General features: G+C 37.9%; 3 protein-coding genes across 3 annotated transcripts; 2 read left to right on the plus strand and 1 right to left on the minus strand.

Annotated features, from left to right (window-relative positions):
* Nucleotides 1-54,465: 54,465 nt before the first annotated feature.
* LOC145981905 (putative gustatory receptor 28b) lies at nt 54,466-72,530 on the plus strand. Its single transcript, XM_083115400.1, has 5 exons — nt 54,466-54,489; nt 57,592-57,660; nt 59,306-59,395; nt 70,200-70,289; nt 72,408-72,530. Exons 1-5 carry the CDS (start codon nt 54,466-54,468, stop codon nt 72,528-72,530), a joined length of 396 nt encoding a protein of 131 aa, XP_082971526.1.
* Nucleotides 72,531-74,687: 2,157 nt separating this feature from the next.
* On the plus strand, nt 74,688-93,785 carry LOC145981906 (gustatory receptor for bitter taste 66a-like). The gene is made up of 4 exons (XM_083115401.1): nt 74,688-75,227; nt 75,834-75,902; nt 91,558-91,647; nt 93,702-93,785. Exons 1-4 carry the CDS (start codon nt 74,688-74,690, stop codon nt 93,783-93,785), a joined length of 783 nt encoding a protein of 260 aa, XP_082971527.1.
* An 8,015-nt stretch (nt 93,786-101,800) lies between these two features.
* Nucleotides 101,801-114,760, minus strand: LOC145981907 (putative gustatory receptor 28b). Its single transcript, XM_083115402.1, has 4 exons — nt 114,374-114,760; nt 107,075-107,143; nt 103,906-103,995; nt 101,801-101,914 (listed from the first exon to the last, which is right to left on the minus strand). Exons 1-4 carry the CDS (start codon nt 114,758-114,760, stop codon nt 101,801-101,803), a joined length of 660 nt encoding a protein of 219 aa, XP_082971528.1.
* Nucleotides 114,761-144,179: the final 29,419 nt, after the last annotated feature.

Here is a 144,179-nt window from a genome sequence, read left to right on the forward strand (position 1 = left end):
AGTATTGTGAGAGTGGCTGAGGAGAACAGATGTGATGTTACAGTGCTTCTCATACTTACAGGCCTGTTTGGTTTAATTCTTATTATTCATATTAAATATATTTCTGGTATATTGAACAAAAGGGCTTATATTTTGTATAAAAAATCTGATATTTGTTGCATCCAGCTTGTTTGTTGTAATCCACTCTTATTTAGAGTCAGGCTTATATCTGTCCCAGCCTGTTATACAAAAAATCAATACATAACACAGCGCTAGGTCATTGCCATTCTAGACATGCATGTCCGTGCAGGCATTTGCGGAAGGTCAGTTTAGATCAATATTTATTTATTTTTTCCACTTGTGGGCTATTGGCTTTACAACCTGTCATAATAAGCATAGAGTTTTGGTTTAAAACCCAAAAAAATTTATATAATAAACCGAGGATAAAAATTAACATTATTAACATATTAAATATACACAAGAAATAAACAAAGCACACAGCTGAACAAAATATATATATATATTAAGTACAAAATTTTGAATTGAACCCCAGAAAATCTTATATAATAAACCAACAACAAAAATGCCAAATCAAAAATATTGCAATCAGTGTAATAAGAATATATCCAGCCCCAATTGGGCCAGACACCAAAAGAATTGTAACCCAGGCAAATTCAGAACTCCCACTAAAATATGTTCTAAATGCAATAAAATATTTAGCAAGGCATATTTCAATAGACATGTGGGTTCTTGTTCTGTACAGTCATCAACATTGCCCCCACAACCTTCTACATCTGGTCTGAAAAGGAAGCATGAAACACCTGTTAATGCTGGACCGGCAAAGCAGCCACGCTATGAACCCATCCATAGCAGTTTTAACGGCCAATTAAGGGATCACCGGTTTGTATCAGAGCCAAGATGTGACATTAAGAATTTTTTGAAGAGTATAAATCCAGATGTGCAGGCAATTCTAAATGCACAAAATGGGTCTTATAAGCTGTCCCTCAAATTGTTTACACAATATAAGAAGCCAAATGGCACAAAATTTACACAGCCCCACATAACAGAAACTGTACCGGTATATTCAAATGCAAATTCAGACAAAATAATAAGCAGTTTGATAGATCAATTCAATATTAAACACTCTGAATTTGCAGCAAAAGAGTCTGGATGGAGCCTATGCGGTTCTCCACACAAGTTATATGTTAATATTTCTGAATTCAACCCATTACAAGGTTCCACTTATGTGCCATTACCTGCCAATATCAAAAACAAAACAGCCGTGGTTAATATCAAAAATAATGACCAGAAATGCTTTTTGTGGTGTATTTTAGCTGCTTTGTATCCAGTTTCAAGGAATCCTCAGAGAATAAGTTATTATAAACAGCATGAAAATGATTTTGATGAAGCAATGGAGGGTTTAGAATATCCAATGTCTCTTCAGAATATTGATAAATTTGAAAAAAAGGTCCGGGATATCAATGGCAAACAATTATCTATTAATGTATTTACTTGTTCCACTGGCCGTGACAATTGCTTGATAGATCCTCTCAGAATCAGTACACTTGATGATGAATCTGCTATTCCGATTGATCTGCTCTTAATTGAATGGGATGGCACATATCATTACACTCTGATACACAGTCTTGAAGCTTTAGTGAGAACACAACTAGACAAATTTAATAGAATATTTAAGTTGTGCAGAAGATGTTTAACTGTTTTTGATGGTAGAAAAATGGTGAATGGGGTTCGGGAAGAAAATGCAGAAATTGCTAAAAACAAGTTAATTGAGCATCTGAAATACTGTGGCAACCATAAACCTGTTCATATGGTGATGCCAATGCCAAGTGAAAATGCAAAATTCCAAAAGTTTAAAGCCTTGTTGGAACACCCAGCATATATAGTGTGTGATTTTGAATCAAATCTCAAACCTCTTGCTTTCTGTAGCCCAGACCCTTAGGAATCTTCAATTACACCATACCAGTTACATGAACCTTCCAGCTTTTATTATGTGGTTGTACAGGGTGGTGTGGTTAGTAAAGAATATTTATACATGGGAGCAGATGCCATCAAAGAATTTGCACAAAGAATAGAAAATGAGTGCCATGACATAGCATCTAATATTTTATTAAAATCAAAACCCATGTTGCCTTTAACAGAGAAACAGATTGAAGATTTCAACAATGCAGAAAAATGCCCGGTATGTGATTTTGAATTTTCAGATGCAAATATCAAGGTGAAACACCATTCTCATACAGATGGTAAATTCTTAATGGCCCTGTGTAATAGCTGTAATATTAAGATCAAGAGACCAAAATTTGTCCCCATATTTTGCCATGGAGCATCCAATTATGATTTTCATCATTTGATCAGGTACGGGGGGTTTAACAAGCAGAATTTAAATATTTTAGCAGAAAATGATGAGAAATATATTGCCATTAACAAAATAATTAAAGTTAATGGTGTTTCTATTCACTTAAGATTTCTTGATTCCTACAGAATTTTATCGGCTAGCCTGGCTACACTGGCCACTCAATTATCTGATGATCAATTCAAAATCACATGTGCTTTGTTTCCAAATCAGGACCTGAAATTAATTAGGCGAAAGGGTGTATATCCATATGATTATGTTAAAGATTTTTCTAAATTTGATGAGTGTTCTCTGCCACAACAACAAGAGTTTTACAGCAAAATCAGAGGATCTGGAATCACTGATGATGATTATCACCATGCCCAGTTGATGTGGAACAATTTAAAATGCCAGACATTTGGTGATTATCACAAGGCATATTTAAAACTTGATGTGACCCTCTTAGCTGATATACTGCAGGCATTCAGAAAATCTTCCATGAAAAATTATAAGCTGGATCCAATATATTTTTACAGTGCTCCGGCCCTAGCATGGTCTGCAATGTTTTTAAACACTAAAATGCAATTGGATCTGATCCAGGATCAAGATATGTATCTGTTTATGGAACAATGTATAAGAGGAGGCATGGTGCAATGTTCTCAGAGATATGCCAGAGCAAATAACAAATATATTCCCGATTATGATCCAGCACTGCCATCAAATTATATACTGTATGTGGATGCAAACAGCCTCTATGGTTATGCCATGATGAAAAAACTGCCATACGCAGGGCTTGAGTGGGTTGAAAATTTCAATATTGATGATCTTAAGGATTTTGATGACAGTGACTATGGCCTCTTCTTAGAGGTTGATCTGACAATTCCAGATGATTTAAACAAGACATTTTCTGATCTGCCCCCAATTCCTGAGGTTCAGTGTTCACCTGGCTCTAAACAAAAGAAATTGATGATGACTCTAGAGCCAAAACAGGGCTATGTCATATATTACAAAAACCTCCAGTTCCTGATGAATCATGGTGTTCAAGTGACCAAAATTGGAAAAGTTTTGAGCTTCAGGCACTCAAGATGGTTGAAACCATATATTGATACAAACACAGAGCTTCGAACATCTGCAATGAGCCAATTTGATAAGGCCTAGTTTAAATTGATGGTCAATTCAGTGTATGGCAAAACAATTGAAAATGTCAGAAAACATATTGATGTTAAAATAATTACTGACCCCAGCCGGAGCAAAAAATTGATTGCAAAGCCAAACTTCAATTACAGAAGAATTTATGATGAAAATATGGCACTTTTCAACATGAAAAAAACAAATATTAAGTTTGATAAAACTATTTATGTAGGGGCTGTGATATTGGAATTGGCCAAATTACACATGTTAAAATTGTATTATGATGTGTTGAAGCCTTTTTATAAGGATCGTGTAAAACTGATGTACATGGACACAGATAGTTTTGTTCTTGATATTCAAACAGAAGATGTTTATAAAGATATTGCACAGCCTGAATTGTTTCAATACTTTGATACCACTGAACATTCAAAAATTAAACCCCACAACAAAAAGGTGCCTGGCAAGTTAAAAGATGAGACACTTGGTGATGTTATTGTGGCATTTGCTGGGTTAAGTGCCAAGATGTACAGTTTTGAAACATGTAGTGGTGTTGTTGCCAAAAAGGCCAAGGGCATTGGCAGAGTAACTGTTGACAAAGAGCTTGAATTTGAGGATTACAAAAATTGCCTCAAATCCCAGAGTTTAATCAGAACATCAGAAAATATAATTCAGTGTGTGGATCACTTATTGACTAGCAATATTGTAAGAAAAGTGGCTCTGGACCCACATGATGATAAGCGATGTATTTTATCATGTGGCATACATACTCTACCATGGGGGCATTGTGATTTGAAAAATGGCAATCAATGCCCAATTACAGAGCATGATTTGAAATAAATAAACATGCCTATGAACTTATTTGGGTTCAAAAAACAAGCTATTATGGACCTGCCAACACCACAACCCTCTTCTGATATAATATCTAAACTAAGTGCTTTGTTAATTATTCATCTGAACAGCATACTTACAGATGTTGATGATAAAACAGGTAAAATATTGTACATATTTAACAATAATTTAAATCATTACCAATTACCTGTAGGTGGTCAATTGCAATTTATTACAACCCCTGAGGGTGATGTCAAGATTTCAATAGGGAGAAATATTTATAGAATTAAGCACTCAAACATGATTTCTGGCACTGTATATACTGTTTCTGCTGGTGACTGCTTATATATTGAGGTCCCTGGGTCATATGACAAACTTATACCTTTTTTATAGAATTAAGAATCAGATATTCAATAATAAATAACCACTAAAACAAAAATGCCTAATGATATATTTGGCCATACAAGACATGAAGATCACAGTGATGAGATTCTTATGCTTGATGTCAGAGTCAAGAAATTAAGAAGTGATTTACAAGCTTTACAAACCACACTCAATGCCAGTCTTCAATTAGAAATTACAAATTTACAATCACAATGCATGGACCCTCTTCTTAAAATTGACTCAGAACTCAAAGTGCTGCTTCAGAAATATACTGACCTGGCCACATTGGATAATTTTCAAAGTTTAGAAGAAGCTGTAGCAGCTCTTCAAGCCAAATTTAAGACCGAGGCCACCAACTCTGAGCAATTGAAACAGCAATTGGAAGAGCAGATAAATAATGTCCAGACACAGCTCCAAACAATTGTCAAAAGCATAAAATCACAAGAAGATTTTGATCTAGTGATTTCCACTCTAAAAGAACAGATTCAATCACTCCAAATACCTAATCTGGACCCTCTGAACAATGCCATAGCCGAGGTTAAAGAAAAAATTGAGACACTTGAAAATTTTATGAACAACTTGCCATCTTCTGATGCTTTGAGTGCAATAACTCGGAGTGTTGCAAACATCAAGCTGCAACTTGAAACATATGAAGATTTTGGAAAAATTCAAAGTACCATAACCCATCTTGAGGGTACAATAGCAGCAGTGCAAAGTGATTTAACAAATATACAAGAATCTCTAGAATCCCGCCTGCCCGGTATTGTAGACACACTTGTCAGTGTCCAGGAACAGATCACAAAGCTTGAAAACCTCAACACTGAATCTGAGCTATCTCATTTTCATCACTTGATCGATGATATCCAAACAAAACTTGAAATTTTACAACAATCAACACCCTCTCAGGCTGATATAGCCCTGCTCCAAAATGCTATGCAAAATGTGGCTGATGCTTCTGAATTAAACAATGTGAAATTGGCACTTGAATCTTTGCAAAATACTGTAACAAATCTGCCTACATCACAGGAACTTAAAAATATTAAGAGAGCTGTGAATCGCATATTGAAATCAGAAGATATCAAGAATATCCAAACAGAGATCAAACAACTCACTCAGACAGTGGCCACTCTACCAACTAATCAACATATTAATGAACTGCATGCCCTGTTTGAGGATATCAGAAGACAGGTCCATGATCTTACTGCTCAAAATTCAAAATTGGCAGTTATTGAAAATTTGCAACAAATTGTAGCTAATATCAAGCAACAGCTAGGGACCATGGAATCCAATCAAGCAAATGCTCTGTCTGTTTTTGCCACCCAGCTACAAGAGATTGTGCAACAATACAAGAAACTTGTTGTGGACATAAAAATCAAGCCAGGCCATGATGATGTTGTTAGGACCATCAATGAGCATCTTGAATCTGTAACAAGCAGATTGCTTACAGCAGAAAAGGAAATAACAGGCATAATCGAGAATCCAAAACATACAGTAATTCTTGAATTGTACAGCATCCCCAACAAAGAATATGATTCGCCATTTACACCAGGTGGCAAAATATATATGCTGTCCCCTGCACAATTTTATTACCAGTTTTTTGTTGGGGGCACACTTAGACCAATCAAGATCAAATATTGGCTACAACCACAGGCACACCACTACCCCACCTTATCAATAACAAATGCTGATAACAAAACAAAAATCACCAATGTAGAATTAGAGGATTTTATAGATCCCAATACATTAGAAACAGCCTATATTGAAGATGATGGCTCTCTGGAATTTAAAATACAAATAGGGGACAAATTATATTTAGAAAATCCTGTAGTATCACCTGCTGAACACCCCATAGTTGCAATATTCTTGTTTTCATATTATGTCTAGACAAATTATTGTTGATGAATTACACAGACAAGCCAGACATAAATGCATAGATGATTTATGGCAGAGCGACTTGATTGAAATGGCAAGTGGACAGTTGAAAAACTTAGACAAAATCAACAAGGGCTACAAGTATCTACTCACTGTAATAGACACATTTTCAAAATTTGCCTGGGCTGTGCCACTCAAATCCAAGACTGGAAAATATGTTACAGAAGCCATCAGGACAATCATCAATCAGAGTGGAAGATCACCGCGCTATTTGCAAACAGATAATGGCAAAGAATTTTATAATTCTGTGTTCCAACAATTTATTGAAAGCCAGTTAATAAAACATTATTCGAGTTACAGTGATCTCAAAGCCTCAATTGTAGAGAGATTCAACAAAACCCTAAAAAATCTTATGTATAAACAATTTACACTTAAAGGGAATTATAAATGGATTAATATTCTTCCAGAACTTCTACATAAATATAACAACTCTGTCCATTCCACAATCAACATGAAACCCTCTGAAGTAACTTCATCTGATGAGCAAAAATTGATCAGGACTGTTTATTATCCTAGATACCAGCCAACAACAAGAAAGGCCAAATACAGGGTGGGTGATCAAGTAAGAATCAGCAAATATAAGCACTTATTCAAAAGAGGCTTTACAAGAAACTGGAGCACTGAATTATTTACAGTGGTTCAAATTAAACCTGGGACCCTTAACACATATATAATAAAAGATCACCGAGGAGAAATTCTCAAAGGCAGATTCTATGAAGAAGAACTCAGCAAAACTAAACAGCCTGACACATATCTCATAGAAAAAATCATCCGCAGAAAAAACAACAAGTTATTTGTCAAATGGCTAGGACTTCCAGAACACAGCTGTATCGATGCAGACAAAGTGATACTATGAGCACCTGGGATGTTATAAAAAGGCTGCCAGAACCTGAACAGCAGGTTAAGAGAAATGGCAAGTTGCTGCCTGAAAATATTAGATGTCTTATTGTTGGGCCATCTGCTTGTGGTAAAACTACACTAATGATTCATAATTTTTTATTGGCACCCAACTGGTTAGACTGGAAAAACAGGCACTTGTATGTTTTCTCTAAGAGCTTGGAACAATTAAAATATCAACAGCTGATGAAACTATATGATGGATTGGATATTGCCACTTTTGAACCAGATGTTAAGCCACTTCATGAATGTCTCGATAGTTCAGTTGTTGTGTTTGATGACATTATACTGGATAATCAAAACAATGTTAGAAATTTCTTTACACAGGGCCGGCACAAAAACATTGATTGTTTCTACCTGGCACAGACTTTTTCTAAAATACCCAAGCAGCTGATCCGAGACAACAGCAATTTTATATGTGTGTTTCATCAAGATCATACCAACCTCAAACACATACATGATGAATATGTAGGTGGGGACTTGAGCTACAATGATTTTTCCAAGTTTTGCAGCAGGTGCTGGAACCAGGACAGTTATGGGTTTGTCACAATTGATATGACAAGAACACCCAATAGTGGCAAATACAGAAATAAAATCAACAATTTTCTAGACATTGAAACATATATAAATAAACATGAAAAGGCCAATTATTGATGATCTTAAATTAAGAGATTATCTTGTAAAAAGATTTAAGGGATGGAAATCACAGAACCGAGGAATTTATGAACAACACAAACAAACAGAACAGCCTATCATTGATGCTATTAGTGAATTAGGTAAAAATATCAAAACTGATCAAAATCAAAATTTGATCACAGAGCTTGTGCCTGTAGCTGCTAGGAACATATTAGATTATCCATTCACCCCACTTTCCAGTATTCATACACCTAGTCCTATTGCTCCTAGAAGAATTGAAGCCACTCAGGATCCTATTGAATTGGGTCTTCTTGCTCAAAAATATTTAACCACACCTAAAGACAATAAAGATGAGGTTTTTGGCTTATATGCTGACACAGAGCTTGATGGCAGCATCATACATAGAATTGGCAATTTCAGAGTAACATTTATGGGAGATGATATAATTGTATATTCAGAATCTCGACTTGGAGAAAAAGGTGCTTTTGTTAAGTACACCGGCACACCTGGATTATGGGAATTGATGACTAGGAAAAGGCCTGGCAGCTATACAGATCAAGATTATGAGGATTACAAAGAAATATTAATAAAATCAGATGCTCTATACCAGAACAATGATCCCACACAAAAAAGAGTCAAGTCTAGCAGTGGAGCAAAATACAATAATTTAATCAAGCCCATATGGTCACAAATTAAGACAGGTAGTGGAATCAAACAATACAACACCCTGCCCAAAGAATTTGTGTGGGTTGATGATGTCAGGAAACTTGTAGATAGGTTATTGGTGATAGCTGGGGAGGAAAATGCTGGCAACCACAATTTTTACAATGAAAAGGTTGGAATTATGGACATGATAAGCACAAAATTGTCTAATTTTATAGTGAATGACACTAAGGGGATTGGATATCTTATAAAAATTATTAATACTCTACCACCTAAATTTTTGAATATTTCTGAGGGCCGGGGGTTGGTTAATGACATTATAAACAAGCTGCCATTTGAACTACATATTTCAGGCTATCAATATTGTGGTCCAGGCACAAAATTGGACCATAGATTAAACAGAGGTGATCCTGCTGTTAATCCCCTAGATGCTGCTTGTAGAGACCATGACATAGCATACAACACACATTCTGATCTTGACAAGAGACATGTTGCAGACAAGAAATTAGAAGAGGCTGCATTTGGTAGATATGTAAGCAAAGATGCTTCTTTAAGTGAAAAAATAGCAGCATTGGGGACCACCATAGCTATGAACACCAAACAAAAACTGGGGTGGGGGCTGTGAATATGTATATAGTATATAATAAACCTACAATGAAGGCCAAGGGTGTTATGTATCAAATACCTTATGCAGGTCTTAAATCTCTTAAAACTATTGATAGCCTTTTAACCAAAAAGCAGCGGAAGAAAAAAAATTCTTGTCTTGCAAAGGGCCATGGTATGAAATTGTTGCTTAGTACCCCCCAATTAAAAAAAATTACAACAATCAAGAAAAAAATCACATGTGGGGAGTTTCATATTTACTATCCCGGCCATCTTAGCTGCTCTCGGGGCTGTGGGGAGCTTGGCTGGGGGATCAGCTGCCATAGCAAAAACAGTAATAGATGCCAAGAAAAATAGGGCAGAATTAGAAGAATTGAAGCGCCATAACCTGGCCATGGAGAAACAAGGCAAAGGTGTTAAGAGAGCCATGAATAAGTTTAAAAAAAAGAAGAGCCGCTTACAAACCAAGATATTGAAGCTTTAATCAAGCCACTGGGCATCAAAAATTTTAGAGGTGTGTACATGTCTGATTCTTTGCCAGAGCAACCACTCAACAAAGAGTGTGGCATTGTTAATTTGGATAAGTACAAACATCAGGGCACTCACTGGATCTGTTATCTTAAATATTTAAAAAATAAGGCATTTGTGTTTGATTCATTTGGAGGTGTTCCACCTGAAAATTTAATAAAATATCTAAAATCACCTAATCTTTATTACAATAATGCCCGTGTTCAAAACTTCAAAGAAGTTAATTGTGGACATTTGTGTTTATCTGTTCTTAGATATATGTCTCAAATAAATAAACCATCAATTGAAAATTTTCAAAAAGCCTTGTGGTATTTAAAACATCATGGGGGTATTCCATCTCACCAGCCAAAATTCAATATTGAAACTCTAATTACATGATGATATAGTGTATCCCAAAACAATAGCTCTCAGAGCATTTTATGGCATGTACTTGATCCCTAATATTACACACCACAACAACAAAATTGCAGTAGGGGATCAAAAAATTGTCATCACTCCAGGGCAGTATAATCTGTCCACTCTAAATGCTCAATTACCCAGAGGTATAGTATTAACTCAAAATTCTGTCACTCACAGAGTAGAGATTGTATCTGCTACAGAAACAGTGGATCTGGGTACTATAGGAGAGCTGTTAGGCTTTGAGAACAACACAAAACTTGAAGCGGCCATCAAACACACTGCTATTAATATACCCAAATTCTTAGTCATAGAGACTCTAAATATTCACTGTAATGTGGCTGAGGGTATGATCACCAAATCAAATGGCATAGGCACTCACAAACAAACTGGCATCATTGCAACATTCAAACCTAATTCTGAATTTATGGAGCCAATCATCTACACTCCATCACCAACATTATATTTTCCTGTGTGCCATAATAGAATAGATTATATTGAATTGATGGTCACTAATGAAAAATAAGAATTAGTTGATTTTGCTGGAGCCACAACAACTGCTATCATAGAGATTAATATTTAAATAAAAATACATACAAAAAAAATGGAAAATATTGAGAGTTATGAGCTACAATCATTCCCCCAAACAGGAGGACATTTGCAAATTTAAATCAACCCAACACAGAGATTGAGGTTGATCTTGATGTAGGGGATGGCTTTATACACCCCCACAGAGCAGATCTATACATCAAATTTGATGTTGTAAAGCTCGATGGAACAGATTATCCGGCAAATTCAAATATAAGATTGGTAGACAATTTTGTGCCGCATCTGTTCTCTGAAATTGAGATCAGAAAGCATGGTGTTGTTATAAACAGAATAGATTATCCCGGCATTACCTCCACAGCTTTGGCCACACTAAAATTATCCAAAACCGAGGCTTCTTACTACAAAATAGGTGGATTTGAGGCTGGTGATAAAATTATATCTAAGAGCCACACAGTGCTGTTCCCTATGCGCCTGTTGCCAGGATTCTTCTCAGATTACAAAGATATTATGTGGAAGGGTGGTTTAAGAATCACATTTAGAAGAGCTGCCAATGATAATAATGCTTTGATGAGGTACAGCACATTAAACTCTACAGGGGAAGCTCTGCCTAATACCCTACCTGATGAGGGCAAGTGTATTATTCAGACTATGGAGCTAAGAATCCCAGTTGTTGAATATGAAGCCAGTTATGCTCTTAAATACAAAGCAGATATAATAAAAAATCCACAGATTCCTTTACAATTTTATACATATCAATGTGTACAGAAGCCCGCATCTGGTACCTATTATGAGTTTGATGCTACAAATTCATTCTCCAGTATACAATATGACATGCCGGATTTTGTGGTGGTTCTGTTTCAGACTGGAAGACACAATAATCAGGAAAAAAATTCAAGTAGATTTGATAACTGCAACATCAAGAACATATATCTTAAAAATGGCAGAAATGAGGTATTCCCTAGAGAAAATTATAATTTAGACATGTCCAAGGATGATTTCCTTAAATTATATGAAGCATTTACAGCATACAAAAGGGTCACTACTGGCAATACTGACATGTATTACACACCAGATGAATTCAAAGCACAGAGACCCATGTTTGTCATCAACACTTCGAAAAGGAAACAAGTTGTGGTTAATGACAGGACAAACATTAAAATTATCTGTGAATTTCACGATACATGAAATGAATAGAAATGAGAGAGTCACAGAGCAATTCTAGAAGAATTACATTGTTTTAATATTAGATAAAGAAATTGAACCTGGTATCCAATTAAACTTAAACCAGAAGTAAATATGTATATGTATGTGTGTGTGTGTGTGTGTGTGTGGGTGTGGGTGGGTGTGGGTGTATCTTAGCTTAGTTTTAGGTGTGGGCAAAAAAAATATCAAGAGGGGCATATTTTTAACAAATTTATGGACAACAATCTCACAGAAGTGCCTTTTATAAGTGTAGGCAAATCAATCTGAGGGGCTCATCATTTGTACACTAGGATTGAAAATTCTTAGAATTAAGAGCATATTACACTTGAAGAATTGGGGAATAAGGGGCATCTTGGCATAATTTTAAGTGTGGGCAAATCGGGCTGTTTAATTATATGAGCTCATCATTTGTACACTTGTAAGTGGTGCTGGTTCTATCACCAATTACACTACTAATTTCACGTGACATCAATTGTTCCTTTGAATTGTAATAAGCTTGATGAAAACTTAATGTACGCCAAGACAATACTAATTAGCAAGCATAACATAAACTACTTAAAGACTGTAAACGACGATAATGTTTGATGTTTGATTTGCCATCAACGTTTCGTAAATATTGCATAGGAAAAATCTCAGGCAATTTCGTCGCAACTGGATTATAATCAAGCTAATAGCCAGTCATTCAATTTAGTTCCATCAGCTTTGAAGCACTGTTCTTTGCTAACAAGTGTGCTAGGCTCAACTAGACTCACGAAGTGAAATTTTACCACTGTGTTGAAATTCTTTAACTAGCATGTCTCTCAACACTGTTCGATCTCACACGAGTGTATTATCAAGCTTTGCAATCCTTAAATTTGTTTGTAAAGTGTTTGGCCTCATGCCGCTACGTGATGAGAAGCTAATTTCTGGTCATGAAGCTGAGTTTTCACCTATAATTGTTGGATACAGCCTTATTGTGCATGTAGCTCTATACTTTCCCTATTTTTTTGTTCTTTGCTATACTTTCGCTAACGTTAGAAAGTCTGAGGACGTGTTTCAATTGTTCTTGTCCATATTACCTTTAACTACTACTTTCTTTGGAACTCTGTTCTTTATTATTAAATCATCTCAGAATATTCTTGATATTCTAACCAAACTCTCACTTAGTACAACATATTTATTAGGTGACTTAGCAAGCTTTCCTAGCAAACTGAAAACAGCAATACGTTTGCAATTAGCAATCAGTGTGCTTATTCATTTGATACCCTCTGTACCATATATATTAGAATTCCCTTTCATCATTGTAGTCCTTCATTTCTTTGGCAACTTGTTAATGAACACACAGCATATTGTAATTGAAATCTGGTTCGTTAATATTTTGCACATTGTCAAGTGGAATTTTTGCTTGTTAAACTCTGCTGTTTCAGCTCTGCCACAACGATCAGTGTATTCCGATGGAAACCACCACCAACAACAATCTCCTTGCAACGAACTTCATTGCCTCAGACATCTTCATTTTGAATTGTTCCAACTGACAAAGCAACTCAACGGAGTTTTCTCCTTTCCTATTTTATCGCACGTGATGTATATTATGTTTTCAGTCCTACTTGTATTTCACAGATTTCTATTCGTAATTCCCTCCCTATCATTCTCATACACGATTGACACTAATGCATTTGTATACACATTTACCAGCATAGCGAGAATATATGTACTCGTACTAATGTCAAGCAGAACTTGTGCAGGGGTAAGTGTTAGCATTATATTTGTTTGTCTGTGAAATGTGTTTAGAATGAACAAGAAGAAAGAGCACACAGTTGATCTATTTATATTATCGTGCATATTCTGTACGTTAAACTGTGAGGACATACTGTTGCAACTGCTACATTATCAGCTCGAGTTATTACCAGTGCTTCAGTTTCAAACTTTAGATGATGAGCAAGTTGATCTTTGACGGTTACTTTTGGCGTCCTTGGGAGAGATTATCGACCCAATTTAGTACTGTTCTACGCTGTAACAGGAAACATTTTTTAATCAATATAATTTGCAGCAAGTATTTTACCAACCAAAACACACCATAATGCGATGCATTTCCGAGCACTGTTACTCTTTTCGAGACTGAGCTGCACAGGCACAGGAAAATTGCCCGTCTGCAAAGCTGTCATATACTGACAATTTCAAAACTATATTTACGAGGCGGCCCATAACTGCTTGTGACCGATCAACAACATTTTCTATGTTAGAATTTTCATTCTCATCTCGACTACTGAAACTAGAAATTAGTACTTGGTTATAATATTGATGCTGTTACATATACTCTTTGAGAAAACTGCAACTATAAACTCTACCACAATTAACAACTTAACTAAAACTTTAAAATTGATCCGGCATTGAGCGTGAAAAACATTGGTGTGGAAACACGATAAATCTTACTGTTATTGCAATATTTTCGGCACAACTATGTAAAATAAGTGTTCTGTTTCTAAATGTCATTTTGCATCAATTCTTACTTTCAATTGTATTAAACTTAATAAAATCTTTAACGTGTATGCATGGGAGGGTGCTACGAAAAGTCTTCACGTACTTACTACAAATGAAAATGTTAGAAAAGTGAGTCAAGATTGTAAATGACTTTAATGTGGTTAAAGTAAACATTGCATGGAAAAATCTATAGTAATCTACAGATTGCGTTCGATCAAAAACGTGCTAGTTACTTCTAAACTCACTAGTAGAAATATTATTACTGAGTACAATGTTAGTTAACATTAGATCTCACATAACCCTTCAATCAAGCTTGAAAATCCTCAAGTTCATTTCTAAAGTACTTGGCCTAATGCCGTTACGTCATATGAACGTGATTTCTGATCATATATCTGAGTTTTCACCTATAATTGTTATGTATACTTTTGTGTCTTACTATATGGCTTTGAAACTATTAAAAACTCTGAGGTCGTGTTTAAAATGTTCTTGCTCTTAATCCCTTTTACGACTACTATTTTTTTGGAACTTTGTTCTTTGCTATCAAAGATACATTTTTTTACATTTATTAAAATATATTCTTGATATTCTAGCAACACTTTCACACAGTACAGTTTATTTTTTAAGTGGGTTAACAAGCTTGCGTAGCAAACTGAAAAGAGCAATATATCTCCAGCTAGTAACAGTTCTGATTGATCATTTCATTGTTCAATTCAAGAAACAATAATTTCTGTTTTTCAAAAGAAATATGATCGCATTTAGGAATGGTATATAATTTTTTGAGGTCTGGGGATATTATCGATGCATAAACGTCGGTGGTTCTATTTTTCTCTTTCTAATTTGATTATTCTACGTCACGTTTGACATCTTGGAATAATCGCGGCAGTAAAGATGAATGACGGAACAATGCCTTAATCTTTATGGGCCCGATGATAGCATATGGTATCATGGTGCTGATTAAGAAATGAATGTGCTTTTTTGGCCTTCATACTCTTATGCTTGGGTGAAAACTCTGACACAGGTCTGGAGCATGGCTGGGAAATTCACATTGATGACCCCCCCCCCCTCACACCTCCATGCCACATTTCCGAACAGAGTTTCTCATTTTGGCTCATTATTCAACTTGTATGGCACCCAGGAACATAAAACATGTTTCACTCTCTTTGGAAACGTCCTTTCTTTGAAAAGAATACTAAGTTTACGCATTCTCCCCACAATAGTGGGAGAAGAGGGGCAAACTCCTGATTTTTATTGTTTTTTATTTAAATTCGGGGGTCGCGTCCCCCAAACCCCATTACTCGGTTCGGCGTTCTAAATTGTACACGGTTGCATGCTCTCGTGTTTTAGCTGCAAAACAAAACTTATCCGAAGTAGATTGCTCTTATAGTCCCCGAGTTATAACAATTTTCAGAGCAATATGCAAATTACCTATTTTTCGTAAAGAACAGAGTTTCACATTCTGGCTTATTATTCAACTTGTATGGTACCCAGGAACATAAAACATGTCCATTCTTTGAAAAGAATACTAAGGTTTACGCCTTCTCCCCAAAATAGCAGGAGAAGAAGGAAAAAACTCCGGATTTTTAATTATTTTGCCATTGAAATTTGGGGGTCGCGCCCCCAACCCCCCCACAGTTCGGCTTTCTGAATTGTACAGGCTTACATGCTCTGATGTTTTAGCTACAAAACAAAACTTATCCGAAGTAGATTGCTCCCATAGTGCACGAGTTATAACAATTTCCCTCCAAAGAGTGTTCGAATTTAAAATTCCCGCCGAGAAGCCTGGGCCAGTACGGGGTTACTTTCGTAAACCTGCTCGGCCGTCTAAAGGTTAACCAGAGTTCAAGTGTGGGATCTCCATCCTTCCTCTGAAACTGGCTTTCCTCTTCTCCACAAAGTAAATCGGGCTTTAACATTCCCGGCCATTTGCTCCTGAAAATCTCCAGTCTTTGCTTTTACTAATTTATAGTCTTTGCCTTATCGTCGGCGATGGTCATTTTGATCCAGCCTTCCTCAACCTCGCTCTCACACTGTATCTTCATATGTGTTATCTCTAGTTGTAACAAGCTTCAGGTTCGACTCCTGATGCTCTATTCTTACCTCCTAAGATAGTCTTATAAATCAATCTAAAAAATATCAGTTCTGTCTAATAGTAGTGACCATGGATGTTGGGAAAGCTTAGTTCTTACTACAGACGTAGGGTTAATAACATAGACTCTTTGTTACGAACCCATATGCATAACTCAAAAGAATAAGGGGAACAGTTTGTCAACAATGTCTTGTTCACACCATTGAGATATGATAGTTACTGATTGGCTGATCATGTACGCTGACAATGATGTCTGTCCTAAATAAGCAACATTTGTTAGGTGCCGCATCTGTAATCTTATGGAACTTTGGGAGGGAAATATGAACCGACACCTGTCAATTGGGAACAAATCTTGAGAAATAAATGCAACATTTTGCATCAAAGTGACACGACAAGCTACACATTCCGCCTGCATGTCACTCGGATTAGGCCTCAGTCAATTAGTCGTACATGCGCAGTAAGTGTTTTTTAATATAAATTTCGTACGAAAGCGACACGCAAGATGCGTCACTTGAGGATTTCACCTTCCAAATGGAGAGTAGTTAAGGGATAGCTTTAGCACGCTTGTGCAGCCTGCCATGTCGCTGCGGTGGAAAACGTTGCCGCTGATTGGTTCTTTTCCAACTGACTTGTCGCCTATCGCTTCGTTGTGTAATCTCCCTTACAGACTGAACAGGACTGCGTTGCATGTCCCTTATCACTTCTGTCTGGAAGCTAACTTAGTAGCCCAGATGAAAGTCTGGAGACAATGAAAATGAAGTGGTCGCCTGCGTGCTGTGTTCACTACGCTTGATTTCTGGCCGATTACTTCGACAGAATTTGTCAGTTCGTGGGTTACATTCTGCTACATACATACAATGAGGCAAACAAGACATGCAGACTGTCATCTAAATTAACGTAGGCTGCACATGTCGATAAGCTCTTAACATTACACATTCAGGCATTCATCCACTGTTACATCGCTTCAGGTAAACCTGTTACACTAACTAACAAAACGTTTGCTCCTGCTTTGTGTTATTTTCTAATTGTTTTTGTCTCAAAATAGAAAACATACTTTACTCCTCTCGAACTATACATTTTTGGGCATGAACCTTGATATTTTGAATTTTGCTCATTCCCAGAGAAAGTAGCCAAATGCTTCTCTTCGTCCACATTATAAGAGAACAACATGAGGATAGAAATTAACATGCTAATACACTATAGTTAGACACAATTTATAAGGAAACGTTGTAATAGTGGACAGTTATGTAGGACTTATGAATATATTGTCATTCCAAAAATTATGCTGCAGGCGTACGTGGTGGAGGGGTAAGCACAGCACGCTACAATCCTAGGTGTCCAGGTTTAGAATCCCATCATTTGTTTTCTTTGTGAGAGTCCCTTCATCAATTTCATCATATCATCAGTCATCCTCATCTTCGCGGTTAGCCAAAAGTAACAGATAAGCGAGGTGAAATAATTCCAATCAATCGATCAACCAAAGAATATGTTAGAAGGTAATCTCCTAATCATCCTAAGCCTAATTTCCTCGCAACAGCGAATTTAATCCACTGTGGCCACAGTGTCAGCGCACCTGCTGTACCAATTACAAATACATTCTGTGCTAGTCAGTCACTACAAGGTTATTCATCCCAAAATCCTAATAAAAGAGGGCTAAATTTAAAAATATCAAAGTCCTGGTCACAAAATCAAAGTTTGAGGAGAATAATAGCCAATTTCTATACTTTTAAGACCCATGTAATGATAACTATTCAGAAATAGCAATTGTTACACAGAGGTATTATAGATATGTTATATGTGTTACCTAATTTACACAAACTATTTTGTTAGTTTGATAAATATGTATTTTTTACATTTATTTCGAAAGTCGAGACGAAAGGAGTATAATCTCTTCAAGAACGAGAAGGAATTGTATCAGCCACCGAGTTCTAGTCCTGGCCTGGGCATACAAAATTGGAATTTAAATACTGAGACAGGTCTCGTCTTAGTACAATCTTTACATGAAGGTTCCTTTTTATTTTCCTGTTCACCAATGTCATTTCTCATCTTCGAGATTAACAAATAGGAAGAAGAGTGGCGGAAAATAACCGAAAAAAAAATACGAAAATACCAATCTAAGGAAGAAATAGAATGTTCAAACAATAGATTCCATGTGCGAATTTGTCTAATTTCAAAGTGGCAACAGTAATTGGATCACCAGGTGAATAATTTATAAGAGTGGTACTGGCTCACTGACAGTGTTGATAGAAATAAATTAAACTTAGTTATGCTACAGGAAATATATATATTTAACTCTGTTAGTACAAGAACTGGTAATTACTTCGCGTAGAGCTTAGGAGGCGATCGTATGGTTCTCTGGTGCCAAATGAGGTTTATCTGGAATGGTAAACTGTATCAAGATCACCAAATAGGTCATCACTGTGGCAGCGACCTGCGAGGAAGAAATAACAAATTTCATTAGTAAAACTCATCGCACAACTCGTCAGCAACGACTTGGTTAAGGCTCACACTATGCTGCATCACACCGCAGAAACAAAATTATATTTCGTGTGAAAATTACTTCGTGTTGAATTCCTACTCTACAGACTCACCTGAGTTTATTACGCACTTCAGGTTCGGCGGTCCTGGCGCTCTAATATTGTCATGTGGTGCATCGCAGCTCTACCATTAACAGGATAGTCAATCGATGTCTGAAAACTTGATTTATGCCTTGTCCGGGGCTTCACTATTACCTAAGCTACTCACAAGTTCATTTTCCGTGCAAATTTTTCTCCCACTATTTTATTCTTACGTGCGAACGTTACACTGTATGGGGCCTATTTGGTGCTTTAAACTTCCCGTTTGTTATGTGATGCATCAAGGGGACTTAATTTTCACATCCAGACGAGGAATGAAAAGCAAGTTTTCAGAAAAGTGTGAAATTGTCCAGTCAATTCGCGATTAAAATTAACTGATATGCCATCTGGTGGGATTTTCAGGAACTACTCTAAGTAGGATACATTGTGTTGAAGTCGTTTAAAGCATGGGGAATATGCGAGGTCTACTGTTCAGTTTTTTTTGCTCTAAATCGTTTTATGGGTCAGAACAAATTAAAAGTTTTCATGTGTTTCCACCCCGTGGAATCAACAAAATGAAATTTGTTAATAAATCAGGTATAACGTAATTGACAGAAGATTGGTATGGGGGATATAACACTGTAATTCGGCAAGGAAATTACGAAGAATGCACGAGTGTGCTTACTTTATTTTTCGAGAGATAAATAATTATTACCTTGAAAGTAAAAAAAAAAGTAAAAGTAAAGTTTTAAATTGTACTTTATAAATTAAGCTTTCTTTTTCGAGAAGTCATGAAGCGTCTTACCCAATGCGTCCATGTATTACGTATGTGTGAAATTTGGAACAGGTGCAAGTCGATTAATAGAGAAGATGAAAATAGTTTGAGAATGAATTAATGTCAAGTGTAACCAGAAAGAAAAGTGGACATGCTAATGTTACTGTTTCATTCAGTTCGATGTCCTTTTTCAGTGAGTATAGCCTGGTCATGAAGAATATGTGAATATTATATTATGTCATGCAAATATTATTATTAAACCAGCCTTTTTCTTTCGAGAAAGAACTGCAACGATATGTTCGCAATTTTCTCCTGTCCCAGCTTTTCAAGTACAGGTAAAATTCAATTCCATTATTATCAAATAATTTCCGAGAACCCCAGTTACAACATGACGTGCAGATGATACAGCACTGCTTTAGACAACCAGTGCGTATGCATAGTTTCGTCTGTATTTTCCGTGTTATTTTTGCCTATCCAATTAAATGCTTCGTTCTCAGTATGTAAACAAATATTTATCCTACTTAGAGCGGCCATATTGGAAGCGACACTAGCGCTCAGGTGGTAATTTTAATCGCGAATACTGTCGTTATCCTGATGCTTCGGAGAGAGTGGCATAACCATGAACTTGCGAGAACGTTGCTCCATAAGTAAGACTCATCTCTTATTGCTTTTCTGCTTACTTGAATCACGAACATTTAGTATCAGAACGGATAGTCCATGCTCATTCCGAGTTATTGCCTAGCTTTGGAGAAAAACAAATCTAACTCAGAGGTATTATAATAAACTTAGTGGAACAGAGCTCTCGGAAACCACAATAGTCTGTTTGGTATTTTCTCGCTACAAGGTAACCAAAAGCAAAAATCAACGTCCTTTCCGTTCTAATGCTAGATGTCGGTGGTTTATAACAAAATTATGCACCAAAGTTATATCCGTCAGAATATTCAACGGACAGTGTTAAGACATGTGTTGTAAATGACTTTCGTAAGTCTTTGATTTTCTTTAATTTTCAGAAAATAAAGACATTTCCACGCGAATTGCTTCCTTTCATTTGCTGAATTTACGTGGCAGATGACGTCAAAAGACAGGTCGTATCTTATGGAAAATTACATCCATTTTTTAATATGTTAGCGGTTCAAAAATAAAATATTTCTGCAAACAGGACTCCTTCATGATAAAAATATTATCAAACGTATAACGAAGGCCCGAGAATAAATTCACGTCTGTAAATGTAACCTTTTCTTAGTTTATTTGGTTCTGGTATAAAAGCATTTGCTTCAAGCCAATTTAGATAAATGATTTGTTGACTAACCAGTTTTTACCTCGCCTCACACACAATGATTCTTAAAATTGTGTTTCCTTGTACATATAAAAACAATACGTCAGTTCCGATACCTACAGTCAAATGTCAAATTCAATCAATAAGATAGCATCCAACGTGCTTTCGATTAAAGTTAAATGACGTTTGAAATTTTTCAAAGAGTGGCAAGCCATTATACGGTACAGAAATACTCCTTCATGGTACAATGCTTAAAAAGTGAAAACACACATTTTTAGTACTTACAGAATGTAGCAACGTAGAATCAAGCGGAATACCACAAGTGGTTAGTCGAACTCTTTTCAGCCTTAACTCAGAAACGAAGATTTGTAACTTAAAGAAATTTAAGAAAAAATATTAGATACATACTGACCCTTGTATTTCAAAGTGAGTTTTTTGCATAATTATCTTACATTCTTACTTTAGCACTTAGGTAGCAGCAGCATCTGCATGTAGCCTCATTAATCTAAACCAAATAATCAGAATATGTTTTTGTTAAAAACATCATGTAAGTTGGCATATGTCCTTAAATTAATTACATTTGCGAACTGTCATGAATACCTTATAGTGACTAACATTTACACAAGAAAAACAAAAAAGAAAAATGAAATTTTAGTTCATGATTCAGTTTTATTACCTCTTCTCTGATGTGAACATCCATGTCACTTCTGATAAGCCTGTGCACTATTAATGCTGTTGAGTTTGCCTAGAAAGTTAAGAGTCACTAAATTAATTTGCAATATAATGATTTCGGTTTTCTATTTCATAGAAAAATTTAACAAAATGTTATAATTTAAGATATTTGGTAAGTGTAATCTTCTTTTAGATATAGAAGAGACGTCGTTCTGTCCTGGCTTTGAGAATTTGGTGACATGTAAACCACATAATTTACAAGGTAACGATACATATTCACTAGAAATGTTGGAACGTTGAGAAAATAGCAAATTGGGACGACTATCTATGTAAAGAATGGGCAATAAGTGTGGTGTTCGTCTCCAATGCAAACACATGTGCAATTCGTACACAACGCCAAACATAAAGATATCTATAATTGAAGGGAGACGGTTGAGGATAGAATAAACAAATGAACAAGGATTTTCACCTGTTTAGATATACTGAAAGGTATATCCTGACTAGCTGAACTGACATAATAGGCGTGAATAATAGCATGTCCGGAATATTTTGCGTCTCGCAGAAAAGGAGAACTAATATAAATGAGAGGAAGAACATGCGGCACAAAACATCCAACAAGTGGGCCAAGAGAGGAAGCTTCCCGATCACGTCACAGATTTCATAATGTACATTTCGCAGTGTGCAAATTCTTTCGCAGTGGAGTGGTTTGAAAGCAACAACCGTCGAAATTATCTTTCCAGAAGGAACATGGCTGCTTCAGCATTCGCTAGAAGATTAGGAATTCGACATTTCTCTATTGAGTTCTTGTAGAAGTTGGTCCAGTAAGCAACACAAATGGAGGAAGGCCACGTCTATAACAAACATGTCTGCAAACAGAACGTGCAAACATACATTCCTTGTGATAACAACATAGCGCTGTTATATACAGGACAGTGCGATACAGCAACGTAATAAAGATCGAGAAGCTTCGTGTTATCTTTGCATAGGTTCGTGTTTAAAACTAGATGTACTTCAATAGTGAAAATTGCTTATACGACATCAGGAATTCCGAAACAAGATCTGAAGGAAAAGTAAAGTAGCAAACAATCTTCTGAGCTTAAAAAAGGACATTTACAAACATTCTATTCTCCTTTACGTTAGTCGACGGAAAAAGTTAGATGCAGTTGCGTGGTATACAAGATCTACAAAAATGACGACCCTAGTAACAAGCACTACGATATTTCGCAACGTCTCCGTTAGAAAACTTCTGCAGAATTCTCTATTAGTCTGTTCTGCAGTTATTGTAGGCACAAAACCTCAGAAACGCAGACAACGACAGATGAGGTAAAGTACAGTGGAAACTCCATCGTGCTTCAAGTTCATGTTGCCCTCCAATATAAAGAAGCAGCATAACAAAAAAATATATGTATCCCTCGTGCACTTGAGATGAAGAACGAATTTTTCCTGAGCACACCCAATAATTAAAACAGGCTTGTTCTCACAAATTTGATGAATCAGATTGAAACCGCGATCAATACGTTAAACAATGAACAATGTATATGGTGTATTGGTTTTGTAACGGCACACAAAACACAATTAACCGTCATTGTGGAATGCGTAAAATTACAACAGTTTGTTTTCGACTATAAATATTCTCTAGAAATATTGAAACGTTCAGAAATACCCATGAATAACAAAAAAGGACGAATATCTATGTAAAACTGTTTCTAGATCATGCTACATGTAAACTGGATAATAGGTGTGTACTTCCTCTTCAATGCAAACGCAGTTGTAATTCGTACACAAGGGGAAACTTCAACATATCCATAATTGTAGGGAAATTTTTGAGTATAAAATAAACAATTGAACATGAATTCTCACCTGTCTTGATGTACTGGAAGGTATCATTACCAAGAACAATATCCTGACTAGCTGAACTGACATAATAACTGTGAAAAATAGCATCTGCGGAATGTTTTGCGTTCCACTTAAAATACGAAGTAAGGTAAATGAGAGGAAGAACATGCTGCACAAAATATCCGACAAGTGGGCCAAAAGAGGAACTTCAAACAAGTTGTTTAGCTTCTCGATTACGACACCGATTTCATAATGTAAATTTCGGAGTGTGCAAATTCTCTCGCAGCGGAGTGTTTTGCAAGGAACAACCGTCGAAATTATCTTTCCAGAAGGAACATGACTGCTTCCGCATTTGCTACAAGGTGGTAAAAGGTTGATCTTACCTCCTGCTGAATTGGATATTTCTCTATTGAGCTCTTGCAGAAGTTCGTCCAGCAACCAACACAAATGGAGAAAACCCACGTCCATAACAAACATGTCGACATTGATAATTGTCAAACATACATTACCAACAGCAAGAACATAAGTCATGCTAGGATAATCGAGGCATGAAGCTGTTATATAGAGGAGAGTCCCATACAGCAAGCTAAATGTAATATAGATCCAGAAGCTTCGTGTTATCTTTGCATAGGTTTGTGTCGAACACGAGATGTACTTGCCAATACTGAAAATTGCTTTTACGACATCAGGAATTCCGAAACAAGGTCTGAATGAAAAGTAAAGAGCTGATAAGTAGCAAATAATTCTCTGAGCTCCAAAAAAGATAGTTATAAACATATTATTCTCCTTTACATTATCCAACGCGAAATAGTTGAATCCTATTGCGTGGTATAGAAGACCTACTAAAACCACAACCCTAGTGACAAGCACCACGATATTTCGCAACGTTTCCGTTACAAAACTTCTGCAGAAATCTGTTTTAGTCTGTTCTGCAGTTTTTCCAGGCATAAAACTCCAGAAACGCAGACAACGACAGATGGGGAAGAGTACAGTGAAAATCCCATCATCTTTAACGTTCATGTTGCCATCCAATATAAAGAAGCAGAACAAGACAAAATATTTCCGTCATGTGTCTTTGGAATTTCTCCTAATGCCACTAAAGAATAAAGGAACGATCATTTAATTTTCTTAAATGTTTCTTCCTAAAAATTTGTAAAATTAGATTGAAATTTAGATCAATACATTAAACAATGAAGGTTGTACATGTTGTATTGGTTTTGGAGCGGCACACAAAACACAATAAAACTTCATTACAAAATGAATCACTATTTTGATCCACAATGAAGTACATCAATCGATAAGTATTGTAAATATTGCTGTTATTATGGAAATATAAATGTGACGGCCTCTGTGGTTTCTGGTTAGCCCAACTCGTTATGAGGGATGGAATTCCACATTGTTCATGTCCCATCAATTACTCTTAAAACCTTACCAAATAATTTGTATTCTTTTTAGACATTTCTATCCACACCAGGGATGCAAGGGGTGACCTTGCACTTAGTGCACCCAATTGGCAACCTCACTTTCAAGTAGCACACCCTGAATTGCATTTTGAAGACTAACGAGGCTCTGGCGTCTGGACGTACGGCCAGTATAATATTTATAGGGCTGTGTGTGTGGTGTCCTGCGTGTTGTTCTTATGTGTGCTGAGTGTCCCTTTACAGCCTCAGCTTTTAACCGAAGTCAGAATGTTTTTAGATTTTTTTAAAATTAATTGGAGAAAGGTAAGGTGCTCCCCTATGATTAGCACCACGCCATGTAGACATATAGAGGGTGTGGGGGTAACGTCGTGAATGGGGGTGATGTGATCAGCATTACTCCCCCGACCGCTCTTACCCCCCCTGGGTTTCCCCAGGTACCCGTGTCATTCGACGCTGGGTGGGTGCGGGGCCGCTTCCAACGTTAGAAAAGTTCCCGGATTTGAACCTGCCGGGTATCGAACCCGGGACCTTGTGCATGGTAGTCAGACTCGTTTCCGACTCTTTTTTTTTTTTTTAAAGGAAAGCCCCTAAGCGGAAGCTTCCCCCATCGCACTTAATTTACTCATATCATTTCACTCAAATTTCTTTTTCAGGGCTTTCAGGACAGACAATCACAAACATCCATGTCCGAGCCAGGATTCGAACCCGGGACCCCCGGCGTAGTAACGCGATGTGCTAACCAATCCGCCACGGGGGCCTCCACCGCGGCCAATTAATTGGAATAATATATTAATTGGTTAATATACTTACAAGTAACATAGTTCAAACTCTTAATATCCCATGAAACACGGTGCACTTACAGTGCTTGAAAGCGACATATCTACTCAAAGCAATTGGAAAGTCAGTAATAATTCCGCCTCAACTTGGTTTTTAATTTACTAGCTCTTTCAAATATGACCGAGACTGATTTTTTTTACCAAATACTTTATTGTCAAGTACTTATTTGAACATGTCACCCTTGAAAGTACTCTCCTCCAGAGTCCATACATTTTCTCTAACGTTCTGAAAGCATCTTAATGCCCTTTTCATAAAAGTTTTTCGGTTGGCTGCGTATCTAATCCCGAACACTGCCGATGACGGCGTCATTATCCGCAAACTGCATGCCTTCCAAGTCTGATTTAAGCCTTCCAAACAGGTAGAAATCACTTGGGGCCAAATCCGGAATGTATAGCGGGTGTGGCAGAAGGTCCCATTTCAATTTGCCATAGTTGTTTTGCCTGTATGAGGCCGTGAATTGTCTTGAAGGAAGGCTACCCGCTTTCCACCCCTCTTCTGCTTGGATCGGATCTTTTCCTTCACTTCTGTTGTCAGGAGTTCTGAATAATAAGCTGCAGTGACTGTTCTGACATCTGTAAGAAAGTCTACATGTCAGTCCCAAAAACACGTTGCCATCACTTTTCCTACCGAACGGTTCCTCCGCGCTTTCTTGGGTCTGGGAGAACCGGTATGCCGCCACTCACGTGATGACTGCTAGTACTCGGGAATAAAGTAGTGAACCGACGTTTCATCGGTGGTCTCATAGTGCCCGAGTTATTACAATTTTCTGAGCAATATGCAAATTACCTATTTCTCGTAAAGAACAGAGTTTCACATTTTGGCTTATTATTCAACTTGTATGGCACCCAGGAACATAAACCATGTTTCATTCTCTTTGCAACGTCCATTCCTTGAAAACAATACTAAGGTTTTCGCCTTCTCCGCAAAATAGCGGGAGAAGAGAGGGCAAACTCCGGATTTTTATGTATTTTTCCATTGAAATTTGGGTGTCGCGCCCCAAATCCCACTCAGTTCTGCTTTCTGAATTATACACGCTTACATGCTCTGATGTTTTAGCTGCAAAACAAAACTTATCCGAAGTAGATTGCTTCCATAGTGCACGAGTTATAACAGTTTTCCTCCAAAGAGTGTTCGAATTTAAAATTCCCGTCGAGAAGCCTGGGCCAGTACGGGGTTACTTTCGTAAACCTGCTCGGCCGTCTAAAGGTTAACCAGAGTTCGAGTGTGGGATCTCTACCCTGCCTCGGAAACTGGCTTTCCTCTTCTCTACAGAGTAAATCGGGCTTTAACATTCCCGCCATTTGGCCCTGAAAATCTCCAGTCTTTGCTTTTACTAATTTGTAGTCTTTTCCTTATCGTCGGTGGTGGTCATTTTGATCCAGCCTTCCTCAACCTCGCTCTCACACTGTATCTTCATATGTGTTATCTCTAGTTGTAACAAGCTTCAGGTTCGACTCCTGATGCTCTATTCTTACCTCCTAAGATAGTCTTATAAATCAATCTAAAAAATATCAGTTCTGTCTAATAGTAGTCACCATGGCTGTTGGGAAAGCTTAGTTCTTACTTGAATTATAATCCAGACGTAGGATTAATAACATAAACTCTTTGTTCCGTACCCATATAGTACATAACTGAAAAGAATAAGGGGAACATTTTGTCAACAATCTCTTGTCCACACCATTGAGATATGATAGTTACTAATTGGCAGATCATGTAACTGACAATGATGTCTGTCCTAAATAAGCAACATTTGTTAGGTGCCGCCTTTGTAATCTTATGGAACTTTGGGAGGGAAATATGAAGCGACACGTGTCAATTGGAAACAAATTTTCAGAAATAAATGGCACATTTTGCACCAAATTTACACGACAAGCTACACATTCCGCCTGCATGTCATTCGGATTAGGCCTCAGTCAATTAGTCGTACATGCGCAGTAAGTGCTTTTTAATATAAATTTCGTAGAAAGCGATACGCATATACGTATGTCACTTGAGGATTTCACCTTCCAAATGGAGAGTAGTTAAGGGATAGCTTTAGCACGCTTGTGCAGCCTGCTATGTCGCTGCGGTGGGAAACGTTGCCGCTGATTGGCTCGTTCTCAACTGACGTGTCGGTTACCGCATCGGTGTCTAATCTCCCTTACAGACTGAACAGGACTGCGTTGCATGTTCCTTATCACTTCTGTCTGGAAGCTAACTTAGTAGCCCAGATAAAAGTCTGGAGACAATGAAAAAGAAGTGGTCGCCTGCGTGCTGTGTTCACTACGCTTGATTTCTGGCCGATTACTTCGACAGAATTTGTCAGTTCGTGGGTTACATTCTGCTACATACATACAATGAGGCAAACAAGACATGCAGACTGTCATCTAAATTAAGGTAGGCTGTACATGTAGCTAAGCTCTTAACATTACACATTCAGGCGTTCACGCACTATTACATCGCTTCAGGTAAACGTGTTACACTAACTAACGAAATTCTTGCTCCTGCTTTGTGTTATTTTCTAATTGAAGCATTCCACTGAATAATGCTGTACGGCACTTCTGGGAATGTGCTGAGCCTGTTGTAATTCCAAAAATCATGTTGCAGGCGTCTGTGGTGGAGTGGTTAGCACTTCACAATGCCAGGTGTCCATCGTTAGAATGCCGTCATGGATGGTGTTTGTGAGAGTCCCTTCATCAAATTCATCATATCATCAGTCATCCTCATCTTCGCGATTAGCCAAAAGTGACATATAGGTGAGGTGAAATAAACTAAATCAATCAACCAAATAAACTCTTAGAAGGTAATCTCCTAATCATTCTAAGCCTAATCTTCTCGCAACAGCGAATTTAATCCACTGTGGCCACAGTGTCAGCGCACCTGCTGTACCAATTACTAATACATCCTGTGCCGGTCAGTTACTACAAGTTTATTCTTCCCAAAATCCTAATAAAAGAGGACTAAATTTCAAAATATCAAAGTCCTGTTCACAAAATCAAAGTTTGAGGAGAATAATAGCCAATTTCTATACTTTTAAGACCCATGGAATGATAACTATCTAGGTGTTACCTAGTTAACAAAAAAAAACTATCTTGCTACTTTGAAAAATATGTGTATTTTACTCTTTATTTCGAAAGTCGAGATGACATTAGTATAATCCCTTCGGGAACGAGAAGGAATTGTATCAGCCACCGAGATCTAGTTCTGGCCTGGACATACTTTTGTCTAGGCATCTTCATAAATTTTATCCAATCATCGCTCATTCTCATCCTTTACATAGACCTAAAGAGTCAGCAATGGGATGAAAAATAAAAATAATGAAATACAAAACTGGAATTTTAATTCCGAGACAGATCTCGTCTTGGTACAACCTTTACATGAAGGTTCCTTTTTATTTTCCTGTTCACCAATGTCATTACTCATCATCGAGATTAACAAATAGGAAGAGTGCCAAACAATAGATCCCAAGTGCAAATATGTCTAATTTCAAAGTGGCAACACTTATTGGATCACGAAGTGAATAATTTACTACAGTGGTAGTGTCTCACTGACAGTGTTGATAGAAATAAATTAAACTTAGTTACACGACAGGAAATATTTATATTTAACTCTGTTAGTACAAGAACTGGTAATTCCTTCGCGTGTAGCTTAGGAGGCGATCGTATGGTTCTCTGGTGCCAAATGAGGTTTATCTGGAATGGTAAACTGTATCAAGATCACCAAATAGGTCATCACTGTGGCAGCGACCTGCGAGGAAGAAATGGCATCGTTTAATACATGATTTCATTAATAAAACTCATCGCACAACTCGTGAACAACGACTTCGTTAGGCTCACACTTTGCTGCATCACCCGGCAGAAACAAAATTATGTTTCGCTCTACCATTAACAGGATAGTCAATCGATGTCTGAAAACTTGATTTATGCCTTGTCCGGGGTCTCATTATTACCTAACCTACTCACAAGTTTATTTTTCGTGCAATATTTCTTCTCACTATTGTATGCTTACTTGCGAATGTTACACTATATGGGTCCTATTTGGAGATTTTAACTTTCCGCTTTTTACATGATGCATCAAGTGACTTAATTTCTGAGGCTCCAGATAAGGCATGGAATGCAAGTTTTCAGAGGAAACTTCTGAAATTGTCCAGACAATACTGTCCTTATCTTGATGCTTCGGAGAGAGTGGACTAATCATGAACTTATGAGAACGTTGGTCCATAAGTGAGAGTGCTATTTTATTGCTTTTCTGCGAACTTGCATCACGAACATTTAGTATCAGAATGGATTGTCGATGCTCATTTTGAATTATTGCCTAGCTTTGGAGTACACAAATCTGACTCAAAGGTATTATAATAAACTTAGTTGAACAGAGCTCTACGAGATCACAATAGTCTGTTCGGTATCTTCTCGCTACAAGGTAACCAACAGCAAAAATCAACGTGCTTGCCGTTCTAATGCTACATGTTGATCGTTTATAACAAAATTATAGGCCTACACCAAAGTTATATCTGTCACAATATTTAACGAACATTTTAAGACATTTGTTGTAAATTAATTTCACAAGTCTTTAATTTTCTTTAATTTTCAGAAACTAAAGACATTTCAACGCGAATTTCCTCCTTTCATTTGTTGAATTTACGTGGCAGGTGACGTCAAAAGTCTGGTCGTACCTTATGGAAAATTACATCCATTTTTATTATGTTAGGCTTTCAAAAATAAAATATTTCTATAAACATGATTACTTCATGATAAGAACTTTATCAAATGTATAACGAAGGCCCCCGGATGAATTCACTTCTGTAAATTTCACCTTTTCTTTGTTTATTTGATCCTGGTGTAAAAGCATTTGCTTCAAGCCAATTTAGACAAATGATCTGTTGACGAAGCAGTTTTTACCTTGCCTCACACGCAATGATTCTTAAAATTTTGTTTCTTTGTACGTATAAAAACAATACGTCAGATCCGATACATATACTCCAATGTCAAATTACCAATCAATAAGGTAGTGTCCAACATGCTTCCCATTAAAGTTAAATGACGTTTCAAATTTTTAAATGACTATAAAGCAATTCAACGATTCAGAAATATTCCCTTAAATACAATGCTTAAAAAGTGAGAACACACATTTTAGCACTTACAGAATGTAGCAACGTAGAATCAAGCGGAATACCACAAGTAGTCAGTCGAACTTTTCTCAGCCTCAACTCCGAAACGAAGATTTGTAACTTAAAGAAATTTAAGAAAAAAAACATTTAGGAATCATACTCAGGTTTGTATTTCAATTTAGTTTTTTGCATAATTATCTTACTTTATCACTTTATCACATGTAGCCTTATTAATAATCTAAACCAAATAATCAGAATATGTTCTTCTTAATAACATCATGTAAGTATGCATATGTCCTTAAATGAATTACATTTGCGAACTGTCATGAATACCTTATAGTGACTAACATTTACACAAGAAAAACAAAAAAGAAAAATGAAATTTTAGTTCATGATTCAGTTTTATTACCTCCTCTCTGATGTGAACATCCATGTCACTTCTGATAAGCCTGTGCACTAGTAATGCTGTTGAGTTTGCCTAGAAAGTTCAGAGTTACTAAATTAATTTGCAATATAATGATTTCGGTTTTCTATTTCATAGAAAGATCTAACGAAAATATTATAATTTAAGATTTCTGATAAGTGTAATCTCCTTTTGATTTTAGAAGAGACGTCTTTCTCTCCTAGCTTTGAGAATTTGGTGACATGTAAACCTCATAAATTACTAGGTAACGATACATATTCACTAGAAATGTTGCAACGTTGAGAAAATAGCAATTTGGGACGACTATCTATGTAAAGGTGTTTATAGGTCATGTTACATGTGAATTGGGCAATAAGTGTGCTGTTCCTCTCCACTTCAAACACATGTGTAATTCGTACACAACGGCAGACATAAAGATATCTATAATTGAAGGGAGACTCTTGAGGATAGAATAAACAAATGAACAAGGATTCTCACCTGTTTTGATATACTGAAAGGTACATCCTGACTAGCTGAACTGACATAATAGGTGTGAATAATAGCATGTCCGGAATATTTTGCGTCTCGCACGAAAGGCGAGCTACGATAAATCAGAGCAAGAACATGCGGCACAAAATATCCAAGAAGTGGGCCAAGAGAGGAAGTTTCTCGATATCGTCACAGATTTCATAATGTACATTTCGCAGTGTGCAAATTCTTTCGCAGTGGAGTGGTGTGAAAGCAACAACCGTCGAAATTATCTTTCCAGAAGGAACATGGCTGCTTCAGCATTCGTTAGAAGATTAGGAATTGGACATTTCTCTATTGAGTTCTTGTAGAAGTTGGTCCAGTAAGCGACACAAATGGAGAAAGGCCACGTCTGTAATAAACATGTCTGCAAACAGAGCGTGCAAACATACATTCCTTGTGATAACAACATAGGTCGTGTTTGGATAACTCAGGCATAAACCTGTTTTATACAGGAGAGTCCCATACAGCAAGTTAAATGTAATATAGATCGAGAAGCGCCGTGTTATCTTTGCATAGGTTCGTGTAGAACACGAGATGTACTTGAATACTGAAAATTGCTTTTATGACTTCAGGAATTCCGAAACAAGATCTGAAGGAAAAGTAATGTAGCATTCATCTGAGCTTAAAAAAGGACATTTACGAACATTCTATTTGCCTTTACATTAGTCGACGACAGAAGTTAGATGCAGTTGCGTGGTATACAAGACCTACAAAATTGACGACCCTAGTAACATGCACTACGATATTTCGCAACGTCTCCATTACAAACTTCTGCAGAATTCTCTTTTATTCTGTTCTGCAGTTATTGTATTCACAAAATTCCAGAAACCCAGACAACGACAGATGAGGTAAAGTACAGTGGAAACTCCATCGTGCTTCACGTTCATGTTGCTCTCCAATAGAAAGAAGCAGCATAACACAAAAAATATATCCCTCCTGTACTTGAGATTAACAACGAATTTCGCCTGAGTCATGAGCACAGCCCATAATTAAGAAAGGCTTGTTCCCACAAATTTGAGGAATCAGATTGAAACCGAGATCAATACGTTAAACAATGAACAATGTACATGGTATTTTGGTTTTGTAACGCATACAAAACACAATGAACCTTCATTGTAGAATGCGTAAATATTCTTATACACTACGACCAACATCAATCGATATGTATTGTCAACTGTTTGTATTTCATGCTACAATTAAACTGGACAATAGGTGTGTACTTCCTCTCCCATGCAAACGCAGTTGTAATTCGTACACAACGGGAAACTTCAACATATCCATAATTGTAGGGACATTGTTGAGTATATAATAAACAATACAACATGAATTCTCACCTGTCTTGATGTACTGGAAGGTATCATTACCAAGAACAACATCCTGACTAGCTGAACTGACATAATAACTGTGAAAAATAGCATCTGCGGAATGTTTTTCGTTCCACTTAAAATACGAAGTAAGGTAAATGAGAGGAAGAACATGCTGCACAAAATATCCAACAAGTGGGCCAAAAGTGGAACTTCAAACAAGTTGTTTAGCTTCTCGATTACGACACCGATTTCATAATGTAGATTTCGGAGTATGCAAATTCTCTCGCAGCGGAGTGTTTTGCAAGGAACAACCGTCGAAATTATGTTTCCAGAAGGAACATGACTGCTTCCGCATTTGCTAGATGGTGGTAAAAGTTGGAACTTGCCTCCTGCCGAATTGGATATTTCTCTATTGAGCTCTTGCAGAAGTTCGTCCAGCAACCAACACAAATGGAGAAAAGCCACGTCCATAACGAACATGTCGACATTGAGAATTGTCAAACATACATTACCTACGGCAACAACGTAAGTCATGCTAGGATAATCGAGGTATGAACCTGTTATATAGAGGAGAATCTCAAACAGTAAGGTAAATGTAATATAGATGGAGAAGCTTCGTGTTATCTTTGCATAGGTTTGTGTTGAACACGAGATGTACTTGCCAATACTGAAAATTGCTTTTACGACATCAGGAATTCCGAAACATGGTCTGAATGAAAAGTAAAGAGATGATAAGTAGCAAATAATTCTCTGAGCTCCAAAGAAGATAGTTATAAACATATTATTCTCCTTTACATTATCCAACTCGAAATAGTTGAAACCTATTGAATGGTATACAAGACCTACTAAAACCACAACCCTAGTGACAAGCACTACGATGTTTCTCAACGTTTCCGTTAAAAAACTTCTGCAGAATTCTGTTTTAGTTTGTTCTGCAGTTTCTCCCGGCATAAAACTCCAGAAACGCAGCCAACGACAGATGGGGAAGAGTACAGTGGAAATCCCATCATGCTTAACGTTCATGTTACCATCCAATATAAAGAAGCAGAACAAGACAAATATTTCCACTCGTGTGTCTTCTCCTGATGCCAGTAAAGAATTAAGGAACGATCATTTAATTTTCTTAAATGTTTCTTCCTACAAATTGAACAATTAGATTAAAACTAAGATCAATACATCAAACAATGAAAGATGTATATTATGTATTGGTTTTGGAGCGGCACACAAAACACAATAAAACTTCATTGCAAAATGAATCACTATTTTTATCCACAACGAGCAACATCAATCGATAAGTATTGTCAATATTGCTGTTATGATGGAAATATAAATGCGACTACCTCTGTGGTTACTGGTTAACACAACTCGTTACGAAGGAAGGAATTCCACATCATTGTTAGTGTCCCATCAATTACTCTTAAAACCTTACCAAATAATTTGTATTTAGCCTTAGCCACCGCGGCCAATTAATTGCAATAATATATTAATAGGTTAATATACTTAAAAGGAACACACTTCAAACTTATAATATCTCCTGAAACACGGTGCACTTTCAGTGCTTGGAAACGACATGTCTACTCAAAGCAATTGGAAAGTCTGTAATAATTCCGTCTCAACTTGGTTTTTAATCTACTAGGTCATTCAACCGGGACTCATTTTCCCCCCAAATACTTTATTGTCAAGTACTTATATTTGCACATGTCACCCTTCAAAGTACTCCCCTCCAAATTTCTTAGGTTGGCTGCGTATTCTCTCCCGAAAACTGCCGATGACGGCGTCATTATCCGCAAACCGAATGCCTTCCAAGTCTGATTTAAGCCTTCCAAACAGGTTGAAATCACTTGGGCCAAATCTGAACTGTATGGCCGGTATGGGAGAAGATTCCATTTCAATTTGCTGAGGATTGCTATAGTTGTTTTGGCTGTATGAGGCCGTGCATTGTCTTGAAGGAAGGCTACCCGCTTTCTACATGGATAACCCCCTGCCAGTAAAGAAAAAAGAAAATGTTGCCATTACTTTTCCTACCGAACGGTTCTGGGAGAACCAGCATGCCGCCACTCACGTGATGACTTCTGAAACTCGGGAAAAAATAGTGAACCCACGTTTCATCGGTTGTCACTATGGACTTCAAAAATGCATCTCCTATTTTCTACACTTTGTATTACCAAGACTGATGCAAATTCTTTGATGGTGATGCACCTATCCTCACGAATAACCTCATTAGCACGGTCAATGTTTGTCGGGGTGACGGATGTTTGCGGCGGACGATCATGCAGTTCATTCCCCAAGCGCTCTCTTTCCTCTCTGAAGTACTTACACCACTCGAACACAAGGTTCGGGAGAGACACTGTTCCCAATACTGTTGTTTGATTCTCTGCAAAATTTCAGATGGCTGGACATTTTCTCCAACGAGAAATTTGATCACAATACGTTGTTCCACCTCCGCGGACACCTTTTGTACGCTCATCACTCTCGCAATACTCAGACACGACTGAGGAGGTTCTGACCTGCGCGGGAGGGAGGGTGGGGATTGCGCCTCTATTCTTCCAATGACGCACAACTGCTGCGCATGAGAGCTTGTTTGAAAAGAAAAAGTCAGTCCCGGTCATATTTGAATGACCTAGTATTTACTATCCTCTTGTTAATTTACGATTGCCACTGCATTATGCAGAATACAGAAACAAGCAAATCTACACTTTAGAATCTCACCCTAAACTTCTTTCCAGTTCTATGTTATTTGTGTGTTGTCATTTAAATTAGTTGGTCTTATACATTTAAAGGACTTGCCTGGCGACGTAGTAGTAACGTTGTCGCATTATATCAAGTGGAAATACATAGAAGTTCGGATCCCACTTGGAGTCCCGATTTGCTTATCTGTGGATAAAAATGGAATTAAAAACCAAACTCAACTTTATACCGATGGGTGATATAAAAAGAATTGCTAGTCACTAGGAGCGGAAGTTGATGAAATGCTGACATCTCGGACACGATGCCCATTAAATATACACAATATTACACTTCGTCTAGAACCCAAAAAAATGTAATTTTAAAGTGACATTTTTTTCAGGTTTTAGGTTATTTTCCCCGATTTTCGACATTTTCCCGTCATTTTTCGCAATATTCGGCGTATTGTTTAGTCATATTTTTTCACTTCTTTCATTTTGATAATGTTCTTGAGTCTTTTCACCAAGGTGAATTAATGCATTTTACACCAATTCACTCAGTGTATACGATTTTTTACATTAAATTCTTTTAAAATTATTCTGCTGTTTCCAATGGAAATCATCGTTGCATATTTTAATTGAATGTGCATGTGTTATCATTTGGTGCCTTTTTTTTAAAGCCAGATTGCATTTTGTTTAATTTCCTTTTCCTTTCAATTTTTAACCTGAAACCAAGAAATTTAATGGTCATTTTATGCATTTTTACGTCATTTTTTCCCATTTTTTAGGACATTCTATAGGTCATATACCTATATTTTTTAGGCCATCAACTTCCGCTCTCTACTAGTCACGCATCGATGGTATACAGCCTTCTTGTTCTTGAATGTCAACATTTCCAACAAACTTCACGCGTTTAAGCCCACCATAACTACATGGCCTTCCTCGTCCCGTCCCTCCCGTCGAGAGGTTTTTCTAACTCGACTGCGTATTGTACACAACCGTCTCACCCATGGTCACTTGTTGCAAGGGCTAAACCCTCCAATGTGTCATGTCTGTGATGTCGTTTTAAGTGTTCGGCATATTCTTCTTGAATATGCAGTTGCCGACTTTGCTCTCCTCAGGCAGACTTTTCATCTTCCCTACTGTTTGTCATCCCTGCTGGGAGATGACGACAGTATTTTAAGAAATGTGTATAGCTATATACGAATTGCTGGTCTCTTCCACTGTCTGTGAGTAAGTTTTTAGTTTATTCTTACTTTTTAATGTGTTGTCTTGGTCTTGTGCAGGTCGCTTTACAACCTTGCACTTGTACCCTGTCTCAAGGGGCTTCTTACACCTCTTGTTTTAAACTTTTAAGAAGTTACGTATGCGAAGAAAGACTACAGCATCAACAAATCTGTGTTGTACTGCCATATACTGAAAGCTTTCGAAACTATCTTATCCATTCTCCCATAACATAAGAATTCATTTTCTTGGTTTCCATGGTACATAGAATTGGCATTCTTTATATGTCAAAATATGATCTCAAAGTTTTTACGGTTTGTTCGATTTGAAGTTGTAGCAATTTGTTCCAACTAAAATTTACATATCGCTGTAACATAGATATTAATTGGAGTAATGCACAACCATTTATTTTACCAAGTTAATACCCTAACTAAAACGTCCAATATTTTATGATATTAAACATACAAAACAAGATTTGGTGTGAAGATACATTAAATGGTATTGTATTGACAGAATCATTCTATTGTTGGGCACTAGTCTGAAAAGTCGATGCCGTTTTTTTAAATATAAATTTCACGTGACATCAATTGTTCCTTTGAATTGTAATAAGCTTGATGAAAACTTATTGTACGCCAAGACAATACTAATTAGCAATCATAACATAAACTACTTAAAGACTGTAAACGACGGTAATGTTTGATGTTTGATTTGCCATCAACGTTTCGTAAATATTGCATAGGAAAAATCTCAGGCAATTTCGTCGCAACTGGATTCTAATCAAGCTAATAGCCAGTCATTCAATTTAGTTCCATCAGCTTTGAAGCACTGTTCTTTGCTAACAAATGTGCTAGGCTCAACTAGACTCACGAAGTGAAATTTTACCACTATGTTGAAATTCTTTAACTAGCATGTCTCTCAACACTGTTCGATCTCACATGAGTGTATCATCAAGCTTTGCAATCCTTAAATTTGTTTGTAAAGTGTTTGGCCTCATTCCGCTACGTGATGAGAAGCTAATTTCTGGTCATGAAGCTGAGTTTTCACCTATAATTGTTGGATACAGCCTTATTGTGCATGTTGCTCTATACTTTCCTTATTTTTTTCTTCTTTGCTATACTTTCGCTAACGTTAGAAAGTCTGAGGACGTGTTTCAATTGTTCTTGTCCATATTACCTTTAACTACTACTTTCTTTGGAACTCTGTTCTTTATTATTAAATCATCTCAGACTATTCTTGATATTCTAACGAAACTCTCACATAGTACAACATATTTATTAGGTGACTTAGCAAGCTTTCCTAGCAAACTGAAAACAGCAATACGTTTGCAATTAGCAATCAGTGTGCTTATTCATTTGATATCCTCTGTACCATATATATTAGAATTCCCTTTCATCATTCTACTCCTTCATTTCTTTGGCAACTTGTTAATGAACATACAGCATATTGTAATTGAAATCTGGTTCGTTAAAATTTTGCACATGGTAAAGTGGAATTTTTGCTTGTTGAACTCTGCTGTTTCAGCTCTGCCACAACGACCAGTGTATTCCGATGGAAACCACCACCAACAACAATCTCCTTGCAACGAACTTCATTGCCTCAGACATCTTCATTTTGAATTGTTCCAACTGATAAAGCAACTGAACGGAGTTTTCTCCTTTCCTATTTTATCACACGTGATGTATATTATGTTTTCAGTCCTATTTGTATTTCACAGAATTATATTCGTAATTCCCTCCCAATCATTCTCATACACGATTGACACTAATGCATTTGTATACACATTTCCCAGCATAGCGGGAATATATGTACTCGTACTAATGTCAAGCAGAACTTGTGCAGAGGTAAGTGTTAGCATTGTATTTGTTTGTCTGTGAAATGTGTTTAGAATGAACAAGAAGAAAGAGCACACAGTTGATCTATTTATATTATCGTGCATATGCTGTACGTTAAACTGTGAGGACATACTGTTGCAACTACTACATTATCACCTCGAGTTATTACAAGTGCTTCCGTTGCAAACTTTAGATGATGACCAAGTCGATCCTTGACGGTTACTTTGGCGCCACTGGGAGAGATTATCGACCCAATTTAGTACTGATCTACGCTATAACAGGAAACATTTTTGATCAATATGATTTGCAGGAAGTATTTTACCAACCAAGAGACACCATAAAGCGATGCATTTCCGAGCACTGTTACTCTTTTCGAGACTGAGCTGCACATGCAAAGGAAAATTGTTCGGCGTCTGCAAAGCTGTGATATACTGATAATTTCGAAACTATATTTTCGAGGCGGCCCATAACTGCTTGTGACCGATCAACAACATTTTCTATGTTAGAATTTTCATTCTCATCTCGACTACTTAAACTAGAAATTAGTACTTGGTTATAATATTGATGCTGTTAAATATACTCTTTGAGAAAACTACAAGTATTAACTCTACCACAATTAACAACTTAACTAAAACTTTAAAACAACGAAGATCGAGGAAAGTGTGTTTCGGAAGCTAGGACGTAACACCCTCTTCTCAAGCAATTAGTCTTTCATGAAGTCGAGTAGGGGAGATTAATTAGAGCACAACTCAATCATTTTAAAAGTTTCGAGGATTACGTCAAACGATCCAACTTCAATTTCTTATCGCATTATATTTAGTCTTCAAGGATACAAAAGTAATAAGCCACTTCCGATTTGAGTTTGTCATGATTGCTCCTCTATAATGGCGATTTCCCGTAGTTCATTATTCGGTAATGAATGTGCATTTTATTTGTTTTTTCCTTATTAAAAACGTGTTTATTTTTTTACTCCCCCCATTACGTTCAGAGTTGGTTGTTGTTTTCATATCTGCAAATATTTCGTTCCAAGAAAGCCCACCTTCTTTCATCTTCAGGTCATGTTTGTTTATTCCACCCTTTCAGGCGGTTCTTATTTGTCCAACGCTAATATGACTTGCTGGGTAAGCAATCCAAAGTAAAGGTCGAACGGAGTCCCATCAGGAAGAATAAAAACTTACAGGTCCATAATGAGAGATTTATCAAAAGAGGAAACAAAGACAAGTGGACTACAGAGCAGCCTTCAAACGCCGTTTCCCCATCAATTTGCCTGCTTCAGCAAATTCAACAAATAATAATTTCCGTTTTTCAAAAGAAATGCGATCCCATCTAGGCATTGTGAGTATTTTTTTGAGGTCTGCGGTTATTACCGATGTATAAACGTCGCTTGCTGTATTTTTGTCTTTCTAATTTGATTATTTTACGTCACCTTGTACATCTTGGAATAATCGCGGCAGTAAAGATGAATCATGGAACAATGCCTTAACCAGAGTTCGAGTGTGGGATCTCCATTCTGCCTCTGAGACTTTCTTTCCTCTTCACTACAGAGTAAATCGGCTCTAACATTCCCGGCCATTTCCCCCTAAAAATCTTCTCACCCTGTTTTTTAATATGTGACAAGCTTTTGCTTCGACTCCTACTCTTACCTTCAAAGATAGTTTGTATAAATCAATGTAAGAAAATCAGTTCTGTCTAATAGACACCACTATATTGAGTAGTCACCATGGATGTTGGGAAAGCTTAGCTCTTACTTGAATTATAATCCAGACGTAGGATTAATAACCTAAATTCTTTGTTCCTTAACCATATACATAGCTCAAAAGAATAAGGGGAACATTTTGTCAACTACCTCTTGACCACACCATTGATATATTATAGTTACTAATTGGCAGATCATGTAACTGACAATGATGTCTGTCCTAAATAAGCAACATTTGTTAGCTACCGCCTCTGTAATCTTATGGAACTTTGGGAGCGAAATATGAAGCGACACGTGTCAATTGGAAACAATTCTTCAAAAATAAATGGCACATTTCACCAAATTTACACGACAAGCTACACATTCCGCCTGCATGTCACTCGGATTAGGCCTCAGTCAATTAGTCCTACATGCGCAGTAAGTGCTTTTTAATATAAATTTCGTACGAAAGCGACACGCAATATGTGTCACTTGAGGATTTGACCTTCCAAATGGAGAGTAGTTAAGGGATAGCTTTAGCACGCTTGTGCAGCCTGCCATGTCGCTGCGGTCGAAAACGTTGCCGCTGATTGGTTCGTTCCCAACTGACGTGTGGCTTATCGCTTCGGTGTGAAATCTGCCTTACAGACTGAAGAGGACTGCGTTGCATTATCACTTCGGTCTGGAAGTTAAGTTAGTGACCCAGATGAAAGTCTGGAGATAATGAAAATGAAGTGGTCGCCTGCGTGCTATGTGCACTACGCTTGTTCTCTGGCCGATTACTTTGACAGAATTTGTCATTTCGTGGGTTTCATTCTTCTACATACCTAGAATGAGGCAATCAAGACATGCGGACTGTCGTCTAAGTTAAGGAGAGCTGCATATACTATATCGCGAAGCTCTTGGCATTGCACATTTAGGCGTTCATCCAATGTTACATCGCTTCAGGTAAACGTTTTTTCTGTAACATACAAAACGTTTGGTCTTATTTTCTAATTGTTTTTGTCTCAAAAGTATATAAAATATATTTTACTCCTCTCGTATCTTATATTTTGGGCATGAACCTTGATATTTCGAATTTTGCTCATTTCCAGAGAAAGTAGCCAAATGCTTCTCTTCGTCCACACTATAAAAGAACAACATGAGGATAGAAATTAACATGCTCTTACACTATAGTTAGACAAAATTAATAAAGAAACTGTACAATAGTGGACAGTTTTGTGGGATTTATGAATAAGTTGTAATTCCAAAAATTATCTTGCAAGCCACCGTGACGGAGTGGTTAGCACAGCACGTTACATTGCCAGGTGTCCAGGGTTTGAAACCCTTCATGGATGGTTTTTGTGAGAGTCTCTTCATTCATTTCATCATGTCATCAGTCATCCTTATCTTTGCGGTTAGCCAAAAGTAACAGATAATCGAGGTGAAATAAACCAAATCAATCAATCAACCAAAGAATATGTTAGAAGGTAATCTCCTAATCATCCTAAGCTTAATTTCCTCTCAACAGCGAGTTTAATTCACTGTGGCTACAGTGTCAGCGCACCTGCTGTACCAATTACAAATACATTCTGTGCTAGTCAGTCACTACAAGTTTATTCATCCCAAAATCCTAAAAAAAGATGGCTAAATTTCAAAATATCAAAGACCTTGTCACAAAAGCAAAGTTTGAGGAGATTATTAGCCAATTTCTATACTTTTAAGACCCATGTAATGATAACTATTCAGAAATAGCAATTGTTACACAGAGGTATTTAAAGATGTGTTATATGTGTTACCTAATTTACACAAAATATTTTGTTACTTTCATAAATATGTATTTTTTACATTTATTTCGAAAGTCGAGACGACATGAGTATAATCCCTTCGAGAACGAGAAGGAATTGTATCAGTCACTAAGTTCTAGTCCTGGCCTGGGCTTACCTTTCTGTAGGCACCATTCTCATACTTTATATTGACATAGGGAGGCAGCAAAGCGATGCAAGATAAGGATAATAAAATACAAAACTGGAATGTATATACTGAGACAGGTCTCGTCTTAGTACAATCTTTACATGAAGGTTCCTTTTTATTATCCAGTTCACCAATGTCATTCCTCATCTTCGAGATTGACAAATAGGAAGAAGAGTAGCGGTAAATAGCCGAAATAAAAAAAAATACGAAAATACCAATTTATGGAAAAAAATATAATGTTCAAACAATAGATTCCAAGTGCAAATATGTCTAATTTCAAATTGGCAACAGTAATTGGATCACCAGGTGAATAATTTATAATAGTGGTACTCTCTCACTGACAGTGTTGATAGAAATACATTTAACTTAATTACACAACAGGAAATATATGGGCAATTACATGTATGACGGAATTAGCTCTTTGACAGCTATGTAATTACATATTTCCCTCATACGATTACATATATAGTACAATATATGACTTGTCGTGCTATATGTATTGACACAATGTAGTACAACTTCCAGCTTGCGAAAAAAAATATTTGGTTATACTAGGCAGATAATTGTTTAAAATACGTTTGACGGAATTACCTTCATGAAAACCATCTTAGCAGGTGCATAGACATTTTCCAATTTCTGTAAATTATGAACTTTTGTCTGAAATATTAATATTGGGAAAAATAGTTCAAAGCATGCTCATCATGCAAGGACACGACAACTGATTTTTTTTGTAATCTGATACTTATTTTTATCCCAAACCGTGTGTGACGGAATTACCATTTGTCCAAATACACTATCCACATGTAATTGTCATCGATTGATTGATTAAGTTAGTGTTTTAAATTCACTTTATGCACAATAAGGCTAATCGGGACTGGACCTAAAGTTTAAAGTGGGATCCGAACCATCCATCGGATATCGAACCCGGGACCCCTTGATTAGAAGAAGATGACCATACCATTAGGCTGTCGGGGTATTTAATTGCGTTGTTTTCAAAATAATATAATGCAGTCCAACTGAAAATTGATTTTAATGATCGTACTGTAATACAATATTGGTCTTCTGAACAATTCAATAACAATATGACAAATATTTAGTATTAGGTAAGAGAGAATCAAAAAGTAAACCAAAATTCTCACTTTTTGAAACGAAATCTACATATTTGGAAACTATGCATAGATCTAAGTTTGAATTACTGGACTGTCAAAAACATATCGGGCACGCTGTTCAAAAACAATCTCCTTCAGTCAACTGGCAATGAAATTCTATGCCATGAGAGTCAAGCTAAATAATGTTTCTGAGAATATTATTATATATTTTCAAACATGTATGTTTGGTTGAAGTGGCTACCTGAGAAGAACTTGACACCTTTAATTGCAGGGTACAATGAAAATGCTTCCTGTAAAATCAATTCCAAAAATCAATTACAACAAATTGTATGGCGAGATAGCACTTGATGGTCTATATTGCTGCTTGGAATGTCCATAGCACCTTACTGTCATTCGGTTATCTTCCCTTAATCTTATCAGTTGTCGTATGCTTCCTCTTGTATCGCTTCCGTCCATGGTCTTTCTTTTTCATTTTATCATAAAAACCTATTTTCTACCTTCTCTGCCTACTTTCGCATTGACGTTCAGCACCTTTCTTAGTCATTATACTCCAATAATGTCCGAAAATGAGTTAGCAATATACCTATAGTAATCTAACAGTATGATACATCACAAACACCATGTGGAGCAATTTGCAGATATCACTGGTAATTCCATCACACACAGAAGGTAATTCCGCCAGAGTGATGTACAACCATTCTCTGAACATTGCTGCACATGTGAGTAGTGCCAAAACCTACCTTTGCAGGGAACGTTTTACTTCCGTGTATCATTAACCCACGTTTTTATGCGAAAAAAACTGAAAAATTGTGACGTAATCACTATTTTGCCTTATGTATTAAAATACGTGTATATATCAGTTTACATACACACAATAACGTAATACTAAATACACCAATTTGTTCTTTTAGACCACATTAATCGTACAGTACTACCATATTAGTTCCTTGCTGCCATATACTGTGAGTTCGTGAATCGTTAAAATGCGCAATTAACATATCATGCAATGTATATTGCGGCAATCTTGAAAAATACTGTTTCTAACCACCTGTCGTATTGTTTTTAATGAAACAACGGCATGTCCCATTAACTACAAGTATAACTCTTGTATGATATCATCTTCCTTTTTATCTACAAAGCTTTTCAGATTTTGGACTGGAGGTTGACATTTCCCGTGGAATTGAACGTATGTATTTAACTCTGTTAGTACAAGAACTGGTAATTCCTTCGCGTGTATCTTAGGAGGCGATCGTATGGTTCTCTTGTGCCAAATGAGGTTTATCTGGAATGGTAAGCTGTATCAAGATCACCAAATAGGTCATCACTGCGGCAGCGACCTGCGAGGAAGAAATGACATCGTTTAATACATGATTTCATTAATAAAACTCATCGCACAACTCGTCAGCAACGACTTCGTTAAGGCTCACCCTTTGATGCATCACACCACAGAAACAAAATTATGTTTCGCTCTACCATTAACAGGATAGTCAATCGTTGTCTGAAAACTTGATTTATGCCTTGTCCGGGATCCTCATTATTACCTAACCTACTCACAAGTTTATTTTCCGTGCAAGATTTCTTCTCATTATTGTATGCTTACGTGCCAATGTTAGACTATATGGGCCCTATTTAGTGTTTTTAACTTTCCGTTTGTTACATGATGCATCAAGTGGACTTAATTTCCACATCCACATCTGAGGCTCCAGATAAGGCATGGAATGCAGGTTTTCAGAGGAGACTTCTGAAATTGTCCAGACAAAACTGTCCTTATCTTGATGCTTCGGAGAGAGTGGCCTAACCATGCACTTATGAGAACGTTGGTCCATAAGTGAGAGTGCTATTTTATTGCTTACTTGCATCACGAACATTTAGTATCAGAACGGATTGTCGATGCTCATTCCGAATTATTGCCTAGCTTTGGAGTAAACAAATCTGACTCAAAGGTATTATAATAAGCTTAGATGAACAGAGCTCTCCGAGACCACAATAGTCTGTTCGGTATCTTCTCGCTACAAGGTAACCAACAGCTAAAATCAACGTGCTTTCCGTTCTAATGTTACATGTCGATCGTTTATAACAAAATTATAGGCCTACAGCAAAGTTATATCTGTCAGAATATTCAACGAACATTTTAAGACATTTGTTGTAAATTAATTTCTCAAGTCTTTGATTTTCTTTAATTTTCAGAAACTAAAGACATTTCAACGCGAATTTCCTCCTTTCATTTGTTGAATTTACGTGGCAGGTGACGTCAAAAGTTTGGTAGTATCTTATGGAAAATTACATTAAATTTAATATGTTAGGCGTTCAAAAATAAAATATTTTTATAAAGAGGATTAGCTACTTCATGATAAGAACTTTTTCAAATGTATAACGAAGGCGCCATGATGAATTCACTTCTGTAAATTTCTCCTTTTCTTTGTGTATTTGGTACTGGTGTAAAAGCATTTGCTTCAAGCCAATTTAGACAAATGATCTGTTGACTAAGCAGTTTTTACCTTGCCTCACATGCAATGATTCTTAAATTTTTTTTCTTTGTACGTATAAAAACAATACGTCAGTTCCGATACATACAGTCAAATGCCAAATTATCAATCAATAAGGTAGCGTCCAAAATGCTTTCGATTAAAGTTAAATGACGTTTCAAATTTTTAAATGACTGCCAAGCAATTCACGATTCAGAAATATTCCCTTTTGATACAATGCTTAAAAAGTGAGAACACACATTTTAGTACTTACAGAATGTAGCAACGTAGAATCAAGCGGAATACCACAAGTAGTCAGTCGAACTTTTCTCAGCCTCAACTCCGACACGAAGATTTCTAACTTCAAGAAATTTAAGGAAAAAACATTAAAGAATCTTACTCAGGTTTGTATTTCAATGTATTTTCTTTTTGCATAATTATCTTACTTTATCACTTTATCACATGTAGTCTTATTAATAATCTAAACCAAATAATCAGAATATGTTCTTCTTAATAACATCATGTAAGTATGCATATGTCCTTAAATGAACTATATTTGCGAAATGTCATGAATATATTATAGTGACTAACATTTACACAAGAGAAACAAAAAAGAAAAATGAAATTTTAGTTCATGATTCAGTTTTATTACCTCTTCTCTGATGTGAACATCCATGTCACTTCTGATAAGCCTGTGCACTATTAATGCTGTTGAGTTTGCCTAGAAAGTTAAGAGTCAGTAAATTAATTTGCAATATAGTGATTTCGGTTTTCTATTTCATAGAAAAATGTAACGAAAATATTATAATTTAGATTTTTGTTAAGTGTAATTTCCTTTTAAATATAAAAGAGACGTCGTTCTCTCCTAGCTTTGAGAATTTTATCACATGTAAACCTCATAAGTTACAAGCTAACGATACATATTCACTAGAAATGTTGGAACGTTGAGAAAATAGCAAATTGGGACGACTATCTATGTAAAGGTGTTTATAGGTCATGTTACATGTGAATTGGGCAATAAGTGTGCTGTTCCTCTCCAATGCAAACACATGTGTAATTCGTACACAACGCCAAACATAAAGATATCTATAATTGAAGGGAGACTGTTGAGGATAGAATAAACAAATGAACAAGGATTCTCACCTGTTTTGATATACTGAAAGGTATATCCTGACTAGCTGAACTGGCATAATGGTAGTTAATATTGACATGTCCGGAATATTTTGCGTCTCGCACAAAAGGCGAACTAAGATAAATCAGAGGAAGAACATGCGGCACAAAATATCCAACAAGTGGGCTAAGAGACGAAGCTTCTCGATCACGTCACAGATTTCATAATGTACATTTCGCAGTATGCAAATTCTTTCGCAGTGGAGTGGTTTGATAGCAACAACCGTCGAAATTATCTTTCCAGAAGGAACATGGCTGCTTCCGCATTCGGTAGAGGATTAGGAATTGAAAATTTCTGTATTGAGTTCTTGTAGATGTTAGTCCATTAACCAACACAAATGGAGGAAGCTCACGTCTATAACAAACATGTCTGCAAACAGAGCGTGCAAACATACATTGCTTGTGATAACAACATAGGTCATGTTTGGATGATCGAGATATAAAGCTGTTATATAGGGGAGAGTCCAATACAGCAAGCTAAATGTAATATAGATTGAGAAGCTTCGTGTTATCTTTGCATAGGTTCGTGTTGAACACGAGATGTACTTGAATACTGAAAATTGCTTTTACGACATCAGGAATTCAGAAACAAGATCTGAAGGAGAAGTAAAGTAGCAAAAAATCCTCTGAGCTGAAAAAAGGACATTTACAAACATTATATTCTCCTTTACATTAGTCGACACCAAAAAGTTAGATGCAATTGTGTAGCATACAAGACCTACACAAATGACGACCCTAGTAACATGCACTACGATATTTCGCAACGTCTCCATTACAAAACTTCTGCAGAATTCTCTTTTAGTCTGTTCTGCAGTTATTGTAGGCATAAAACTCCAGAAACGCAGACAACGACAGATGAGGTAAAGTACAGTGGAAACTCCATCGTGCTTCACGTTCATGTTGCCCTTCAATATAAAGAAGCAGCATAACACAAAAGATATATCCCTCCTGCACTTGAGATTAACAAAGAATTTCTCGTGAGCACACCAATAATTAAGAAAGGCTTGTTCCCACAAATTTGAGGAATCAGATTGAAACCGAGATCAATACGTTAAACAATGAACAATGTACATGGTGTTTTGGTTTTGTAACGTTACACAAAACACAATGAACCTTCATTGTGGAATGCGTAAATATTCTTATACACTACGAGCAACATCAATCGATATGTATTGTCAACCTAAGTGTTATTAGTTAAAACCTCATGCGTTACAAGATGTCTCCAGTTGTTGCACATTCTAGAACAAAGATTCGCCAAAAGGATTCATTGTAAGCGTGTTTAAAAATTAGAACAATTTGTTTTCGACTATAAATATTCTTTAGAAATATTGAAACGTTCAGAAAAACACATGAATAACAAAAAGGGACGAATATCTATGTAAAACTGTTTCAAGGTCATGCTACATGTAAACTGGATAATAGGTGTGTACTTCCTCTCCAATGCAAACGCTGTTCTAATTCGTACACAACTGGAAACTTCAACATATCCATAATTGTAGGGACATTGTTGAGTATAAAATAAACAACGGAACATGAATTCTCACCTGTCTTGATGTACTGGAAGGTATCATTACCAAGAACAAAATCCTGACTAGCTGAATTGACATAATAACTGTGAAAAATAGCATCTGCGGAATGTTTTGCGTTCCACTTAAAACACGAAGTAATGTAAATGAGAGGAGAAACATGCTGCACAAGATATCCAACAAGTGGGCCAAAAGTGGAACTTCAAATATGTTGTTTAGCTTCTCGATTACGACACCGATTTCATAATGTAAATTTCGGAGTGTGCAAATTCTCTCGCAGCGAAGTGTTTTGAAACGAACAACCGTCGAAATTATGTTGCCAGAAGGAACACAACTGCTTCCGCATTTGCTAGAAGGTGGTAAAAGGTTGATCCTGCTTCCTGCCGAATTGGATATTTCTCTATTGAGCTCTTGCAGAAGTTGGTCCAGCAACCAACACAAATGGAGAAAAGCCACGTCCATAACGAACATGTCGACATTGAGAATTGTCAAACATACATTACCTACGGCAACAACATAAGTCATGCTAGGATAATCGAGGTATGAAGCTGTTATATAGAGGAGAATCTCATACAGCAAGCTAAATGTAATATAGATGGAGAAGCTTCGTGTTATCTTTGCATAGGTTTGTGTTGTACACGATATGTACTTGCCAATACTGAAAATTGCTTTTGCGACATCAGGAATTCCGAAACATGGTCTGAATGAAAAGTAAAGACATGATAAGTAGCAAATAATTCTTTGAGCTCCAAAAAATATAGTTATAAACATATTATTCTCCTTTACATTATCAAACTCGAAATAGTTGAATCCTATTGCGTGGTATAGAAGACCTAGTAAAACCACAACCCTAGTGACAAGCACTACGATATTTCGCAACGTTTCCGTTAAAAAACTTCTGCAGAATTCTGTTTTAGTCTGTTCCGCAGTTTCTCCAGGTATAAAACTCCAGAAACGCAGACAACGACAGATGGGGAAGAGTACAGTGGCAATCCCATCATGCTTAACGTTCATGTTGCCATCCAATATAAAGAAGCAGAACAAGACAAATATTTCCCCTCGTGTGTCTTCTCCTGATGCCACTAGAGAATTAAGGAACGATCATTTAATTTTCTTAAATGTTTCTTCCTATAAATTGAAAAATTATATTGAAACTGAGATCAATTCATCAAACAATGAAAGATGTATTGGTTTTGGAGCGGCACACAAAACACAGTAAAACTTCATTGCAAAATGAATCACTATTTTTATCCACAACGAGCAACATCAATCGATAAGTATTGTCAATATTGCTGTTATGATGGAAATATAAAAGCGACTACCTCTGTGGTTACTGGTTAACACAACTCGTTACGAATTAAGGAATTCCACATCATTGTTAGTGTCCCATCAATTACTCTTAAAACCTTACCAAATAATTTGTATTTAGCCTTAGCCACCGCGGCTAATTAATTGGAATAATATATATAATATACTTAAATGGAACACACTTCAAACTTAAAATATCTCCTGAAACACGGTGCACTTTCAGTGCTTGAAGACGACATGTCTACTCAAAGCAATTGGAAAGTCTGTAATAATTCCGTCTCAACTTGGTTTTTAATCTACTAGGTCATTCAAATATGACCAGAACTGATTTTTTCCCCCAAATACTTTATTGTCAAGTACTTATATTTTCACATGTCACCCTTCAAAGTACTCCCCTCCAAATCTCTTCGGTTGGCTGCGTATTCTCTTCCGAAAATTGCCGATGACGGAGTCATTATCCGCAAGCCGCGTGCCTTCCAATTCTGATTTAAGCCTTCCAAACAGGTTGAAATCACTTGGGGCCAAATCTGAACTGTATGGCGGGTATGGCAGAAGATTTCTTTTCAATTTGCTGAGGATTGCTATAGTTGCTTTGGCTGTATGAGGCCGTGCATTGTCTTGAAGGAAGGCTACCCGCTTTCCACCCCTCTTCCGCTTGAATCGGATCTTTTCGTTCACTTTAATAAGCTGCAGTAACTGTTATGACATCTTTAAGAAAGTCTACATGGACAACCACCTTCCAGTTAAAAAAAAAAAAAAAAAAAAAAAAAAAAAAAAAAAAACGTTGCCATTACTTTTCCTACCGAACGGGTCCTCCGCGCTTTCTTGGGTCTAGGAGAACCAGAATGCTGCCACTGACGTGATGACTTCTGGAACTCGGGAATAAAGTAGTGAACCCACGTTTCATCGATTGTCACTATGGACTTCAAAAATGTATCTCCTATTCTCTACACCATGTAAGTTTTGTACACTACCATCACTGATGCAAGTTCTTTGATGGTGATGCACCTATCCTCACGAAAAACCTCATTAGCACGGTCAATGTTTGTCGGGATGACGGATGTTCGCGGCCGACGATCATGCAGTTCATTCTCCACGCGCGCTCTCTCCTCTCTGAAGTACTTACAGCACTCGAACACAAGGTTCGGGAGAGACACTCTTCCCCATACTGTTGTTTGATTCTCTGAAAAATCTCAGATGGCTGGACATTTTCTCCAACGAGAAATTTGATCACAATGCGTTGTTCCACACTCCGCGGAACCTTTTGTACGCTCATCACTCTCGTAATACTCAGACACGACTGAGCAGGTTCTGACCTGCGCGGGAGGGAGGGTGGGGATTGCGCCTCTATTCTTCCAATGACGCACAACTGCTGCGCATGGGAGGTTGAAAAGTCAGTCCCGGTCATATTTGAATGACCTAGTATTTACTAGCCTCTTGTTAATTTACGACTGCCATTTTCACTGCATTATGACGAATACAGAAACAACCAAATCTACACTTTAAAATCTCACCCTAAACTTCTTTCCAGGTTTAGGTTTTTTGTGTGTTGTCATTTAAATTAGTTGGTCTTATACATTTAAAGGACTTGCCTGGCGACGTAGTAGTAACGTTGTCGCATTGTATTCACGAGGTCTTGTGTTTTATATCAAGTGGAGATACATAGAAGTTCGGATCCCACTTGCAGTCCCGATTAGCTTATCTGTGCATAAAAATGTAATTAAAAACCAAACTCAAACTTATACCGCTAGGTGATATAAAAAGAATTGCTAGTCACTAGGGAGCGGAAGTTGATGAATGTCATATTTTTTCTGACATCTCTGACACGATGATGCCCATTAAATATACACAATATTACACTTCGTCTAGAACCCAAAAAATTAATTTTAAAGTGACATGTTTTTCAGGTTTTAGGTTATTTTCCCCGATTTTCGACATTTTCCTGTCATTTTTCGCAATATTCGGCGTATTGTTTTGTCATATTTTTTCACTTCTTTCATTTAGGTAATATTCTTGAGTCTTTTCACCAAGGTGAATTAATGCATTTTACACCAATTCACTCAGTGTATACGATTTTTATCATTAAATTGTTTTAAAATTATTCGGTTGTTTCCATTGGAAATCCTCGTTGCATATTTTAATTGAACGTGCAGTCCCGTCCCTCGCGTCAAGAGGTCTTTCTAACTCGACTGCGTATTGTACACAGCCGTCTCACCCATGGTCACTTGTTGCAAAGGCTAAAGTGTTTGGCATATTCTTCTTGAAAATGCAGTTGCCGACTTTGCTTTCCTCAGGCAGACTTTTCATCTTCCCTACTGTTTGTCATCCCTGCTGGAAGATGACGACAGTATTTTAAGAAATGTGTATAGCTTTATACGAATTGATGGTTCTCTTCCACTGTCTGTGAGTAAGTTTTTAGTTTATTCTTACTTTTTAATGTGTTGTCTTGGTCTTGTGCAGGTCCCTTTACAACCTTGCACTTGTACCCTGTCTCAAGGGGCTTCTTACACCTCTTGTTTTAAACTTTTAAGAAGTTATGTATGCGAAGAAAGACTACAGCATCAGCAAATCTGTGTTGTACTGCCATATACTGAAAGCTTTCGAAACTATCTTATCCATTCTCCCATAACATAAGAATTCATTTTCTTGGTTTCCATGGTACATAGAATTGGCATTCTTTATATGTCAAAATATGATCTCAAAGCTTTTACGGTTTGTTCGATTTGAAGTTGTAACAATTTGTTCCAACTAAAATTTATATATCGCTGTAACATTGATATTAATTGGAGAAATGCACAACCATTTATTTTACCAAGTTAATACCCTAATTAAAACGTTCAATATTTTATGATATTAAACATACAAAACAAGATTTGGTGTGAAGATACATTAAATGGTATTGTATTGACAGAATCATTCTATTGTTGGGCACTAGTCTGAAAAAATCGATGCAGTTTTTTAAAATATAAATTTCACGTGACATCAATTGTTCCTTTGAATTGTAATAAGCTTGATGAAAACTTAATGTACCCCAAGACAATACTAATTAGCAAGCATAACATAAACTACTTAAAGACTGTAAACGACGATAATGTTTGATGTTTCATTTGCCATCAATGTTACGTAGATATTGGATAGGAAAAATCTGTGGCAATTTCGTCGCAATTGGATTCTAATCAAGCTAATAGCCAGTCATTCAATTTAGTTCCATCAGCTTTGAAGCTCTGTTCTTTGCTAACAAATGTGTTAGGCTCAACTAGACTCACGAAGTGAAATTTTACCACTGTGTTGAAATTCTTTAACTAGCATGTCTCTCAACACTGTTCGATCTCACATGAGTGTTTCATCAAGCTTTGCAATCCTTAAATTTGTTTCTAAAGTTTTTGGCCTCATGCCGCTACGTGATGAGAAGCTAATTTCTGGTCATGAAGCTGAGTTTTCACCTATAATTGTTGGATACAGCCTTATTGTGAATGTAGCTCTTTACTTTCCATATTTCTTTGTTTTTTGCTATACTTTCGCTAACGTTAGAAAGTCTGAGGACGTGTTTCAATTGTTCTTGTCCATATTACCTTTAACTACTACTTTCTTTGGAACTCTGTTCTTTATTATTAAATCATCTCAGAATATTCATGATATTCTAACGAAACTCTCACATAGTACAACATATGTATTAGGCGACTTAGCAAGCTTTCCTAGCAAACTGAAAACGGCAATACGTTTGCAGTTAGCAATCAGTGTGCTTATTCATTTTATACCCTCTGTACCATATATATTAGAATTCCCTTTCATCATTGTAGTCCTTCATTTCTTTGGCAACTTGTTAATGAACATACAGCATATTGTAATTGAAATCTGGTTCGTTAATATTCTGCACATTGTAAAGTGGAATTTTTGCTTGTTGAACTCTGCTGTTTCAGCTCTGCCACAACGACCAGTGTTTTCCGATGGAAACCACCAACAACAACAATCTCCTTGCAACGAACTTCATTGCCTCAGACATCTTCATTTTGAATTGTTCCAACTGATAAAGCAACTGAACGGAGTTTTCTCCTTTCCTATTTTATCACACGCGATATATATTATGTTTTCAGTCCTACTTGTATTTCACAGATTTATATTCGTAATTCCCTCCCAATCATTCTCATACACGATTGACACTAATGCATTTGTATACACATTTACCAGCATAGCGAGAATATATGTACTCGTACTAATGTCAAGCAGAACTTGTGCAGAGGTAAGTGTTGGCATTATATTTGTTTGTCTGTGAAATGTGTTTAGAATGAACAAAAAGAAAGAGCACACAGTTGATGTATTTATATTATCGTGCATATTCTGTACGTTAAATTGTGAGGACATACTGTTGCAACTGCTACATTATCAGCTCGAGTTATTACCAGCGCTTCCGTTGCAAACTTTACATGATGAGCAAGTCGATCTTTGACGGTTACTTTTGGCGTCATTGGGAGAGATTATCGACCCAATTTAGTACTGTTCTACGCTGTAACAGGAAACATTTTTTAATCAATATAATTTGCAGCAAGTATTTTACCAACCAAAACACACCATGATGCGATGCATTTCCGAGCACTGTTACTCTTTTCGAGACTAAGCTGCACATGCACAGGAAAATTGACCGTCTGCAAAGCTGTCATATACTGAAAATTTCAAAACTATATTTACGAGGCGGTCCATAACCATAACTGCTTGTGACCGATCAACAACATTTTCTATGTCAGAATTTTCATTCTCATCTCGACTACTTAAACTAGAAATTAGTACTTGGTTGTAATATTGATGCTGTTACATATACTCTTTGAGAAAACTACAACTATTAACTCTACAACAATTAACAACTTTACTAAAACTTTAAAATTGATGCGGCATTGAGCATGAAAAAAATTGGTGTGAAAACCCGATATCTTACTGTTATTGCAATATTTTCGGCACAACTATGTAAAATAAATGTTCTGTTTCTAAATGTCACTTTGCATCAATTCTTACTTTGAATTGTATTAAATTTAATAAAATCTTTAACGTGGACGTATGGGAGGGTGCTACGAAAAGTCGTCACGTACTTACTACGAATGAAAATGTTATAAAAGTGAGCCAAGATTGTAAATGACTTTAATGTGGTTAAAGTAAACATTGCATGGAAAAATCTATAGTAATCTACAGATTGCGTTCGATCAAAAACGTGCTAGTTACTTCTATACTCACTAGTAAAATTTTTATTACTGAGTACAATGTCAGTTACATTAGATCTCACATAACCCTTCAATCGAGCTTGAAAATCCTGAAGTTCATTTCTAAAGTGCTTGGCCTAATGCCGTTACGTGATATGAACGTGATTTCTGATCATATATATATCTGAGTTTTCACCTATAATTGTTATGTATAGCTTTGTTATGCATGTAGTTCTCAATGTTCCTTACATTTGTGTTTTACTATATGGCTTTGAAACTGTTAAAAACTCTGAGGACGTGTTTAAAATGTTCCTGTTCTTAATTCCTTTCACTACTACTTTTATTGGAACTTTGTTCTTTGCTATCAAATCATCAAGGAATATACTTGATATTCTAGAAACACTTTCACACAGTACAGCTTATGTATCGAGTACATCAGCAAGCTTTCATAGGAAACTGAAAAGGGCAATTTATATCCAGCTATAACAGTTCTGATTGGTCATTTCATAGCCTGTGTACCACATATTTCGAACTTCTCTAACCTCGTTTCAGACCTTCGTTTGCTTGATACTTTGATAATTAGCACTCAGCATATTGTGATAGAGGTCTGGTTTGTTAATATCTTGCATATTATGGAACATGATTTCTGCATGTTGAACGGTACATTTTCAGCATTGCAACGACGACCAGATTAAACCGAAGGAAACCATCAGAAGCAACAATCTCCTTGCAACAAACTTCACTGCCTCAGACATCTCCATTTTGAATTGTTTCAACTGACGAAACGATTGAATGTAGCTTTCGCCTTCCCTATTTTATCACACGTGATTTACATTATGTTTTCAGTCTTATTTTTATTTTACAGATTTATATACTTAATTCCCTCTCAATCTTTCTAATTTACGATTGAAACCACTGCATTTGTGTTCACATTTGTCAACACAGCGAGAATATATGTTCTTGTCCAAATGTCAAGCAAAACGTGTGCAGAGGTAAGGCTTCAGGAATGTATTTATCTATGAACGCTTTTTTTCTTCAGATAAACAAAAAGTCATTGGGTTCGTGATTGTGTGATTGAAATTAAATAAATATAGTAGTATAGTAGGATATCTGGTACAACTGGAGAGTATTAGCACAGACAAATGTATTACCTTTGTCTGTGGTATTGGCATTGGCAACTTCGTGTGAGTCGTTCGCAAGAAAGAAAATTTGGTTTTGATCAAAAGAAAACAACAATTCCACATGTGAGTTTAAAACACTACACGTGTAGGATAATGTGACACCATATTTCTTTCGCGGTCACTATGTTCTTAACTGGCCTGTGATTTCGATGCCTCATTCATAGATGTTTAAAAAATTATATGGTCCGTAAAAAGATCTGATGCAATAGGCCGGTCTATGTGCTGTTTCAGCAGATCTTTCGGTGCGCGACTGCTGAGTGAACACTTGCACAGTCACAGCTTGGTAAAGCTGACTGAAGTGACTCATGAAATGAACTTTGATCTACAATATTTGCCATGTGTATAGTGCTTTACACCACGCTGCATGAGCTAAACAATTTCTCCCCAATATCTTTACCTACACAGGTCATGGCCAGCCACATATGTATCTAGAAATATATTCGAAGGGGGTGTTCGAGCCAAGTTTTTTAGAATAATAATATAAAGGTTAAAATTTAATTATTATAATTATATTAAATTAATACAATATTAATTAAAATATGTAAATTAATTGTTGTTGTTAATACATGAACAGGTAAAAAGCGATACGAGAATTGAGATAACAGCACGCGTGTAGTTAAGGTCGCAAAAAATTGTATAAAAACAACTGTCGTGGTAAGGAAATTAATTTCAAATAGATAAAGAATTGGATATTTATTGAACAATAAGAAAGGATGCTAGATCCAGTCGACGAAAGGTAAACTTTCTGATTAATGTTCTATGCATATTAACATATGTAGCAGTGTCCATAAATCTTCTTTGGTGCTGTCCTTCAAAACCGTTTGAACCAAATATAATCCTTGCCTTCCAAAAAGTTTGGCAGAAATAAATAACCATCGATAATACAAGAAAATTATGGTTTAAACGGATGATTTAGTGGAACTAGAAATAATTGATTCAGTATGCTAATTGATTTTAACTTTTTTGTAACAGGCTAATTCAACTGGCGCTATTGTGCACAAACACATTCGAAGAGACATTGCTCCTGATTTGAAGGAAGAGGTAACTAGACGCAAGACAATTGTATTTGTTTTAGTAACAAGACTATAAAAAATTGCAAATTTCTGGTTCAAAATTTAAAGATTTGGAAGTACTACCAGTAGTACATTTGTCTCTTTGTCATAACTGATTGGAGTTACATCTTCTGCACTTGTACACTATTCAACACACACGAAATATGTCATTTTAACAGGGGAAAGAATATTACTTTTATTTACTTTTGAGTAAAGTAGAGATGTTGCCTCTAATACATCTAAAGCGTAATGAAATACTTATACTGACTTTACTTCAGCCTTTTAATGTAACAGTCTATGTTTTTGTTTCCTTACTTCTTTACCTTACCCCATGGCGCTATAGGCCTTGATCCTAGTCCATTCTTCTCTGATTGCAGCCTTCTGTCTCCATCGCTTCACTCCCAGCTGCCTTAGATCTGCCTCTGCATCCTCCAGCCACCTCTTCCTTCATTCTTCTACCTCCTGGTTTTCCGCAGAAAACTGTTTTCGCCGCTCTGCTCTCCTCCATCCTTTCAATGTGTCCAAGCCACTTGGACCGTCTTATTTTACTTCGTTACTAAATCAGGTTATCCATGTAACCTCATTAGTTCTGCATTTGTTCGTATTCTCCATTCTCAATCTTCCTCAGAACTTTCCTTTCCCAGGTGTTCACTGCTGTCTCATCTTTTCTTGTCATGTACGTACCAGCATTTTGTTCCGTATAGTACTGCGGAGCACTATTTCTTATTCATTTCCTTCCGTGATCCTAGGTATTTAAATTCTGGCACTTCATTTTCCGGTTGTCTCGTTGTTGGCATAAGCAGTTAAAGGGTGTCTAAAAATATGGGACATTTTGAAATGGAAAATAATAGAAGATGAACTTCGAAGCTAGTGTATTCATGTAGATGAATAGTACAGGGTATGCAATTAATTGTAAACATGTTATTCATTCACAAGATGGACTTCATGTTTTGAAGATGACGTCTGGATGTTGGCTACCGTTTGGCCAAACAACTGCCTTAATGTTGGAATTGCTTGTTTGTGGATGTCAGACGAGGCCCATTTTCATCTCAATGGCTTCGTCAATAAGCAAAATTTACGATATTGGGCCCTTGAAAACCCGCGGATACTGAATGAAAAAAAAGTGACTGTATGGAGTACAGTGCCATCGTCTGGCATCATGGGCCTTTTCCTTTTGAAGGTCGTTATTCTTATAATTCGCTTTCACAGTGTATGCGCCCTGTGCACCACTCCACTGCTCCATGATAACTCAATGGCATGGCACCTACTTCATGTTTCGTCTTCTTCTTCTTCTTTCTGATTCATGTTTCGCACGTTACGTGACGCCACATTCCTCGCAGTGTTGTTAAGTTACGATTTAAAAAATGCCATAATTTTGAGACACCCTTTATTTTGTCTTTCCTTGGTTTATTGTAAACCAACTTTTCTCCCTGCACTTTCTAGTTGTCTAAACTCTCCTGTAATGTTTCTTGTGGTTCTGCTAAAAATTGAAAACACGCGTCATTTTAAAAGAGCAAAAATGATTGCTGATATATTTTTGGGTAAACTTGACGTGTTACATGAAAAGCATAATTAAATAGTTTATACTGGGTCTACTTGATTCTTGTAGTGCAACAATCTATTCTTTTTTCCAGCTCGAACTGTTCGCAGCTGAGCTCGACCACAGAAAGATCCAACTGACAGCTTGTGGAATGTTTCCTCTGGACATGACGTTGCTGCATTCCGTAAGTGTAAAATATCTTTACTTTTCTCATAAATGATACATATGCACATGTATAGTGTGTGTTTTCATCCCAGGTTGTGCACATACTAGAATATAAGTGGAACGAAGTTCTCATTTTCTATCCTAAAAAAATAATCAAATGTTGCCAGTTAAAGAATGTAATAACCTTCCAATAGATGTGAATTGAAGTACAAGCATAATGAAAATAGCAATGTAATGTAATATTTGAAGATCTTTTATTCTAATTTAATGGTACTATTCAGTCAAGATGAAAAAGCACCCTTAGGACACGGTCGCTTATGTCTATACATGTAAGAAATGCCAACCTACGGGGCGGAGTGGTTATCACAACGCGCTACGACACCGAGAGACCCTGGCTCGAATACCGGCCTAGGCAGGAGTGTTCTATATGTGTCCCTTCATAAAGTTAATCATATAATCACTCATCCTCATCTTCGCGATTAGCCGAAAGTGGCAGAAAAGCGAAATAAAAATACAGCAAATGAATCAATCAACCGTGTAAACAATCTCCATCTCAGAAATTACTAGAGCTAAGAGAAAAAATACTTGGGGTGAAGAGAGAGACCTACAAAGCAGCAGCTCAAAGGCTAATAAACTACCTCAATCGGCCTGGACGTGGGAGACAACAATCAATCAATAGTGGCCTGTCGATAACGTGGAAACAAGCAAATATAAAGTTCGAAAATTATATACAATCTAAGAACTTACTAGTGCTAGTTTCAGAGGACATAAATTATTTTAGCTCTTTTATCTGTGTATGGTGGGTTAAGCAATTGAAAGTCAACAATGGATACATTTGCTGCGACACCAAAACCATTCGAGTTACAAATGTGAAATTTGGTGAGTTGAAAGAATTCCCTGTTAACATCAGCTTGACGTGATACTCAATCAACTCGTTCGTTTTCCTGCCGTACTTTTCCCTAGAAATACAACTAAGAATTTATTTGAACTAAGCGTTGAAGCTTTCCTGGAGACGAATGATGAAAAGCTTATCTCCGTCTATCGACCAGGTGAGTTCTGGAAATGTTTCCAAAGATTTCGAGAGCTAACGTCACTTTCTACTGAAGATGACTTTAATAATAATCCGTCGCGCAACAGCCCATGAAGGGCCTAGGCGTACCGACTGCCGGTCTCCCTCCCACGCTTTCATTCGTCACCTCTAAGCGTGGAGATCTTCAACCGGTATTGGAAGTCGGGGGGTCGGCCCGACGTATCCCCAGCCGTTATAGTAGGTCTCCTAATTCCTGTTGCTCCTTTTGGAGCATTGGCATCTGTGAAACTTCTCCATCTGGTCATGTTGACAGCCATCTTCTTAATTTCGTTCCTTGATTTTCCTATTTCCAAGGCTTCTTCTTCAATTGATTTTTTCCAGGTCTTCCTAGGTCGGCCACTCTTCGGTTTCCCTAAGCATTCCAATATAATGTAGATTTCTCTATAGATCCAGCAGGTTTCCGAAGGGTATGTCCAATCTATTTCCATTCCTTTTTTATTATCTGGGTATCAATTGGTTGTTGGTTGGTGACTTCCCATAGGACACTCCTGAAGATGAGAGTGGAGTTAACTCTCGAAAGGTCGGGAACTTTTCCAGAACTCACCTGATCGATAACCCGAGAGAATCTGTTAAGAAGAATATATTTGTCATTAAAATGCCAATAAGACTAGTTATCTCTAGTTCTTCATTCATCGAACCGCGAATGATACAAAGATCCGTAAAATTTTGTATAATCAAATTGGATCAAAATTGCTAATTAATTACTATATAAGTTATCTTCATTAACTGTTCGTCAAGAGTCCATAGCCGACAAACTGAGAATATGTTCTGATTCGTACTCTTGGAGGAAATTGCGTTACATAATAAATGCATATCCAATTTCTTAGTATAATATACCATTTTTGCATTTCAAAAGCACAATTGTCACATTCTCCCTTGAAACTAATACAGAAAATTATTACTCGCAGTCTATTTCATATTTTATGTGTGCTATTTAGTAGAAAATATGTTTCTAATAATAGTTGAAAGCAAGGACCTTTCCACAGTCTGTCTTCGAAACGCATGGATTTCATTGTGCGTGTATTACATATAGACAATTGTATGCACATAAAGATGCATACTATCATTATGTACTGAAAGTCACTCGACTCCTTTTCCAATTTCAAGTTCTCCAGCGTTGCGTGTATTAAAGCTGGCAGTTTGAGCTTTTACTTTTTCGTTTATGCAGTTAACTTGCTGCAAAGTTACAGAGGTTGACGAATACATCCACATATCTAAACGTTGTTATGAGTCAAGTGGTATTGATTTGTTTCTTATTTATTTTGCAGATGGCTGCGTGTATTATGACGTACGTAGTGATTTTGATACAGTTCTGCAATCCCGTGAAGAAAACAGATTGAACGACTTAGAAACCAGAAAGTGAAAAATAATATATTTTGGAATGGCTAAGCTTGACTGTGCTGAAAGTTTTGAAAGCTATTTGACAATTGCGTGTCCTTATCGACTTGAAACAGTTTAACGGAACTTTCGCATCGCACGTGATATTTACAATGTGTTTACTACCATTATTATTATCCTCACTAACTGTTATTTAATTATGTATTTAACAAAGGATTCTAAATAAAGCATTAGCCATTTTACATTGGAATGTAATGTAGGCTATTAACATGAGAAAATAACAACAGAAGGTAAAATTACATGCGGTAAATTGACTCACAAATTTTTACAAAACATTCTAAAACGTGCTCTGTTTTCAACATATATTCTTGTATTAGTTGGGTAGTATGTGTAACAGAGAACTCTGGGTGAGGTATAATCTATGCTTCTGACAAGCGAAAATTTGAATGGTTCTTGTTATACGAGACGGCACTTGAAAGTGAATTTCTTGGAATTTGTGATCGCCTTTGGGTAACATTATCGTATGAGGGAAACGGATTCCTTCAAATTTACAGGAGAAAGTACTTACGGACATCATTTTCTTTAGCGTTGTGGAAGTTCCTGAATGTAGATTTGATTCATTTTAATATGAATGCGTGTTGTTTTCTGCGAAAATCTCTGTCCGACACGCTGTGTCTGCTCCCGCCATTTGCTTTCTGCACGAGAGTGCAATGCTCCGTATGTTAAGATGATGCAACCCCGTAGCCAGTGTTTCAGCCTCGCCGTGTTTTCACTAGAACATGACGTGTCGAGTATTTTTCATTTTTTTTTAACTATGCTTGCCTAACCTAACTTAACCTAACATAACCTTACGGAAAATGGTTTTTGGGGCTAACGTGAATGGTTTTTGGGGCTATCGCCAGTGGTTTGTGGGGCTAACGTCAATGGTTTGTGATGCTAACGTCAATGGTTTGCGACGTATTAGCATAATTTCAAATCCTAGCACGAAAGTAGATATTTTCCGGTGAACGAGGTTGCAACACTGCATAAATCGACAAAACACTCTCAGAATGCCCCCTAAACCAGTACGCTATCACGGCCATAATCTGTTACAGATTCGAAACAACAAGTAACAGTAAGTACTCGTAAATAGAAGAAATAGACATTTTCTTAGTTAGAAATGCATTATTTCACCTTAAGAAATGTTCCACATTCGAAAATAACACGTTAGCAATGTAAAGAAGTCCGAAATATATGATTCGTAGGTGTTTCCCTCATACTATAATAGTACCCGCCTTTGATATTACCATTGGCAATTTTGTATAGGAATATGTGATCTGCCATTTTTGTCTGTCGTGGAGAGAGTGTGGATATTTAACATGGGCTTTTTCATCTAGTTGATGAACCGCGTAACTCGCTGACACCATGTACTGTAGGTACGTTAATTCATCATAAGACTAATTGGTGAAATATACAGTTAACGTCACTGATATGACGAAACTATTGTAATCATTGTAGCCCTAGTTTGAAAGGAAGAAAAAATTGGTGCCTTCCTTTTTTTTTTTTCGAAAATTTTACTTCACATCAAAGTTCTTTGAATTATGAAATTTAATTAATTTAAAGTAGTGTTAATTATGGGTGAGTACGAGGAAAACACCTTTCTATATTGAAAGTATGTCAACGCTGTAAAACAACTTAAGTGTTCAAAATTGGATTTGTTTCTTGGTTAAATTAGGAAAAATCTATAGCAATTTCACAGCAATTTTACTTCTAATCAAGCAAATAGCGAGCCATTCAATGACTGCAAATTAAGTTCGATCCACAAATGTGTGAGCTTCTACTAGCCTCAGGAAGTAGAAATTTTATCACTGGGTTGCAATTCTTCGTGTACAATGCCAGTCAACACTGTTGGATTTCACACAAGCCTTCTACCAAGTCTCACAATCCTACAATTAGTTTCTAAAGTGCTTGGCCTAATGCCGTTACGTGATGTGAAAGTTATTTCTTGCCATGCATATCAATTTTCACCTATAATGGTTGCATACAGCTTTTTTTGTTCATGTGGTTCTCAATGTTCCTTATTTTCATATTTTAATACATACCTTTCCAACTGTCAGAGAGTCTGAGGACGTGTTTAAAGTGTTCTTGTTCTTATTCCCTACTACGATTACCTTCTTTGGGACGGTGTTCTTTGCTATTAAATCATCTCAGAATATTCTTGATATTCTAGAAAAACTCTCGCACAGTACAGCATACTTATTAAGTGACTTAACAAGTTTTCATAGCAAATTGAAAAAGACCATATATATACAGTTAATAACAAATGTGTTTGTTTATTTTATAACTTCCGTACCATACATTTCGAACTTTTCTGTAGTCCTTCAACTCTTGGGCAACTTCTTAATAAACATACAGTATGTTGTGATTGAAATCTGGTTTGTTCATATTTTGCACATTCTGAAGCGAAATTTCAGCATGTTGAACGCTGCAGTATCTGCACTGCCACAACGACCAGTGTCAACCAAAGGAAACCACCAGAAGCAACAATTTCATTCCAACGAACTTCATTGCCTCAGACATCTTCATTTTGAATTGTTCCAACTGACGAAACAATTGAACGTAGCTTTCGCCTTTCCTATTTTATCGCACGTAATGTATGCTATGTTTTCGTCCTTATTTCTATTTTATGTACTAATATATTTAATTCAATCTGAATCATTCTCTATTATGATTGAAACTACTACATTTGTATCTGCATTTGCCAACATAGTGAGAATATATGTACTTGTAATAATGTCAAGCAGAACATGTGTAGAGGTAAGTTTTCAGCACTTGTATTTCTCATGTCTTCGAATGCTTTATATATTATGTGAACGAGAAGTCACCGTCTATCTGATGAGGTGATAAACTTCCATTAAAATGAAGCAAAAATGTAATATTTGGTAGCAGTAGACAGGATCAGTATGACAGCATCGAATGAGTCATGTATTCTAGTGCATGCACTGACTTACGCAGGGGAGAGCAAATTGAGAATGTTTGAGAAAATAAAAATGGTCAAATGAAAGCAGAAAAGAACTCCGGAAAAACCAGAGTGGTGAATCCAAAATCTTCTTAAAATGACCTCGGATACCACGTTTGGCTTTGAACAATTTTAAAAATGAAGGTTAAAAGGGATTTTGCCTAATATTTTATAATGAATATTTCCTGTACGTAGGAAACAGCTATGTAATATCTACTTTTATAATTCCAGCCCCTCCGAAAAAATCCTGCACACGCTAGTGACTGCATTTACCATTTATTGAACTTAGCGAGAAAGAAACGTATTTCTTGGTAATAGAAAATCAAAATTGTATATATGTTTTAAAAAATCACCACACGTAATGATCTGAGCTAGTATAACGTCACGGAATTTGTCTGGATACCATGCCTCATTCAGGGAAAAACCATGCCCAATAACTGAGTTTGCTCGGGGACATTGCAGCCTCGCTCGAATGGCTATAACGTTGTCCTGATTTTTACCACCTCACCAATGTGGGCTTCAAGAAATGAAAAGTGTTTGCTCACTGTTAGAGCATTCAGTAAGAGTTCCACACTACTCAGTTAAAGTTGCTTTGGGCTCACCTCACACCAGAGGACCTGAAATTTCTTCTTCATTGAACATGGAGTTACCCACTTGACAAGTAAATCACAATGCAAATGTTTAGGGAACTAAACAACCATTATATACTTCGACACATCTCAGGTTCTCGTTCCCCTTGTCTATTAAGTAGCTTTCAAATATTGCTTATTGCCAGTGCTGTAATTTCAGAATTTTCACACGGTAAAACTGTTATCTTCGGATTATGTTTTCATTAAAATGAATGAAATCAATTTACCTTACAAAAATGTCATTCATGTTAGAATACTGATGATGGGCATATACCATTAATAATAAGGAAAACAGAGGAAGATTAGGGTCTATTAGTACTTATCATTGATGTCCCCTTCTTGGACAAAGTTTTTTTTCTTCCGTTTACATATCAGAGCTTTGGTGTCAGCTTATTGTTGGCTTGACAATTGTGGTTCTGTTGGGTCAGTCTGAAAGTTTTTACTTCGACTGAGGAAAATGCAGTGGGCGAGTCCAAGCTGAAAGGGGGAAGTAGGTGAAACAATGCGATGAGATCAGTATTTTGCTCATGTATGCGTTCTGTTGTTTATTATCGCTTGCTTTTTGCGTTTGTGATAACTGTGACAACTCGTAACAAACCCTTTCGAAGTGGAAAAAAGTTGATTTTCACGGAAGCTACCGCTGTCTGCTTTCAACCCATCTTCCCTATTTTGACACTGGACTCGTCCAGTTGCGCATGTGCACTAGCGTCGATGATCTGGTCCTTAAATTTAACTCTCATCGATTGTTCTTATGCATTACATTAAGTTTAATGAAAACAATAATGTAGGCCATACATGATATTAACTATGGGTGGGTACCAGAAAAGCACTTTCATGTACACATAACAAAATTAATTTAAAATGTGTGCCAAGATTGTGAGCGATGTTAATGTTCAAAATTTGATTGAGTCATTACTTCCCACTTAAAGTAAATATTGCATGGAGAATTCTATAGTAATTTGTCGCAATTTTGCTTCTAATCAAGCTAATAGTCAGTCAGTCAGCGCAGCAGATTCGGTTCTGTCAACACATATAAGAGCTTGTAACATGAAGGAGCAACATTGTTATCACTACCTTGCGATTCTTTGAGTACCATGTCAGTCAACATTGTTGGATCTCACATGAGCCTTCTATCAAGCTTCACAATCCTTAAGTTCATTTCTAAAGCGCTTGGCCTTATGCCGGTACATGATGTGAAGTTAATTTCTGGACATGTATCAGTGTTTTCACCTATAGCTGTTGTATATAGCCTTATTGTGCACATAAGTGTCAATTTTCCTTGTTTTCTAGAAATAGTACATTCCTTTGGAAATGTTATCAATTCGGAGGACATGTTTGAAAGATTGTTGTACCTTGTCCCTTACACAATTACTTTTTTCGGGTCTCTGTCTTTTACACTCAAATCCTCGAAAGAAACTTCTGATCTGCTAAGAAAACTCTCTTACAGCATATCATATTTGTTAAGTGACATCGCAAGTTTTCACATCAAACTGAGACGGAAAATGTATTTACAGTTAGTAACTGTTGCACTTGTTTTAAGTGTACCTTATATATCCTACTTTTCGAACGTTTTTAACGTCAATCCTAAAATGATTTGCATCTTGTTGTTGGACATTCAGCATATTGTAATTGAGATCTGGTTCGTTAATATTTTGTACATTTTGAAGCGGAATTTTGCTATACTGAACTCTGTAGTTTCTGCACTGCAACAATGCCCAGTATCAACCAAAGGAAACTTTCAGAGGCAACAATCCCCTTCCAACGAACTTCACTGCCTCAGACATCTGCATTTTGAATTGTGTCAACTCATGAAACATATGAACGAGGATTTCGCCTTCCCTATATTATCACACGTGCTGTATATTGTGTGTTTAACCTTATTTGCATTTTACACAGTTATATGTTCATTTCCTTCGAACCAGTCCTCAATTTTGGATGATATTACGAAATATATGGCCATACTGACCATCATCGCGAGATTATGGGTAGTTATACTAATGTCAAGCAGAACTTGCGCAGAGGTAAGTGTTGAAATCGTATTTTTCTATGAATGCATGGCATACAGGTTGGACGAGAAATCAGCATACTTCTGATGTTATTTATAGCTAAACAAAGAAAATTGGAGGTATTATGGTATGGTATGATATCATCGTTTGAGTCATGTTTGCGAGAAAAAATTTGCTTTTGACAAGTAAGTTAACTTTACAACCAGTCAATTTGACGAATTTGTTTGAGAAACAAAGCCATTATACTTAAAAATCATGATAGACATTAGCGGTTTCTTCTCTGTCAGTACTTGTTTACTGGTAGTAGAAACTTTAGATTTGCTGAAAATATTGAACACGAAGTCCACTTGCTATTGTTTGGATGGTTAACTTTCAGTGCACAACGATATGTAGGCCTACATCTCCTGCGATTTGTGTGACTTACTAAATTCAACTCGTGACAGTCCAAGGACAGTAATTATTAGGGAAAGGAACTTTAGGTAAATAAATGTTTTTTCTGCGATAAGATAGAGACCCTCATTTTTGCCAAAATTCTGATCATAGCCTTATATGTCAACACAGCAAATTTTATTTTACATAAAAACACATATTTTCCAGTTTTCCGTATGTAAATACATATTTTGCGAATTTTCATTTTAAATACATAAAATCGCTCATTGACTTCATCTACCTCGAAATCCTGGAAGGAAAAATGTTTATTCTCCGCACCTCTTTCATATCGAGAGTGCTAGGTTTGTTTTGTCTTTGAACACTCTCGCTGGCAGACTTCTGGCACCTCGCCTACGATCCTATTGGGAGAAAATAGCTGTAAGTAGCTGTGGCTGGCTACACGTAACGATAGCAAGGCTTTTTAATGAAGCAATGCAGCTATTGTGGCCGGAAGGCATAAAATTTGACAATGTTCTTCTCTTGGCAGATGCTGCAGCTTACATGCAGTGGTCTTGCCGTTAGCTACCCCAAAATGGTGCACGTTACATGTGTGGCTTATGCATTGCATAGAATATGTGAAAAGATAAGAGCTCTTTATCCCAATGTCGATAAACTGGTTTCAAATGGGAAGAAAGTTTTTAAGTCGCCTAGAAGAATAGACATTTTTAAACAAAAATGTCCTGAGGTTCCCCTTCCCCCTACACCTGTAGTTGCGCGATGCAGATGTTATGCCCAGAACTTTGAAAAAATTGTATCTGTTGTAAATGATCACGACAAAGAAGAATTCTGCAAGAACTGTTGATGGAGCCCTCCTTAAAAGTCGAATTGGCATACATCTCAACAAACCTGTCCATTCTTTCTAATTCCATATGAAAGCTTGAATCGTCCGCGAACACTTTGGCAGCTTCCATTGGTGAAGTCCGCATAGTAGAAACGAAACTGAAAGAACTCACTGGATCTAAATGTACAGAAATTTTTGGGAAAAACCAAGGTTTTCAAACATTGTGCCAAATTGCATGTGTTTTGGAAGGAGGTGAAGTAGAGGAAGTGGAAGCTTTGTAAAATTTCAGCGTTAGTGACATTTCGTGCTTCAAATATGCAAGAATTGTTTCTTGTGACGTGGAGCTATCTTTCTCACAATATAAGATGCTATTTAGAGATAATCGTCACAGATTTACAATGGAGAATTTGGAGAAAACTATGGTGATCCACTGCAACTCTTCCAAAAAATATCTCGCTAAGAGGTAATCATTTAGAAACTAATTTCAGGTGTTTAAAATACATGTTATAGTTTGTTTTTGTTACAAAATGTTTTTATTTTTGTCACATATTTTCCTGTTTTTATCACATATTTTCAACATTTATGACACATAAAAAATAAATATTTCTGAGTTTTTTAGCACATAAAGTTCCGTTCCCTAGTAATTATCGTCCGTGCAGTATCCGTTGATTTGTTTCTAATCAATATCATATCATATATCGGAATTTCATTAACTGAATTGATTGTGGTGTACAGGAGATGGGATATTACGTATCAAAATTGCAGGCATGCTGATAAAGTTAACATTTTGCAATTATGCGGGTCGAAAAGTAGCATTTGAGAAGACGATTATTTACATTGGCTGCTTTGAAGGCACCACAACCTAATATTGACCATCTTAATGCACATGTTTTGTCAAATATGTTAAGCATAGCTAGAAATTGTTTATTCAATACTCATTGTTGTTAACTACTTATTCTTATTTTTGTAACAGGCCAACTCAACAGGCACCATAGTGCACAAACTCATTCGCAGAGATATTGTTCCTGATTTCAAGGAAGAGGTAACTGGATATCAGCCATTTTATTTAATTCCATAAATAATCGATAACAAATTACAAATTTATGAATGTAGAAATTAAAGTCTTGAGAGAAATACCTAACAAATGTTAACGGAATGGTTAGCGTAGCGCGCTACGACGCCAGGTGTCGCGGGTTCGAATCCTGGCATGGGCATGGCTGTTCATTGAGTGTCCCTTCATCAAGTTCATCATCACTTATTCTCATCTTCACGATTAGCCAAAAGTGGCACAAAAGGAAGTAGCATAAACCAAATTATTCAATCAATGATCAAATATGAAAACAAGCCAGTAAAACATTTGTTTTATGTCATTTATGTTGTGTTTATTATTTGTACTTGTACACTACTTAAAACACACGTAATTATAAACGAGCAAGAATGATTGCTGATATATTTTGAGTAAACTTGATATGTTACATGGAAAGCATGAGTAAATGGTTTATACTGGGTCTACTTGATCCTTGTAGTGCAACAATCCATTCTTTGTTTCCAGCTCGAACTGTTCGCAGCTGAGCTCGATCACAGAAAGATCCAACTGACAGCTTGTGGAATGTTTCCTCTGGACATGACGTTGCTGCATTCCGTAAGTGTAAAACATATATACATTCGTATGTATCATATAAGTTTGTGTCGTCATTATAAGTTAGTTTTTTTAATTTAATATGATTTACTTTAATTAACATTGCTTATCTTCCACTTTTGGCTAATCGCGGCATTAAAGGATGATTTATAAATTGCATTCAGTTTGCAATTGTAAATTCATCGTCGCCTTTCTACTTCTATAGTTCGGGAAAATGATGAATTCAATGATACCGTTAATATACAAGACAAATCGACATAATAATAATTATATACTATGATGAATATTATAGAAATCTTAAGGTAGATTTTTTATGTTCTCATTTCAAAACATTGATCTCGGACTCTACTTCGAACACTGTTTGCACCAGACATTGTACATTTACGTAGATCATTTTGCAAAATATTCCGTGTATTGTTGCAATTGTATAAGAAATTTACTGATCACAATCGTTTGTTTGACACCTCATTAATTAATGATTTCTTCGATTAAGGTTTCATATTACGTTTCATGGAGCGGAATTTTTAAGCACCTTAAATTATGGAACAAAGGTTCTCAATTGACTGTGGTGCGAAGCCAACATCTTACGGGGCCTCCTTTACCTTGCCTCTATCCGCAGTGCTAGGTCTGTGGGACCTTTTTCGTCATCACTGAGCAGAAACCTTCAAACCCTCATCTTCTTTTTCAAACGTTCTCCTGCACTCGTGTCTGTTGTGCCAGTCACAGAATAACTTAGGATTAATTACGGTTAATAAAATTATCCATTTCACAGGAGAATAGTTGCGAGAATTTTTAAAATTTAAGAGACTGAACCTGATGTATATCATATTTTTTAATTTGTAGAATCAGATTTTTTCCATTTTGCATGTTTCTAATGCCGCCACTGGCAAGAGTTTCTTTGTTTGTTGATTTGTGTACTTCACTGATTTGCAGCGAAGCACATCTGAAACAACGGAAAATTTTCTTTGGGTTTGCTAAAAGTTGTAGGTTTTAGTTGACAAGTGCTTGAAACAAGCGTTCCATGAGTTCGTACATTAACGTGTAGTAAGCTTGCTGTTTGCACTATACACATAGATGCAAACTGTCGTAGTTCGGTCAAAAGTCACTAAACTCCCTTTCAAATTTAACATTTTTCAGTTATCTCTCATACCCTTTACGGGGCACTGTCAGTGCGCTTGCATGTACAGTAAAAACTGCATATCCCGAAACCTCTATAAGAAGTAAGCCTGTAAATACGGAAAAAAGTCCCAGAACGGACCGATTTTATACCTGAAATGACCTGCTTAAGGCGGAAACCACCTTAACGCGGAAACGGAACACCATTTAAAGACCAACGAGATGTTTTTATCCTCAGTAAGACGGAAATTTCTTCCTTTATTTTTTTCGCTCGCAAGAAAACAACGCAATACTGTAAGTGGAACACGCCTCTGTTGCCACTCGCTTATCGGTAACATTGTCGATATGAAAGAATGGGCTACAATACTCATAGCTGTTACGATTCAGTTTCTTTCATCTCTTACCCTCTTTCTCCACCTTTCTTTGTCTATTTCTCCTCTGTTCTTTCGTCATCTTTCATTTGTCTTGTTATCTCTCTTTGTTTATTTCTTTTTTCTTCACTTTTATCTCAATCTTTCTAAACCTCTCTTATTCCATCTTTCAATCTTTCTCTTTCCCTCTATGCACATCACGCTACGACGCCAGGGGTCCCGGGTTCAAAAAAATACATAAGTACGTACTGTACGTTCTTACAATACTGTAAAAAGTGAACCAACATGTTGTGTAGTTACATAATTGTAATCTCTGCTATGCTTATTGCGACTGTATCGCATTTTTTATTCATGTACGTACATGCATTAGTACTCTACATTATAAGTAATGCGAAATGTAAATCTGTCTTCCCATTATTTCCTGCAGCGCTCTATACTGTATTAAAAGTCAACCTTGTATAAGAAGGAAAACTGTTAAGACGGAATTTTTTTCTTGGAACCATCATGTTCCGGGATAGACAGGTTTTACTGTATTTAAGTTGAATGTTTGAACATTATAATTTAATTTGTTTGGATGTTACAGTGGTACACGTATTAGTCAAATTACATCGAATATTTTTTTTGTATTTTTCAGATTGCTGCGTCTATTATGACGTACATAGTGATTTTGATACAGTTCGTCAATCCAGGGGATAAAACGGATTACACGACTTCGACACCAGAGAATGAAAAAGACAATACTTTGGAATATGGCTAAGCTTTACTTTTATAAAGTGCTTGACAACGTATTAACAATTGCTCATTTAACATGCGTTGAACTCAGCACTCTTCTAACTCCTGTTCCTTGTTTATTTGACTGCTTCCTCGAAGTATCTCTCGTTTTAATTTTAAAAAAAATCAAAAATGGAATTTGATACTGAAAGCAGTAGTGACTTCCAAGACAGCAAAAATGCGATATGGCAGTGCACAAAGTCTGTCTTGTACCCCATTCAAGGTCTTTCTTCCATGTCATTTGGTTACGATTATCTCTAGAACCAGTGGGTCGAAAATTTTCCAATTTTATCCGAGCACTCAAAAAAGATACTTGTAGAGAATTGTGTTCGAAAATTTTCATGTACTACATCGTCTTTTCCGAAAATTAATTAATTTTACCCTAGAAAGTTTGATTTTTTTTTTTGCGACAGCGCAACACTGTTCATACTTTGTTATCATCATTTCTTATGAACTCCTCAATATTCAATGCAAATCTATGATGAGACAGCGGCACGTTGAACATTTAGGAAGATTTTAAAAAACAGTGGTATTTAATGTAAGCTGTTACTTTAGGACATACGTATGTAAGCCAGATGTAAAGTGCAACAATGGGCAAATTATTTCCATCGCCACGTTCTTCTGCTCTAGTACCGGAACAATTCATTCTATTGAAAACAGAAATAATATAAAAGAGAATAATAAATGGCAATGGACCCTTTGCTGTTATTATCACATTTGTATTCTGTACATTATGGTATTATGCTTCACATGAAGGTCGGTTTGATGAATATGAAAAACGGCAGTTAATTTGATGAAGGCATTACTATAGCTATCATTCAAGTTTCTGATTATATATTCGATCAAGTTGATGCCTTAACGGGCATGTGTCTATTATTTGTATGATCACTATCCTCATCATTCATGGAATTAGATTACAGATGGGAGACGATAATACTTTTGCAAATTGTATTACTAATGTTCACTAATTTCCAAAAGAATTGTATCGTTCTAATGTTTATGCGACAACTTAATAACAATGGTGGATGATTAGCTCAGTTCCTGTTTAGAAGTAGTAATTTCTTCCTGACTTGGAACACATGAGAAACTCCATTATGGAGTGATTTATGAACTGAAATATAAATGTCATGCTTGACAAGTAAAATATTGTAAAAATTACTGCAGATAGCAATTTTCTCGAGTTATAATACTATGAAACCAGTAAGCACGATAGTACCAAAATTATAACAGATTAAATATTTCACTTTAATGGACACCGCAAATGGAAGTGCTTTATGTGATTCTTTATGGAATGACAAACGCTATACGTGCTTTCGAGATTTCAAAAGCATATGTTATCAAGCATGTACATGTACGTGTGAAATCTACCATACTCCGCTTAGCAAAAGGAATTGTTTGTGTTTCCTTCTTTTCAGCAGACTAGAATCGTAGAAGTTGCTAAGAAGTCTAAATCTGTTGTCGATAAAGGTTGTTCGTTTCTAAAATAATTTGGATATATGTAATGTAAGTAAGTAGAGTTGTCAACTAGTCAACCAAGTTTGGACAAAATAGTATCTTATTGTTCAATCTTTGCGAAGAGCGTAAATCTGTAAACAAGGGACAGTTGAATTCACTGAGAATGGAAAACTTCAGTTCCGTCAATTGTCTTAAGCCCTTGTACTATTTATGTAAGATATTCGGGATTATTGCACTGAGCAGAGTGTCACGTGATTCAAAGTTTGATTTGCGTAGAACAACGGTTGATCTTCTCTATTGCTTCTTCGTACACTGTTTTCTTGTAGTTGGTTCAATCATGCACATGAGAGACATTATTTTGAACACGCTCGAGCTTCAGAACTCTAAAGATCTTGCCAGTAGAGCTGCTTCACCCATTGTAATTATGAATTTCAATGATGATTCTGAAAGCGGCAGATCTTCTTGGATCATAATATGTTTCAAAATCATCCCCGTGTATCTGTCTGCAATGGGTACTTTCATATACACAGTGAGGCATGGAAAAGTTGTCCCTGGAATTTTTAACACCATTGATAGAGTTAGCGATGCCATGTTTTGCAAACAGGGTGGTTTGCGATTGAGAAAAACACTGGCAGGTGTCCAAGTGATTCTGATGGTCATGATTTTCATGGGATTCTTTGTCTGCACTATGGTGACAGGGTTCAAGCAAGAGGTCTACATGCGTACCTTACTCTGCTCAGTATTCTTCATCTTGATGCTCCAAAACACCATCTTTGAAGTGTTTGTCGCGAATCTCTTTTCACTGCTGAAGAGGTCCTTTGGTCTTATCGAGGAATCTGTATCGGAGCTGATGTCTATTGATCACCTGGTGTTTGGTCAACATGAGCAGAAGCCCAACACAGGGGCACGTCTTTTCACCCCAAAGGTTCATCCACTGTATCCTTTACCCGCTGATTGCGGATCAGAGATCGAGAAGTTAAGAATACTCCACAATGAACTCTGCGATGTAGTCGACACCCTGGATGATTTGTTCGGTTTCCCAATGCTAGCACATTCACTTGAGATGTTCCTGTGGCTAGTGTTCGTATTGTATAGCATCATCAACGCCGTTATGCAGAACTCCATCTTGAACCTGGACTGGGGAATTGTCAATGATATTATTTGGCTGCTGATGGTTGCAGGAAGACTTCTCATTCTGAGTTACTCCTGTCACACTTTACCTGGAAAGGTAAGTGACATGTTTTGATACAATTTTTGCACAAATGTCGAAATCTTCTTGCACTATGTAAAATAATTGTATCATTCAAACACTATTTATTTAATTTTGTCACTGGAAACGTCACATATATGTAGTGATTTCTTATATTTTAAGAATTTCCGTCTGGTTAGTCAAATTGTATAAATATAGGAATTTGCATATTAAAACTGCAATTGAGCTTATTATACCTACAAACTGTACACGAAAGGAATTACTCAGTATACACCCGGTAGATAATTCTAAAGTTTGATTTTCTACGTAACTTTAATATTAATTATGATGCTAAAATAAGCCAGTCAATACATTTTAAAACTCCAAAACTGTTTTATAATAGACATTTGAAAGCACGAGACGACACTTGTTTTATGAACAAATTTGCATTTTAAAATCCGTTGGACATATAGGTAACATTGTTTGAGAAGGATGGAATCATCCCTTCCACCAATAAAAATTTACTTTTTTTGCTAGGTATACTTAGGTCTAGTGGGAGAAACTTCTATGTGTTATTATTCTGCACACTTTTACTTAAAATATACGTAGATGTAGTTTGCTCAAATATTTGTTCTTGCTTTGTAGGCCCGTGCAGTAGGAGTCTCAATCAGCAAAATGCTACGATCACAGATGGAACCTTTGGTTAAGGAAGAGGTAACTTTTTGTGTTATTTAGCACATTATTTCTTCACATTCTATCACTCAGAAATCTAGAAAAAGTTGTTAAGCTGGGCCTATATGAAGAGCAGTAGTAATGCAAAGGGTTTTTAATGTGCGGATGACTCGTCAATGAGCAAGGCTGTTTTGTTCTGTCTCGTCTTGAGTTGTGTTGTTCTCATTGTGCGTCGCTTTTCATTCTCTTTAGTAGGGTGACCCTACGTCCCGTTTCAGAGGCGTGTCCCGACCGTTCGGTCTATATTATTAAAAAAGTTCCTATTTGTCCCGTTTAATAAAAGTCTAGGAGTTATCTTGAAAACCTAGTCTAAATTTGAGACACATTTCATGCTAAAAAGATGCATTGTTTTGTATGTGTTCCGTTGTGTGTAGAGCAAAATAAGCATGCAGTTTCTTCACGGAATTGCAAAAAGAATTTAAAGTTCCTGCGTCTTGAGACAAATTCAAAAGAAAAATCTAGAGTTGTATGTTTGATATGTGGGGTAAGGTTTTCGGGGAGATTTATAAACGGTTGATGAAGAATAAAGGTGGTCTCAAGAAGATCGGTTAAATAGTAACAATACGTTAATAATAATAATTTTATAATTAGGCCAAACCTATTTTTCAGGAAAGGGGGGGGTGTCCCGTTTATGGGTCAAAATATTATAGTCACCCTACAGTCTTTAGTCTAATCGCTACAATGTAAGTGAATGATTAGATGAAACTGGCTAATCACAAATCAATACTCAAACCTACCCCAGGGCTCCATCCTTGAATCCACTTGAATCCATCTCGTATAGAAATAGTATAAACAAAAATGTAAAATATGTCCATTAAAATAAACTGAAAATGCAAAGATTCTGTGCATCAAAAGACACTCACCTCGTTGCTGTCTTGGTGAGCCGTACAAAATTAGCCAATTTTGATTCACGCGAAATTTTCATACGTTCCGTTTTAATTTTCTGAAGTTTATAACAAGACGAGACTCCGAACAGCAAATCTCGGTATCGTCTTGATTTGACAGACCACTGTGTTCTAAGTTCTGCCTCTTGTGATGGTATCGAGAAGGGACGATATACTGCCAACTAACGTATGGTCTCGTGTGTGAGGAGGTCTCTCGTTATCGGTCTCGCCTCGAAGTTTAAAGCAATATCTCGGAGGGCAAGTTACGGTCTATACCGCGTTTGTTACAACCTGTCCCGGTTCCCGCGCTAGCTGGTCGCTGGCTTTTCTCCGTGCTGAGGAAAGTCAAAGCCAGGCAGCCAATTAAAATACGCCACGTCGCAACAGCGTCTACGTAAGCGCCTCTCTTCTGGCTTCCATTCGCTCCTCGCTGCCCAGCAGACGATTTTTTCCTCGTTTCTCATTGGCACCGAAACTGTCGAGCGATCGCTAGCGCGGGAAACGGGACAGGTTCTAACAAACGCGGTATAGCCTCAGTCTCGAGTACATACCAACAGATAGTGTGTGACCTCACGTTTTGCAGAGATTGAGGGAAACAAGATCTCATAATAACATTTTCGGTTTGACTACTCATTTCGACGGCACGAACCCTCGAAAATTAGTATTTTATTCTAAATGTATGAAACCACGCTGAACCGGCTCACAGATCCCACCAACAAATTAACTCCATAATTACAATAACAAAAAATATCAGAATTAACTATACAAATCCTGTAGATCCGTTCGGTACGCTTCAAGAGGTTGTAGAGGAAAGTAATTTTGCTTAGGGACAATTCTCAAGCATTCTACTAAGAGTCTGAGAAGATATACGAACAGTCTGGATACTTAATACTTACTCGTCGATTTTGCAGAGGTTTGTTCCGCTCTTTTCTCAAATTTTAAAACAAGATTGAGACCTCTTTCGTCTTGATAGCATTTCAATGGATGATATTCAACTTGACGTCATCACGCAGTTCACTCTGGGAAGAAACAGCATGATTTCGGGCAAACAGATTCGCACATGTTGAGGAAAGCGTTTGAGAAGCTTTCTTACACTGGGAAATTTGCGATATTTTATACGTATACATTCCTCATACGATCATTATAACCATACCTCACATTATTTGGGCAAGGATCATGTGAACAATGCTTATCCGGCATGTTTTCAGAACAGGATGTGATCTGTTTGCCCGAAATATGGCGGCGGAGCGTGATTTCGAAGCTATGAATTATGGGGAAAATTATTCGCTGAATATGATCCATTCATTACTCGAACTTCACTAACCAAAATTAAACATTACGTGCTCAAAATATAGTAATATAATAATCACTATTCTAAAATCTTATTAAAAGTGTAAGGCTAATAAGTAGTGTAAAAGTACCTATTATAAACTCGAGAAAGTATGAGCCCCCCTCAGGCAGATTTGGCTACACTTAAAACTAGCTCAAGATGTGCATATGAGCTTATTGCTCAAGTGTGGTACTCTGTCTAACCCAAGATTTTTGTAAAAATGCCCTCGGGAATTTCCTGTGAAAGTATGACCCCCCTCAGATTGATTTGCCGACACTTACAAAAGCTACATCTGCCAGATGGTTGCCCATAAGCTTGTTAAAAATATGCCCCTCTTGATATATTTTTTGGCTACACCTAAAACTAAGCCAAAAAGCCACCAACACCCACACCCACCCACACATATTTACTTCCGGCCCACTTCCGGTTTAAGTTCAATTGGACACCAGGCTCAACTCATATATCTAATAATAAGACAATGTAATATGCAGAGACTTTCTAGAATTGCTCTGTGACTCTCTCATTTCTTACATCATAAACATATGATTTTTCACCTATAAGAATAACACTACATATGGTGTCATCAGGGAGTGTATCGTGGAATTCACAGATAATTTTAATGTTTGACCTGTCATTAACCACAACTTGTTTCATTTTTGAAGTGTTGATGACAAACATGGGTCTCTGTGCTTTGAATTCATCTGGTGTGTAATACATGTCAGTATTGCCAGTAGTGACCCTTTTGTATGCTGTAAATGCTTCATATAATTTAAGAAAATCACCCTTGGACATGTCTAAATTATAATTTTCTCTAGGGAACACCTCATTTCTGCCATTTTTAAGAAATATGTTCTTGATGTTGCAGCTATCAAATTTACTTGAATTTTTTTCCTGATTATTGTGTCTTCCAGTCTGAAACAGAACCACCACAAAATCCGGCATGTCATATTGTATACTGGAGAATGAATTTGTAGCATCAAATTCATAATAGGCACCAGTGGCAGGCTTCTGTACACATTGATACGTATAAAATTGTAAAGGAATCTGTGGATTTTTTAGGATATCAGCTTTGTATTTAAGAGCATAACTGGCTTCATATTCAACAACCGGGATTCTTAGCTCCATAGTCTGAATAATGCATTTGCCTTCATCAGGTAGGGTATTAGGCAGAGCTTCTCCTGCAGAGTTTAATGTACTGTACCTCATCAAAGCATTATTATCATTGGCAGCTCTTCTAAATGTAATTCTTAAACCACCCTTCCACATAATATCTTTGTAATCTGAGAAGAATCCAGGCAACAGGCGCATGGGGAACAGCACTGTGTGGCTTTTAGATATAATTTTATCACCAGCTTCAAATCCACCTATTTTGTAGTAAGAAGCCTCGGTTTTGGATAATTTTAATGTGGCCAAAGCTGTAGAGGTAATGCCAGGGTAATCTACTCTGTTTATAACAACACCATGTTTTCTGATCTCAATTTCAGAGAACAGATGTGGAACAAAATTGTCTACTAATCTTATATTTGAATTTGCCGGATAATCTGTACCATCGAGCTTTACAACATCAAATTTGATGTATAGATCTGCTCTGTGGGGGTGTATAAAGCCATCCCCTACATCAAGATCAAACTCAATCTCTGTGTTGGGTTGATTTAAATTTGCAAAGGTCCTCCTGTTTGGGGGGGAATGATTGTAGCTCATAACTCTCAATATTTTCCATTTTTTTTGTATGTATTTTTATTTAAATATTAATCTCTATGATTGCAGTTGTTGTGGCTCCAGCAAAATCAACTAATTCTTCTTTTTCATTAGTGACCATCAACTCAATGTAACCTATTCTGTTATGGCACACAGGAAAATTTAATGTTGGGGATGGAGTGTAGATGATGGGCTCCATAAATTCAGAGTTAGGTTTGAATGTTGCAATGATGCCAGTTTGTTTGTGAGTGCCTATGCCATGTGATTTGGTGATCATACCCTCGGCCACATTACAGTGAATATTCAGAGTCTCTATGGCTAAGAATTTAGGTATATTAATAGCAGTGTGTTTGATGGCTGGTTCAAGTTTTGTGTTGTTCTCAAAGCCTAACAGCTCTCCTATAGTACCCAGATCCACTGTTTCTGTAGCAGATACAATCTCTACTCTGTGATAGACAGAATTTTGAGTTAATACTATACCTCTGGGTAACTGAGCATTTAAAGTAGATAGATTATATTGCCCTGGAGTGATGACAATTTTTTGATCACCAACTGCAATTGTGTTGTTGTGGTGTGTAATATTAGGGATCAAGTACATGCCATAAAATGCTCTGAGAGCTATTGTTTTGGGATACACTATATCATCATGTAATTTGAGTTTCAATATTGAATTTTGGCTGGTGAGATGGAATACCCTCATGATGTTTTAAATACCACAGGGCTTTTTGAAAATCTTCAATTGATGGTTTATTTATTTGAGACAGATATCTAAGAACAGATAAACACAGATGTCCACAATTAACATCTTTGAAATTTTGAACACGGGCATTATTGTAATAAAAATTAGCTGATTTTAGATATTTTACTACATTTTCAGGTGGAACACCTCCAAATGAATCAAACACAAATGCCTTATCTTTTAAATATTTAAGATAACAGATCCAGTGAGTGCCCTGATTTTTGTACTTATCCAAATTAACTATGCCACACTCTTTGTTGAGTGGTTGTTCTGGTAAAGAATCAGACATGTACACACCTCTAAAATTTTTGATGCCCAGTGGCTTGATTAAAGCTTCAATATCTTGGTTTGTAAGCGGCTCTTGTTTTTTTTAAACTTATTCATGGCTTTCTTAACACCTTTGCCTTGTTTCTCCATGGCCAGATTATGGCGCTTCAATTCATCTAATTCTGCCTTATTTTTTTTTGGCATCTATTACTGTTTTTGCTATGGCAGCTGATCCCCCAGCCAAGCTCCCAACAGCCCCAACTGCTGCTAAGATGACCGCTAAGAAATTCAAAATTTGCCTGGGCTGTGCCACTCAAATCCAAGACTGGAAAATGTGTTACAGAAGCCATCAGGACAATCATCAATCAGAGTGGAAGATCACCGCGCTATTTGCAAACAGATAATGGCAAAGAATTTTATAATTCTGTGTTCCAACAATTTATTAAAAGCCAGTCAATACAACATTATTCGAGTTACAGTGATCTCAAAGCCTCAATCGTAGAGAGATTCAACAAAACCCTAAAAAATCTTATGTAGAAACAATTTACACTACAAGGTAATTATAGATGGCTTAATATTCTTCCAGAACTTCTACATAAATATAACAACTCGGTCCATTCCACAATCAACATGAAACCCTCTGAAGTAACTTCATCTGATGAGCAAAAATTGATCAGGACTGTTTATTATCCTAGATACCAGCCAACAACAAGAAAGGCCAAATACAAGGTGGGTGATCAAGTAAGAATCAGCAAATATAAGCACTTATTCAAAAGAGGCTTTACAAGAAACTGGAGCACTGAATTATTTACAGTGGTTCAAATTAAACCTGGGACCCTTAACACATATATAATAAAAGATCACCGAGGAGAAATTCTCAAAGGCAGATTCTATGAAGAAGAACTCAACAAAACTAAACAGCCTGACAAATATATCTCATAGAAAAAATCATCCGCAGAAAAGGCAGCAAGTTATTTGTCAAATGGCTAGGACTTCCAGAACACAGCTGGATCGATGCAGACAAAGTGATAATATGAGCACCTGGGATGTTATAAAAAGGCTGCCAGAACCTGAACAGCAGATTAAGAGAAATGGCAAGTTGCTGCCTGAAAATATTAGATGTCTTATTGTTGGGCCATCAGCTTGTGGTAAAACTACACTAATGGTTAATAATTTTTTATTGGCACCAAACTGGTTAGACTGGAAAAACAGGCACTTGTATGTTTTCTCTAAGAGCTTGGAACAATTAAAATATCAGCAGCTGATAAAGCTATATGATGGATTGGATATAGCCACTTTTGAATCAGTTGTTAAGCCACTCCATGAATGTCTCGATAATTCTGTTGTTGTGTTTGATGACATTACACTGGATAATCAAAACAAGGTTAGAAATTTCTTTACACAGGGCCGACACAAAAACATTGATTGCTTCTACCTTGCACAGACTTTTTCAAAAATACCGAAGCAGCTGATCCGAGACAACAGCAATTTTATATGTGTGTTTCATCAAGATCATACCAACCTCAAACACATACATGATGAATATGTAGGTGGGGACTTGAGCTACAATGATTTTTCCAAGTTTTGCAGTGGGTGCTGGAACCAAAACAGTTATGGGTTTGTCACAATTGATATGACAAGAAAACCCAATAGTGGCAAATACAGAAATAAAATCAACAATTTTCTAGACATTGAAACATATATAAATAACCATGAAAAGGCCAATCATTGATGATCTTAAATTAAGAGATTATCTTGTAAAAAGTTTTAAGGGATGGAAATCACAGAACCGAGGAATTTATGAACAACACAAACAAACAGAACAGCCTATTATTGATGCTATTAGTGAATTAGGTAAAAATATCAAAACTGTTACAGAGCAAAATCAAAATTTGATCACAGAGTTTGTACCTGTAGCTGCAAGGAACATATTAGATTATCCAATCACCCCACTTTCCAGTATTCATACACCTAGTCCTATTGCTCCTCGAAGAATTGAAGCTACTCTGGATCCTATTGATTGGGTCTTCTTGCTCAAAAATATTTAAGCACACCTAAAGACAACAAAGATGAGATCTTTGGCTTATATGCTGACACAGAGCGTGATAGTAGCATCATACATAGAATTGGCAATTTCAGAGTAATGGGAGATGATCTCATTGTATATTCAGAATCTCATCTTGGAGAAAAAGGTGCTTTTGTTAAGTATCTTGGCACACCTGGATTGTGGGAACTGATGACTAGGAAAAGGCCTGGCAGCTATACAGATCAAGACTATGAGCACTACAGAGAAATATTAATAAAATCAGATGCTCTATACCAGAACAATGATCCTACACAAAAAAGAGTCAAGTCTAGCAGTGGAGCAAAATACAACAATTTAATCAAGCCCATATGGTCACAGATCAAGACTGGCAGTGGAATCAAACAATACAACACCCTGCCTAAAGAATTTGTGTGGGTTGATGATGTCAGGAAACTTGTAGATAGGTTGCTAGTGATAGCTGGGGAGGAAAATGCTGGCAACCACAATTTTTACAATGAAAAGGTTGGAATTATGGACATGATAAGCACCAAATTGTCTAATTTTATAGTGAATGACACTAAGGGGATTGGATATCTTATAAAAATTATTAATACTCTACCACCTAAATTTTGGAATATTTCTGAGGGTCGGGGGTTGGTTAATGACATTATAAACAAGCTGCCATTTGAACTACACATTCCAGGCTATCAGTATTGTGGTCCCGGTACAAAATTGGACCATAGATTAAACAGAGGGGACCCTGGTGTTAATCCCCTAGATGCTGCTTGTAGAGACCATGACATAGCATACAACACACACTCTGATCTTGACAAGAGAAATGTTGCAGACAAAAAATTAGAAGAGGCTGCATTTGGTAGATTTGTAAGCAAAGATGCTTCTTTAAGTGAAAAATAGCAGCATTGGGAACCACCATAGCTATGAACACCAAACAAAAACTGGGGTGGGGGCTGTGAATATGTATATAATAAACCTAGAATGAAGGCCAAGGGTGTTATGTATCAAATACTTTATGCAGGTCTTAAATCTCTTAAAACTATTGATAGTCTTTTAACCAAAAAGCAGCGGAAGAAAAAAAATTCTTGTCTTGCAAAGGGCCATGGTATGAAATTGTTGCTTAGTACCCCCCAATTAAAAAAAATTACAACAATCCAGGAAAAAATCACATGTGGGTGGATTTATATTTACTATCCCGGCCATCTTAGCAGCACTTGGTGCTGTTGGGAGCTTGGCTGGGGGATCAGCTGCCATAGCAAAAACAGTAATAGATGCCAAGAAAAATAAGGCAGATTTAGATGAAATAAAGCGCCATAATCTGGCCATGGAGAAACAAGGTAAAATTGATAAGAGAGCCATGAATAAGTTTAAAAAAAACAAGAGCCGCTTACAAACCAAGATATTGAAGCTTTAATCAAGCCACGGTGCATTTAAAATTTTAGAGGTGTGTACATGTCTGATTCTTTGCCAGAGCAACCACTCAACAAAGAGTGTGGCATTGTTAATTTGGATAAGTACAAAAATCAGGGCACTCACTGGATCTGTTATCTTAAATATTTAAACAATGAGGCATTTGTGTTTGATTCATTTGGAGGTGTTCCACCTGAAAATTTAATAAAATATCTAAATTCAGCTAATCTTTATTACAATAATGCCCGTGTTCAAAACTTCAAAGATGTTAATTGTGGACATTTGTGTTTATCTGTTCTTAGATATATGTCTCAAATAAATAAACCATCAATTGAAAATTTTCAAAAAGACTTGTGGTATTTAAAACATCATGGGGGTATTCCATCTCACCAGCCAAAATTCAATATTGAAACTCAAATTGCATGATGACATAGTGTATCCCAAAACAATAGCTCTCAGAGCATTTTATGGCATGTACTTGATCCCTAATATTACACACCACAACAACAAAATTGCAGTTGGTGATCAAAATATTGTCATCACTCCAGTGCAATATAATCTGTCCACTTTAAATGCTCAATTACCCAGAGGTATAGTGTTAAGTCAAAATTCTGTCACTCACAGAGTAGAGATTGTATCTGCTACAGAAACAGTGGATCTGGGTACTATAGGAGAGCCGTTAGGCTTTGAGAACAACACAAAACTTGAAGCGGCCATCAAACACACTGCTATTAATATACCTAAATTCTTAGCCATAGAGACTCTGAATATTCACTGTAATGTGGCCGAGGGTATGATCACCAAATCAAATGGCATAGGCACTCACAAACAAACTGGCATCATTGCAACATTCAAACATAATTCTGAATTTATGGAGCCAATCATCTACACTCCATCCCCAACATTATATTTTCTTGTGTGCCATAATAGAATAGATAACATTGAATTGATGGTCACTAATGAAAAAGAACAATTAGTTGATTTTGCTGGAGCCACAACAACTGCAATCATAGAGATTAATATTTAAATAAAAATACATACAAAAAAAATGGAAAATATTGAGAGTTATGAGCTACAATCATTCCCCCCAAACAGGAGGACATTTGCAAATTTAAATCAACCCAACACAGAAATTGAGGTTGATCTTGATGTAGGGGATGGCTTTATACACCCCCACAGAGCAGATCTATACATCAAATTTGATGTTGTAAAGCTCGATGGAACAGATTATCCGGCAAATTCAAATATAAGATTGGTAGACAATTTTGTGCCGCATCTGTTCTCTGAAATTGAGATCAGAAAGCATGGTGTTGTTATAAACAGAGTGGATTATCCCGGCATTACCTCCACAGCTTTGGCCACACTAAAATTATCCAAAACCGAGGCGTCTTACTACAAAATAGGTGGATTTGAGGCTGGTGATAAAATTATATCCAAGAGCCACACAGTGCTGTTTCCTATGCGCCTGTTGCCAGGATTCTTCTCAGATTACAAAGATATTATGTGGAAGGGTGGTTCAAGAATCACATTTAGAAGAGCTGCAAATGATAATAATGCTTTGATGAGGTACAGCACATTAAACTCTACAGGGGAAGCTCTGCCCAATACCCTACCTGATGAAGGCAAATGCATTATTCAGACTATGGAGCTAAGAACCCCAGTTGTTGAATATGAGGCCAGTTATGCTCTTAAATACAAAGCTGATATAATAAAAAATCCACAAGTACCTTTACAATTTAGACATATCAATGTGTACAGAAGCCTGCCGCTGGTACTTATTATGAGTTTGATGCCACATATTCATTCTCCAGTATACAATATGACATGCCGGATTTTGTGGTGGTTCTGTTTCAGACTGGAAGACACAATAATCAGGAAAAAACTTCAAGTAGATTTGATAACTGCAACATCAAGAACATATATCTTAAAAATGGCAGAAATGAGGTATTTCCTAGAGAAAATTATAATTTAGACATGTCCAAGGATGATTTCCTTAAATTATATGAAGCATTTACAGCATACAAAAGGGTCACTACTGGCAATACTGACATGTATTACACACCAGATGAATTTAAAGCACAGAGACCCATGTTTGTCATCAACACTTCAAAAAGGAAACAAGTTGTGGTTAATGACAGGACAAACATTAAAATTATCTGTGAATTCCACAATACACTCCCTGATGACACTATATGTAGTGTTATTCTCATAGGTGAAAAATCATATGTTTATGATGTAAGAAATGAGAGAGTCACAGAGCAATTCTAGAAGAATTACATTGTTTTAATATTAGATAAACAAATTGAACCTGGTATCCAATTGAACTTAAACCAGAAGTAAATATGTGTGGGTGTGGGTGGGTGTGGGTGTGTATGTGGGTGGGTGTGGCTTAGTTTTAGGTGTGGGCAAAAAAAATATCAAGAGGGGCAAATTTTTGACAGAATTATGGACAACAATCTGACAGAAGTGCCTTTTGTAAGTGTGGACAAATCAATCTGAGGGGGCTCATCATTTCACAGGAACTTCCCGAGGGCATTTTTACAAAAATCTTGGATTAGACGGGGTTCCACACTTGAGCAAAAAGCTCATATGGGCATGTTGAGCTAGTTTTAAGTGTAGGCAAATCTGCCTGAGGGGGGTTCATCATTTCCGGCACTGGTTATAGGTCAAATTACACTACTTACACAATCACCATAAAAAGGCTTCAGCACATCATAATAGAGCTTTAACTTGTGTAATTTGGCCAATTCTAATATCACAGCCCCTACATAAATAGGCTTATCAAACTTAATCTTTGTTTTTTTCATGTTGAAGAGTGCCATATTTTCATCATAAATTCTTCTATAATTGAAATTAGGCTTTGCAATCAATTTTTTGCTCCGGCTGGGGTCAGTAATTATTTTAACATCAGTATGTTTTCTGACATTTTCTATGGTTTTGCCATACACTGAATTGACCATCAATTTAAACAAGGTCTTATCAAATTGGCTCATTGCAGATGTTCGAAGCTCTGTGTTTGTATCAATATATGGCTTCAACCATCTTGAGTGCCTGAACCTCAAAACTTTTCCAACTTTGCTCACTTGAACACCATGATACATCAGGAACTGGAGGTTTTTGTAATATATGACATAGCCTTGTTTTGGCTCTAGAGTCATCATCAATTTCTTCTGTTTAGAGCCAGGTGAACACTTAACCTCAGGAATTGGGGGCAGATCAGAAAATTTGTTGTGTAAATCATCAGGAATTGTCAGATCAACCTCTAAGAATAGACCATAGTTACTGTCATCAAAATCCTTAAGATCTTGAATATTGAAATCTTCAACCCACTCAAGCCCTGCATATGGCAGTTTATCCATCATAGCATAACCATACAGGCTATTGGCATCCACATACAGTATATAATTTGATGGCAGTGCTGGATCATAATCGGGAATATATTTGTTATTTGCTCTGGCATATCTCTGAGAACATTGTACCATGCCTCCTCGTATACATTGCTCCATAAACAGATACATATCCTGATCTTGGGTCAGATCCAATTGCATTTTAGTGTTTAAAAACATTGCAGACCATGCTAGGCCTGGTGCACTGTAAAAATACATTGGACCCAGCTTATAATTTTGCACGGAAGATTTTCTAAATGCCTGAAGTATATCAGCTAAGAGGGTCACATCAAGTTTTAAATATGCCTTGTGATAATCACCAAATGTCTGGCATTTTAAATTAACTGGGCATGGTGATAATCATCATCAGTAATTCCAGATGCTCTGATTTTGCTGTAGAACTCTTGTTGTGGTGGCAGAGAACACTCATCAAATTTAGAAAAATCTGTAACATAATCATATGGATATACATCCTTCCGCCTAATTAATTTCAGGTCCTGATTTGGAAACAAAGCACATGTGATTTTGAATTGATCATCAGATAATTGACTGGCCAGTGTAGCCAGGCTAGCGGACAGAATTCTGTAGGAATCAAGAAATCTTAAGTGAATAGGAACACCATTAACTTTAATTATTTTGCTAATGGCAATATATTTCTCATCATTTTCTGCTAAAATATTTAAATTCTGCTTGTCAAACCCCTCGTACCTGATCAGTTGATGAAAATCATAATTGGATGCACCATGGCAAAATATAGGGACAAATTTTGTCTCTGGATCTTAATATTACAGCTATTACACAGGGCCATTAAGAATTTACCATCTGTATGGGAATGGTGATGTACCTTGATATTTGTATCTGAAAATTCAGAATCACATACCGGGCATTTTTCTGCATTGTTGAAATCTTCAACATAGGTTTTGATTTTAATAAGATATTAGATGCTATGTCATGGCACTCATTTTCTATTCTATGTGCAAATTCTTTGATGGCATCTGATCCCATGTATAAATATTCTTTACTAACAACACCATCCTGTACAACAACATAATAAAAACTAGAAGGTTCATGTACCTGGTATGATGTACTTGAAGATTCATCAGGATCTGGGCTGCAGAATGCAAGGGGTTTGAGGTTTGATTCAAAATCACAGACTATATATGCTGGGTGTTCCAACAAGGCTTCAAATTTTTTGAATTTGGCATTTTCACTTGGATTAGGCATAAGCATATGAACAGGTTTATGGTTGCCACAGTATTTTAAATGTTCAATTAACTTGTTTTTAGCAATTTCTGCATTTTTTCACGAACCACATTTATTATTTTTTTACCATCAAATACAGTTAAACATCTTCTACACAGCTTGAATATTGTATTGGATTTGTCTAGTTGTTTTCTGACTAAAGCTTCAAGACTTTGTATCAGAGTGTAATGGTGTGTGTCATCCCCTTCAATTAAGAGCAGATCAATCGAGCAGCAGAATCATCATCAAGTGTACTGATTCTGAGAGGTGCTATCAAGCAATTGCCACGGCCAGTAGAACAAATAAATACATTAATAGATAATTGTTTACCATTGATATCCCTGGCCTTTTTTTTTTCAAATTTATCAATATTCTGAACAGACATTAGATATTCTAAGCCCTCCATAGCATCATCAAAATCGTGCTCATGTTGTTTATAATAAGTTATTCTCTGATGATTCCTTAAAACTGGATACAAAGCAGCTAAAATACACCACAGAAAGCATTTCTGATCATTATTTTCTATGTTAAGCACAGCTCTTTTGTTTTTAATATTGGCAGGTAATGGCAGATATGTAGATCCTTGTAATGGGTTAAATTTAGAAATATTAACATAGAGCTTGTGTGGAGATCCGCATAGGCTCCATCCTGACTCTTTTGCTGCAAATTCAGAGTGTTTAATATTCAGTTGATCTATCAAACTGCTTATTATTTTGTCTGAATTTGTATTTGAATATATAGCTACAGTTTCTGTTATGTGGGGATGTGTAAATTTTGTGCCATTTGGTTTCTTATATTGTGTAAACAATTTGAGGGACAGCTTATAAGAGCCATTTTGTGCATTTAGAATTGCCTGCACATCAGAATTTATACTGTTCAAAAAATTCTTAATGTCACATCTTGGCTCTGATACAAAACGGTGATCCCTAAGTTGGCCATTAAAACTGCTTTGGATGGGTTCATAGCGTGGCTGCTTTGCTGCTCTAGCATTAACAGGTGTTTCATGCTTCCTTTTCAGACCAGATGTAGATGGTTGTGGGGGCAATGTTGATGACTGTGCAGAACAAGTACCCTTATGTTTATATGTGAAATATTCCTTGCTATATTTTCTATGGCATTTAGGGCATATTTTTGTGAGAGTTCTGCATTTGTCTGGATTACAATTCCTTTCGTACTTAGCCCAATTAGGGCTGGATATATTCTTATTGCATTGATTACAATATTTTTGATTTGGCATTTTTGTTGTTTATTATATAAAATTTCTTGGGATTCAAATCAAAACTCTATGCTTAATAAAAAATATCAGTTGGGTTCAGCAGTGTGCTTTGTATATTTAGTGTGTGTGTGTGTGTGTATGTGTGTTAATATTTTTGGCTTTGGTATTTATATAAAATTTCTTGGGGTTCAAATCAAAACTCTATACTTAATAAACCTATGGCAGGTTGTATAAAGCTGATAGCCTACATGCACAAAGGTAGAATAAGTACAGAAGCACTGCCCTAGCACAAATGCATGTCTACACAGGCATGTCTTAGAAAAACAATGACTTAATACCATGTGTCATGTATAACAAACTGGGGCAGATATAAATTTGATTCCAAATATGAGTGGATTACAACAAACAAGCAAGATGTGTCAAATATCAGACCTGTATGAGGAGCACTGCAACAACACATCTGTACTCCTCAGCCACTCTCACAAAACTAACTGATATGTGATGCAAAAGCTCTTGCATCATAATTTGTTGCATAATATTGGGTAATAATTTGTTGCACAACATAATGCAAAAGCTCTTGCATCATAATTTGTTGCATAATATTGGATAATAATTTGTTGCACAACATAATGCAAAAGCTCTTGCATCATAATTTGTTGCATAATATTGGATAATAATTTGTTGCACAACATGATGCAAGAGAAATAAACCAGAAGTAAACATATGTGTGTGTGTGTGTGGGGGGGGGGGTGTGGGTGGGTGTAGGTGTGTATGTGGGTGGGTGTGGGTGGCTTTTTGGCTTAGTTTTAGGTGTAGCCATAACAATATCAAGAAGGGCATATTTTTAACAAGCTTATGGACAACAATCTGGCAGATGTAGCTTTTGTAAGTGTCGGCAAATCAATCTGAGGGGGGTCATACTTTCACAGGAAATTCCCGAGGGCATTTTTACAAAAATCTTGGGTTAGACAGAGTACCACACTTGAGCAATAAGCTCATATGCACATCTTGAGCTAGTTTTAAGTGTAGCCAAATCTGCCTGAGGGGGGCTCATACTTTCTCGAGTTTATAATAGGTACTTTTACACTACTCTAATATAGGCAGATTTACGAAATGTAGTATAAACAGAAAGTAACAAAACTTCAGATCTTTTTCTCACATTTTGGTATTTGAACATAAAAGGAATACTTCAAAAGTAAATTATATAAACAAAAAACAAAACTTAATATCTCATACATATTTGCAAAAAAATATTTTTCCCAAATTCCAAATAGTATTGATATCTACTTATCATAGTTAAAATTCTTAAATGCATTAGTATCAACTTAAAAAAATTACTAGGCTATGAGAAGACTTTTAAATTAAAATCAGTATGCTGTAAAGAAGTGTTATTTAATATCCATGTTCTCTTTACATGAACTCAGCTGCAATTGTTTTCGTCTCAGTTAGTGAAAAGGCAGTTAGAAATATCCGCATGCGGAATTTTCCCTATGGATTTGACCCTTTTGCACTCGGTAAGTTAAATATATTATAACAATACAAGAATTTTATTTAATTAACAGAATATGTTCTACCGGTTTGTCATGTAGAGTGCACGATAATACCGTTCATATTTCAATACTTGATGTATCGATTAAATACCAAATCTAATGTTTGCCTTGTTTATGTTACGAATATTAACATTCACTGCTGTGTGTGTATTTAGATCAAGACAAACTGGTTCCATTTTCACTACCAAAAATTTTAGTTTTTATCATAGCCTATGATTATTAAACACATTACAGCATCTTTTCTAATTTTCATTTAACATATGTATTAATTATATTATCCACACAATACTATTTTTACAATCCATTTTATGATGCAGTCAATTATAGTAATAGTCTATGTATTTAATATATTCAATAATAATATTTTTACTAGAACAGAATTGCAAGACTTTAAATACTGACACTACTAGTTAAAATTGAGAATTAGAATTTTTCTGTTTTTCTTCTTTTCCAAAATTTCGTTCGTCCAGTACCAGCTCGACTTATCTCCAGAGCAAAAGTTTCGTTCATTCCTCCCCCGCTCATATTATACTCCAGACAGAGTTGAGAATTTGAGTTATATTCGAAACACTGGTTTCTAGAAATAAAAATGCTGTAAAAATTTATAATAACAACCCGTGGAGCAACAGCCCTTGAGATCCAAGGCCTACCTACCGAATGCCGGCCTCACTCCCACATGTCTCAGCAGATGTTGGATGACGTGGCCAGCAACGACAAACCCTCACTCGTTGTTGTACTTGTAGGTTTCCGTAACCGGGTTACGCTACCCATTCCTCACGATATTGGTGGCCACGAGTCCCGTACGCGCTTTTTTTTCCAGTCAACTTGTGAATGCGGGTTCATTCCTTGCTTTCTGATTAGCTGTTGGAAAGTTACGGTGCTCTCATTGTGGGAATATCTTATTTGCGCTGTATGTTAGGTTAGGTCAGGTTAGATTAGATTAGAAAGCAGCAAATTTGCGCTGAAAATAGGAAATAAGATATTCTCACAATGAGAGCACCGTAACTTTCCAACAGCCAATCAGAGATCAAGAAATGAACCCGCATTAACAAGTCGACTGGAAAAAAGTTCGCGTCCCGTACACTGGCCGCTTCCCCCTCGCACCCCAAGTGACTCTAACCAGCACGCGACCCGTACCCCGAGCCCAATTAGACCGCACGTTCACGGGGCCGGACTGCAAAAAGTTGTAAATTAGTATAATTCAATTCATAGCTTTTGCATTTTAGTTAAATTTACGGACATGCATGGAAGCAAAATTATTTCAAATGTCAAAACTTTCTAAAAAAAATCACAATAATATGCTTAAGGCTTATTCTTAGGACAAATTATTGTGACTTGTATTAACTATAAGCATAAGAATGTTATCAACACTACCCTCACAAAAATTTTGGAATATTGTCATACACTGCTTGACAATAAAAAACCAGACACTTGCATTTTTTGTGATAACGCATTAATTCTAATTCGGAGGCTAACTAAATGTTGCAGAAATTATTGTGCATGTTAAAGCTGATATAATTATTCTATGATATATACTTTAAAAAGCCAGCGAAAGTGAAATATATATTATTCAATACTTAACTGAGAGCGTAATTCATAAGTAGATAATTACAATTCACATGTCCGTTTTTTTTGTGTTTTTTTGTCCAGCGTATATTAGGCACAAAACGTTTGGAATATCGTTATATTAGGCTCAACATGTTTGGAATAGTGTTATATTAGGCAATAGGTAATAGGTACGGTGTCATATGTCGGCGAAAACACAAGGACGTCCAGCAGAGACAGATACCATGTGTTGTTGCATTTCAAGGCTGTGCCTATCATCTAATGCAATATTCCAAACTTTTTGTGAGGAATGTATAACATCTTCCAACATTAAAATAAATTTCGACAGTCACCAAAATGGTGTTGAACCGTACCAATTCTGCTTTAACACCGAAAGTGGTTTCACCTTTGCACCACATTAACACAGTGCATTCGTCAAAGGAGGACATAATTGTCTTTGTTCTTTTCGTAAGGTTGCTGCAGCTGTGACAACTTATCTGGTGATCATGATACAGTTCAACCAAGGCGAGGAGCAGTGTTCACCTCCCAGTGCTTGACCTGTAGGCCATGCGGTCAACACTAAAGCCATCTGCGATTACAACACTAGATGTCATACCTGTTCACTACAGTGTGTATTGTTAATTGCATACTATCTTTAATTAAACACCAATACAAAAATGCACATCTTGTACTTGGAACTTATTGAAGTCACTCGACAGCCTGATACATGTAGTCTGTGTGTTTTACACGAGCAAAGAAGGTATTAAACATTGTAACATTATGTAAGAACCACTGTTTGGAACGAAGGAGTTACTTGTAATGCAATTGCAAGCAAATAGCATACGCAGGATATTTTCAACTACACATGTGAATATTCACCCTCAAGTACATGGCTATTCAGAAGTGGCGGTATGTACGTACAAACTGTTAAGGGTTAGAAGTATATAATAATAATAATAATAATAATATCGTCTTTATTGGGAGGGCGTGTTTCGGCCTCGCGGGCCGTTCTTACAACAAACCCTTTAAAAAAAACATATTACAATTGACACTTTCCACTTCTTGAAAATCTTTGTTGCAGTAGAAAGAATAAAAATACAAAAAAATACAAAAAAAAGAGAGAAATTAAAAAAAAAACATTCCTACTTATAATGTAAACAATTAATGTACTGAAGGTACAGAGTTAAATACCACAATTAAAATACAATTATTACAGCTAAAACTACAACCAATACCTCATTCCCATTCATTGCAGAAAAGACAAAGCCAGGCACTATTGTTTGGACAGCAGATGTTTCTTTAGATTTATTTTGTATGTTGCAGGGTTAAGCTCCCCTGAGGTCAGTGGTGGGGGGAGGTCATTCCATTCTTTTATTGCGGTGACTATGAAAGAATTCCCATAGAATGTTGTTCTGTGTACAGGAATCGTGAAGTGTGTTTTTTGACGAAGGTTAATTTGTTTTCCTTTCTTCCTGTACGGAGCAATTTGATCATATAAATATCTTGGTTCCTTATTGTTCAGGATCCTGTACAATAAAGACAATGCCAAAAATGTTCTCCTATTCTTAACGTTTAACCAATTAAGTTCCTGTAAGTACGGGGATATGTGTTCTCTTCTTTTGACATTCAGTATAAATCTTATGCAACTGTTTTGAAGTTTTTGTATCTTGTAATTTAGAGCACTGTGGATGTTTATAAAAACTGGGGAAGCATAATCAATTTTTGGCATTACAAGTGTGTTGACTAGGTGAGTTTTCGTTTCTTTGCTTAGCATATGTTTTAATGGAAAAAGTGATTTCAGTTTGGCCATTGAGTTTTTAATTATATGTGTGACATGAGAACCCCATTGTAGATTCTCGTCCAATATTATGCCAAGGTTGCGTGCTGTTTCTACTTTCTTTATTTTGGAATTATTCAGTGTAGGGAGGGGGAGTTGTAATTGTTCTAACTTTTTGAGGTTACTCGTTGTGCCTAAAGTTAAAATGTAAGACTTGGATGAATTCAATTTGAGTGCATTACATTCAGACCATTTAGATATTGAATTTAGGTCCTGTTGCAATGCTTCTAGGGCCATTGCACTGTTTCTTAATGGTGTTTGTATATATATTTGTGTGTCATCCGCATACTGGTGGTATTTGCAGTGTTTTAGTGAATCATTAAAATCTTTGATGTATAGCGAAAATAGGATAGGTCCTAGAATACTTCCTTGTGGTACTCCTTGTTTGATATCAAGCCATTTAGACATGCACGATTTATTCTCATGTACTAATTTTACACATTGTTGCCTGTTCGTTAGATAAGACCGAAACCATAACAATTCCTTATTTCTTATGCCGATAGATTTCAATTTCTCTGCCAAAAGGTTGTGGTTTATGGAGTCAAATGCCTTGGTGTAATCAAGGAGTACCAGAAACGAAATTTTACCATTATCCATCCCCTTGGCTATGTCATCAACAACGCTAACTAAAGTAGTTACCGTGCTGTGCTGTTTCCTGAAGCCTGATTGATGTGGAGAATAGTGGTCATGCAACATCAGATGGTCTACTAATTGTTCTTTTACTATGCGTTCTATAACTTTAGACATAATTGGCAGTACGCTTATTGGTCTTAGATCTTTAACATCAAGGGAAACAGTGGTTTTCGGTACGGGCGTCACTACAGCCTTTTTCCAATCTTCGGGAAATACCCCTTGAGAAAGAGAGCAGTTTATGATGTGAGTTAGGCTCTTTAGGCAATGTGGGATGCAGAGTCTCAACATTTTTAGACTGATGCCATCATGACCCTTGGCATTGGAATGTATTTTTTTGAGCTCTTTCAACACAGTAGCCTCATTAACCTTCTTCAGTTTGAAGGTTCCGCTTGTCTGCCGTGTTTTATATGACTCGATTAATTTCTCAACCTCGGTCGTGTTTGTTTGCTGACAAGCAGAATTTACAAAAAAAGTCATTTATTGCATCCGCATTGAGTACACTTGAGGGTAATTTTTGGTTAAACTTATTAGTAACAACTCCCTCTCGTTTTAATGTCTGCCAAAATGCTCTAGCGTTTTTAACATTTTCATTGAGAACCCGGTCATAATGGTGGAATTTTGCGTTTCTCACGGCTTTTTTCGCACGATTTTTAAAATATTTATAAGAGAGAAGCGCGTCTTGATCTCCGGTGTTAACATACTTCAGGTGAAAGTAATCGCGTATTTTCCAAAATTCTTTTACTTTTGCAGATATCCAAGGGGCGGGTGGTCTAGTTACTCGAAACGTTTTTACTGGAAAATGTTTGTCAGCCAACGCAATAATGTTGCTGTTCAAGAGAAAAACGGATTCGTTTACGTCGTGTTTGCTGCATATTAAGTCCCAATTAATATTTCCCGCGTCTTTGTTAAACTCGCTTTCGTTAAAGTTCTTAAAGCTTCTGACTTGAACCAATTTGTTATATTTTTTGGTGCAGTTGATTCCGAACACGGCGTATGTTAGGTGATGGTCTGATATACCGGACATTATATTCTGATCGACGTGGGTCACCTTCAGGTTATCAGAGCAGATGATAACGTCGATTAAAGTCCTTGACGTTGGCGTTACCCTCGTGGGCTTTGTGATGATTTGCTTACCGTGAGCCTCGGCAATGATGTCGTTTAAGAATCGCGTGTTGGGTTCATTTTGTTTCAGCATATTTACGTTGAGATCACCAATCGCAACGTAATGAGCATAATTCAAATGAAAATATTGCACGATATCCCCAATATCGCTTAGATGTGTATATTTAACTTTAGGAGGTTTGTATGCGACTAATATCCCGACCTTCACCTTCTGTACGGTTACCTCGACAGCTAAGGCTTCGATGTCATTATATTTTTGAATAGGCAATTCGAGTGCTTTCCATTGTAATGATTTGTGTATATATAAACAAACGCCTCCTCGAGTCCTATCACATCTGTCATTACGGATAATATCATAATTATCTAATGCTACCGTGTTATTCGAAATATGTGGTTTAAGCCACGTTTCGGTAATTCCTATGATCTGAAAATTTAATTTGTTTATTATGTATTTAAATTCGTCAAAAGAATTTAGCAGACCTTCCGTGTTGAAGTGGCACACTTTCAGTTCTTTGGGGAATGACTCGAGGCCGTTGCTTAGCTTCTGTTTGGGGAGCGGCGATTGACAATAGCTGAGTCGGGGAGGAGGGGGTGAGGGTGCCTGACGGAAAAAACTGTCCCTGAAGCTAAAGGGAGGGGAAAGGACTCCACTGACCTCATCACGTGGGCTATTCACGGAGCCTGGTTTCTTTCCAGTTTACCCGAACAATAAGCGCCTGGAACGTCTTGTAATATACATTTAGTTTTCCTGGCAGAAATGAGGCATTGGGTCTTACAATATTGTAACAAGGTAAACAATATCTTGTCATCCAAAATGTAATTGTATGTGGCTTAATCATCATACTTGGAACATATAAGTAATTATGAATATATGATTTTAAAAAGAAGAAAAAATCTACTAATAAAAATGAGTAAGATAAAAAAAATATGAGTAGGATACAAGAATGCAGGAAATGATTACATAGATACCTATAAATAATGATACAAATAAGCAAAACGAGAAAATATACAAAAAACAAAGGGGTATATATACTATATATATGTTAATACGCTAGGGTTGCAAAATTTGGGCAACAATGTAGATTTCAAAAATGTGTGTATATAAATGAAAGAAATAATTCAAAATACAAATATGCAAGATGCAATTTAAAAATATAGAAATAGGCAATTTGACAAAATGGAAAAAGTATATGTACGTTTAAAAATCTGTGAGGAAAAAAAATGAGGTTTCAACGCTATTTTGTGGAAATAAACGGATGTGTATATAATGTCTTGAGAAGTGAATATGATGAAAGGTTAATGATCATGAACCAGAAAACTGTAAAGGATTGTCATTGTCCGTGTAGTTTCCAAGGCACAACAGGCACATTTTACTTCATGTTCCGCAGCTCTTCCTTTGTAGAAATGAAGAATCTTTGATCGTCCCTTATGACGAGGATCTTCCCGTCTCTCGTAGTGGCAGCACCAAACTTTTCCCTTGCTTCATGCAAGAGCTGCAGCCGAGCTTTGCACAAATCTTCGTGAATTGAGATCCGGGTTCCCTTCAGTTTGCTTTTGTTCCTCATAACCAGGGATTTTGTCTTGTAACTAGAAAAATAAATCCAATCAACATGGGCTTTCTAATCAAGGTGTCCCGGGTTCGATACCCGGTGGAGGCACATAGTGGTTCGGATCCCACTTAAAACTATAGGTTCGGTCCCGATTAGCCTTACTGTGCCTAAGATGGACTTAGAACACCAACTCTACTCAACATGGTAAGTGAACAGTTTCGAACAACATGACATGTATGATCACAATCTGTCATGCTCATCGTGTGCAGCTTTCCTTGCCTGTCAGCACATGAACTTATAAGTAAACACTTCTTAAAATATGTTTCACATTGATTCTGCACAAGGTTGGTCCAATACAATTTCAAACATTTTGATTCTTCAGAGTTTTACAATTATATTTTGATCCAAAAATTAAATTTTGAGAAAAATTGGCTCCGTAGAAACACATATGGTGATGTTATCGATTATAAGTTTTCAAATTTAATACTCAAGAATTCATTCAAAAATTCATTATTTGTGAACCTTAAATATTGCAGTTCACATTATTTACTGACATATTTCCTCGTAAAGTATACTGTAAATGATGGTGCATTACATTTTGATTTAAAATCAGCCATTTTGGGACTTTTATACTTATAGTGATCGGATAGCGCTACTTGCATTGCTTAAAACAAAGCAAATGAACATAGCGATTGACAAGTTAACGGTCATTATCTGTGCATTACACTATACCAATTATTTCATGATTGTCGTTTCCTCTTTATTTGCGGATAAATCTGGAAATCAGTTCTTATAAGTTTGCTTGTCAAAATAAGACTATAAATAGTTTCTTCAATTCTAATAGATTAGATATTTATACTTCGACTTTTCAACTTTGATTTCTCATTTATAACTGCTTAAGAGCAGTAAAAAATAGTAATAATTGAAGCATACGATTAAGACTTAAGAAATTTAATTTTCTGATATTTTACATACATGTACACATTGCTTGTTTGATCCTTCAACATTACATTATTCAAGTATGCTTTATCTATAACTCACTTTATACAAGTTTGTACTACGTACTTACTTGGTGTTCATTGACCAACCTGCCTGTTTATTTTTAAAATAAATACATTGCTGTAAAATTTTGACGATTCTACATTCCACTTATTTGCAATTCTTATGTTTGTGACTTGATAATACTATTTGACTGGCAAGTATATAAGGAAATGGTATCGGTTAAATATTTAAAGTTTAATGGTCACATTAGTTATAAATTAAACATTCAATAAGCCACTTATGTTAGTTTCAGGTAGATACTCTTAATAAACTTGTGATTGTCTACGACTTAGCAGATATATCACCAGCATCTCTCAATGATGTAGGTTTATTCTGACATGAAACTAATATGTTATTCACCTCTGCTGTAAATTAACCGTGTTTTTTTTATATGAAATATTTTTTCAGAGAGTAAAATATCTATTTGGTAACAGTTCGTTATATCGGAGACACATTTCTTCATTTTTACAGAAGAAACTACTTACGGAAATGAGTTTCTTTAGCATTTTGAAAGTTCGTGGAGGTATTTTCTCACCGTAGAATGCTCCACAACAAGAAATAATCACTTTTGATATAATAAACCTGCATTTTGTGCAAAGCGACAACATTATGCCGTTGTTTCCATTATGTACCTGCAGATGGCGCGAGCGTCGAAAGTCACGCGGTCTTGCCAGTGTTTCCAAACGTGCCTTTTTTTTACGAGATTTTTTTTAACTATGCTTACCTAACCTAACCTAACCTTGCCGGAAATGGTTTGTGGGGATATCGTGAATGGTTTTTAGGGCTATCGTGAATGGTTTTTGGGGCTATCCGTCAATGGGTCGTGGGGCTATTCGTCAATGGTTTGTGGGGCTAACGTGAATGGTTTTTGGGGCTATCAGTCAATGGTTTGTGATGACATAATGAACACGAAAGTAGGTATTTTCGGTTAAGAAGATTGAAACACTGCATACCCACTCCAAATCGACAAAACACAAGCACGACGAGCGATGATCCACAGCTGTGCGCGCTATATTGTATGTTCCGGAACGGAAGAAAGGAACCAAAAGAATGACTCGTAATGTGAAAAATCGATGTTAATTTCGTGTAAAAAGCATAATGGAACATTCAACTATGTTCCGCAATACAGTATTCGTAAGTACGAGCCATGAGAAACACAAAATATCCGATTTTAATGTGTCTCCGATATAACGAACTGTTATCATCTATTTTTCTTGTCAGTCCACAGTCTTAAAATAAATTAAAATATTTTTTAAAGGTCTTGAACTGATAACACATTTCGTGTGTTCCTTATCGCAAATGAAAATGTTTACTTTCAAAAACTCTACAACACCTTACATCCAAAGCACTAGAAATGATCCCATGTATACAAGTTAATGTTTTTTCAACACATGGAACAACTCAATTAATAGATTTTAACCCAGTGTAATTTAAAAGTAAATTATTTTCTCGCTAAAGGGAACTTATTTTATAATATGTATTACGGATTTCAGACCACATGTCAGTCAAATGAAGATGCAGAACAAACTCTCGAAAGCAATTTATCAAAACATAGAGACCCTTATTTTTCTTCAGAGCGTAATTACAATATTAAACAACAGGCAACTTTACTCATAAATGGACAATGCATGTATTTTTTTTTCAGAGAGAAAATGATGGAAAAGAGACGGAATCAATCGAATTTGGCAACGTTACATGAATCCAAACATGTACGAAAACTAAAATTTGGATACAATTACAAACTACATGTTAGTTACCTTGATTGGATTTTTTTAGGAGCTTGAGAACGATGCTTACCATAATTATAGTCGTTTTAGTATTTTTCATTATAGTTAGAACCAGAAAACTTATTTAGAGAAAAATGAAGTTTAGATGTTTTCTGCTTATTGCCCATGTTTCCAATATTTTGAAAGTTTTTATAGCATTTTTATAATCGTTGAAGCTTTTAAATCAGAATTTCCCTTCTTTACTGTTGTTTCGTGAATTTTAGTCTTATCTCCCAAAAGTCTACAAGAGAAAATACATTTTTGTCTTTGGTTCAAATGCACAGAGCCTGGTAACGACAGAGATAGGAAGAAATCGAAGCATCTGTAATTTAAAAATACAATAACACTGGATTGTTTTCCCCTGAGATTCAGTTGTTTCAAACAATATATGCACACTATTATGTTGAATTATTCATGTTGTATCCCAGTACATGACTCTGTTGCCATTTATAAAATATTAGAGCTCACATTTTAATATCTGAAATAACTTTATATACAAAGTAGGTTATTTAAGGTCAAATAGATGTTTTTTGGAGACATTTCTGGTCATTGTAGCCATTTGTCTTTGAGCTCAGAATCAATTCCACGTATGCAACAGGGACAGGACGTATTCTTTCGTGTATTTAGAACGAAGATCTATTGAAACCTCCAGGAGAAGTTTTAGTAGTCGTGGATGCATCCTTCGTCTTCACAAAGTCGACCAGGATTACCACGTAAGTCAATACAGATGCAGCTATCTGGAAGAAAGGAAAATATCAACTTTCAGTAGAATTCATTTCACCTACTTGAAATAGGAGTCATAGTTATTTTTTGCAGAGATGCGTGTGTTATACACAAGAGTTCCACCGGATTATAAGATAAATTGTTTGCTGTATTTGTATTCCTTTTAACTCTATTTATTTATTCCTCTAGATTTTCGCCTTCCTTCCTGTGTTTTAGAATATATTTCTTCTTTCTTGTTAGGTATTTTTTTCACTACCTTATCCCTTCCCTTTCTCTCTTGATTTCTTCTTCATTCTCTTTCCTATTTTCTATCTCTCTTTGAATTTTATTTGTCTTCCTTGGATTCTCTCGTTTATTTTACAGTGCGTCCCACTCGCTATTGGCCCGGGGGTTTTCATATAACTTTGTAAAATTACAGAACAAATAATCGGGGGATACGGACGGAATTGTGAGAAAGCATATTCGTAAGCGGTGAGGCTGTTGTTCGTATCGGGCATGAGTGGCGCTGCAGAACGCGAGATGTGTCACTTTTTTCTCAGAGGACTTTGGCCACCGATGTCGCCTGATCTTACACCCCCCTGATTTCTGTCTGTGAGGCATGTTGAAAAGTAAAGTGTACCGGAACAAACCACTGAGTATTGCGGCACTGGGATAAAACATTCACCGCGAAATTGAGCTTGTGACTTGTGAACAATGTATGATAGCATGGACCGTTGCTTCAAGAGTGTCTGCATGCCAACGGCGGTCACTTTCCACACCTCAAGTATACTCATCTCTGGGAATCTCTGGAGCAAGTAAAGGAACAGAAGTAGTGACTCGAGAGGGTTCGAAAGTGAGTACATGAAGAGGAAAATGCGGCTGCAGCTACCAGCTGTGAGCAGCAGCGCGTACTGCTTCACTCCTCCCGCTCGGGTTCTCCCCTTTTCTACCGTTATGCGCGACCTTTGCTCCGCAGATTACCGGGACTGAATATAATCATCAGTCAATTCATAGACCAACGTGAGTCCACCTATAACTTCCTTTCCATGCGTTGGTTCTTTCGCGCGTTGTGTGGGAAAATAAACGGGCTAATTGCGAGTAGGACGGACACACGTTATTTCTTTCTTTCTCTCTCTCCTATCTCTCTCTCTCTCTTCTTTCTCTCTCTCTTCTCCCTCTTCTCTATCTCCTCTCTCTCTCCTCTCTCTTTCTTCTCTCTTCTTTATCACTCTTATCTCTCTCTTCTCTCTTTCTCTCTTCTCTCTCTCTTCTCTCTCTCTCTCTCTCTCTCTCTCTCTCTCTCTCTCTCCCACTGTTACCCCTCGATCTAGATGTTCTTTCTTTCTCTCTATACTCAAGTTTCTTTTACTTCTCTTTCCCTCTAGTTTTCAGTTTCTCTTTCTTTCCCTTTTCCGATTATGTTATCTGTTTATTCCTCGCTCGGTGCATTTTGTTGGTCTCTTTCTTTCTCATTCGTTTACTTCTGCTCCTTTTTATTGTATTTCTCTCTCTCTATCCCTGTAGCAATTGAAACATTTATGACAGATGAGGACGATTTTCAATATTATTCATTGATCTTCATTTTTATCGCTTTCTTCGAATTCTTTGAGAATTATAGAGTTCCTAGTTCCGACTCTGGATAAGGTACGAATATTCATTATTTTCCAGCTCGTTTTTCTTCACTTCATTCTAGTAACCTCTACGAATATTCCCTTTGAAGCTGGTGCAATAAAATATATTTATAATTAAAATCAGAAAATATTCTCAGTTGATAATTTTGGACTTGCAAAAAATATGTTAATGAAGTCGTTAAGCTACATCTTATGTAACAAATCATGGGTGACAAGAGTCTTGTATGCTTTCTTTTCCTTTTATTAATTGTTTCATTTTCTCATATTCCAATTATGTCTGGTAGATGTGTTCTCCCGAAACGTTACGTCAAGAACGTTGCTTGTAACAACCTTAAATTAGAAGAATGAAAGTCTACAATGCGAGCAAAGCAAGAAGAATGAAATATATTACGTACCGAATGGAGTAAAGTCATATCCAAAGGAAATATGCCACACACAGTGAATTTGACTTTTCTGTGAGATAATTCACTTGCAAAGAGCTGCAACTGAAAAAGTAGTTTATTGTAGTTGTAATTCTGGTATCTGTAAGCTAGATAAACTACTAATAATAATAATATTAATATAACCTCCAATAAGATTCTATTAGAAACTAATAGCTCAGGCCAGGGATTACATCACCTAAAAATCACCAATACATGCAAAGTAGAAATGCACTTATGACTTAAAATTTCCTAAAACATTAACAAAATACGACCCCCAGAAAAATAAGTTTCTCATCAAATAATTGTATTTTTTTCATGCAGTGAATCCTTTTTTTTAGGATTAAAAAGGAAAGTAAACACACAAGTATGAAATTTGAAAGTATCTCAAGCTTTTGATTTTATTCTAAATATTAGTATCTGTGAAATTTTCAGACACTTCTTGTCAGTTCACTTTATGAGCCTTGAGTTGCAGTGTAGAGGGAGATTATTTCCGCAACATCTTTGGATGTTATGCATTTGAAGCTTCGGAACGAGTCACAACTCTCGAAGCAGCCAATCAACCATACGAGCCGCTGACGTCATCTCAAACAAGAACCTATCGCTAAGCCCTTTGCTCAGGCTCTGCACACCCACTAGGCTCGCTAGACAGACTCGCTCAGTCTGCTAGAGATGTTCCGAAAGTAATTGGACTCTACAGCCAACGGCGAAAGAAACAGTAGGCGAATTGTCCACCACCAATTTCATTTAGTCTGAATTACACAATGTGATGACAATGAATTGAAATAAAGACGTCAATAAGAAGAGAACAATGCCTGCTTCGAACCAACATAGTTTCATTCCTTAAAACAACACAGGATGTAGAATAAAAAAATAGTGAAAATAGCGGTGGACAATTTGCCTACCATTATCTTTGCCGTTGACTGTACAATGACTACCTTGTACCCAGCCATGTAGCCAGGGGGAGGGCTAAGGCGGCTGAAGCCCCCCCCGAAATCCCAAATCTCAAATTTAAATAGTGTATAGTGGTAATTTATTTTACTTCCTTATCAGGATTAAACATCTTGCATAATAATTTGTAATATACTAAGAAATGCATCTTTTGGACTTCTCCCCCCCCTACCTTTTCACCTTAGATGGCGACTGGTATGGAATGAACCCCTCCCGAAATAAAATCCTGGCTACGGGCCTGCTTGAACCAAATCAAATGTAAATGACAGTAATTGTCAGCCAATAATGTATTATATCTAGAAAATATTCTTCCTACCTCGACAGACACGAGAGGAGCAAATTTAATCCACTTCGAAAATAGCTAAGTGTACAAGAAAACTCTTTATACCTAGAAAAAGTGACAATATACTGACCATGACCGAAAAATTGTTACAATATGCTATTTTTTTCACAACACAACATGTATTTCTATATATTCTAGAAACATATCACCGCTTTATGCACCATATCCTAGTTCTACTACTTATTTTATCTTATTTATTTTATTCAGCATACAGGATGGTGTTTCGGATCTAAATCAGTGTATTTTACAAGAATTAGTCACATTGCACCGTATGAATATATATATATATATATATATATATATATATATATATATATATACACACACACACACATATACACATATATACATATATAAGGTGCGTCTGAAAAGTTCTGTGAATGGTCTCAGAAAATAAAGGAAACAAGAGTTACAAACAAAAACAAAATACCTTTACTGGCCTTCAAAGTAATCACCATTAGCTACAACACACGTCTGACATAGGTTGTAAAGCTGTTGGAAACTGGCAGCAAACGCTTCTTGTGGAATCGCTCGAAGCACCGTCGTCACGCGTTGTTGGATATCCGCAACGTCTGCGAAGCGGAAGCCTTTCGGGGCTAATTTAAGGAGGGGAAACAAGAAGAAGTGTGCCGGCGCCAAATCTGGAGAATACGGAGGGTGTGGAAGAACAGTCACCTGGCGTTGAGCGAGAAGGTTGACCACGCGGATCGCAGTGTGCGGACGGGCGTTGTCGTGGAGGAAAGTCCACTGTCCACTCCGGTACAGTTCTGGCCGAACCTGCCGGATGCGTTGCAGCAGCCGTTTCAAAACTCCCTCGTAAACTTCCGCGTTGGCAGTTTGACCCGCGGGTAGAAATTCATGATGGATCAAGCCCTTGCTGTCGAAAAAGGCGAACAACATCGTCTTAATCTTGGATTTTGTCAGCCGACTTCTTTTGGAAGGCGGGGAAGACGATGAACACCATGCCATTGACTGTCGCTTGGTCTCCGGATCGTATTGGTAGCACCAGGTCTCATCTCGAGTAATGATGTTTTCCAAAAACTGCGGATTCCGGTCAGACATGTCGATGACATCTCCAGAAGTTTCCATCCGAGTTTGCTTCTGCTCGTCTGTCAGCGTGTGCGGTACAAACCGGGCACAAATCTTTCGCTTTTTCAAATGTTCGTGAACAATAGTGCGTACACTGTCTTTGCTTATCTGCAACTCTTCTGCGATCATTCTCAACGACAGTCGCCGATCATCCGCAAGCATCCGTCGCCCTCGTTCGATGTTGTCTGGGATTGTGCTTGTTGGCGGTCGACCCGAACCCGGCTCACCCTCGACACCTTCCTTTCCGTCTCTAAAGCGTTTAAACCACTCAAACACACACTTTTTACTCACTGCTTCAACAACGTACACTTGCACTAACATTCCGTGAGTCTCCGTCGCCGTTTTCCCTAATTTGAAGCAAAACTTCATGTTAACGCATTGATACATTTTCGCTCCATGTTGCAATGACACGAGTTCGCACACTCACTCCGTTAGCATTGTCGCAGCGTGCACCACTGATTCACTTCGGTGATTTGCACGATAGGGGACGCTTGTTGACATATCTCTCGATGCGCATGCGCGGGCGCGTCATCCTAACCAGCGCGGTTTTTCAAATATGGGATCATTCACCGAACTTTTCAGACGCACCTTGTATATTATTTATATATTGATTCCTGTAATTTGTAATATAATGTCTACCACACCTCAATAAAAGAAAATATTTTAAGTTTAGGTGATATTTTAATCGCAAAGTTGATGTTGTGTGACCTCTCATAATATTTGGCACGTTAGCTAACTTCTATATCTCTTAATACAACTTACATCTTCCTTGAGATTAGGGTCCATTTCTCTTGTGATGAGACTTTGCACAATAGCCCCAGTTGCATTTGACTGTAAATAAGAAACATATTAGTTCACTCACACGCTGAAGTGTGCACAATATTAATTGATTGATATACTTTATTTTACTTCGCGTTTTCTGCCTCTTGGCTAATTTGCGAAGATGGAGATGAGTGATGAAATTGATGAATGGACATTCACAAACAACCAAGCCCGAGCGGGATTCGAACCCGGGGCCCTTGGCGTCGCAGCGCGATGTGCTAACCACTCGGCCACAGGGTCCGGCGCACACTATTAATATACAGTCACGGACAGTTCTGGGTTGTAGTGAATGCATTGACGTTCAATGGAATCAATACAACCCAGCAGTGTCCGTGACTGTACGTATGTGTGTATATATATGTGGTGTAAATGTAAATTATATATATATATATATATGACAGTAGATCTCATGCTGACTGAGGTTCGCACTTTTCGAAGTGAATTACCTCTGGCGCTGTTTTCAGCATGCGAGTAGAGAAAGCGGAAAGACTCTTTTGGCTTGGCCTTCGAAGAACGCGCACAAAAGTATTGTGAGCTATTACCAACACGCATGCGCTAACATGCAGTGTTGAAACCCCATTTCATTCGGTACTGTGTAACGGAATCGAGAGAAATTCACACGTATTTGCAAGTCGAGGGACTAAATTCCTTAGAAGAGGGATGGTATGTTCGCCATTCCACCTTGCTCCGAGTATGTCAGGGGCATAAGAGGAAGGGGAGGGAGGGAAGGAAGAGAAGAGAGGAAAACAGCGGACAGCGAAACCGAAATTGCAAATACTAACAAAACAATAGTTTGATATTTTGCAGGAAACGATGGAAGGAGAACAAAGATGAATTATTTCTCAGAGTGGTTTTTGAGAGCGGAATTAGAAGTTGCAAGCAGCATAGCGTTTTGATACATTAAGAAGGCAGTGAAAGAGGGAGAAAGAAAGAGAGAAATAAAGATATGTCCATGCCTAGCGGGTAGTGACGTAGCGATTGTAAGTTTAAATGCTGTTCGAGATAGCAAATGGAAGGAGCTGAAATTGAGAATATTTCACAGCCTTGGTGTGGTTTGCAGTCAGAAACGGTAATTGGGCGGTATGGTAACACTTTTGGACACGTAGACTTATGTGCACACTCATCAGTGGCGCCCCACTTAGTGGTTGCATGACCTTGTAGTTGGTGGTGGGGCTTGCGTGCTCTAATGATTTGTCAGGCTAAACCGGCAGTAGCATTGCAGTCACCCATGCCGGGAAGGCTGGCAAGGAAGAGCCAGACTAAGAAGCAACCTAACGGCTCCAAAGACGGAAGAAGATGAATGACCATCTCAACGGCGGAGGAGGCGGAAAACCAAGAGGAGTAATACCTCTTAAAAAAAACCTTGGTCCATCTGGCTCCGGATGGTAGCACCTTGTAAGGGCCCCTTGCCAGGGTTACGGCGAAGACCTCAACGGCTGATGCGGCGGAGAGGGAGTCCTTTGGTACGGCGCAGAAGACGAAAGAGGCAACCCTCCCTTCTGGGGTTGAATAAAAAGGGAACCACTGCCTTGTGGTGAGGAGGGATCTTGGAAGGCTATAGGAGACAACCCTGACAGAAAATAGCATGCTTGGATGCTTCAGGTGGCAGCCCCACCACCAAGCTCGGGTGCTGTAGGCCAATAACCTGCACACCTTAAATTGCTTTATTAAAGAAACTAAAGTTAAACGAAACCGGACGGATGATTTGGCGACAACCTTTGATGTTAAAAGGATAACGAATATAGGATGTTGGAATATCAGAACTCTGAAAGAAAGTTCAAAACTAAAACAAGTTGAAAGAGAAATGAAAAATTAAAACTAGAAATTATTGGGTTGAGTGAGGTGAGATGGATAGACTTTGGTGAAATAACAACACAAGAAGGAAATACAATTCCAACAGGAATGGCGTAGCGATACTCCTAAACAGACTGGCAAAGAAGAGCCTAATAGAATGGAAACCTATCTCCGACAGAATTATTACAGCTACGTTTAGAACACGATTTAGAAATATAACTATAATACAATGTTATGCTCCCACCGAGACGACAGAAATCGAGAGCAAAGATGAAGTTTACCAACAACTAAATGACGTAATAAAAAATGTGAAGAAGAGAGATATTTTGATCCTCATGGGTGACATGAATGCCAAGGTAGGCTCGCAAAATTAAAGATTGGAACATATAATGAGGAAACATGGTTTGGGAGACATAAATGATAATGGAGAAAGATTGGTAAACCTATGTGCATATCACGAATTGGTCATTGTAAGAACAATCTTCCCTCATAAAAACTGTCACAAAGTAACTTGGGTTTCACCAGATAGCATTACAGAAAACCAAATAGACCATATAACAATAAGTAGGAAGTTTAGGAGATCGCTAATGGATGTAAGAAATAAAAGAGGAGCAGATGTAGCCAGTGACCATCATCTTATGGTAGCCAAATTTAAGCTAAAAATAGTGTGAACATCCAAGACGTTTGAAGGAAAAAAAAGAAAATTAATGTTCAAAGATTGACAGAGAAAGAAAAACAAAAGGAATTTAAATTAGAAATAAATAATAGATTCCAAGCTCTCTCGGAAAGTACACAACATGAACCAGATATTGAAACAAATTGGGATAATATGAAGAGAAACTACTTAGAAACTGGAGAGAAGGTACTTGGAATTAGAAATCAACTACAAAAAGACTGGATGTCTGAAGACACTTGGGAAGTAATAGTAAATAGGAAACAAGCAAAACAAAAAATAAACCAAAGCAGAACAAGATTACAGAAAGCAGCAGCCCAAACAGAGTACTTTGAAATAGATAAAAAGGTGAAGAAATGTATGAGGAGAGATAAGAGGAAATGGGTAGAGGACTTATCACAAAATGCAGAAGAGGCAGAAAAGAGAGGTGACTTAAAACAGTTATATGACACAACTAAAAAATTATCCAGAAAAACATAGAGGAAGAGTAAACCGGTGAGAGATAGAAATGGTAATCTATTGCTAACCCAAGAACAATAAATGTGAAGATGGAGAGAATATTTTTCAGACATATTGAATAGAGATGGAAAAAGAGAAGAAGAAAGTTATAATCGAACAAGAATAGAAGGAAATAGAAAATATACCAAAATTAAATTAGGGCCCCCAAATAGAGCAGAAATGAGACTAGTAATAAAGCAAATTAAGAATGGCAAGGTTACTGGAATGGATAACATAAATCCGGAACTAATTAAAGCTAATGTGGAAACTTCCATTGACCTATTACAACCGATGTTAGAGAAAATATGGAATGAAGAAAAAGTTCCATTAGAATGGAGAGTAGGTTTAATTGTAAAGCTGCCAAAAAAGGGAGATACAACTAATTGTAAAAACTGGAGGGGAATTACTTTGTTAAGTATACCAAGCCAGATACTATCGAGAATAATCTTAAATAGAGTGAAGGATGTTGTAGAATCAAGATTGAGGAAAGAACAAGCTGGTTTCCGCAGACAACGTAGTTGTGTCGATTTAATAAATACTCTAAGAATAATTCTGAAACAAAACAATGAATGGCAAGCCACCTTATATCTTACGTTGATCGATTTTGAAAAGGCTTTTGACTCACTAAATAGAAGAGTCATGTGGCAGACACTAGCAGACTATGGTATTCCAACGAAGATAATAAACCTAATGAAAGATATGTACGAAGGTTTCAGGTGCAAAAACAAAATCCTACATGAAGGACAGCTTACAGAATACATAGATGTTACAAATTGAGTGAGACAGGGCTGCATTCTATCTCCGACAATATTTCTGCTAATACTAGATGCAGTTATGAAGAAAACGATGGGTTGCAGGAAAAGAGGAATACAATGGGGACTCAAAGATAGACTAGAAGATCTAGATTTTGCGGATGATATCTGCTTATTATCTCAAAGACTTAGCGACATGAAGGAGAAACTAAAAAGACTACAGGAGGAAGCAAAGATATCAGGACTCACTAGTAATGTGAACAAGACTAAAGAAATGAGAGTCAATACAAGAGGAAAAGAAAAATTGAATGTTTATCATGAGCTGGTTGAACAAGTAGAGTCATTTACATATTTAGGAAGTGTCATAACAAAAGAAGGAGGTTCAGATGAAGACATACAAAATAGAATCAAGAAAGCCAATGTGGCATTTATACAACTGTATCCCATTTGGAAAACCTACAATGTTTCTAGAAAGACAAAAATAAGGATTTTCAATACAAATGTAAAATCACTTTTACTGTATGCTTGCGAAACAAGGAAAACCACACAAGCTAACACAAAAAGGATACAAACCTTTATTAGTCGCTGTCTCAGGCGTATCCTCAATATAAAATGGCCAGAAATAATATCAAATGAAGAACTATGGAGAGAAACTAAACAACAGCCAATTGCAACCCAAATAAAAAGAAGAAAATGTAGTTGGTTAGGACACACCTTACGAAAACCAACTGGAGCAATAGAGAAAGCAGCCTTAGACTGGAACCACCAAGGAGCCTGGAAAATAGGACGTCCGACATGGAAGAGAACAGTAGAAGAAGAAGCAGCCGAGAAAGGAAAAACATGGAGAGAGGTCAAGGAGTTAGCACGTCACAGAGCCAAATGGAGGCGTTTCACTGATGCCCTGTGCACCTGATGGAGCAAAAGGAATTAAGTCAAGTAAGTAAGGCATCAGTGGCGGAGCGTGACCTTTCCAACAGTGTAAGCCTATGAAGGCTACTTCCCGTTGTGCTTATTTTGTGGCTGGGTCAGTTATTTATCCACACACATCGATCCCTCCCCCGCCCATTTTTTCAGAACACTTCCCTAATTTTGGCACAAAATTTAACCTTACACCCCTTAAAAACGAAGTTGCACTATATCAGATTAAATATTCTTGATAAATCCCTGAGCCTGGTGTTGTCTTTGCTAGGCTGTATATCTCCTACATTTCAACTGATAATTACGTCAGTCTTTTTCCTATCACAATGAGTAACGTAATCATAAAAAAAATGCAAAGATAGATAAAATGAAGAATAATGATAATAAAGAAACGAAAACAGAAAGAAACAGAAAAGTGCTGAATACTTTTTACAACCGCATAACCATGAATCACAAAATCGGCGCACTTAATTTTTGTTTTTGTTACCGTGCCTGCTAGAGAAGTGGTGGGCCCTACCCAAGGTCCGTTGACTTGTTTGCCGCCTGCCATATTGCGATGCTCTTCAATATGTGTTTTTCTTTTAAAAACAAGAGCGTTGAATGCTTTACAGTGTTGGAAATAGCAGACACTCGAAGTCTCATCCTGATGACATCACAGAGACCCTTCCGGGGCTGTAAACATGGGGGCTGAAAAGAAGGCGAGTTATGACCAGACCTTCAAGAGCGGGGGAAACGAGTGGTCTGCGGACCTTGGGCCCTACCTACATCCACAAGTTCTTCTCGGCAGCAAAATCCTTGCTGGAAAACGGCGTCTTCAACAAGTTCTCCACCCCATCGCACAATCACACTCGTTTTCTTCCGTAATGCAGTTGTTGTTGTTCACTATCACACCAGAGCAGAGGGACGGCAGCCAGCTTTTCAATGGATGGAAGTCGCAAAGAAATTCCGCGAGACTTTAACCACGCACACAACACAAGAAAGGGGAAACAAAAACAAACCACATCCAAGAGCGGTCACTGCTCAAAGCAGTGTTTCTGACTCAGAGGGGAACATCCCTTTCGGACATAAATAAATTCTCTCTCTTGCCTTAACGACCTGAAAGACCATACGAGTGTTTAAACCACGGACTATGTAATTAATAATATTTTGTTCACATTTGACATGAGATTTGTAAAACTGATTCAATATTCAGTTCTAATTAACATTTCAATTTTTAAAAAAGTTATTGCACTTTTTAGCTCAATTTCTACCAGCTGTGTTCAAATATAAACGACAAACAGAGATCTTAATATTTCCAATGTTTATGCTCTCCTACAAGCCAAAAACAGAAACAAGCGTTTAGCACATTAATGTATATCTAATTTTCCCGTTTCTCGCTCATTTTTAGGTGTTTCTCCATTATCCCCTTCCTGTTAGTTTTTTGCTTCAGAATTCCCTGTTCCTGGAAAAAACCCTCCTTGAAACACCACTGGCTCAAATTTCCTTTGCAGGCAACAAACATTCATTCATACGCTGGACGCTGGAGACCTCTCCTCTTGCAGGACCTGGGTCTCGCTGGCGCGTATTCATGGTTAGCCAGTGAAGCCAACCCAAGCATAATGGTGCTAAATCTCGTACAAGTTTAAAAAGTCGTTTGGAAATTGGGGATATAAATAAAAGAAGAGGGCCGCTGTTCGTGGTAGTTGAATTTTCTCAAACTTTTCACGTATAACGTCAAACTCATACCGCTGGTTGAACCATTCGAATTTATATTTATGATTTGTTACAAATTATATATTAATAATATGTAGATCGCAGAACCATTTAGTAGTATGTAGTATAATTACGGACTTTAAACGACACGACACCATGGATGTCCAGAAGGGGCAAGGGGAGGAAGCCCTTCCTGGAAAATGAATGTCAACCATAAAATAATATATTTCACACATATAATTTCATTTCGGTCACATCAAATTATGTTAATATTGTAAGAGCGTTGCAGAAAAATGTTGAATTTGTATCTTTTTACGAGGCAACTTTATTATGGGGGAAATATACCTAGTTTACCCTCACCCCTGGAAAAATTATTATGCTTAATCCTCCCTCGTGGAAAGAAATACTGCGGACATCCATGAACAACACTTTTTCTAAACATGAGGTTTGCAACGCTGCTGTAAGTCTCTGGCCGTAGGTGTACACACGTAGGGTTTTGGCCGCTCTTCTTCCTATATTTCTTGCTCTTCTCCATCCAGATACGGTAGGCACTGCTCGTTCGCGGTCAAAAATTTTTAAGGCAAAATCCAGAAGGCTTACAACTTTCCACAAGCAGAAGGCGGGAGATCCCATGTGCCGCCTGGCGCTGAAGTGTTGCAATCTAACAAACAGGATCTCGAACACTGGTGTCGACCCGATTTGAACTTTGAAGTTGTTTACGAATTTTTGCCAGATAATTACATACATTTTACTAGAACTAATGAAGTGTAAGCCCGGCTTACACGGCTTGCATGGACGCTCCGCGCCTGACACTCATAGTTTCAGACCTCAAGCCGCCACTGACTCGTGTATTGCATGTTAATTTTCATAATTACAAGTACATTTAGTGAATATATCTACAAAACAACTTACCACTGTACAAGTTGACGACGTCTCCGTGACTAGAACAAACGCCCTTCCACAGAACAAAATTAGAAGCAACGTAGATCCTGCAGACCTGCTTAGACTCGTTGAATTGGACGAACTAACATATTGCACGAAGTCGTGGACAGTGAAGAATGTGAGTATAAAGGTATGCAGCACGTGTGTTAACATCGGAAAACCATATCCTCTATTAAAGAGTTTCACCATTTCGAAAAAGTTGCTGTGAAGGTTTCTTAGCTCAGAGACGATCTGGCAACGCTGTTCCTCTTGCTGAACTTCCCAGCATGCAATGCACTTCAGCTCGTTAAGATCACTATTGAGCAGAGAGAAGTTGCTTCTAAACACATACAATATATTTACATACCAAATATCCATGCAGATATGCTGATAGTGCATTAGCATGTAACATATTAATAACATCACACCATTAAATCCCCAGTTATTGGTGAACGCAATAAATAACAGCAGAAGAAGGAAAATTGAAAGAGACTGTAATAATATTCTTCTTTTAAGCTCCTGGAAATATTTTGCATGTTTGGTTGTTTGTGAAATTTTGAAAAGTAGAAGTAAGTTCACTGCAGATGTTCTAAACGTAAAAAAAAGCAAGCCGCCAAATAATGCCAGTACTGAAAATATATCTAAGAGATTCACAAGTATCATATATATCGGTAATTCCTTAGTTTTTGAAAAACTGTATTTTAGTCTCACAGCTATTAGTGGAACGTTTGTCAGTAATGTAACAAGAAAACTGTATACAATGCCCAGTGGTGAAATTTTAGGCAGATGTTCATTGTTAGATGTATGGTACGGCATAAGGCCAAGACATTTGGAAAGAATGTGAATGTAATGAAAGCTAGATAGAAGCGTCATAGAGCTTATCTAAGCAAACCTATGGAACAGAATTTCTTAGAAATATGACTGAGCGGCTATTCGTCTATGCATTAGACATTTTCCATTTTCCTTTGCATGCAAATAATGGGAGCGAGCTCTTTTCTAAATTGAATCCTCAATCGATTGAACAAATTGTTTTTAATTCATTGTTGACTAATAACTTTGTATAGATCACACCCTTTATTTCAGAGCCGGGTGTATAATTTTCTTTCCGGGCGGTGTAGTTATTTCTCTTTAGCCGATGTCGATTTTTTTTTACACCTATTCTATTGCAGTTATACATACCAAACCTATTTTGACATTCAGAAGAATGTAAACATTATACGAAATTATTTACCCTCTGCTCCTGGCCTCCCATAAGGCGTAGTGATAACGTCGTCGCCTTCAGTGGCGTGCCCAGGATTTTCGAAAGGGAGGGGTTACGTACACTTTTCTGGTAGTCAGCTCTCATTTTGCCATCTTTCCCTGCCATTGACGTTTATTTTAGGAATACTGGACCAAAAGGGGGTTATAGCCCCAACCAAACCCCCCTTGGGCACGCCACTGCCGCCTTGTAATCAAAGGATCCCGTTTGCGATATCCGATGCAGGCTCATAGTGGTTCTATCTCACTTTACAGCAGGGGCGTGCCGTGACCTTTCGTGATAGGCAAGCGATGGGTGAATTTTTCGTTTCGGTTAATTATAACAATTTCAAATATAATATAGGCCCACACACATCCCCATTTACAATAATGTGCATACATACCGTAAAATGAAATCTTCGATGCACGGTTTTTAAAGAAGGAAAACAGCCTTTCGATATAACTTTTAAATTCCATCCATGAAGAAAATTATGATTTACCTGATATTTGAGAGCAACTATAAATTAAATTACGTTCTTCTTTAACCCTGAAAATAAGAAACATCCTATTAGCATAAAGTTTTGATATTAAATAAACGGACGGGTTTCGGTTTCTTACTTGGCTAGAATTATGAATTATGACTTGTCTTCAGTTGGATGCAAGCGCAGATGTGATTCTGCGAACGTTCACGTCTTTGCACTGCATTATAAAAATTGCTCAAGTCACTCACCGTAGCCTGTATAGTTCCATCAGTGCCGTGCTGAGGATTTTCGAAAGGGAGGGGTTATGTATACTTTTTCTTGGTAGTCAGCCCTCATTTTGTCTTGGCGAAAGGGGGGTTATAACCCACATCAACCCCCCTTGGGCACGCCACTGAGTTCCATGGTCCTACATTTGTATTGAATAAAACGCATGGCCAACAAAATAATTTATTAAGATCATTGCTGCCACATAACCACATAATATTGTTGTACTAAGATGTTTTAAACTGCCTAATGAAAACTTTCCCATCTTTCTTAGTTGGTTTGGTTATGCACAGTTCAGGACACGGTCGCTCACGGTTCACAAGCTCCAACTTTTCACCATATGTTCTCGAACGGAATGGTTTTGAAAGAAGGCCCCTAATAATAAAGTCCTTACCTGCAACACTGCAAATCGATGGTTCGTCTGGTATGTCAACCATGGCGGAAATTTTCATTGTAGAATCATACTTTTACATCAGGTACAAAAACACTACACAAAGAACAGAAAAACACAGCACAATATCACAGTAAAAAACAACACGCATCCTCAGCACCCACGCTTCTTCCGTTTCACCCTACCTGCAGTTGCAGTGTTACAAACCCTCCATATTTCCGAGTAACTGACTACATGACGGATATGTTCAAGTACCGGCTGTGATTTTATTGCTTATAAATAGCACACGACTGGTGATCACTGGCTAACTTCATAATGTAATTTCTTAATTACTATAGAGTTTCAAACATGAAAATCGTACCGCGTGAGGTGGTGCTACGGACGCACAGAAAATTCTAAAAGTTAGCAACCTTGTGGCCAGTGTGGACGAATTCTTTCCAACACCCTTGCCAAAGACAGATGCGGTCTTGGTGTTGCTTGCCCTCGGTCTTTTTTCTTCGTGAACGGGGACGGACAGTGACCATGCAAGACCTGCATAAGTCACTCGAAAAGCGGGGAGAAAGGCGAGCAGTCCTCTTCTTCTAACGCGGTCAGTCGTGCCGCATCGCCCAGCGTCGTCAAGGGTGCAGCCAGTTTATATTTCAAGCCAATAGAACAGCAAATAGGGGAAATGAAAATTCTGTAATGTAAATATCTTATAGTAAATAAATTCCACTCTAAGGTATATAAAGGCATTGAAAAACACGGACTTAAGATATCAAAAGTGTTTTAAGAAACAACGCAAGCGGCGCTTGCCCCGCCTTTCCTTACCCCACGCTTCTGCTTTACAGATATTCGGGGCTATCAAGGCTATCTGCAAAGCCCATACTCGGTGAATAAAATACAGAAACAAATATCTATCAGAAAATGTGCATAAAATTGTTCATTTCAATAAGAAGATGAACCTGATTTCTTAGGAGTTGGAAACATTTCCCGCTTTCTTTGAATTCGCGAGACGGCTGGCCCAGCGGCGGCAAGCAACTCCACGGGTGAGGAGGGAAAGCTTGACAGCACCCGATCAATGTTGCAAACCAATTTTTCCAAGCATGTAATTTCCCCAGGATCGGGGAATTGTGGAGCCAAACTGTTACAGGAGAGAGAACAGGGTTGCAAATGGCGGGGGAAAAATCCTCTGAACTTCCTCAACAGTCTGGGTCAATGTTGCAAACCAATTTTTCCCAGCATGTAATTTTCGCAGGAATGGGGAATTTTGAAGCCAAATTATCGCAGGCAAGGGGAAAGTGTGTAATATGGAAGGAACAAGAACATCATTGAACGATTGCATAGGAGTTGAAAAAGGGGTCGTTGACCTTCGAACAACTAGAGATACATGGGCGAGTAGAAAAATGTTGGCTAATGGGAATGGTTTATGAGTGCATCTAAAAATTACCGAAATGACAAGGACCAGTTCTATAATGGAACCACGAGCAAAACAACCTGCGCAGATCCGCGACTCCTGTGCACCGTACTCCCGCGAGTAGGGGAGGGGGAGAGTGGACCATGCTTCCTAATGGCCCGAGGTGGAGGGAAGAAGGGAAAGCTGGGCCGGGACTTTTCGTCCCAAGGTTTTTTTTCCTTGTGGTCGATCTATAGTCTAAATCGCGTAGAGTGGTCTTGGTGCGTGGAATTTATTTAGAGGCAGCGTGTGAATACAGTAGTGAGTGGATTGTATTTTTGTGAATATGTGCTGTGTTGTGTAGCGAACTGAAATTAAGACGCTATCTATTCCGCTTACGAATGACGATAAGCTTCAAATCGTTGTGGATTTTTCTTGTATGTCCACTTTATGAACAGGTAAGCTAATAGGGATCGGACCTACAGTTAAAGTGGTATCTAAACCACCATGTATCGAACCCTGGACACCCTCCCCCCTAGTTTCAAGGCAACGACGTTACCACTGGGCCAACAAGGAGTACCCGAACTTAAAATTGTGAAAATTGATAGGTTGAAATTTTATTTTTATTCTCGTATAGGAAGGACTACATAATAATTTACAATATGGGCCTCTTATTTATGCAAATAAGAATGAAATTCTTGAAATCCTTTCCTTACTGACAGTGTACATTTCCATGTTTTATTTATGAGGCATATACTTTTAATCACAGCGTCACACCACTTCAACCCGCCACCCTAAATGAGTTAAAAAAACGAAAACGCCCCCACTAGGAAATTTTTGTCCATTCGAACACTATAATATGGTGAGATATTCCAGGTTCTTAACCCAGTATACGCCAATGTCACTTTAAACTGTATTTTCAGTCCAGATTACCCCATCTGTACATAATGCGAACTTAAAGCGAAACTCAAACCCTCTGCTCTTCGCCAGAGGCTTCTTATCTCTTTTCTTTCTTTCTTTCTCTCTCTCTCTCTCTCTCTCTCTCTCCCCACAGTGTTGCCAGTGCCGAAGCAATAATTTCTTGTAATATTGGCAACTGTTTATTTTTTGAAGATAGTAACTTAGACATCACAATGACAATTTTATGTTTTCCACATGATGATCAATTTGAATAAGTCAATACAAGTTTGAAGACGTATTGAACATTTTCATATGCTTCACGACACATTTCAATGGGAACCGAATTGAATTCGCCAGTGACAACAGATCAAAGATGTTCAACACTTTGAATAGAATGACTGTAGGCTCAGTCCTATTCTACAACACAATCTAACTACTTATTTACCTATCCCTCCTCTCCCTCCTTGACATTATGTCGTCAAATTCACACACAAGAAATTTGAGTGGCTTCTATTCTTCTACAAGATGGGTAGGTAACCAGCGTCTGGCTACTACACCTTGCACTCACAAGACTGCCTTGTACTTGGCTACAGTGTCCAAACCAGAGATCCCTGGTGATAAAACCTTTCTTAGCTGAACTGGTCAGCGGTCCTGGACAAGTTCAACTTTGTATGGCAACTTACCATCACAAAGCCCACCCTGCCTGGCTATCTAGCATCCGCCCACAAACACCCGTGCAAGTCAACTTTGTTTCGCTACCTGTCCCTGCATGATCTACGTCTAGATCTAGACGTGGTAGCACCTTAAAGATAGATTTGCATAACCAGAGAGCCCAGACCTCTTCTTCGGCCTTGAACGGTGTGGCCGACCAAACACCATTCGTCGCCGAAGATAAACATGGGTGACTAGTTAGTCGTAGCCACTAACCTTCCTCCCACAAGATAAGAAAGTGTTTAGAGTGGTAACTCCACGCCACCAGCAAAGACAATCTTGAATAGGCCAGGATAACTGAACATGACAGCACAAGACCTTGAATAGTCTAGGATAACTGTACATGACAGCACAAGAACTAGAAAACTAGTAGCTTGCTCCTCAACTAACCCCGAGCCGTGTTTTGCGGCGAAGTGGTCAATGTAGTGCGCAACGGCACCAGCTACGTTTAATGCCGTTTGAGGCATTTTATACCATCTCCTTCAGTTCATCACCCTGATCGTCGCGACTGATCCAGGGAAACATCTGAAATATACAAGATCCCACCCACTCCTCCAAAATATATTTCCAAAAGGGTAACGATTAGATATAGCGGAAACACATTTCTTGAAATTTACAGGAGAAAAGAAAAGAAAGTACTTACGGAATTTAGATCTTGGGGACTCTCTGAAGCTGGAAAAAGTGTTTTTCTCGAATTGTGCAAGTTATTCGGCCTGTAAATAAGGTATTTTTCGACATTCATGTACCTCCGTTGCACGATAGCTCGTGCCACCATTACCGTCGACTACGTGAATCAAATGTTCCGTGCGTTCGATTACGTAACCCCCTGTCAGTGTAGCAACCACACGGTAGTTTTACAAGATGACGTGTGAGCGGGATTTTTTTCCCAATTTAATTTTCTATATATGCCTAACCTAACTGAACCTAACCTAACCTTCCGTGAATGGTTTGTGGATTAAAAACAATCATGTTTCTGTTAATAAGTGTTAGTGTAACAACCACGCGGTAGTTTTACAAGATGACGTGTGAGCGTTTTTTTTCCAATTCAATTTTCTATGTTTGCCTAACCTAACTTAACCTAACCTAACCTTCCGTGAATGGTTTAAGATCATTTTTTTTAGCTTAAAATCGTTTTGTGAATAGTTTGTGCGGCATTTTTCGGTTCATAAGTTTGGAAACACTGCATATGAGCTGACGACACAGCAAAGCAGCTGACGATAGACAACGTGACTCAAAATTTGGCCGCCAATTAGCAATGACCAATACATACTTATAATGTTAAGAATAACGCTTTTTTCATTGAAAAAAAGTAATGCCTAGTTGAAAAATGTTCCGCTATGCATATGAGGTAAGTAGAAATGAATTTTATTTCAAAATAAACGAGTTAAATGTGTTTCCGGTATATCTAACTAGTACCCTTCATGGTACTTACAGCTTTGTACAGGAAGCTGTTCATGCCCAGGGTACATTTTGAATACACAGATACTTTGTTGTAAATTTCCAGACAGTTTGCATATACATTCACTCATTCATTACACGTACATATAAAACAATTTCATATTAGTTTGTCTCAAAAAAGCAAGTAGTGTCCAATGTTTATATCTGGTGAGTACTACAACGAAATCAAAATTATTTGTAAATGGTATATACATTTTTGATAATGCATTTTATAATATCTTTCGTTTCTCTACAAAAATAGGACATTTCAAAATAATGTGATACACATCACCCCTTGAATTCCCGCAGAAATTTTGGAGATTTTCAAATTTGTCATTTAAATAAATGATACGTTATCGCACAACTACTTCTTATTCTATTTATTAAAACAATAGAATTCCAAGATCCTTTACAGTTTTGAAGTTTGCCTCCCAATCTGTTCAACATTCAAACATTTTCTAGTGAATTGCTAAACCACGCATGCCACTCTTCAAAATTGTTCTTTTCAAACCTCTACAAAAGATGCGTGTGCTTGCGATTTTGCCCTTTGTATTATAAACTGTTTCCCCATTATTATTTAACCTGTCCGTTGTACATAGCCTATACAATTCATTATAAAGGACATGGATGTCCGCAGGATTATTTCCAGGGAGGGGCAAGGAAAGTATTTTTTCCAGGAGGGGGGGCAAACAAGGCACATTTTCTCCAACAAAAGTGTTATTCCCTAAAATAATATTGCTTATATTTGAATTTATGATGTTCATGCAATAATTATCACATATTATTGTGGCTAAAATGAAATTATATGTGTGAAATACATAATTTTTGGTTGATTCTCATTTTCCAGGGGGGGCCATGGCCCCCCTTTCCACCCCCCTCCGGACGCCCATGATAAAGGGTATACCAATTTGAACGTCAGAACTTTGAACGAGTGTTGTGGCAACACTGACTGGAATGACCAGTGACGTGCACTGAGGAGTAGCTAGTCTAGAAGAGATAGATCAATCCATCTCACATCTCGAATTATATTCAAATCACAATATTTATTGTCTTGTTAAAGCCACCACAGCTCATATGCAACACCTTCTTTTCCACGCACTTCTCGTCCATCGGTGTTCTCCGCGGGCAAAGCAGGCTGGATACCCTAGCTCGCTCTTCTTCAGCCAGGCCAGTTTCCAGGTAGAAACGGCCGGCCCAAGGAAAAGGAAGATTTCGACCTCTACTTCCCTTGCCACCACGTCCCCCGCTGCAATGGTTGAAAGCCCAGGCTTTCAGGTCCCCCAGTCTATCTCCTATAGGACAGATAGGGGATTGGTTTCTCATATTTTTTTTGTAAATCCTCTAAAGAACACAGGGTAAAATTTTCTGCAGTACTTATGTTCTCTGTATTTACACAACCTTTTACACGTTGTACAATATGTATGTATAATATGGGATGTAGTTTTATCATTTATAAAATGGGAACGTGTTATGTGCAGACAATAATGTTATGCTTTCTTTCTTTTTTCTTTTTCAAATATGGAATATATTGTTGTAAGCCCGTTTACCTGGGCTCTGAGAGGTCACAGGGAAGTTTCATTTAAACATTTAGGTAGAGCTTAATAATATCTGATGGCTGAACCTGCTCCGTAGGAGGGTAGAGATATGGAAAGTTGGTGTAAAAGGTTATTCACGCTTGTTCATACCTGGTAGATGTGTGTGATGTCTTGTCCTAATGCTTCTCGCAGACCGAATCGTGACAGTTCCAAGGTTCTATCCAGCGACCCTCAGTTCACCAAGCCAAGCGATCCCTTGCGCCTTGTAGCATGCTAGGCAGCGGTAATTCCGTGTTCCATCGTCGTAGTTAGCAGTGTAACGTGTTGTAATGTAATTGGACTAGTTCTCCATGTAGCGTCGATGAGTGTCAGAATCAAAAAAGCCCTAGCTCCGGGACGGAGCTTGCTTTTATCATTCTAGGCGTCGAAAGGTTGTTAAACCTTTCAAACGCGGTAGATCCTGTTTAGATCCACGCGTTTGCCTTTCCAGTTCCTGGTTTTTACGGAAGTTACAAGCTAGCGCATTCTTGGGATCACTCGCTGGTCGGACAAGTTCAGGAAATAAACAAGTGTGAATATTAACATGACGAGGTTTTCTCGGTCTAATAGTCTCCATATCTCTACATTCCCCTTGTTGAAATAATCGAACCACTCTGTGATGGTCGACTACCTCGTCCGGAGTAGGTTATATTTAAAAATTAATATTTATTAACATATCAAAACTCGTAGAAAACCAATACAGTAAACCAATCAGTAGAAGAATCACATCACCGTAAAAAAAAAATTGTAATCACCAGAATAGTCATATCATCGAAAATAACGTGGCACTAAACACCGTTGAGAAAAAAAATACAAAAACACGTAGAATAAAAAAAAATTAAATTGTAGGTCATAGCCTCTTATAAACTCAAAAAGTACGAGCACAATTAACTAAGTCTTGAGGCATGGATAAAAATAATTACATAAGTGTGACACTGAACTAGTTTTGATTGAGTGATGACAGCACAATAATAATAAAAAAAAAACACATGTCAGCACAGTGTGAAGAAACGCCGGGAACCGCAAGCGGTTGTATTTACTGTTTGATGAGTTCAAAGTACACTCGGCGGAACATACACGATGCTGGGCGGAGCCTTGAGGTATGTTACCTAGGGCAACTCTGTAAACTGCATGCCGCCATAGGCTGGACGTTCTGTGCGGCTGACGATAAAAAAAAAAAAAAAAAAAAAAAACCAAAAGAAAGAGACGTATCTCTAATCCAGTATGGGCAGCACCCATGGGCACAAACTTTGGCACTGTAAAGGACATGCGTGTGTACTAAGTGCGTGTGCCTTACGGTAGTTGAAGTAGCTGAGCACCGGAACACTTTTAGCCGATGAAAAATAACATATGCATCATATGACGTCAGGAAACAAGAGCACAATGCACTCAGTGGGCGGGGCCTTGTCGATGTAGATCGTCATGGGAAGGCAGTCTGGAAGTCAACTTTGCGATGGCGCTTTGGGTCAACAAACGTCCTGGGTAAAGCGCTCCACATCTGGGTCGCGGCGTGGGAGATGGAAAAATCAGCCATGGGGTCCAGACGGGAACGGGTCCTTTGGTGCTGGAATTCCACAAAATCGTTGTCGGTCTCTGCGATGAGCCTAGGTCTGTCGCTCGATGGTACAAGCCGTTGGTCGTCATGGGTCCGGTAGCATCCGTGGCGATGAGAAAATGAAACAAGCGCAAAAAGGGAAAAATTAGGAAAAAGCAAAAGGTAGTGGAGCAGAGTTACAATAAATGATGACGGGTTATAAAATCAATTGAAAAAGGACTTTCAGTTAAAACTGGTGAATTATTTTGGGGGGGAGGGGAGGTAATGTCTAATTTGAATGACGGCGAAGGGGCGTTATTACTTATATGATGTAGTGGTTTTAAGGGGGCCTGTTTATGATTAACAGGTTTACCTGAAGAAAAGTTCGCCGGGGCAACGGGGGGGGGGAGTAGGTGGAATAATTCCATGTTGTAAGGAAAGTTCGCCGGGGCGCAACGGGGGGGGGGGAAGTTAGAATAGTCGGCTTAGCCGGGAATGAAATGAGAAAAGAAAGGAGAATTCAGCGATAATAGAACGAACTAAGTGATTACGAGACATTTCCTTCTGTAATATGTGTAAATGTCGTTTATAAAAGCAATTGCAAGAATTTTACGTGTCTTGTGGACAAAGGTTTAAGCGCCTTCGATTCGCTGCTAATAAAAAAAAATTGAAAAAGAAGTGAAAAAGAGTAAGTAATATATTTGTGTAAAAGTTCATTGAAAAATAGAGTAGGTTGTAATTTCATGGGATATGAGCTATACCATGTTGTATGCTATCAATATTTGAACTATAACATTAAAGGAGAGAGTGGGAACATTTGCCTATTTTATTATATGCTTTATTAACATATTTAGTGCATTGCAGCTTTCAAAGAAGCAGTTCGCGTTACACCTAAGCGTAAATAAAAAAAATTGCTATGGCCAAAAAGCCAATTGTTCAAGCAAGTTCTACGCAGTTCATTTGTTCTTTAAATCATTGATCTTGTTCTATCTTAGTTCATTCGTTCTTTATTTCTTTGTACTTTTTCTTCATTTGAGCGTATATGTACCAGCAAATGGGGAAAAAAAAATATTTGCTAGTTAGGATCATAAACACACTAAGTACTTATTAGTCAAATCAGCCAAGTGATATGTTCTGACTATTACCATGCGTTTAAACGCAATTTATAAAATAACATTAAAATATCTGTAAAAAAAAATTAATTATTAGGCAAGAGATGTATTATAAATGTTCCGACGATTGAGATAGCATTCTGTAATCCTGATCTTGTTAAAAAAAATAAAAATAACCATGTTGTATTAAAAAATAAAAATGAGTTCGTTCTAACGCAGAAATGCAGTGCGAGCACTGGAAGTGGAAAGAGGGGGGAGGGGAGTCGATGAGCGTGAGAAAATGCTGAATCAGGGAATGCTAGCATGTGCAATGTACGCAACGAGGAGCGAGGAGGCTAAAGCGAGTGGCAACGGAGTGGCGTGTTAATGAATGTTAGTGGGGTTGTCATGGCACTAGTCGTAGCGGGCTTTGAGTCTAGAAATAGTAATAGTGTCAGTCTTTTGTTTATTCCTGCCGGCGATGTAAGTTACTTCGTAGGAATTCTCATTAACTTTGCGAAGAATAGTTCCTTTGTACTTATAAGAGGACGCAAAGGCTTTTGACACACCTGGAGTTGGAGTGGCATCTAGAATCCATACATGTTGTCCTGGTGAGTACTGTATTTTCCTAGAAGTGCTGTCTACGTACTTTTTCTGCTGTTCGTAACGCTTGTTCAAGTTGTCATGTGCGGTCTTACGTATGGAGGTCAGGAGTTCAAGTCTCTGTGCGTTCGTCTGGGAAACATTGTCGGGGTTCGAAGGAAGGACTGCGTCAGCTAAGATCCTTGGGTTGTAGCCAAACAAAGTAAAATACGGGCTCTGGAGGGATCCAGAATGGATTGTAACGTTGTGGCTGAACGCTGCGCTAGCTAAATAGTCACACCACGAAGCTTTCTTTTCTAACACAAAGACTCTCATAGCTTTCTTTAAGTAACTAAATGAACTTTCAACTAATCCATTCGTGAAATGGGCACAAGTATCTACATATTTTAGTTGTACGCCTGTAATATTAGCTAATTCTCGTAAGAGTAAACTTGAATTGGGTGTTGAACGATCTAAATAGATCGTTTCCGGGATGCCATGAACTAAAAAGACTTTCTCAACTAGGGCTGTTGCTATGTTTTGTGCATCGTGATTAGCCAAAGGAGCTGTAATTACATACCTTGTACAGCGATCGACTACTGATAGGAAATATTTGTATTTGTGCGTTTTTGAAGAGACTAAAGGACCACATACGTCAATATGAATTCGTTGGAAAGGAATTTGGGCTGGTTGAAATGTTTGCAGGGTATGTGGTTTAGAACCTTGTGGTTTCTTTGAGATCTGACAAGGGATGCAATGTCGAACCTTATCGTACACAAATTTCTTCATATTGGGGAAAAAGTAACGCATAAGCATTAAATTATATGTCTTCTGAGCACCTTGGTGACTTCCGTTCATTTTGTGTGCATGAATAAGGTCGAAAACTTGATTTCTTAATGCATGAGGAATACAAAGTCTATCCCTATTACCAGTTTTGATTTTATTAGTCCTGTATAAGACTCCATTTTTGAGTACATAAGAATACGAAAGCTTTTCTAGTTTAGGGTCACTAGCTTTATCTTTGTTCTCTAAAACATTAATAATGTCTCTGAAATAGGGGTCTTTACGTTGTTCTGAACTAATATCAAAATCTGCTGCTTGTGCATGAAATACTTGATGAAAAAATAAGTCATCATCATCATCATCATCTTTCTTGTCATGATTAGTCTTGTCAAGCGGTAAACTTGCACGGGAGAGTGCATCCGCAAGTTCATTTTTACTAGCGCTGACATGCCTTATTTCGAAATCAAAATTCTGAAAATAAAGGGCTCTTCTTCCTAAAATAGAACTATGGTGTTTAGTTGAACGAAGATAGGATAAGGCCTTGTTGTCCGTGAGAACCACAAAATGTGGATTCATAAGAAAAAATTTGAAAGTTTTCAATACATAATATGCACCTGCAATTTCAAGTGAAAATGTGTCAGCTCTTTTCTCTGTGTCTGTTAAGGCTCGTGAACAATAGGCACATGGATGTAAATTTCCTTCGTCATCAGGCTGCAACAACGATCCTCCAACTCCTTCTCCGCTCGCATCAATGTATACATATGAGGGGCGTTTAGGGTCATAAGGGCGGAGGATAGGGGCGGACGTAATCATTTCTTTCAGTGTTTCGAAGCTCTTCTGGTGTTCATCAGTCCATTGAAACTTAACATTCTTTTTAAGAAGCTTGAATAAACATTCTGTTGGTCCTGCAAAACCTTGTACAAATCGTCGAATGAAATTTACAAGTCCTAGAAAACTACGAAGCTTGCGTTTGGTGGTAGGGGTGGGATATTCCAAAATAGCTTTAAGAATGTGTTCTGAAATCTTAACTCCCTTTTGAGATACCAAGTTACCAAGGACTTTTACTTCGGTAAAAGCTAGCCTACACTTAGAGGGTGATAATTTAAGGGATGCTGTTCGTAACTTTTGAAACACTCTGTCCAGTATGTTAAGCATGTGTGGGAGATTTGAACTGTAAATAATAATATCATCAGTGTAAACAGAAAGTTCTGAACTGTCTATTCCGCTAAGGGCAAGTTCGCTTACTCGGTTCATTACACCGGGGGATGTTTTCAATCCCTGGCATAACCTAGCATACCTAAAACTGCCAAGATTGTTAATAGAAAAGGCGGTAATGTCCTTAGAACGCTCTGTTAATGAAACCTGAAAGAATGCACTGGACATATCTAAAATTGAGTAATATTTCTTTCCAGCCATCTCTGTCATGATGGTTTTTATGTCTGGGGATTGTAAGAGAATCGGAGCTATTATTCTGTTTAGGTCGCGGAGGTCAGAGATAAAACGGTAAGTCCCATTGGGTTTCTTAACTAATAGGACTGGGTGTCGATAGGGACTCCCTTCACAGCGCTCTATAACACCTTGGTCTAGTAATTTCTGAACTTCCTGTTTCATGGGTTCTCGGTAATGAAAAGGAATAGGGTAGATTTTGGCATACACTGGGGTGTCATCTGTCAGTTTGATATCATATTCCAAAACATTAGTTTTAGTCAATTTATCCCCTGGCCAGAGAAAAATATCTGCATACGTGTATGCGAGCTTTAGGATTTTTTCTCTTTCTTCTCGGGGAATATCAGGGTTAACTGTGAGGAGGGAGGGGTCAAATTTCTTTTGACTTTCACTAAGTTGTTGCTTTACTGTAGTATTTTCATTACAAGAGTATGAAAATGCAACATCTTCACTTTTATGTTCCCAAACGGAAGTAACGTCAGTTAAAATTTCACATGTCGATATTTCGCCTAATATTGTGTCACTTTCCAAAGTGATTGTGGTTTCCGTAGGGTTGTGTATGTGAATGACAGGTGACTGCGGGTTTACTGCAGCATTGGGAAGGACTACTGGATGCTGGCTCATAAGGGAAGCAGATGGTGTAAAAAGTACAGGCTTATGGGTATTAGGTGTTGTAGTGGTAATGTTCAAATTGATATAAGTCTTGGATCGTGGACTTAACTGAACTGTGTTTGAAAGGGTAGCTTTTCCCTCATACACATTTGCATTTTCAATTTGGGTAAATATGTCATGCGACACCTGGTGAGTTTTGTACTTTGATCTTAAAATACTATAATTTGGAGTACGTCCTAAATGACAAAGAGTTATTGTGTTGTCTTTCAACGACATTTCGCACCTCTGCGTTCGTAAAAAGTCATTTCCTAAAAGGGGAGGGACGTTAGCTGAATCTACTATTCTAAATGGGTGCGAATATTTACGCTTTCCAATTATGATAGGAAGAACTACAATTTCAGACACATTCAGTTTCGATCCGGACACACCTTGGATTGTGGATTGTACCTTGTATGTTTTTCTTTCAGTAGGGAGAAGGTGGGAAGGATAAATTGAGATTTGGGAACCCACGTCAATAAGTAAATCTACCTGTTTCCCTTGTATGTTACTATTAATAAAGTATAGGCCATTTCTCTCAATTATAGGAACTTTATCTAATCTGCTATTATCTTCGATTTCGTTCCTGCAAGTCGAAGACGATTTTAGTTTAAATCACTGTCTCGTTGTGGCTTGTAAAAGCAGTTGTCGCTCTCGTGATTATAACGACCGCAAAACCTGCAGGCTGAGGTATTTGCATCGTCGCGATTAGCCTGATCTCGACGTTGAAACCTCTTGTTACTATTACCTCTGAACTGGCCTCGTGAGTTCGATCGAAAGTTACCTCTGTGATTAGCTCTATGATTATTATTATTATTTCTGTAGGAAGAGGACTTATTATTCCCCTTGTTGAAATCTCTGTTCTGTGCGTTTTGATTAGCCGTTTTCGCAAATTCCAACACATTTGAACAAAAACTAAAAAGAGAACTTGCATTCATCTGTTCGTTCGAAAAGAGAGACATGCTCGACATTTGTGACGAGAGTTTGTTTATTTCATCACCAGAGGCGGCATTTGGAGCGTGTTCTACTCTGTCTACGGCTGGTGCCGCCGCGCAGCGGACACTATCAGAACTCGGTACATGATACATTCCTTGATACATTGCGTGGGAGTTATTTACGGGAGCCGGATTGGACTGTAGACTTTGGACTTGATGAGTCGATGGTGGGAGAAAAGGAGATGGACACTGGTTGTATGGTACAAAGTGCGGACTCGGGTTGAGTGGATTACTGGGGAGGGGGGAATAGACCTGTGCATGCGAACAGCTGTGAAGTGGTGTCGGGATGAATGTCTGGGGCAAGCTCGCCTGAGCGATTGCCTGATCAATTTCCAATTTCTCTTCCAACATACGTGAATTAATTAATGACTGCTGGCGTTCGAAATTCTGTAAGTGGGCAATTAATTCTTCTGTTCTAGCGAAATGCTTGTTGGTTAAACAGCCAATGTATTTGGCTCGCAGTCCCGTGATGATATAAGAGAGAGTTTGTTCTTCAGTGGCGTTCGGGAAGTATTGCTGGACTAATGCCTTTTTAGCAATAACATAGGTATGGATCGGTTCACTAATCATCTGTTTCTTTTGGAGAATTATCTGTACAGGATCTGCTGACAGGTACGATCCCTTAAATAGCGTACTTAGCTCGTCTTTGATATGGGTATATGTCAAGTCTACAAAATTGGGTCGTTTCTGTATGTCATGAAAATAAGTTAAAGCGGTGTCCGTCAAAAATAAAGGTAACATCTCTTTACGCTTAGCTTCCGACCATCCTGCGGCGTGTGCTACATTTTGGAACTTGAGGAAAAATGAGTCAATGTGCTTAGGGTCATTTCCGCTAAATGGTGCCGGGTACAATGCAGTGGGGATTGGGGTGGCCATGTTAGTGGTGGAAATTTGTACAGCTACGTTACCAGAACTATTAACAGTGTTAGAGGAAGTTGAAACGGGAGCTGGGGTACTTGCTAAGGGTTGGGGTCGGTTTCTGTCGGGTGTTTGCAGTCCAAGGACAAATTGAGGGTAATTTCTATTAGCAGACCTTAACCATGTTAGTGGAGGGGAGGGAATTGGGGATAAAGGTCGTGAATTTATTGGATTTGCCGTGATTGCAGTTGCTAACTCTATGATTTGGTCGAGGGAGGACTCTAGGTGTTCGTGCAACGCTATCTGTGACGTATTCATAAACGAAGGTTCGTCGTGCTGACCAAAGAACAAATGAAAGTATGGGTATACAGTTATTTATGTCATTAATATATCGCTGGTCAAATAAGTATAAGCAAGTGTTCTCATTCCTGTGTGAATGATGCTTGAATACATGTTATGCAGAAGAACTAGATTTTTGTTGAAAAAGGGGGGGGGCTCGGCATAAAAGAAAAAGAGGGGTTGTTTTCCATAGGGTAATACACAAAATTGTCACTGGGTCTGGCGCATCTTAAGCGTACTGTGGGAGTATGAGTTGGAATTACTAAAAATTTACTTTAAAAATGCTCCCAAAGTGGGAGGGAGGGGGGGGGAGAGAATAATTTAATGTAAAGCAATTCGTACAGGAGGGTACTTAATTGCAAAAAGGGCCTGAAGCAACTCCACCATGTTGTAAGCCCGTTTACCTGGGCTCTGAGAGGTCACAGGGAAGTTTCATTTAAACATTTAGGTAGAGCTTAATAATATCTGATGGCTGAACCTGCTCCGTAGGAGGGTAGAGATATGGAAAGTTGGTGTAAAAGGTTATTCACGCTTGTTCATACCTGGTAGATGTGTGTGATGTCTTGTCCTAATGCTTCTCGCAGACCGAATCTTGACAGTTCCAAGGTTCTATCCAGCGACCCTCAGTTCACCAAGCCAAGCGATCCCTTGCGCCTTGTAGCATGCTAGGCAGCGGTAATTCCGTGTTCCATCGTCGTAGTTAGCAGTGTAACGTGTTGTAATGTAATTGGACTAGTTCTCCATGTAGCGTCGATGAGTGTCAGAATCAAAAAAGCCCTAGCTCCGGGACGGAGCTTGCTTTTATCATTCTAGGCGTCGAAAGGTTGTTAAACCTTTCAAACGCGGTAGATCCTGTTTAGATCCACGCGTTTGCCTTTCCAGTTCCTGGTTTTTACGGAAGTTACAAGCTAGCGCATTCTTGGGATCACTCGCTGGTCGGACAAGTTCAGGAAATAAACAAGTGTGAATATTAACATGACGAGGTTTTCTCGGTCTAATAGTCTCCATATCTCTACAATATAATGCTTAAATTACAAATATGTGCTCAGGCTCTCTCTGACTCTCGTTTTAGTAGTGTTTTATTTAAATATACTAATATATTGGCCTGTAACAGTCATAAATACGGATGTATTTATTTGGGCAAGAGAACGCGTGTTCATATTGTTTTTGGTTTGGTTTATTTTACTTCGCTTTTCTGCCACATTTGGTTATCGCGAAAATGAGGATTGAGTGATGATATGATGAAATTGGTGAAGGGACCTCATATGAACAATCCAGGCCAGGATTCGAACCCGTGATGAGTGCGCATTCTTGTCCTATGTGTTGCAGTGAATAATGAAATAATTTGGAATGAAAAATGTATCTCAGAACTCAAAAAGTCAAATGAATATCATTGAAGAAACTACAAAAAAGTGTGTTGTGTTTTGTTTCCTGTCACCAAATCAACCAAGCGCGGGGGAGTGGTTATCACAGCGCGCTACGACACCAGGCGTTCCGGGTTCGAACCCCGACCCGGGCATGGGCGTTCCCTATGCTCGTCCCTTCATCAGTTTCATCGTATCATCTTCACAATTAACCAAATGTGACAAAAAAGCGACGCTAAGTAACAAAAATGAAATCAAATCATTGATTGATTGCTCAAATTGGTTTATTTTACTTCGCTTTTCCGCCACCTTTGGTACAACAAAATAGATGAAGGAACACACACAAAGAACACAAATGGCCAATCCGAGATTCGAACCCAGGATCTCTGGCTTAGAGTCAAATCAAATAGTTTTTTTTATTTTCGAATGTGGGTGGGGTTTACGTGTACTTTTTTCTAGTACTCATTCATAATTTTGCAATCTTTTCCTGTTATTGACATTCTTCTTTTTTTAAGGAATACTGGCCCTAAAGAGAGGAGGGGTGTGACTCACACCAACCCCTCCCCCTTGAGCACGCCACTGACTGCTACCCCAAGTGTCGACGTCACCGCACGTCACTGGGAATGACGAGATGGAACTGTGACGTCTGTGTGCAGTAGTTTCTGGTAAGTTATCATGGAGAGATACACAATGCAACAACGCATAGAAATTATTCGATTTATTATCAAAATTTGTGTTCAGTTCGACAGACATTTCGTTCATTGAGAGGAATTTATGGTCAACAGTAGTGTATATTAGGCGTTTCAAAGTAGTACTTAGTAGGTATGGTCTTTTTTTACCAATTGAATATCACTTTTTGACATACTTTGACAATTTTTTGTCGATGTTTTAGCGTTTAGCGATGTTTTAGTACAAATTTTCACTATACTCATTTTTCCCCCACTCGTACTTGGTAGGTATATCATGATGTTACGTGATACAACTTAACCTATCCTTTTTTTACGATTATTTAATTTTTTTACGATCCTAAGTGATATAACTTAACCTATCATTTTTTTTATTTATGCACTGTTTGAACGTTATTATTTGAGGATCATATTTTGTAGGTATTTTTTTCATCAATCGAATATAAGTTTTTGACATATTTTGACAATTTTTTGTCGATGTTATAGCGTTTAGCGATGTTTTAGTACAAATTTTCACTGCACTCATTTTTCCCCCACTCGTACTTGGTAGGTATATCACGATGTTACGTGATATAACTTAACCTATCTTTTTTTTTTACGATTTTTTTAATTTTCTTACGATCCTAAGTGATATAACTTAACCTATCATTTTTTTATTTACGCACCGAACTAACCTACAAGGGGGACTCCGTTTGTTTTAATATTTCAGTATTATAAGGTTTTCACAAATTTTATATAACCTAAAATGTGTTGGATGTTGATTTTTAGTATGTGGCAATTTTTTATGAATTTTAAAACTGTTCCGTCACCCTCTCGTTCTTCACGTCGTGGACGAAGGACTTCTCTGCAATCAGGATGACGCTGCATAGAGTATCGGCAGGCAGCGCGTCGTGGAACTCGCAGACGATCTTGATGTTGGTTCGATCGTTGACCACAACCTTCTTTCTCTTAGATGTGTTGATGACGGTCATGGGTCTCCGTGCTTTGAACTCGCTGGGCGTGTAGTACATGTCCACGCTCCCCTCGGTCACGCGTTTGTAAGCCGAAAACGCTTCGTAAAGTTTGAGGTAATCGTTTTTGGTCACGTCGAGGTTGTAATTCTCGCGCGGGAACACTTCGTTGCGTCCATTTTTGAGATAAACATTCTTGATCTTGCAGTCGTCGAATTTGCTGGAATCTTTTTCCTGATTGTTATCGCGCCCGGTCTGAAAGAGCACTACGACGAAATCTGGCATGTCAAACTGTATGTTGTTGAACTGCGTCGTCACGTCGAATTCCATGTGACTTCCCGATGCCACCTTCTGCACGCACTGGTAACCGTGAAAGTGAATCGCCACCTGCGGACTTTTCAAGATCTCCGCTTTGTACTTGAGGGCGTAGTTTGTTTCGTATTCCACCACCGGCATTCTTAATTCCATGCTCCGGATGACGCATTTCGCTGCTTCGGGTAAAGTGTTGGCTATCGGCGTGGTGCCGTCCGGACCCAAAGTAGCGTATCGCATCAGTGCGTCGTTGTCGTTGGCCGCTCTTCGAAACGTGATCCTCAGTCCTCCCTTCCACATGATCTCCTTGTAGTCCGAGAAGAAACCAGGCAGCAGACGCATGGGAAAGAGCACCGTGTGACTTTTCGTCGATATTTTGGTCCCGGCTTCGAATCCTCCTGCTTGATAGTATGCTGCGTCCGTTTTGGATAATTTCAACGTTCCCACTGCCGTCGACGTGATGCCTGGATAGTCTATTCTGTCGATGACGGTGTTGTGTTTCCTCACCTCCACCTGCGAGAACAGGTGAGGCACGAAGTTGTCCACGAGTATCAAGTTTGCTGCTGCGGGAAACGCGTCTCCGCTTTCTTTCTTCACCACGTCGAATTGAAGGTAGAGGTCCGCTCTGTGAGGATGAACGAACCCATCGCCTACGTCCACGTCGTATTCGATCTCCCTGTTCGCCTCGTTGAGATTGGCGAACGTGCGACGGTTGGGAGGGAAAGATTGCAATTCGTAACTTTCGATTTGCTCCATTTTACATGTATGGTTATTTATTATACGTTGATCTCCACGATGGCCGTCGTAGTGGCACCTGCGAAATCCACCACGTCTCCTTTCTCGTTCGTCACCACCAACTCTATGTCGTCTATGCGGTTGCGACATACTGGAAAATAGATCGGCGAAGAGGGCGTGTAGATGATCGGTTCCATGAACTCGGAACTTGGTTTGAAAGTGGCTATGATTCCCGTCTGCTTGTGACTTCCTAACAATCCGTCCGAAGATTTCGTGATCATACCTTCGGCCACGTTACAGTGTACGTTCAGAGTCTCTATGGCCAAGAATTTAGGAATGTTGGTTGCTACGTGCTTGATGCCAGCTTCGAGTTTGGTGTCGTTCTCGAAACCTAAAAGTTCTCCTATGGTGCCCAGGTCCACGGTCTCCGTCGCGGATAGGATTTCCACTCTGTGCGTGACCGAATTTTGAGAAAGGTATGTGCCTTTGGGTAATTGAGCTTGCAAAGTGGAAAGATTGTATTGTCCTGGCGTGACGACGATGTGTTCGCTTCCGACGCTAATTTTGTTGTTGTGCTGGGTGACGTTAGGTATGAGGTACATGCTGTAGAATGCACGCAGAGCCACGGATTTAGGATAGACGATGTCGTCGTGCAGCGTGAGTTTCAAGATCGAAGATTCGCTCGTGAGATGGAACACGCCCATCCTAGTGATGCTGTTTGAGGTTCCACAATGCTTTCTGGAAATCCTCGATCGTAGGGTTATTTATTTTAGAGAGAAACGCGAGCACGGAGAGGCAGAGATGACCGCAGTTCACGTCTCCGAAATCTTGAATGCGTTCGTCGTTGTAGTATATGGAGGTTTTGTTCGTTTTCAGATAATGAATTAAATTTGTAGGTGGAACACCTCCGAAAGAATCGAAAACGAATGCTTTATCATCATTTTTGTGGTAACATATCCAATGCGTGCCTGGATTTTCTTGACCGTCCAAGTTGACTACTCCGCATTCTCTTCTTTTGACGCTTGAAGGTAACGAGTCGGACATGAAAACTCCTCTGAAGTGTTTGATTTGTAACGGTTCGATCAGAGATTCAATATCTCGGTTGGTGAGTGCTTCTGTTTCTTTTTTTTAAACTTCTTCATCACGCCCTTCCCCTTCTTCTCCATGGCCAGGTTGTGACGTTTCTGTTCTTCCAATTCCGCCTTGTTCTTCTTCGAGTCGATGACGGTTTTCGCGATGGCGGCACTTCCGCCGGCCAAACTTCCAACGGCCCCCAATGCTGCCAGGATGGCCGGGATGCTGAATATGAAACCTCCGACCTTTTGTTGTTTCCGCGAACGCTGCAATCTTTTCAATTGAGGTGTGCTGAGCAGCAATTTCATTCCATGTCCTTTCGACAAGCAAGAACGTTTCTTCTCACGTTGTTTCTTGGTGAGTAACCCATCGAGGGCACCTAGATTTTTAAGATTGGAGTATGGTATCTGGTACACGACACCCTTGGGCTTCATGTTGATGCTCTATGTGTTATTTTCACGGTATGTTATTTATATATATATTCTGAGATTTTTTTGTGTAGTTTTTTTACGGTATGTTATTTATATATTTTCAAGGCCTCGCAGTCGTTACACAAATTCTATTACGTGCTTCGTTTTCTTGCCAAGAAGTTCCTTTGTCCCCTTGTATACGATTCGAGTTTTGTTCTCGATTAAAATAGATAGCTTCTCGTCGGATAACATGTTAGCGTATCGATCTGGTAAAAATAGACTGTATTGTGCGTTGAGCAACAGGCGTACCTTGGGACCATACTGGGTAGAAACGATTGAACCGGAAGTTATCGTGTAAGGTTTGTCGACTTCCAATTCCTGAATTTTTACATACTCGACTGACAAATTTAGCATTTGTTTTAATGCTTGGAGATCGCTCATTTTTTCAGTTGTCAGAGTGTTAGAGAGAAATTTAATTGCTTTTTTTTCACTATGTGTGTTATTTATATATACCAAAAATTATTTTTTTACGATGTGTGTTATTTATATATCAAGTTTTTTTTACGGTATGTTATTTATATACCCCACCCCAATTTTTGTTTCGTGTTCATGGCGATGGTGGTACCCAGTGCGGCGACCCGTTCACCCAGCGATGCGTCTCTGCTCACGAACCTTTCGAAAGCTGAGTGCTCTAACTTTCTGTCTGCTTCGTGACGTGCGTCCAGATCCGTCTGCGTGGTGTTGTAGGCGATGTCGTGATCTTTGCATGCCGCGTCCAACGGATTCACACCCTTGTCTCCTCTCTCCAATCTTTTCTCGAGTTTGGTACCCGGCCCGCAGTACTGGTAGCCAGGTAAATGCATCTCGAAAGGTAACTTGTTGATGATGTCGTTCACGAGTCCCTTTCCTTCGGCCACGTTCCAAAATTTCGGAGGCAACGTGTTGATGATTTTGATCAGGTAACCTATGCCCTTGTCGTCGTTCACGATGAAGTTGGAAAGTTTCGTGCTGATCATGTCCACGATGCCAACCTTCTCATTGTAGAAATTACGGTTGCCTGCATTCTCTTCGCCGGCTATCACCAACAATCGGTCCACGAGTTTCCTAACGTCGTCCACCCAAACGAATTCTTTGGGTAACGTGTTGTAGCGTTTGACGCCGCTGCCTGTTTTGACCTGGTTCCAAATCGGTTTGATGAGATTCCTGTACTTCTCGCCGCTGCTCGATTTCACCCTATTCTGCGAGGCGTCGTTGTTCTGGTACAAGGCATCCGTCATGATCAGAATTTCCTTGTAACTTTGGTAATCTTCGTCGGTGTAATCTTTCGGCTGCTTTTTGGCGACGAGTTCCCACAGTCCCACCGTACCCGGATACCTGTTCCAACTATCCTTGTCGCCTAAATTGACTTTAATGTCGTTGCCTTCGAAGGTCACCTTCGATTTCCCAATCTTCCACACCACACCGCCGCCTTCGCTGGTTTCCATGCTGGGATACAATCCGAACACTTCATCCTTGTCGAATTTCCCCGTGCTCAGGTAGTCTCGTGCCAAAGGTCCCAACTCGATTTTATCCGAAGACGACGACGTGCTACCTATGGCTCGACGTCGTGCCGGTGCATCCTTCAGTTCGAACGGCGTCGAAGGAATGCTCGAAATAGGCGTGGGTACGGCGTAACTTTTAGCTGCGAGCGGTACGAGTTCATTAATCAAATTTTTATTTTGTTCCGTGACACTTTTAATTTCTTTACCTAGACCGCTGATGGCATCGATCACGGGTTGATCCTGACGTTTCTTCTCTTCGTAGAATCCGCGATTCTCGGATTTCCAACCTTTGAAGCGTTTCGCGAGGTAATCGCGAAGCTTGAGATTTTCGTCTTCGATTTTTCGTTTCGTCATGACGTTATTTATATACGTCGTTTCTCACAACGTTGCAACGTTTAGAAAGTCGTTGATTTTGTTTCTGTATTTTCCGTCGTTGGGTTTCCTCGTCATGTCGATCGTCGCGAATCCGAAATCGTCACCGTTCCAGCAAGTAGAGCAGCAGCCTTCCGAAAATTGATTGTAGTTCATGTCTCCGCCTACGTAGTCATCGTACGCATGCTTGAGGTTGGTGTGATCTTGACGAAACAAACATATGAAATTGGCGTTGTCGCGCACTAACTGTTTTGGAATTTTGGAAAACGTTTGAGCTAGGTAAAAACAATCCATTCCTTTGTGACGACCTTGCGTGAAAAAGTTGCGAATTTCATTTTGATTTTCCAGGATGGCGTCGTCGAACACAACGACTGAATTTTCACGACAATCGTCGAGTGGTTTTATTTCCGAGGCAAACGTTGCAATGTCCAGACCATCGTACAGTTTCATCAGTTGCTGGTATTTGGATTGCTCCAAACTTTTCGAGAACACGTACAGGTGCCTGTTCTTCCAATCTAACCAATTCGGTGCGAGGAGAAAATTGTCCACGAGCAGTGTCGTTTTCCCACACCCCGAAGGACCTACGATCAGACAGCGGATGCTGTCGGGAAGCAACTCGCCGTTCTTTTTCTTCGTTTGACTTTCCGGATCCGGTAGACGCTTCACCACGTTCCACGTACTCACAAGATCACTTCGTTCGCGTCGATCCAACTCTTTTCCGGAAGTCCCAGCCATTTGACCAAAAGTTTGTCACCTTTCCTACGCAATACTTTCTCGATGAGGTACGTGTCGGGGTGTTTTGTTTTAGAGAGTTCCTCTTCGTAAAATCTTCCTTTCAAAATCTCGCTGCTACTATCTTTTATTATATACGTGTGTCGGTTTCCAGGTAGAACTCGAACCACCGTAAAGAGTTCCGTGCTCCAATTTTTTGTGAATCCCTTCTCGAAGGTGCGTTTGAATTTGCTGATCCTCACCTGGTCTCCAATTTTGTATTTAGCTTTTTTTGTCGTGGGTGTGTATTTTGGACAGTAAACTGTAGAAATTAAACGCTGCTCGTCGGACTTGGCAACGTCAGCTGGCTTCATGCCTATCGTTCTGTGTACCGTTTCATTATAGGTGTCGACGAGTTCCGGCAGGATGTCGACCCATTTGTAATTTCCCCGAAGCGTGAATCGTTTCCACATGTGTGTTTTCAAGGTTCGATTGAATCTTTCCACGATGCTGGCTTTGATGTGACTGAAGCTCGAATAATGTCGAATCTTGTGTTTTTGAATAAACTTTTGGAATACGGCGTTGTAAAATTCTTTACCGTTGTCCGTTTGCAGAAACCGTGGTCGTCTGCCGCCGCTTTCGCGAAAAATTAATTTGAATGCTTCCGTGACGCACGTTCCCGTTTTCGCCTTCAAAGGTAGAGCCCATGCGAATTTCGAAAATGTGTCTATGACGGTGAGGAGGTACTTGTTGCCCTTGTTCAATTTATGTACGTTTTTCAAATTGCCGCTACTCATCTCCACGAGGTCGCTTTGCCAGAGGTCGTCGATGCCCTTGGTTACCACAGCCAAACGTTCGTAGTTACGGCGCGCAGGTTTATGCAATTCTTCGACGATGGCTTGCCTAGACATATTTTTTAGAGATTACGTTTCAAGAGAAGCACAAGCGTGATGGGATTCAAAGAGGGTGGCACTTCGCTCGTGTTTTGAATGATCAGCTTATCGCCGGCACTCACGTCGAAAACGGTGAGATCTTCGTCTTCGTGTATTTCATATATGTTGCGCGTTTCGTTCCAACGTGCCAGAGGAATGTTTCCTGCTTTCTGGACACCACGATTCGATATCAAAGTCATGGTGGGAACGCTAGCTTTTCTACCGTGAGACCAGTACGAAAATTCGTTTATCTGAATCGTGCCATCGAGGAGAAACTTGTAGTACGGATGATAAGGATGCAACATGTACAGTTTGTTACCTTCGACGAACGTGGAGATTCTTTGTTGATTGGGTACGCTGTTGATTTCGATGGCTTGCAGAGAATGCAGTTTAGCGAATTTAGTGTCGACGCCGAGCAGATTACTGTGAACTTGTCCGAGTTTATTTTCGATGGGCAGCAAATGCTCGACTATGGTATCCGTTACGGCAGAAAACGACGGTTTGATTTTCACTTCCACGTTCAACTGCTTGTAGTTTTCGTTGAGTTCTTGCAACTTGGCACCGAAAGAAGCCAGCGTCGATTCCTGCGTGGATTCCAGCACTCCAACTTGATCTCTGATGTTGACGACAATGTTCTGAAGGTTCTCGACTTGATTCAATTTCGAGCTCTTCTCGGTAAGATCGTTCACGATCCTTCGCATCTCTGTAAACTGCGTGTGAAGGTCGGCGACGCTCTGCGAAGTGGGCAGCGTCGACACCAGCGAACTAATTTCGTCTCGAATCTGTTCCACGTTCGCCGTTTCCGTTTCTAGTCGTTTCAGCATTCGAGATATGTTTCTTTTCAAAGCGTGCAATTCTTTGGAGGTGGGGAGATTGGCCACTTTACTCTCGAGATCGCTCAATGAACTTTTGATGTCGCTCGAATCGGATAGTGCCGTCACCGCCGTTTTCAATTTTTCCAAATCTTCGCTCGAAGGCACGCTCGTCCGTAACGATTCCAAGTCACCCTGTATGTTGTCGAGTACGTGATGAAAATGAGCGAGATTCGTTTCGACGTTCAAATTTTCTAAATATTCGATCTTCTGCTGAACCGCGCTCAACGTGTCTTGAATGCTCGTCAACGCTCTCGCTTCAGCGTGAATATTTTTAATTTCTTCGTTGATCAATTCCAAGGACGCCTGAAGCGTAGCGATGGTGGTTTGAATGTGTTCGAAATCTCGATAGGCCTCCAATTGAATTTTTATGTTCGCGACGCTTTTACCGATGACCTGCAGTTCGTCCGACGATGGTAGGTTCGTCATTGTATCTTCCAAAGTCTGCAACTTGGATTTAATTTCTTCCAACGTGCTGGTGAATTCTTCTTGTAATTTGGAAACGACGACATGCAAGCGTTCTACATCAATATCGTTCACGACGGTTTGAAGTTCAGAGAAATTCTTTTCTATTGCGGAAGTTCGTTCTTCGATTTCGAGTTTCAATTTTTCCAAATCTTCATTTTTCGATTGAAATTGCTGTAATTTGGCCAAATCATTTTGAAGCGAATCCACGCTCAACTGTATATTTTGAACGTTGTCGTAAGAAGGTACGTCGACATAATTTTTTATGAGCGTTTTCAGTTCGGAATCGATTTTCAGAATGGGGTCGAGACATTGCGTTTGGAGCGTAGCGATTTCCGACTCTAAACTTTTGTTTAAGGTCTCCTGCAAAGCGATCAAATCGGTCCTCAACTTCTTAACTCGAATGTCCAACATGAGAATCTCTTCTGCGTGGTCTACACGCTTGGTGTTGCCGAAAATGTCGTTAGGCATTTTTGGTTAACGGTTATTTATAATAGGATAGACGATTCGTAATTCTACGAAGAGAGGAATAAGTTTGTCGTAATCTCCGAGGAGTTCTATGTAAAAATAATCTCCTGCAGACACATCGTACGTAATGTTAGAAAGCATCTTGTCGTGCTTGATTCGAAAAATGTTCTTGCCGGTAGAAATTTTGATTTCGCCTGCGTTTTCCGGATTCACGGTGATTTGAAGTTTCCCGTCGATTGGAATTTCGTAGAAATGTAAATTGTTATTAAAAACATAAAACATCTTGCCCACATCGTCATTCAGTTTCGTCCAAATGCTGTTGAGGTGAATGATCAACAGACCGTTGAGTTTAGGTAACACGGAAGGTAAGACTTCATGATCTGGTATGGTTTCCATAATGTTCTGTTTTTTGAAACCGAACAAATTCATAGGCATGCTGGTTATTTAAGGATACGGTCAAAGTTTTATTTTGTAATGAGAGTCAAAGTGTTTTTTTTACTGAGTAACAAAATGTTTTTTTTTGAGTTAGTGAAAATTGTTGTGTGTGGTGGTGAGTGCTAATTATTTGCACTGTGCGCAATTCTTATTTATTTCTAAACGACGATGTCCCCAAGGCAATGTGTGAATACCACACTCGAGGACGCACCTCTTATCGTCGTTGGGATCCAGGGCAATTTTTCTAACTTTGTTTGTGCTGATGATATGGTTGACGCTCTGGATTCTTTGTTCTATGCTTAGTATCGTCGATTGTGAGTAAAGGCAATCGATGTAATCGTGGAAGGTGAGTTTGTTCTCCACCGTATTTTTGCCCACACCTTTTGCTTTCTTCGTGACACTACTCTCTGTTCTCATAGCATACATCTTCGAACGCAAACCCGCGAACTCGACAATAATATCACCGTTACATTCATCTTTCAGCTTACCTAGGACTTTTTTGTTGAGGGAAGGAATCCCAAATCTGTTAGGTTGAGGGTACGCAGAAGTATCGAAATACTCAAGCATGGAAGGATTTTTTATGTCTTCATAGAGGTTAGGTGTTTGTATGCTGTAAATGAAGCTGTCGGTGTCCGTGTACAAAAGTGATATTTTATCATTGTAGAAGGGTTTCATCACGTCGTAATGAAATTCGAACATGTAAAGTTTCGACAAGTCGAGAACCGTTGCGCCAACGTAAATTGGTTTTCTGAATTTCATCAATTTTATATGTAGATTGAAAAGTGCCAAATTCTCGTTGTAAATTTTTCTCGACTTAAATCTAGGATCGGCTATCCACTTCCGACATTTATTCTTATCGGAAATTAATTTCACGTCTACGTGCTTTCTAATATTCTCCATGGTCTTTCCGTACACCGCATTGTTCATTAATTTAAAGAAGTCCTTGTCTAAATCGGAAGTGGCAGCTGTTCTATGTTGTGTGTTAGTTTCTATGTAAGGTCTTAACCACGTGGAATGTTTAAACTTTAGTATTCGTCTAACATTTACTATCTGAACACCCTTCCCAATCAAAAACCGGAGATTCTTGTAGTGGACGACGTATCTCTGTTTAGGGTCCAATGTTAACAAAAGCTTGTCTTGAACCGAGTCGGGTGGACATTTGATTTCGGGAGTCGGAGGCAAATCCGAAAACGTGTCGTGCAGGTGGTCGGAGAATTGGAGATCTACCTCTGCGAAGAAACCACACTCGCTATCGTCGAAATGAATAATGTCTATCAAAGTGGGATCTAACCATTCGAATCCCCCGTAAGGAAGTTTCTGAACCATGGCATGTCCGTAGAGATTATTAACGTCAGCGTAGAAGATGTAATTCGATGCTCGATTTGAATCGTAATCTTCTTTCATGTGTACGTTATTAGCTTTTGCATGTCTCTGTACGCATTGCACCATTCCACCTCGTATCCCTCTTTCGATGAAAAGTAACATGTCAACGTCCGATATCAGTTCCAGCTTGACCTTTGTCTGGAATAACATTGCCGACCACGCTAATCCCGGTAGACTGTAGAAATACGCTGGATCTAATTTATAAATATTCGTTGCCGTTTTCCTGAACGCTTGAAAAACATCCGCGAGTATCGTCACGTCCAGTTTTAAGTATGCGTCGTGGTAGTCTCCGAGTGTCCTACATTCTAATTTCTCCCACATGAGTTGCGCGTGTTGGTATTCTTCTTCCGCGATTCCTTTCTCTCTGAGTCTGCTGTAAAATTCTCTTGGAAGTGGAAGAGCGTCGTCGTTAAATTTAGAACCATCACTAACATATTCGTA

This window comes from Lepisma saccharinum, chromosome 30 (genome assembly GCF_977018435.1).
Source record: "Lepisma saccharinum chromosome 30, izLepSacc3.1, whole genome shotgun sequence".
Taxonomy (NCBI): domain Eukaryota; kingdom Metazoa; phylum Arthropoda; class Insecta; order Zygentoma; family Lepismatidae; genus Lepisma; species Lepisma saccharinum.

Excerpts from the sequence above, each read along its gene's own strand:
- LOC145981906 (XM_083115401.1), top strand. The coding sequence starts at position 74,688 with ATGGTGACAGGGTTCAAGCAAGAGGTCTACATGCGTACCTTACTCTGC. Across the intron at positions 75,903-91,557 it reads AACCTTTGGTTAAGGAAGAG|CTGCAATTGTTTTCGTCTCA; the intron begins GTAACTTTTTGT and ends ACATGAACTCAG. Across the intron at positions 91,648-93,701 it reads ATTTGACCCTTTTGCACTCG|GTTGCTGCAGCTGTGACAAC; the intron begins GTAAGTTAAATA and ends TCTTTTCGTAAG.
- LOC145981907 (XM_083115402.1), bottom strand. The coding sequence starts at position 114,760 with ATGGATATTTGGTATGTAAATATATTGTATGTGTTTAGAAGCAACTTC. Across the intron at positions 107,144-114,373 it reads CGTCGTCAACTTGTACAGTG|TCAAATGCAACTGGGGCTAT; the intron begins GTAAGTTGTTTT and ends TCTTATTTACAG. Across the intron at positions 101,915-103,905 it reads ATATGACTTTACTCCATTCG|ATAGCTGCATCTGTATTGAC; the intron begins GTACGTAATATA and ends CCTTTCTTCCAG.
- LOC145981905 (XM_083115400.1), top strand. The coding sequence starts at position 54,466 with ATGTCAAGCAGAACTTGTGCAGAG. Across the intron at positions 54,490-57,591 it reads CAAGCAGAACTTGTGCAGAG|GCTAATTCAACTGGCGCTAT; the intron begins GTAAGTGTTGGC and ends TTTTTGTAACAG. Across the intron at positions 57,661-59,305 it reads CTCCTGATTTGAAGGAAGAG|CTCGAACTGTTCGCAGCTGA; the intron begins GTAACTAGACGC and ends TCTTTTTTCCAG.